We start from the raw sequence: 128,666 nt of genomic DNA on the forward strand, positions 1-128,666 counted from the left end.
TCAATAAAAATCAATAAATAAATAGAAAGAGAGAATGTTCTGCAAAGTGGCAGATAACATGAAAAAATCAGTTTCCCTTATGGCAATGAAATCTATGCTGAGAAATAAATCAGGAAAATAAACCCATTCACAATTGCCTTTAATAAAAATGAAACAATACCTTGGAATAAATCTAATGAAGGAAGTGAAATTCCTCTAGGATGAACTCTAAAACAGTAAAGAAAATATAGCAGACAGATTTCATGGCTCCCAATATCATGGCTCTATAAAGCCAATTCTGTGAAAACAGCTACTATATCCAGGCAGGTTCAGTTCAATGCAAGCCTCAATTAAAATGCCAAAGGCATTCTTCACAAAGATATTTTAAACAGTATTAAAATGCATATGAAGGCAAAACAGAGAAAAGATACCCAAGGCAACTCTGAGTAAAAGGAACAGCGTTAGAGTCATTGCCATACCTGATTTCAAGCCGTGAGTCCTAGTAACGAAAACAACATGGTATTGGCACAAACACAAGACACGCAGATCAACAGAATGGAAAAGAGAACTCGGGCCCAGTGAGATGGCTCAGTAGGAAAAGGCACTGGCTGTCAAGCCTAATGACCCAAGTTCAATCTCTGGGGCCCACATGGTGGAAGGAGAGATCCGCTGTGAAGAGACACCGTGAGCACAGCAACTCTTATAAAGGAACCGTTTGAGGGTGGCTCGGTTACAGTTTCAGAGGTTCAGTCCATTATGATCAGGAAGGGGAGCATGGCAGCATACAGGCAGATGCAGTGCTGGAGCTGAGAGTCAACTGACACCCTGGGAGGTATCCTGAGCCTAAGAAACCTCAAAGCCTGCTCCCACTGTGGCAGACTTCCTCTCACAAGGCTATACCCCTTCCAACAGACATGCCTCCTAACAGTGCCACTCCCTATGCAATTTTGAGGGTCAAATACATTCAAACTATCACACACAATAAATTTAATAAAAAATTTTAAAAGAACCTAAATGTAAACCCACACAGCTACAGGTACCTGATTTTCTCAAAGACAAAAATGTATATTGGAGAAAAGATATTTTCAACAAATAATGGAGAACTGGATGCGCTCACACAGAAAAATGAAAGTCTACACAAAAATCAACTTTACATAGTCCAAAGGTTTTTTTTGTTTGTTTGTTTTGTTTTTGTTTTGTTTTTGTTTTTGTTTTGTTTTGTTTTTTGAATTTCAAGACAGGGTTTCTCCGTAGCTTTTGGTTCCTGTCCTGAAACTAGCTCTTGTAGACCAGGCTGCCCTCGAACTCACAGAGATCCGCCTGTCTCTGCCTCCCGAGTGCTGGGATTAAAATAATTACTCATGTATGGATGTTTTGCCTGTGTGTACGAATGTATACCATGTGCATGCCTGGTGCACACAGAGGTCAGAAGAGAGCATTGGATCTCCTGAAACTGAAGTTACAGATAGTCATGAGCCACCATGTGGATGGTGGAAATTGAACCTGGTCCTCTGCAAGAACTAGTGTTCTTAGCTTCTGAACCATCTCTCCATCTCCAATGGATCAAAGATTTTAATGTAAGATCGTCCATAAACTCTGAATGTATTCAAAGGAAGAGTAGGCAACACACTTCAAGATCCAGGCACAGGAAGAACTTTATGACTAGGACTCCAGTTGCTCAGGGAAATAATTGACAAATGACACGTCATGAAATTACAGAGCTCTTGTACAGATTTTTAAAAAGTGAAGAGACAGTTGCAGAATAGGAGAAAACTTCTACTCACTGTAAACATCACAGCTGGGATGGAAAGGGATCCTGGCAGTCGGGAGCCAGGGAATACCACAAAGTCGCTGTAAACAGAGCAGCTTGCAGCCCCGCCCCAGGAAAAGGTTTCCCCAGTGTCACAGCTCTGCTCTGGCAGGGGAGGGTTTTCCCAGCGAAGCTCTAACAGTTCTGCTCAGGTCCCCTGGATGTAACAGCTCTGCCTGTGGGAGGATTCCTAGGCGAAAGTGTTACAGTTCTGCTCTGCTGGGCTCTGGGGAAGCTGTTGCTCGCTCCTTCTACTCCCGTGAAAGTTGTTATTGCTCTGCTCCATTCCAGTGAAAGAAGGAGACCTCACCCAAACCTCACTCAAGAGATTTATTGGGAGGGAAGAATCCAGGAGGGTGGCTGCCTCTGCCAGGGTGGAAAAAAGCAGCTCCTGACTGAACAGGCACAGGGCTTACATAGGGCTTCTTAGGGCTGGGGTTTTTCCCGGGTGAAGATTTTCAGGGTGGGAATTGGTTGGATTTCAATTCCCAAGCTTGGATAAACTCAGAGATTGACTGGATTTCGTGCTCAGGGATTGGTTGATTTTTTGTGCTGAGTTGGTGAGGGACAAAGTGTGTTTCTTTGGCTCTGGTTTCAGAGCAAAAGCGTGTTTCTCTCACTGGCCCTTTTGGCTTTTGGCTCTGGTTTCAGGGCCAGTGAATTGGCTCTGGTCTCAGGGTCAGGGTGTGTTTCTTTGGCTCTGGTTTCAGGGTCAGGGTGTGTTTCTTTGACTGGCCCTTTTACCCTATACTCACTATATATCTAACAAGGGATTAAGATTTAGAACATATAAAGAACTCAAAAAACTAGAGGCAGGGAGTGGTGTCATACACCTTTAATCCCAGCACTTGAGAAACAGAGTCAAGATCTCCATGACTTTCAGGCAAGCTGGGGCTACACAGTGACAGGGTCTCACTATCTAGGGCAGTAAGAGTAATGGCGTTGCAGTCATGAGCTCACAGCTATGGCTGCCTGTGCCAGTCACGTACAAGTCTGGGTTTATCAACAGTCAGTCGTGGATAGGGTCCTACCTGTCCCCGCTTGACTTTGAACTACTGGTGGATTCTGAGAGACTGGCTTCAGTTGAGAATCTGTGGTAAGCCCACCAGGATCTGATGAGTAGCTCTATACCCATGATCACTCAGACAGCCCTGCATAAACTCTGTACTCAACAAACAAAACAAAAAAAAAATGAACATGGGAAAGGGATCTGTAAGGATGGGAGATGACAGGTAACAGGAGTTTAAAGAATAATCAGAATGCTTTATATACATGTCAAATAACAAATTCAATTAAGTAGGCTAATAAAATAAGCAGATAATTCTCAAAAACAGACATACAAATCCTCAATAAAAAATGGGGAGTGGGTAGGTGATTCAGTAACTAAGAACAGTTCCTTCTTTTGTAGCGGGTAAAGACGGTTCGATTCCCAGCACCCACACTGCAGCTAACCACTGTCTAACTCTAGTTCCAGGGGATCTGCCTCCCTTTTCTGGCCTCTGAGAGCACTGCATACACATGGTATACATGCACACATGCACATAGGACTAATATAAATATTTTGAAAACTATAACAAAATATTCAACTTCATCAATTATCAGAGAAGTCTAAATTAACTGCATTAAGATTTTTAGCTGACTTTATTAATCATCAAGAACAGAATTACAAGAGCTGGAATGGTTGCTCAGTGGGTAAAGAATTTGAGTTCAAATCCCCCCAAATCACATGAAAGTCAAGTGCAGTAGTGGGTCTGTAATCCCAGGGCTCTTGTGGGGAGATGGGAGGCAGAGACAAAAGAATCCCTAGATGCTCACAGGTCAGCTACGCTAGTGTTTGCTGCAGCAAACAACAGAAAACCTGTTTCAAAAAAAAAGGTGGAAAACAAGACCCAACATGTGAAGTTGTCTCTCACATCCATGAATGCATCCACACTCATACATGTGAAAGCATATGCCCACACATCATACACACCAAAAAGAAAAGAAGAGGAAGACGAAGAAATGGAGGAGAATAAAGAAGAAAAGAAGGGGCTGAGAGTCGTTCTGAGGACAAGAGTCCTTACAGAAGACTCAGATTCGGTTCCCAAAACTCAAGCAGCAACTCAAAACTATCCTGAACTCCACTTCCAGAGGACCCAATGCCCTCTTCTGTTTGCATGGGCACAGGTATGCACACAGTACACACACACACATAAGCATGTAAAACTCACATACACATAACAAAACTAAATCTTAAGCAAGGAAGGAAAGGAGGGAGGGAAGAAATGATGTGGGAATGATTTCTTACTAATAAAGAAACTGCCTTGGCCCATTTTATTGGATAGAAAATTAGGTAGGCGGAGTATACAGAAGAGAATTCTGGGAGAAAGAAGGTTAGAGGAAGAGTCGCCATGATTCTCCCGCTCCAGACAGACGCAGGTTAAGATCCTCTCTGGTAAGCCAACTCATGGGCTACACAGAATATTAGAAATGGGTTAGAACAATATGTAAGAGCTAGCCAATAAGAAACTGGACCTAGCCGGGCCAGGCAGTGTTTGAAAGAATACGGTTTCCGTGTAATTATTTCTGGGTATAAACTAGCCATGCGGGCGGCCAGGTGCCGGGGACGCAGCCCTGCCGCTCCTATTTCAACAAAGAAAGAGGAAAGAAAGCAGTCAATTCAGGCAGTTGGTGCACATCTTTAATCCCAGCACCTGAGGCAGAGAGGCAGAAGTCTGTAAATTCAAGGCCTGATCTGCATAGTGCCTTCCAGATGAGACAGGGCTACATAGTGAAACACTGTGTGTGTGTGTGTGTGTGAGAGAGAGAGAGAGAGAGAGAGAGAGAGAGAGAGAGAGAGAGAGAGAGAGAAACGGGGCAGAGAGACAGAAAGACAAAGAAAAGAAAAATAACAAACACTATGTGAAGAAGGAAAAAGATTGATACTTATATAAGCTGGTAGGGGTGTAAACAAGTCCTGTGACCATGGAATCAGTATGAAAGTTTCTCAAAATAAAAGCATTAACCTACCATATGCCCTGTGTCACTCCTGAGTATTTACCCAAAAGGCTTTCCATTAAGATATCACAGAAATACTTGACAGATGTCAGTGTTTACTCCAGCACAACTCATAATAGCTAAGTTAGGGAACCAACCTAGGTGTCCAAGAAAGGAACACAAAAGAAAATATGGCATAAATACACAAAAAATTTATTTAACCATAAAAAGAAAAAGCTATGTTGTTTATAGGGAAAAGGATGCAACCTGAAAAGATTGTACAAAGTGAATTAAGCAAAATACAATTTACTGTGGGTCTTCCCACTTTAGACAATCTAGTTAAGAAAAACCCTCACAGGAGTGCCCAGTGTCTTGCCTTTTGGTGGATTCTAGATCCAGTCATAGTGACCACCAAGACCAACCATCACGGTTTATTTAGCAGAAATAGAAGAGAAACTGTCTAGGTAGCAAAGGGCAATGGGTACACAAGAGGAGGGAGAGAGTGTGAGGGGAATGTGCTCAAAATATATTACATACCAGCATGAAATGTCCTTATGAAACCTGAAACAGTGAGTATACACCAGAAAACAAGCAAAAAAGAAAAAAAAAGCAGCTGGGCATGGTTGCCCACATCTAAAGGTTTGGGCAGGCAAATCTCTTTTGAGTTTGAGACCAGCCTGGACTACGTAGTGAGTTTCAGGCCAACCAGAAGAGCAGTGAGACCCATCTCAAAACAAAACAAAATTCAACGAAAAATAGGGTCCAACATGATGGCTTGGTGAGTAGAGTCAGGGAACCAAGACCTGAGTTTAATCCCAGGATCCACATGGTTGCAATAGAAAACTCCTGAAATGTGTCTTACACACACACAGTGCACCCACAGAGACAAGCTGTGTACATACACACAAATAATGTCTGAAATATAAAGGAAATAAAAGAAGCAGAGAGCTTACAAGCAGTGCTAACCTAAAACAATTCAGGAATGTTGGAAATGTTTCCTGGAGCATGTGCTAAGGAATAAGTTTCAGGTGACCAAACAGGACTGGAAAAATGGTCAACATAAAGTCAAAGGGCCCCATTTATGAATGAGCACCCCACAAACACTTATCCTTTGCTCTTTGACTGGTGGTTTCTTCATTCACATACAAAGGACCTTCTCTGGTGAGGCCTGAGAGCTATACTAAACCAATGAGTTCAAATGTAGAGGCTGCCTGACACTACGTCCATTTAGCAGAATGATGGGACTAGGCTCAGCTCCTCCTCCTAAAACTCAGGGACCATCTCAGAACTAGTGTCAGAGCCAAAGGTCAGGAAACCCAGAGCATAGCAGGCTCTTCTGGACACAAGACTCCTGCACACATGAACTCCCAGAAGCTGCACTTGGCTGCAAAGGATCAAGCCAGTCACCATTACAGGAGATGGGAGAGTCTCAGAGGCCCCCACCTCTGACTGAGGATATTGAGTCAATGGATTCTTGGAGTGGAAGAGTCCCATTTCTCTAAAGATGTGGTCCCTGGCAGGTCAACTATGACCCAGTGATGGCCCCATACCTTCAAGTATGTAAACAATACAAACTGAACTCAGCAGATTATTAAGGAAGAAAAAGAATACATGAAATTAACATGGGGAAGGGTAGTAGGTGGTGTAACATGAGGGGCCTGCTCGTTGGGGTTTCTGTCCTGCCCGGTACCCCACAGCCAGCAAGCTCAAAGAAAATCACACAGAGATCTCCATAAGTTATAAAACTTGTTTGGCCCATTATCTCAGGCTACTTATTAGCTCTTGTAGCTTAAGGAATTGGTGGAGTTTATATAATCAAAATATTCTGCTTATATGCATGAAATAATCAAAGCATTACTAAAATACCATATTTCTAAAATAGTGAGAATTGGTCTAGAGCAGTGGCTCAGCAGTTAAGAGCATTGCCTGTTCTTCCAAATGTCCTGAATTCAATTCCCAGAAACTACATGGTGGCTCACAACCATCTATAATGAGATCTGGTGTGCTCTTGAGGAAGAGACCTGGTCAGCCGTCCTCATCAACTTAGACCATGAAACCCAATACGGACAAGTTCAAGAGAACTGCCATATACAGGCTGCCCATGCATGCATCAGCATTGCCAGGGAATAAATTTTATTTTCATTCATTCAAGTATATTTTATGTATAACACCAAGATTAAAAGATAGGGATCACCAGGCCTGGTGACACATGCTGATGTGGGATTCCCCTCTGTATGCTGTGAATACCATTGGTTACTAAAGAAACTGTCTTGTGCCTGTGCAGAGAAGAATAGAGGTAGGTGGGGAAAACTAAACTGAATGCTGGGAGAAGGAAGGCAGAGTCAGGGGAGAAGCCATGGAGCCGCTGGCAGAGACAGGCATGCAGGAACCTTGCCGGTAGACCACAAGCCTCATGGTAAAATATAAAATAATGGAAATGGGTTAAATTAAGATGTAAAAGCTAAGCCGGGTGGTGGTGATGCATGCCTTTAATCCCAGCACTTGGGAGGCAGAGGCAGGCGGATCTCTGTGAGTTCGAGACCAGCCTGGTCTACAAGAGCTAGTTCCAGGACAGGCTCCAAAACCACAGAGAAACCCTGACTCTAAAAACCAAAAAGAAAAAAGAAAAAAAATGAAAAGAAAAAAAAATTTAAAAAAAAAGATTTAAAAGCTAGCCATTAAGAAGTTGGAGCTAACAGGCCAAGCAGTGATTTAATTAATACAGTTTCTGTGTGGTTATTTTGGGAGTCTGGGCAGCCAGGAAAATGAACAAGTGGCCTTCTTACAACACACCTTTAATCTCAGCATTCAGAAAGCAGAGGCAGATGGATCTCTGTGAGTTACAAGCCTATTTGATCTATACATTGATGTGGGATTCCCCTCTGTTTGCTGTTAATATGTTTTATTACCATTGGTTAATAAGGAAACTGCTTTGGCCTATGGCAGGGCAGAATAGAGCTAAGCAGGAAAATTAAACTGAATGCTGAGAGAAAGTAGGCGGAATCAGGCAGAAGTTACAGCCTCATGGAGATACATAAATAGAAATGGGTTGATTTAAGAAATAAGAACTTGCTGAGTTCCCGATAGAACATCCCCATTGTCTCAGTGTGTGGGTGCACCCCTTGTGGTCCTGAGTTCCTTACTCGTGCTCTCTCTCCTTCTGCTCCTGATTTGAACCTTGGGATTTCAGTCCAGTGCTCCAATGTGGGTCTCTGTCTCCTTTCATTGCCTGGTGAAGGTTAATATCCAGGAGGATGCCTATATGTTTTTCTTTGGGTTCACCGTCTTATTTAGCTTCTCTAGGATCACAAATTATAGGCTCAATGTCCTTTATTTATGGCTAGAAACCAATTATGAGTGAGTACATCCCATGTTCCTCTTTTTGGGTCTGGCTTACCTCACTCAGGATAGTGTTTTCTATTTCCGTCCATTTGCATGCAAAATTCAAGAAGTCATTGTTTTTTACTGCTGAGTAGTACTCTAATATGTATATATTCCATACTTTCTTCATCCATTCTTCCAAGGCAGGTCTGAAAAAGCATGGGATAAAACCGGACTCGCTGAACATACCAGACAATGAGGACTACTGAGACCTCAAGAACAATGGCAATGGGTTTTTGATCCTACTGCACCTATTGGTTTTGTGGGAGCCTAGGCAGTTTGGATGCTCACCTTACTAGACCTGGATGGAGGTGGGTGGTCCTTGGACTTACCACAGGGCAGGGAACCCTGATTGCTCTTCGGGCTGACGGGGGAGGGGGACTTGGTTGGGGGAGGGGGAGGGAAATGGGAGGCGGTGGTGGGGAGGAGGCAGAAATCTTTAATAAATAAATAAATAAAATTTAAAAAAGAAAAGAAAAATAAATAAGAACTTGCTAGGAATACACTAGAGCCATTGGTCAAACAGTGTTGTAATTAATATAGTTTCTGTGTGATTATTTGGGTCTGGGTGGCCTGGAAATCAATGCACAGTCTTTGTTTATAATACAGTGAGGTCCAGGCCATCTAGGGCTACACAGTGAGACCCTGTTTCAAAAACAACACAAAAGAAAAATAAAAACAAACAAAAGAAGGGATTGGAAAGGTCATTCAACTATTGGGAATACTGGCTGCTTTTCCAAAGGACCCAGATTTGTTTTCTAGCACCCACAGAGCAGCTCACATTTGTACACCCAGTTCCAGGGACTCCAGTACCTTCTTCTGGCCTCAGTGTGGATCAGGTATGCACATGGTAAACAAAGACACATGCAGACAAAACAATACACATAGCATACAAATTAAAAACCAAACAACAACAAAGAACATGGGGATCTTCGTGAGTGAACATAGATGTTCCATGGCCTGCGAGTGTAGAGATAATCCTCTTATTACATAGCAACTTCCCCTCTCCAGGAAGGAGGAAGGAGGCTCTCAAGACTCAGGAAATAAAAAAAAAAAAAAAAAAGTCCCAAGTCTGGGAACTCTGGAACTGAACAAGCCTTGCCAGTGTTCCTCCCCCAAGGGATGCTGCAACACTTGCTGCCAAACAGAGAGGAAAGGCTCTGACCCACATAGTCCATGTTCTGCTGCCTGCTAGTCCTGCGGAGAGCTTCCCAGCTGCAGCTTTCTGGAGTCTTCACCCATCCTGGGGTGTTGCTCCCAGTGCCACAGCTGCCTCTGAATTGTCCCTGCTCCTGTAATATCCCAATAAAAAAACTCATTGGTTCACCAAGCTGTACTTGAGTAGACTTGTTACTTTGGTCTGTCCTGGATTTCGTGTTTGGGGTGAGTCGAGTCAGGAAAAGCCTCACTGTGTACTTAGCAATCGACTATAAGTAAAAAAATAGTGTTTCTAATAAAGGTGACTATTCACATGGAGAGCTCAATGGCACATGCCTAAAGCTCCAGCTGTGTCGAAGGCTGAGACAGAAGGATCACTTGAGACCAGGAGTTCCAGCCTACAGAACATGGACCCCATCTCAAAACAATAAATAAAAATTAAATGTGTTGGGGATATGGTTCCATTGGTATAATGCTTGCCTAACATGCAAGAAACCTGAGTTCAAGCCCCAACACCACATAAAACTTGTATGGTGGCATTGCAGGCAATAAAAACACTTAGGAGGTAGAGGTGGGAGGATCACAAGTCCAAGGGGATCCTTGGCTAGTGAGCTTATGATCATCCCAAGATGAATAAGGTCCTGTCCCCCCAACCCCCCACAGGAAAGAAAAGCTACCTTTTTGTGGTATTTGGGGATGAAAACTTTGATCTCACATGTTTAGCAAGCTTTCTACCGATGAATTACATTGTCAGATTCCCCAAAATTAATTCTATCAACTAAAAATGAACATTGAGAGGGCTAAACAGATGGCTCCGTGGTTGAGTACTTGCCGCTACTCCAAAGGACCTAAGTCTGGTTCACAGAAGCCATGAAAGGTGGCTCACAGCAGCAGGTTCTTCCAACGCCAGAGGATCTCATTCTTCCGGCTTCGTCAGGGGACACAGACATATACACATAAATGGAACTAGAAAATCTTTTAAATTTAATAAATATAAATAAAAATAAAATTTTAAATTCTTTTCAAAATAGGTTTGTTTCACTTAGAGGCCAAAAGAGGCATTGGGTACCCTAGAGTTGGAGTTACAAGTGGCAGTGAGATGTTGGTGCAAGAGCAGTTCTCTATCTAAACTCCTGACCCATCTGTGCAGGTGCCCCTTCCCTTTTGAGACCTAGGCTGTCCTCAGAATGGCTATGTAAATGAAGATGACCTTGAACTTCTTGCCTTCCTGCCTTCGCCTCCGGTGTGCTAGGGACCCCGGGTGCTTACTAAGACATCTCTTTTATACAAGTGCTGAGGATCCAGTCCATGGCTTCATGCACTCTAGGTAGGCACTCCTCAACTGAGCTACATCCTCAGCAGGAGGATGATTTCATCTTGATGCTCTTCAGTAGAAGCCCAGCACACAAACTGGCTGTAGAATTTTTGTTATGGGGGAAGGGAATACAGGAATGTAGAGTGGGAGGAGGAATACATTAGATTCACTTTTACCACCCAGTTTTTCATAATAGTTTAGGAGATTTTCCTTTCTTTTCTTTCTTTTCTTTTTCTTTTCTTTTCTTTTTTCTTTTTTCTTTTTTTCCAAGACAGGGTTTCTCTGTAGCTTTGGAGCCTGTCCTGGAACTAGCTCTTGTAGACCACGTTAGTCTCGAACTCACAGAGATCCGCCCACCTCTGCCTCCCAAGTGCTGGGATTAAAGGAGTGCACCACCACTGCCCGGCTAGGAGATTTTCTTAACTGCTTCAAAATTTTAATGAGTGCAATATAGATAAGAGGGAGAGAGTATAGATATAGTCAGTGTGAGCCAGACATCATGGTACACAGCAGCAATCCCTGCTCTCTGGAAGCTCAGGTAGGAAGCCCTGAGTTTGGTGCCAATCGAGGTTGCACAGTGAGCTGGAGACCAGCATGGGCTGTGGTGAGACCCTGTCTCAAAAAGAAAATAAATCAAAAATTTGAAAGACCAGGTAAATATCAACTATACTCCCACAATCAAATAGAATCCCTAAATATATAAAAAGTTAAGATCCCAGACCTTATAAATCCTGACCTTCCCTATTATAAATAGATTCCCCTCTGTTTCCCCTCCTGTCTCCCCATCTTCAGCTACCATGCTGGATTTGTTTTGTAACCTAGACTACTCTAGAACTAACTCATTCCGTGAATCAGGAGGTCCTTACAGCTCTCAGCAGTCTTCCTGCCTCAGCCTCAGCCAGCACCGGAATCCCAGAGGCGAACCACCCTCCCTGCTGAACCTATGAAGTCACCTTTCCTTCTATGACACATCCTTCCCTGCTCCACCCTGTCCAAGACTCAACCCCACATCCTAAAGTAATCCATTTAATAAGTCTTGCCCGCTTTCAATGACGGTCCATACACGGTCTTTGCCCTCACTTACTTATTAAAAGAATCTAGTCGTCTCGGTGGTGAATGGGAGGGAGGTAAAGGTGGGACAACCGGGAGTTCAAGGTCACCCTCTGTTACGTTGAAAAGTTCAAGACCATTCTGGTCTACTGGAAAGTCTGTCTCAAAAATAAAAAAGGAATCGGAAGCGGGAGGAAGAAGAAGTGGAGGAGGAGGAAGAGGAGGAGGTGGCAAAAAATCACAGGTCTGGGCTGGAGAGATGGCTCAGTGGTTAAGAGCACTGACTGCTCTTCCAGAGGTCATGAGTTCAATTCCCAGCAACCACATGGTGGCTCACAACCATCTGTAATGAGATTGGCACCCTCTTCTGGCGTTCGGGCATGCATGGAGGCAGAATGTTGTGTACATAATAAATAAGTAAATCTTAAAAAAAAAATCACAGGTCTATTCATTCACCTTCAAACATTTACAAACAGCCCTCAGGTGAGCGGCTCCCGACCAGACCCCCCCTCATGTCCCCCTCCCCCGCACCCCAGAAGAGGTGATGTTGGAGCAGGTGGAGGATGCAGTCGCAGTTTTGATATCAGATTCACCCAGCAGGAGTAGCCCGGCCTGGCCACGCAGTCCACCGCCCAGACCCGGGCTCTGAAGATAAGCTTTCCAGTAACGCCCCTTCTAACGCCCGGCCCTTGTCTGATCCCGCCTAACCTTGCACTGGGACACGCCCCCTCCATTAGCCCCTCCTCCATTTCATTCAGTCCTTGGCTTCAAGTCCCACCGCCAGGACGCCGAAGTCATTCCCAGTCTCATGATTCCATTGGTCAGATACCATAAGAGTCCGCCCTCCATCAATTTCATTGGCGAATTAAATGTCAATCTTCCTCGTAGCACTCCCCCCCCCCATCTCAACAGTTGCCAGGGCCGAGATTTGAGAGACAGATAATAATGGACGTCTCAGCACCTCTCCTGATTGGGTAGAAATCCAGGCTCTGGGTGGGGCTTAGTACCTCCGCTAAGGGTTGCTCAAGGCCGCAGTCTTCCTTCAGAGGCACACCTCTTACCCATCACTATTGGAAGTTTACGTGTCGATCAATATCATCTCTTATTTTGAGAGGCAAAATTATGTGTCTATCACAGGTTCTCTCATTTCAATTCGTTCCTCTCCTCAGAAAAACTGTAGCCAGGGCCCGCCTCATGAACTGGCTGTGGATTGTTCAGACCTCCTGTCACTCTTCCACTGTGGGCGGAGCCAATAGCCTAAGGGGGCGGTGAATTGGTTGATCGGGCCTCGGGGGGGCGGGGCAGCGGCTCCTGTCAGCGGGTGAAATGGCAGCGGCTGAGCCGGTGACGGCGGCGGTCCCCGGGGGCGGCTGAGTGAAAGGGGCCGGGCCGCGGGGTTTGCGGGACCCCCGAGCAGACGCGACCCCGGGCTGGTGAATCGGACGACGCAGTGCAGAGACGGCGAGGCTCGGCGCGGCGATGGCGGCGCTCTCCGCGCAGGTAGGGCGGCCTCGGGCAGGGCCTCTCCTCCCGGGGGTGTCAGTGCTGCGGGGCCCCGTGGGGAACCCGAGCCAGGGGCGTGACCTGGGGTCGCTTCGCCTCCCGAACCCGCGCTTGGAGTCTCGGCATTGCCAGCCCTGGACCCTGGAACTCCGGCCTCCGCCCACCCTCGTTTCCGCTTCCCCCCCCCTTCCAGGATCACTTCCAGGGCTTCTAGGACCCCATGTCTCTTCCTCGTGACGTCCCCCCGCCACAGGCTCGGGACCCCTGTACATCTTTCCCAAGACCCCTCTCTAAGAGCCTGTCCAGAGCTTCCCCATCCCCCCAGTCTGCAGCCCCCCCCAACTAGCTTATCCCCTCCAGTCCACAACCCCAGTGCCAAGGCCCCTCCCATCTGTACATCCCGTGCCCTTATGTCCCCCTCACTTGGGTTCCTCTCTTCTGCGTCTGGCCTGCACCCTCATCCTTTCCAAGGAGACCAAGCTCGGAGCCCTGTATTCTTTCCTTCTGACCCGACAGAAACCCATGCCTCGCCTCTTAAATAGGAAGATTCCCAGCTGAATCCCCAGACATCAGCTCAACCTGCTCACTTGGCACCCTTCATGGTCAAGGGCACCACTAGAAAAACAATCACTTCTAGGTCTTCTGAGAGGACCACACACTGTTGCTGATCTTGATCCATCTAGATCCCAGCTTCCTGAAGAAATGAACACTAAGGACTTCCCAAAAGATAATGCCGAATCCCATCCCTAATAGACACACCCTCCCCACCCATCTTCCTGAGAAACACGTACAGAAACCTAGAAGCGCAACACAGATGAAGGCACACGAATGCTCTCCCTCCCTCCCTCTCACTCTCTTTCTACAAACACACACACACACACACACACACACACAGAGAGAGAGAGAGAGAGAGAGAGAGAGAGAGAGAGAGAGAGAGAGAGAGCTGCTGAGAACTATACACCTTCTTGACCTCCACAACCCAGTACCCTCAACAGGCCTCCTAACTCAGACCAAAAACAAAGATTATGAGGTGATGGCTCTGTCCCCAGCAGCTAGCCTGTCCCTTCCACCCCATTCTCTTTGAGTTGGGACCACACTGATGCTCCACAGGGTGTCAGGGCCCGGAATCTACCTATCACAGATCTTTTCCCCTTGCCTCCATCTCTCCCTGCCTTGCTCTCTCGAAAGGAACCAAGGTCCGTTCCCAAATCTGTGGTACACCTCCTCCTCCATCACGGGGAGTGAGATGTTCCAGCTGCTCCTGGCCCCAATCCTAAAGTCTGACCAGACTGATGGGACCAGCATCCCTGAGCCTATGGCATCTGCTGGCCTCAGATGATAGAGGCTGTGCTGCCATCCAGGGTGCTTCAAGGCCAGTTCCTGACCACCTTTCACCCACCACCAATATGTTTGGTCAAAACAACAGCTTTCCCTAGCATTTGGGATCTGCTTGGACCAGGTCAGACCTGCCAGAAGTATATACCTATTTGTTTAAGGAATATTTCAGAAAGAAAAAAATATGCTGAAGAGGGCTGGAGTAATGAAAAAGGAAGGGGTGCTCTGTTTCCCCCACCGAGTGCACCACCCCCAACCTGTCTGTCATTGAGCCAAGCTCCCCACATCCCTGGCTCTTTCATGGTTGTATTGCATTGGTTCTTCGCACCCCTTCTGTCCCACAGCTCCCCCATCTTGGGGTCCCACCTGTGGGTTCTCTTTGGGTTCCTGCGGTTTAATGAGGGTGGTTTGGAAGGGATCGAAGGTGGCTTGGCCCTGGCACAAGAGCTGAGGCAAGACAGGGAAGCAAGAAGAGATCACAGCCCTGGCTGTAGTTTGTAGAACTGCAGGGTGTGAGGAGAATCCAGAACAAACCAGCCCCAACCAAGCATTTAGTATGCCAGGAAAGATTCAGATAAAAAGCCTAGGCTTCCTGGTAGAATATTTACAAGTAAATTCTGCACAGATTTGGAAGAAAAACTCATCTTGGCTCAGAGCCTCAACTTCTCCATCTGGAAAATGGGGGGATAAGGCCTTAGAATAGTATTCAGTGCTACAAGGGAGCCAGTGAGGTTAGGGTGTGGCCTGGTGTGCTTCCTGGGAGCAATGTAAAAGGGAACAGTGAGGTTTAGCAGAACAGACCCCAAACACAGCTGTTGAAGTTGGTAGCATCACTGGCTCTGAGGATCCCTGTCCTCAGTGGATAAGAACCATATCTGAAGGTCTTAGCCATCTTGAAGGAAGCTGGCTTAAATCAGAGCTCAAAGAATGAAGGAAAAAGATGGTCTGTTGTGGGACTTGTAGTCATACAGGGGTCTCCTGGAAGGACTGGGGACATGGGAACTATTGGCCAGCCATCCTGATGCCCCACATAGAACCCTGAGCATGGGCTAGAAGTTTGTCACATCTGTTTGCTGAAAGCAGGAATCCATGAAAAGACTTGAAGGTCACATGGCACATGGGAAACTGCAAGACCTCCTCTCACTCCCCAGAGGACTCTGCACAGATGGACACAGTAGGGTAGAAAGGCTCCCTGGGGTAGGCTGTGAACTCTATAGAAAGTGCCTGAAGGCTTCAAGCTTTTGAGTGGAACCAGCACAGCTTTGCTGTAGCCTGGGGATGTGTATCCATTGTCTTCTATGTCTGTGCTTTGTTAGGTACTGATAGATCAGAAGCATATCTCAGTTTCCTCCAATAGAATGTCATGTCAGTGTTTGTGGGTGATGACCCACTGCACTCCAGGGAACTGAGTCAGGTGTCCTGTGTCTAAAGCCTGCACAGCCAGCTTGGAGAGAGGAGAAGAGTTGGACCCAGAAGCACACACTGATGGAGCTCATGCCTTGCATTCACAGTGCCAAGCACCATTTGCATATCATCTCAATTAATCCTCTAAGCAACCTGAACGAGCCAGCATTCTAGTGTGTGCCTTTGCCACCGCACCCTGCTGCCGCAGAAGGCGTGGAGGTGACGGAATCCTATACACTGTGCTGCTGCAAGGGCTCTGAGAAAGGACCAATGCTTCCCCAGGGCATACAGGAAGGCGTGGCAGGGGTGACTTATGGATGGAGTCACCAGACAGGCATGGCAGGTTAGAGTGTTCCAGAAGTACTTGGACAGGGTCCCAGGATGTGGGAACCAGCATGGTTCCTTCAAAGGATATGTGACTTCTTCTGAGCATGGATGAATAGGCTTCACCCTTCAGGCCAGAATGTACCAAATGTAATCCGCAGGACAGATATACATCACCAGGCACTCGTGGGTAAAAAGAGATCAGAATTGGGAAGATTTAGGGAAGGTACAAACTACATCATCTCCAGGAAAGCCAAAGTCAAGCAGCAGGAGGAAGGAGATTGTTGAGCTAACATGCTCCCCCTGCCACCCCATCCCTCAAAGGGACATTCCGGTGCCCTTTTGCTATAATTTGCCTCCACTTTACTGTTATTTCTCAGCATGTATCAATGTTCTTCTGAAATATTTTGTTTGTAGGCGGCATGGTGGGTATATTAGGTATTTCACATATGCGTAAATGCACATGTATACGTCTGCACATGTGGAGTACAGGGGTCAACCTTGGGTTCATTCCTCAGTATCTGTCTACCTTGGCTTCTTGTTTATTTGATGTCTATGATATTTTGCCTGCATGTGTACATAGGCACACATGCATATCTGGTGCCCATGAAGTCCAGAAGAGGGTGATAGATCCCCTGTAGAACTGGGTTACAGATAGTTGTAGCCACCGTGTGGATACTGGGGATTGAGCCCTGCAGCTCTGCAAGAGCAGCCAGTGTTCTCAACTATTGAGCCATCTTTCCAGACACTGTCCACCTTTTGAAATAAGTCTCTCAGCTGGATGGTGGTGGTGCACACTTTCAATTCCAGCTCTCAGGAGGCAGAAGTAGGCAGATCTCTGTGAGTTTGAGGCCAGTCTGGTCTACAGAGGGAGTTTCAGAACAGCCAGGGCTACACAGAGAAACCCTGTCTCAAAAAATAAAATAATAGTAGTAGTGGTGGTGGTAGTAGTAGTAGTAGTAGTAGTAGTAGTAGTAGTAATGTTAAATTTAAAAAAGAAAAAGAAGAAATGCGTCTCTCACTATGCCCCCAGGGACCCTACTATCTCTGCTTACCTAGCTCTGATCTTACAAATAAAACATCTGCCACCTTTTTACATGGTTGCTAGAGCTCAAACTCAGGACCTCATGCTTGCATGGAAAGTACTTGACTATCTCCCTGGCCCTATAAAGTAGGGTTGTTGAATAGTTGTTTTTTCCCAGTGTTTATGTGTGGTGTATTGGATGTTCTCCTGTGCGTGGTTACATGTGAAGGTGCACTAGTGTGCATGTCCGTGTGGAGGGTAGAGGTTGACATCAGGTGTCCTCCTCAATTACTCTCCACTTTGATCTACTAAGAAAGACAGGGTCTCTGGCTGACCTGTAGCACTCCAGTTTGTCTAGTCTAGCTAACCAGCTTGCCTAGGGATCCCTTGTCTCTCTCTCTCTCTGTCTCCCAAGTACTTGAATTACAAATGGCTACCATCCCTTCTCTGCTTTTTTTGTTGTTGTTGTTGTTTTGAAAGGATAGCCTGACTTTAATCAAGTTTCAGAAAGTCTGGCCTCAGCAGACTGTACCAGGCAGGTGTAAAACATTCTAAAGAAACACTGAGGTGAGCAACACAGCCAACCTGACCTGTCTTTTGCACCAGGGGCAGGTTACTGTCATAGTGCTCAGTGAGTGTGTCCAGGTATCGGTTGAAGTCCTCCACTCTCTGCTTATGGGTTTTGAACGCCTTCTTCAGGATTCTTTCCATTTGCCATTTCTGCATCTTCTCGAGTGTGCTTGTCCAGGCAGTGCCTCTTCTCCTCCTCACTCTTCCCACTCATTCCCATGGCCTCCAGCAGCGTGGCCTTGTCTTTTGTCCTTTTTTTTCTTCTTTCACTTTGTCATGCTGAGCTCCACAATGCCTTTCAGCTTCAGGGGGCCCTTCTCGACCTGCCCTATGCCTCCACGGGGCTTGCCCACCTTGTGCAAAACCTCCAGCACACTTCCTGTTTGTAAACAGTCTGCCTTTTTTAAAAATAATGTTTTATGTGTATCTCTGTTTGGCCTACTTGTATGTCTAGGCATCATGTGCAATGCCTATAGCTATAAATGGCATCAGATCCTCTGAAATTAGAGATACAGACAGTTGTGAGTCTCAAAATGGGTGCTAGGAACTGAACCTGAGCAGCCAGTGCTCTTGACCATTGAACCATCTCCAGCCCCTCCTGCTCAGCTTTGAGTTCTGTGAGTCCAAACACTGGTCCTCCTGCTTGTACAGCTAACACTTTATCCATGGAGCCATCCTCCCAGAAGCCACATGAAATCTTTTCATTAATACCTGTCTCCCTCATAGTCTGTGACCAAGCATGAGAGGAGGGGGCCCATATGTGTTGTTCACCGGTGAATCAAGATTCACAAAGCAGTTTCTCAGTACAATGTGTTTGATTTTACAAGCTATTGGGCTTCCCTCCCTCAGCCATTTCTGAAACTCAAAGATCAGATCTGTCTGCCTTGGATGGGTGCTAAAGGTAAGGCCAATCTGCCTCACCTGGGCCCACCACCCAGCTCGACAAGCCCAGGAAGCTGGCACAGATAGCAGAAAAACATCTTCATCTGTGCACCTGCTACAGGAAGCCCTGTGAAAAGGCTTTGATGTTCTTCCTCTGTCATTTTCAGGGACATTAAAATAAAGACTATGAAAGAGTTGCTCCAAAATTAACCTGTTACAGTAGCAGAAAAGAACATAAACATAAAGAACATAAACTTTTTTTTTAGGTCAGATGAGAATCTGTAGGTCATAATCCACCTTTCAGGTTTTCACCTGAAGGTGTGTAGCTGCTGCTGCTACTGCTTTTACCAATAGCAGTGATTATAGTTTCGCAGTGTTTAGTCCTTAAAGAGCATCACCATATAGGAGCAGTGGGGGCCTCACAGTGGCCTTGACAGCCCCTACCTTCAAGGAAGTATCCATTCATCAGGAAATAAATATAAGCCACTGCTGATCCTAAATGGGACAAAAGTGGGAGTGGCAATAATACAGAGGGTAGAGGAGGAGGAAAGGAGGAGGAAAAAGGAGAGAAATAGAGAGAGAGAGAGAGAGAGAGAGAGAGAGAGAGAGAGAGAGATATTCGGGTACTATCATTAGCCCTGTTTACAGATTGAAGTTGCCTGATAGCCTGGATCACAAAAGGAGTATAAGAGGGATTTAAATTCATATTGCTGGCTCTAAGGTTTTACCTGTAAGCCAAGAGATCTTGAATAAACTCTCCATATTCCAAGAACATCTTGAAGAAACGACTAAACCTGACAGGGTGTGTAGTGCCATTGATAAAGGGCTTCTTAGCATGCACAAAGCATTGGATTCAGCCCCCAACATGAGAAAAACCAGGCTTAGTGGCTGTTTGGTTTCATTTCTGTTGGTGGGATAATGTACCATCGCCAGAAATTTGAAAGATGGCCCAGCAGTTAGGAGTACCTGCTGCTCTGGATACGAACCAAGTTCAGTTCCCAGAGCTAATGTTGCAGGGCTCACAACTACTTGTAACTCCAGCTCTGGGGATATAACTCCTTTTCTGGCCTCCAGGGGTACTGGCATTCACATACATATACCCACACAGAGACACAAATACATATAATTAAAAATAAGATGAATTTCGTTGGGCATGGTAGCACAGGCCCTTAATCCCAGCACTTGGGAGCCAAAGCCTGGTAGGATCTCTGAGTTTGAAGCCAGCCTGGTTGTCTACCCAGCTCGTTCCAGAACAGTCAAAGCTACAAAAGGAAGCCCTGTCCTCAAATTCCAAAATAATTTTTTTAAAAATTAAAGGTTAGGGGTTCCAAGATAGGGTATCTCTGTGTAGCCCTGACTATCCTGTAACTCTTTAAACTAGGCTGGCCTCAAACTCAGAGATTCTCCTGCCTCTGCCTCCCAAGTGCTGGGTTTAAAGGCATGTGCCACCACCATCTGGCAATAAAATGAATTTTTAGAAGAATACCCTGACCAAAAATAATTTGAGGAAGGAAGGGTTTATTTTAGCTTACAATTCCAAGTTATAGTTCATCAGGAAGTTGAGGCAAGAGCTTAGATGGTTAGTCACTGTCAAGAGCAAAGAGTAAAGACTACTCAAGCTGTCTACTGCTTGACTTTCGCTTAGCAAGATTTCTTCACTCTCCTGGATTCCAGGACCCAGCATAGGGAAAGGTGTCACCCACAGTGAGCTGAATCAGTCAAGACAAGTCCAGCTGGGCAGTGGGGGCACAGGCCTTTGGCAGACAATGCAGGCAAATCTCTGTGAGTTCAAGGCAGCCTGACCTACAGAGTTAACTCCAGGACTTGCAGGGCTTTGCAGATAAATCCCGTCTCAAAGATCAAGACAAGCCCCAATAGATATGCCCATAGGCCAACTTGATCTAGATAATTCCAAAATTGAGACACTCCTTCCTAGTGGTTCTAGGTTACAGGAAGCTGACATTTAAAACTAACCAGCACTGTGGTCTACAGCTGTCACCCCCAGCAGGCAATAATCCTCCACAGGATCAGGAGTTCAAGGTCATCCTTATCTACCTATCAAGTTTGAGGCCAGCTGGAGCTACACACGATCTATCTCAAAAAAAAAAAAAAAAACGTAAAAAACATAAAAATAGCTGAAAATGGGGATGAGAAAAAAGCAATCGCCAATGTTGTCTTTGTTGTCCCTGGGACTATGTGGCCTACCCTTTGCCAAACAAAAGAACCTGGAACCCAGCCAGACCATTGCCCCAGGACTTGATGGTCTGCTAGCCAGTTTGGGAAAATTGCAGTCAGGTGGTACTTTTCAAAGCTTCAGATCCTGAACTGAATCTTTGTTCCCAGTGTTCATGGGAGAGAGGGGATCTGACATGAGGAAAGAAACCAAAAGGAAATTTGGGGCCTTTATTCCTGCTTGTAATGTCATGCACTCCATAGAAGATGCTCACTTAGGCTGGCTCACTGTGCTGAAAAACAATGACTGTCACTTACCAAGTGCCAGCTGCACTCAGTATTTTACATATATCATTTCTCTCTGGGTTGCTTTTTTTATTTTGTTTTGTTTTGGTTTACAAGACAGTTTCTCTGTGTATCCCTGGCCATCCCAGAATTCTGTGGACCAGGCTGACCTTGAACTCAGAGATTTGCCTGTCTCTGCTTCCTGAGTGCTGGAATTAAAGGTGTGAGCCACCACTATGCACAGCTTTGTTTTTTGGTTTGGTCTTCCTTCCTTCCTTCCTTCCTTCCTTCCTTCCTTCCTTCCTTCCTTCCTTCCTTCCTTCTTTCTTTGAGATAGGAGAGGGTCTCATATTAGCCCTAAACTCCCAATGTAGCTGAAACTGGCCTAACTCCTGGTTTTCCTGCCTCTACATCCTGAGTGCTGAAATGTGAAATGACAAGCACCTGATGGGGGGGGGGGTTCAAGTGCACACACCTGTCCATGTTCACAGAGGCCAGGAAAGGGCATAAGGGGGTTCTCCTCGATCACCCTCTGCCTTATTCCTTTGTGGTAAGATCTCTCCCTGAACCTGGAGCTCGTCATATTTTAGTATCTAGCAAATCCCAGCAATCTTCCTCTCTCTGACCTTACAACACTGGGAATACTATGGCTTGTTATGTGGATGCTGGTATCTGAACTCAGGTCCTCATAGTTAAGCAACAAGTACTCTTAACCACTGAGCTATCCTTCTAGCCCACAGACCTGGTTTTATGTGGTACTGGAAGTGGAGCCCAGAACTTCATATATGTAAGGCAAGCATGTTGCCAATTGAGCCTCCCTGGCCTATATTTATATTTTTTAAAAATATGTAGGTAAAGCATCATGGATAAGCTTATGGTAAAGACTCAAGAGTGAGAAAATCAAGTTCAAACCCTGTATGACAGAATTGGGATACCAATCAGTGACCCTCTACTTGGTATGGCTTGCATGGCACAGTAGTCCTTTGCTTTTCTAACTACCCCTGTACACAATCTTTTTTGAAAAACATTTTGTGGGGCTACGGATGTAGTTCAGTAGTAGATCACTTGTCTAGCTTGCATTAAGTCCTCTTTGATCACAAGCCACAACCAAAAGTTACATTAATATATATATTAATTAATATAATATATACATATATATATATTATGTGTATAACTTAGTTTTATAATTTGGGGTGTTTTGTTTTTATTTTTTTAGACAAGGTGTCTTGTGGCCCAGGCTGCATTTGGGCTCATTATGTAGCCAAGGGTGGTCTTATTACATTTTTATTTATTTTGTGTGCAACTGTGTATGTGAACATGTCTTCTACAAAAGCAGTACATGCTCTTAACTACCACTCCAGTACCTAAAGATTTATTTTTATTTTTTTATTCATGTGTCCTCATAGTTAAGCAGCTGTGTTATAATTTGTATGCATGAGCATGTGGATACTTGCAGAGGCCAGAAGAGGACATCAGGTACAATAGGGCTGGAGTCCAGGCTGTTGAGAGCTGACTGATGTGGGTATTAGGACCCTAACTTAGGTCCTCTGGAAAGTTCTTAACTGCTGAGCAGTTTCCCAGCCCAACACTCTTATTTGTTAATATGCTTTTTTATTTATTAGATCAATATATGTGTATGTCTTATCATGTATGTATTCAGACATGCAGGTGCATACCACTTTGTACGTGTGGAAGTCAAAGGACAGCCTCCAACATCTGACCACACCTCCCATATTGACTGAGACATGGTCTCTTGCTATTAGGCTAGCTGGGCCTGAGAGCTCCTATGGATTCTCATGTCTCCACCTCCCATCTTACAATTGGAATGCTGTAATTACAGACAGCCAGTGCTTGTCCAGCTTTACAAGGGTTCTGGGGACTCATGCTTGCACAGCAGATACTTTACCCAGTTATCCATCTCTCCCCCTACCTCTAATGTCCATTTTTTATCCCTATGATACTTAGTTATCACATCTCCTCCAACTCCTATGTGCTACAGCATTTCCTAATAATGCCCTTGCTTTTGATGGCATTGACAGACAAGAATCCTCGTTGATACTTCTTCATGCACTGTCCCTACATCAATACCTGTCTGGAGTTCTTCTCATGGTTAGAATAGGACAATGACTTCAGTGGAGAAAAAACACAGAATTGAAGCACCCCTCCCCATTACTCATGTCAAGGCCGTGTGATATCCTTGTGAGGTGACTGTTGCTGCTCACTCTGATCACCTAGCTGGACCACATGGGAATGTTCTTCTTCCTTCACTCGACAGATGTTGACTGAGCACCTGCCAAATGCTAATAGTACATTAAGGACTTAGAGCAGAAAAATAAGATACTGCGTTGTCCTCACATTGTTCATAAACTTATAGGGCAGGCAAGGACAGAAGCCATTGCCAGAGAATGTGTGTTAGGGGCTAGGAAGACAGCTCAGTGGTTAAAGCTGTTTGCATAAGTGTGTGGACCGGATATCAGATCCCAGGTTCCCACCTAAATGCCTGGTGGGTGTTCTGGGCTGCCTGTGTAATCCAAGCTGTTTAGATAGGCTACCAATGTAGATGAATTCTGGGTCCAAGGGAGAATTCCTACCTCTCTCTATAATGTGAGCAATTGAGGAAGAAACCTGACATCAACCTCTGCATGAATCTCCCCCCCATCCTGTGCATGCATGCACACACACGTATATTGGGAGGATATGTATATTGAGCTGAGGTTGGAGAGTATTTTCAAGGAAAAAAATTCAGGATGGCAGAATAAGGTTGACAGAAAGATTTCATAATAAGTATGCTTAAGGTAGGGTTAAGAGCATTTGTTGCTCTATCAGAGTTCAGTTCCCAGCACTCACTTGATGGCTTACAACCGTCCTTAACTCCAGTGCCAGAGAATACAACATCCTCTTCTGACATCCACAGGCAGCAGGTGCACATTCATACATCCAGGCCAAGCACTCATACTCATAAAATGAACCTAATAATGAAAAAAGAATGTTCAAAGCTGGAGAGATGACTCAGTAGGTAAAAGCACTTACCGGCAAGCCTAACAGCCTGAGTTCAATCCCAGGGATGCACATGGTGGGAGCACAGAACTGATTCTCACAAATGGTCCTTGAACCTCCACTTACATGCCATGACACAGACACAGACACGCCACTAATAATGAATTAAATGTTTTAATTGGGGGGAAAAAGGAATTCTCAGCCCGAACCAGGGCTGCAGCTCAACTAGCAGATTGCTCATCCAGCATACTGCAGTCCCTGGGCTCTGCCCACAGCACTATACGAAATTGGGCATGATGATGATGCCTGTAAACAAAAAAAAACAAAGACTAGAGAGGGAAGGGGAAGAAAGAATATGTTAGCTTCTTTAGTAGTAGGTCAAAGGAACCTTTCTAAAATCCCACCCTCATCCACAGGCCCTGAAAGAAAAGGCTCTGATTACTACAGAATTATTCTACTCCTTGTGGTGTTCAGCCCTCTTCCCTTTTTTTTTTTTTTGTTTTGTTTTGGGGGGAGGTTGTTGTTGTTTTCTTTTTTCTCTTGCATTTGTAATCCTCCTGCCTCAGACACCCAGGTGCTATGATGGTATGCATGGGCCATCATGCATGGTTTCCCAGATAATTTTATTTTGGGGGACAGGGTCTCACTATGTTGTATTAAACTCACTCTTCAGCCCAGTCTGACCTTGAACTTCTGGTCCTCCTATACTAGCCTCCTGAGTAGCTGAAATTACAGACTTGCACCACCAGGCCCTGCTGCCTATCTTCTGTGCTAGCTCATTTGCATCCTAATTACACCTTTTGATTGGGGTGTAATTCGTACAACATAAAAGTTATCACATGCATAGTGTTGTACAGCCATCACCATTATCTAATTCTAGATGCCTTTACCCTGTAGGCACTTCTTCTACTTCCTCTTCTGTCTCTGCCCCTGGAAAGCACTAATCCATTTCTTGACACTATAGATTCATCTAATCTGCATAATTCTTGTAAGTGGAAACATACTACTTGTATGTAACTGGATTCTCTCACTGAACGTAAGTTTTTTTTTAAGGTTTGTCCATGTTATAGAATATGTCAGTGTATCATTCCTTTTGTGGCTGAGTAATACTCCAGTGTATGTTTTGTTGAAGTGTCATCTTTTGATGAACACTTGCATCATTTGTGCTTTGTAGCTACTGTGAGCAGTACTGCTATGAACACTCGTGTGTATACTTGTATGGGTGGATACGTTAGCTGTCTTGGGTAGACTTCTGGGGGGAAACTGTTGGATCCTACTGTAGCTCTTTACTTCGAGAAACTGGCTGCTTTCCCATTCCAGGCACTTACCTGGATCTTATCTAGATAGTTTGGGTGATTGTTTCTTACCAGGAAGATCCATAGTGACTCCTGCCTTATTGTGGAGGGCCACCAAGTCTTGTGAAAGATCTGGGGAATGATGGAGCTACTGAGGGCCAGTTGGCAATCTTGGCTAGCCCCTGGTAGAAAGAAAAAGTGAAAGTTTCACCTGTATTAGCTAGGTTAAACCCTGAGAGGAGGGCTGGAGAGATGACTCCATGGTTAAGAGCACCCATATTGTGGCTCACAGCCATCCTTAACTCCAGTTCAAGAAAATGCAGTGTTGCCTTCTGACCTTCAAGGACACTAGGTACACGTGTGGTGCACTGACATATAAGCAATAAACATTCACACAAAGAAAAACACACACATATGCGTGTGTGTATGTGTGTGTGTGTGTGTGTGTGTGTGTGAGAGAGAGAGAGAGAGAGAGAGAGAGAGAGAGAGAGAGAGAGAGAGAGAATCGAATCTTTGGTTTTTCAAGACAGGGTTTCTCTGTGTATAGCCCTGGCTGTCCTGGAACTTGCTGTGTAGACCTGGCTGGCCTTGAACTCATAGAGATCTGCCTGCCTCTGTCTTCCAAGTGCTGGGATTAGAGGCATTTGCCAACACTACCCAGCCAGAAAACTAATCTTTAAAAAATAAAATTAAAACTCTAAGTGCACCAGGAATATTAGCTCAGCCTAGCATGCACAAACCTTGGATTCCATCCCTGCATAAATCAGGCAAGACTTATGCAGAAGCTGTTATCCTAGCACTTAGAGATGAAGACAGCAAGATCAGGAATTCAAAGGCATCCTTAGCTCATTGTGAGTCTGAGGCCAGCCCAGGCTACAAGAAGCCCTGCACAGTGATGGAAGGAGAGGTGACACACAGGTGACTAGGATGCCCTGGCCAGAGAGGTGAGAAGATAAACAGACCGCATTTCTTAGTAACTAAATAGGAGAGAACTTCAAGAAAAGAAAGAATGGCCAGCAGCGCCCAAATGCCAGTGAGGGAGAAGGGAAAGGAACTCAGAGACACTGACATCTGGGCTTTTCTATCCCTCACAATCCTTGCCCCCACCAGCACTATCTTTTCCCAGCCCTCTGCTCTGACTCAGCTTCAGAAGCCCTGAGACAGATGCCGCGGCCGACACCTGTGATACCTAGTCCTCAGGAGGCTGAAGGAGGATCACAAGCTTGAGGCCAACCTGGACTACTGTCTTACTTTCTGTTTGTTATGACACAATATCCCCAAAAGCATCTTCGGGAGAATGGATGTATTCTGGCTCACAGTTTCATGTCACTCCATCATGTCAGGGTAGTCACAGCAGCAGAGATTCAGGGGACGCATTGTGTTCGCAATCTGGAAGCAGAGAGACAAGGCTCTAGTGCTTCATTTACTCTCTTGGAATAGTCCCACCCACAGTGGGTCTTCCCACCTCCATTAAACTAACAAGAGAATTCCACCAGCCGTGCCACAGGCCATAGAGCTGAGGAGCGTAAATACCGATGAACTTCAAGAGCATATGTTTGAGTGACAAGTAGCCTGTGCATATGCGGTATGTCTGAGTGTGAAGGAATACTTATGTACCCCAAGAGTATAAATCTGAGTATGTGTGTACGTGTTGTGTATGTGTCGATATTTATGTGTGTATATGTGAGACTATATGTGCATAAATGTGTGTGAATATGTATTTATCAGAGTGTGTGTATGTATGTGAAAGTCTGTGTGGGAGGGAGTATGAATGAGGAGAGCAAAGGTGGAGCCCACTCTAAGGCTGGGCCCTCTCTGTTTATCAGACACTGGGTAGTCCCAGTCTACCTCATTACCCGTAGGTGCTCCTTCCCTGAGCTCTCAATGCTGCCCAAATCCAGCAGTACTTCTAGAGTCCTCATCCTGCATCCACTGCCTCTTCAGTGTTTTCCCAATCCTGAGGCTGGTCTTGCCTGGAAAGGTCATTCTGCCTCAGCACTTTGTGGTCACAGCCTGTCTAACCACAGACTTTGACACTGCAGGAGGTCCTGTAGCAGCCCCTGTCTCTCCCTTGGTAATTAGTAACTTTTAACTCCTGGTTCAGCAGTTTACAACTGCTTGAAAATCTTTAGGATCCCCAGCCAGCCTGGCACTCCCAGAAACCTATAATCCTGGCCTGGGAGGGATTAAAGGATCTACTATACAGTTTAGGACTGGTGTTCCAATCTCCAGAACCCACAGAAATGCCGGGTGGTGGTAGTCTGCCTAAGCTTTGATTAACAGACCCTGCCTCCATGAATAAGGTGGAAGAGTGATCAATGATGATTTCTGACATCAACCTCAGGCCTCCACATGCAAGTATACACAGAGAGAGGGGGAGGAAAACCAAGTTCCAGAGTACTCTCCTCCCAAAAAGATTTGGGGAGCACTCAGGGATGGAGATAGACCCTGGATCACAGGTCCTGTAGGAAGCCAAGTTCCCGAGGAGGGAAAATTCTGAGATCCTCACAAGATGAAATGAGAGCTATGAAACCCAGAGCCCCACCCACAATAGAGAGAGCATCAATGGAGAAAGGCTCATGACTAAACTCATGGCGAGGGTGAAGTCCACCTGACCTGGGAACCCTGGAGTTGACTAGGGACTAGGAAGGTGCTCCGTGCAGATGGGTGAGCAGTGTTCTTCTCATATTTTCTCTTCCCCACTGTCCAGGTGTGAAGGTACCATGCTATGTAATCAAGCTGGAGCAGAGATTTCTTCCTGCCTCCACAGCCCCAGGAATCTCCATGTTCTCAGACCCTGCATACTAGCTGGCCTCAAAAGAGGAAATACAACTAGCAAGAGTAACATGTTCCCAGCCTCTGCCTTCCCTCCCAGAGCCTTTGCCTTTTTTATTTTTAATTCGTGTGCCATCTGTATTTGTGTGTATTTGTGTGTGTACATGTTCATGTGTGTGAGTACAAGTGAACATGTACCATGATCTGTATTTGGAGATTTTAAGGAAAACTGTGGATGTCAGGGTCTCCTGTTGGTGGCCACTGTGTACTCCACACTAGCTGGCCTACAAGTTGCTAGGGATTCTCCTTTGTCTGCCTCCCATCCCACTTTGGGAGGACTGAGATTATAAAAGTGTATGTGCTACCATGTTAGTGTTAGGTAGATTGTAGAATTCCAAACTCATGTCTTCACTGATGTATGTTTTATCCACTAAGCATTTCCACAGACCATTCCAATGCATTTTCTGACCCAGAAATGCTCCCTACCAGGGAAATGCCAACTCTGCCTCCAATCCCCTTCATGCCATAGCAGACCCTAGGAACTCCAGTTCTCAGAAAGACTTCCAGTCATTGTCTCAGGAGAGATAATAGCAGCCAACATTGATGGACAGACATGTCATATGCTATACATAGCATGCTTGGTTCACAGCTACCCTTTGAGACTGGTCTTAATGCATCCTAGTCTCTAGAGACCAGAGAAGCTCAGTGACTAGCCTAAAATCACATAGCTCATTGACAAAGAGCCAGGTTTCAAACACCTGGCTTTATATGAGTCTACAGCTTTCTTTGTTTCATTTTTATATGTGTATAGAGTTGCACAAGTAAGTGAGTGTGCATGTGGGGGCCAGTGGACAACTGCAGCTGTTGTTAGATGCTGTCCACTATCTACCTACTTTATTTTTACATTTTAATTTTGTATGTGTATCATGTATTTGCCTGCTCTTGAAGGCAAGAAGGAATCTAATCCCTTGGAGCTGGAGTTACAGGCAGTTGTGAACCACTTGATGTGGGTGCTGGGAACCAAACTTAGGTCCTCTGGAAGAACACTGAGCCATTACTCAGGCCATCACCTTTAAAAAAAAAAAAAGACAGGATCTCTCAACAGTCTGAAATTAAACAATTTAGCTAGGCTGGCTGGTCAGTGCACCCCAAGGACCTTCCTGCCACTCTCCCTCCAGAGCTGAGACACACCACCACACCAGCATTTTCTTTTTTCTTTTTTTGTTTTGTTTTGTTTTGTTTTTCGAGACAGGGTTTCTCTGTGGTTTTGAAGCCTGTCCTGGAACTAACTCTTGTAGACCAGGCTGGTCTCGAACTCACAGAGATCCGCCTACCTCTGCCTCCCAAGTGCTGGGATTAAAGGCGTGCGCCACCACCGCCCGGCTCACACCAGCATTTTCATGTGAGTCTTGGGATCTAACTCACTCAGGTCCTCAGGCCTATGTGGCACATTCTTTATAAACTGAGCTATTTCCCAAGCCTGAGGAGCATTTGTCTTTATCACCAGACAAGCAGGAAAAGAGAAAGAAAGAAAGAAAGAAAGAAAGAAAGGAAGGAAGGAAGGAAGGAAGGAAGGAAGGAAGGAAGGAAGGAAGGAAGGAAGGAAGGAAAGAAAGAAAGAAAGAAAGAAAGAAATAAAGAAAGAAAGGCAGTATCCTCAGAAGCCCCCAGAAGGCTAAGCAGATGGCCCCAGGAAAAGTAGGAAAGAAGCCCTGGCCTGTACATACTGAGATCAGGATGTCCCCTCTGAACCTTCAGCCCCACTGTGTATCCACTTAGTGCACTGGTTCCTGGCACTTTGGTGTCAGTGGCGTTGGCTTCCCAGCCAAGGAGACATTATTGTTCCAGCCATTGACACCAGACAATTAACAGTGGAGAGTAACTACTTCATCTGAGCCAGCAGCACACTCTTCTTGATGAGATGGGGCAAGTCAAATGCCACCATGATGCTCCCAAGGCAAGCCACTGCAGAGGGCAGAACATAGTCAGAAAAGGTCACCAGAACATGGGATTCTGTACCCCTGAAGTTTCACATAGGATCCTTGGGACCTCCAGTGACAGGAAGCCTCTGGCCCAGGCCCTACTGCTGGATCTGATCTTGGACTGTTTGATAGGTTGCAGCACAGAGTCTATGGTACAACTGGTATAGATGGAAGTGGGAAGTCTGGGACGATAGAGTGCTCTCAGGGTAAGCAGGCAGACTCTGCTGGCCCAGAGCTGACAGGCTAAGGCGGGCATCCACCAATGCTAACTACATGTATCTCTAACCCCAGACAGAGCTATAACCTCGCTTCCCCTCCTGGCTGATGAGTCTGCCCACCATGGCGAGTCCCACTCTGAGTCCCGACTCCTCATCTCAGGAGGCGCTGTCAGCACCCACCTGCTCCCCAACTTCTGACTCTGAGAACCTCAGCCCAGATGAGCTCGAACTGCTGGCCAAGCTCGAAGAGCAGAACCGGTGAGTGAGGAGGAGGAAGGCTGGTTCCTGGGTTCCCAACCTTCACACTGAAAGCTGAACCTGGGCTATACAGTTACAGCTACCACAAGATGCTAAAAGAAGGGTTTCTCTTTCATCCTTGCTATCCGGGCTCAATAAATTGGGTCCCTCATCCAGAAGAGGAAACCTACATTTCAAAAGGTCAGATGAATCTGGCTGCCATTTCAAAGCCATTTTTGAAGGAAGAGGTTAAAGCTCCCAGCTGATCCTGTCTTAGAGGTTTTGTTTTGTTTTGTTTGGAGTGGAAGGGGAGGGGTGTCTTTGAGTTTTCTGTCTGTAGAATCCCCTCCCTGGGGGATTTCAGGCAGGACCTCTACTGCTGAGCCATATTCCCAGACCCTCAATGGGGGATTCTAGAGGAACGCTTTACCACAGAATCATGCCCACAGCCCCTCACAGAGACATTCTAGGCAGGGGCTCTACTACTGAGCCACCACCCTGGACTCATATCATTACTCAGAAATGAAATGAATCCAGCAGATCTGAAGACATTGGCCACAAAAAGGTACTTTATTACATACAGTTCCCAAGAGGAGAAGAAACAACCTGTCAGTCAGGAGGCAGACTAGAGCCTGAGGGAAAATGCTGGCAAGAACCTTTGTGTTGGTTTCCAAGGGCAGGAGTGGGTGAAGCATTTCAGTTAGCTCTGGCTAGAGGTCTGTCCCTGGATGCTGGATACTCCTCAGCCCTGGTGGTAGAAGCAGCTGGGAAGTGAGCCGAGTGTAAAAGCTTGGCGGAGGAAGTGGTTAGGGTGTGGACTCTGGATTGGTTGATTTGCATATGAAAGTTCATTCACAAGCTTGTGTGCCTTTCCTGTTTTTAATAACAGCCTAGCCCTAGGAGGGACCATCTAGTCCTTCCATCTATCCAGAGTCTATAAAGCTGTCAAAGGTGTAATAAAAGGTCCTATCATCTCAGCACATAAATGGCTACAGGATAAGGATCAAGAGGTTGAGGCTAGCCTGGGCTTTGTAACCAGATCCTGTTTTAAAATAAAGGGCTAGAGTTATCAATGGTAGAACACTCACCAAGAATGTATAGGTCCCTAAATTCAATCTCCATTTAAAAAAAAAAATAATAGCGGGAGGGAGGCTGAAGATGCAGCTTAGTGGTTAAAAACCTAGCTAGTTGCTCTTCCAGAAGATCTGGGTTTAATTCCCAATAACTACATGGTGGCTCACAGCTATTTGTAAATCCAGTTCCAGCGAACTGGATTCCCTCTTCTGATCTTTGAGTACCAAGCATATAATGGTGCTCAGACATGCAGGCAAAAGACCTAGAATAGAAACAAAATGTGTCACGCCCCACCTCATCCCGCAAGGAATGAAGCTCTTCTCACTGCAGTTTATTCCAGGACTTTATTCACTTTCTCTTTCTCTTCCCCTCTCTCTCCCTCTCTGTTGAAATAAGAGCGGCGGGGCTGCGTCCCCAGCACCCCGGCCGCTTGCTAGTTTATGCCCCGAAATAACAACACACAAACTGTATTCATTTAAGCACTGCTTGGCCCATTTCTATCTAGCCTCTTCTAGGCTAATTCTCGTACCTGGACTAGCCCATTTCTAATAATGTGTGTAAGCACCCCAAGGTGCGCTTACCGGGAAGATTCTAACCTACGTCCATCCTGGGTCTGAGCTTCATCGCGTGTGCCCAGGAGAGCGAAGCAGGGCCTCTGCTCCAGAGAGCAGAGCTGTCGAGTCTGAGCTCACTTCCTCTTCCTCCCAGCACCCTATTCTGTTTACTCCTCCCACCTATGTTTTAACCTATCAGGGCCAAGGAGTTTCTTTATTGCTTAACCAATGAAATCAACAGATTGATATATGACACTCCCACATCACCTCTCTTTCTGTCTCTTTGACCTCTCTCTCTGGGCAAACCTCTCCCAGCCCTTAAGTAGGCATGGGCTGCCAACCCCGAACTGCCAGGTGGGCACTGCCCGTAGGTTCACGCTTATGCAAGCAGCTGATGATCATTGCGTGATCATAGCATAGGTCAGGCCTTAGCCATCTCATGAGTTGATTATACATCTCCATCAGGTGTGATTCCATGCAGCGCGCTACAAAAATGAAATATTTAAAAATAAGAATTATTCTGGGTATTGTGGTGCACACCTTTAATCCCAGCATTCGGGAAGCAGAGACAGGTGGATCCCTGAGTTTGAGGCCAGCCTGACCTACAAACTGAGTTTCAGAACAGCCAGGGATACACAGAGAAACCCTGACTTGAAAAACCAATAATCATAATTATAATGAGGAGGAGGAAGAATAGCAGAAGAAGGGGGAGAAGGAGGAAGGAGAAGAAAACTTATTTTTTAATAAAAAAGAAGGAAGGGGGCTGGAGAGATGGCTCAGTGGTTAAGAGCACTGGCTGCTCTTCCAGAGGTCCTGAGTTCAATTCCCAGTACCCACATGGTGGCTCACAGTCATTTATGAGATCCGGTGCCCTCTTCTGGCATAGAGGTGTACATGCAGATAACTCACCATATGCAGGAAATAAACAAATCCTATAAAAAAAAAAAAAGAAGGAAGGAAGGAGGGGAGATAGTTTTATTTGTAAAGTCCTTGAATATAATCCCCAGAATCCACATTAAAAACTAGTCATACAAGCATTTAATCCCAGCATTCAGGAGGTAGAGGCAGGTGAATTTCTATGAGTTTGAGGACAACCTGGTCTACATAGGGAGTTCCAGGACAGCCAGGGCTACATAGTGAGACTCTGTCTTAAAGAAAGAAAGAAAGAAAGAAAGAAAGAAAGAAAGAAAGAAAGAAGGAAGGAAGGAAGGAAGGAAGGAAGGAAGGAAGGAAGGAAGGAAGGAAGGAAGGGAAAGAAAAAGAAAGGAAGGAAGAGAAAGAAAGAAAAGAAAGAAAAAAGAAAAGGTAGTCATACTGAATGCTGACACATGCTTGTAATTCCAGCAACCAGGAGGTAGGGAGAGCCAGATTCCTGAGACTCACTAACCAGCCACCCATGCCTAATTGGAGAGGTACAAGTTCATGAGAGACCCTGTCTCCAAAAAATAACATGGATTCCTGAGCAGTATCCAAGGTTGACCTCCAGCCTCCACATGCATGTGAACAGCCATGCACATGTGCATACATGTGCATATAAAGAAAGAGAAGGAAGGAAAAAGAAAAGGGCATGGTTACTACAACCCCAGTGTCCTTGGCACTCTATAACTGCCCTCAGTCAGAACTTGCATTCTGAGCACCTCTATAAAATGTAGACCATCCCTAAATAAATCTGCTGTGCAGGGTTGATCTGAGAATGAGATGACAGAAACACATTCAGCCCAGTGCTTGGTACAGAAGAAGAACACACAAATGACTTTCCAAGGGCCAGTATATAAGCACCACGGCTAGGGAGGTTAGGTCATTGGCTAAGGTCACTTAGCAAGAAAGGCAGCAAGGGGGCTGGAGAAATGGCTTAGCAGTCAAGAACACTCGCTGCTCTCTCAGAAGACCAAATCCAATTCCCAATGCCCATATTGTGTGGCTCACAGTCACTCCAGCTCTCTTTTGGCCTCCACATGCACCGATATGCACATCACATGCACATACAGAGATAAAAGTTCTCAAAGAAAGGAAGGCAACATGGATCCAGTCTAAGAGGTCATGCACTCCAGAGGGCCCTAGTCCAGGACGACTAACTGGAATTTTCTGGCCTCCTCTCTCCCATTCTTCCCGCTCAGGCTCCTGGAAGCCGACTCCAAGTCCATGCGCTCCATGAATGGCTCCCGGAGGAACAGCGGCTCCTCACTGGTATCCAGCTCCTCAGCCTCCTCTAACCTGAGCCACCTGGAGGAGGACACATGGATTCTCTGGGGCCGCATTGCCAATGAGTGGGAAGAGTGGCGGCGGAGGAAGGAGAAGCTACTCAAGGTGGCCTGAGGCAGATGTGCAGATGGGACACAGGGGCAGGAGAGAAGGGGCAGGATGGCAGAGGTCTCTGTGTTTGCTTGCTTTCTGTTCTGGTGTGATGGCAAATACCTATGACCCCCGCACTCAGGACACTGAGGCAAGAGGCTTGCAAGTTGAAGGCCAGTTTGTACTGCATAGTGAAAGTTTGTGTCAAAAAGCCAATGGCTTAAAAACAATATGGGTGCTGGGGAAATACTTCCATCTCTAAAGTGTTTGCTGTATACGCTTGAAGACCTCAAGTTCATTCCCAGCACCTGTAAAAAGATGAGCATGCTGGCACATGCTTGTAATCCCAGCACTAAGGAGGCAGAGACAGTCAGATCCCTAGAGTTCTCTGGTCAGTCAGCCTAGCCCAGTGGACAAGCCCCAACCTAGTAAGAAACCCTGTCTCAAAATACACTGTGGATCAGCAGGTAAAGGTACTTGCTGTCAAGATTAACAATCTGATTATCCTCAGGTCCCACATGATAGGAGGAAATCAATTCCTTCAAATGCAGATGGAAGTTGTTCTATGACCTCCACATGTGTGCTGTGGTATATACTACACACACACAATAAATAATAATAAATGCAATTTAAAATATAACAACAAAACAAAAACCAAGGCAGATACCTCTGAGGAACGACAACTGAGCCTGACCTCTGACCTCCACATACACGCATGCACATATATATGAATATACACACAAACAGAAACTAGGCATGAAATTGAGTTTGTAGCTTAGTGATAGAGGAGTCACTGAAGGATGGGGGAGCCCCCAGTCAGCACCATGATTAGCTAAGGAGTGACTCAGATGTCCTCTGTACCATTCTAAAAGCATGGATTGGGTTGACCTTGGGAAGGCTGCAGTGCATAGGGCAAAGCCAGCCCTGGCCTCTCTCCCTACCTCACCCCTCCCCATAACAGGAGCTGATCCGGAAGGGCATCCCACATCACTTTCGGGCCATCGTTTGGCAGCTCCTGTGCAGTGCCACAGATATGCCTGTCAAGAACCAGTACTCAGAGCTACTCAAGATGTCCTCACCATGCGAGAAGTTGATCCGCAGGGACATTGCCCGCACCTACCCAGAGCATGAGTTCTTCAAAGGCCAGGACAGCCTGGGCCAAGAAGTCCTCTTCAACGTCATGAAGGTGAGACCCCAGCATTGGCTCTAGCCACCTTAGCAACAGCCCAACTTGAGATGGCTCTGTGCGGGCTGGTGAGAACCCTGCATTCACACAACCTCTTTCCCTTCCAGGCATACTCCCTGGTTGATCGGGAGGTGGGTTACTGCCAGGGCAGTGCCTTCATTGTGGGCTTACTCCTCATGCAGGTACGTGGCCATCCTGGGGTCCATCTCCAAGAAATGGGCACAAGAGATTTCCCTGTATCCAGTGACCTCCTAGGGCCAGAGCCTTCCTCAGCAGCCAGCTCACTATGACCTCCGACAAAGGCCAGACTAAGCCCCCAGTGGATGGATACAGTGGGGTTAGGCACTTGTGCTGCCTGGGTCCTGATACTGTATCATCCAGGACAAGGACAGGGCTTAAGGAACTGTTGGACAGGGAAAAACCATAGGTCAAGGATTTAGGTGTTTATGGGGGCTCAGGGACTCCTCCAGAGAAACCAGAAGGCACAGGACAGGGAGAAAGACACTTAGGTGTGAGTGGGGATGTCCCGGCCCTCGCAATAACATCAGCTATGGGTTTTCCATCAGTGCACGGTACTAACCGTATTTATGGTTTATTGGATGGGTCCCAGTAGCCAGGTATAGGAACAATAAATATAAGTGGGACAGAAACCGGCCCCTGTGTACCATGTCACAGTCCAGAGTCCGAGTATGCCCTTCTGTGGCTCAACACACACACACACACACTGCTGGTCCCTCCAGATGCCTGAGGAGGAGGCGTTCTGTGTGTTCGTGCGACTGATGCAGGAGTACCGGCTGCGGGAGCTCTTCAAGCCCAGTATGGCTGAGCTGGGACTCTGCATCTACCAATTTGAGTACATGCTACAGGTAAGCAGGCCAGATATCTCCAGAAAGCCCCCAAACTGGAAATGCTAGGCCTGAGAAATCACCCTTGAGAGCTGGAAATGTGTCTCAGTTGGTAGGATATTTACCTATCATGCATAAAGCCTTGGGCTCCATCCCTAGCACTTTATAAACTGGGCATGTTAGTACACATCTGTTATCCCTGGACTTAAGAGGTTGAGGCAGGAGGATCAGAAATTCAAGGTCAGTCTCAACTGCATAGTTTCACAGCCAGCCTGAGTTTCATGAGACCCTGTCTGAAATAGAAAGGGGGTCAGGGAAAGAGGTGGCAGAGGTGATGTCCCTGGAGCCTGTCGAGGAGATACACACCTTGATCCTAATGGTTAGGTTTATGAGATTGTAGGATAACAAGTTCAAGGCCACCCTAGGCTACTTAGTGAGGGTCTGTTTCAAAATCTAAGAGCTGGGAGATTGGAGCACGTGTCATTGGTAGAGGACTTGCTTAGCATGTGTAAGAGTCCTGGTTTCAATCCCTAGTTCTGAGGCGGAGGAAAAGGAAGAAGTGAGGGGACATGGGAAGAGAGAGAAGGAAGAACAAAAGGGAGGGAGGGAGAGGGAGGCTCAGGTTCAGAAAGGGACTCGTGTCTTGTCCCACGGAGATGAAAGAACACAATTCTGGAGCGTGCTGGGAGGGACAAGGCTAGCCAGGACAGAGGCCCCTTGACTCTGAAAGAGGCTCCCAGAACGACTAAAGCAGAGTGGGAGGAAGAGGACTGGCTCCATGTGCTAAGGGTGTGGTGGAAGGAGGAAAAAGTGTTGTCTGCCTGCCTCTGCTGATTACGGGGAAGCTGCAGACGTCTCCATTTATAAATAGCAACCCCCACAGGGCTCACTCCTGGCTGGCAGACAGAACCTAAGTGTTTATGCTGCACACACACGCATGCACGCACCATTCTTATACATACTGGCCAGCTACAGAAAGGAGCCCATGGCAAGAAAACTGTGCCCCCAGTGAGTTATCCGTGAAGGCCCCCTCTTTTAGGTTCTGAGGACAGGGGAGTAGAGCTCCATAGGAGTTGATAGTCACACAGACAGGAGGTCAGGCACCTACAAAAATGAATGTAGAGGGCTGGGGTAGCAGGCTTGCCTAGCATTTGTGAGACTCTAGGTTTAATCCCCAATATACTTCCCTACCCCACAAAAAGAAAAGAAACTTCATAGCTGGGCATGGTGGTGCACACATTTTTTTGTTGTTATACTTTTGTTTTCTTTTTTAAGACAGGGTTTCTCTGTAAGCTGTCCTGGAACTTGCTTTTAGACCAAAAAATAGGTAGTGACAGCTGGATATGGTAATGGATGCCTTTAATCCCAGCATTTAGGAGGCAGAGGCAATCAGCCCCCTGTGAATTCATTAGCCAGTTCCAGGACATCTAGGGCCATATAGTGAGACATTGAATCAAAGAAGACAGCAACCTCTGACCTACACACCACACCCTTACACGTGCACACACATATGAACAGATACACACATACCCACAAATAGAAAATAATTTGATTCCCAGCGTCTGCCCTCCTCAAAGCTAAGTGATAGCGACACAGGCTGGAATACCTAAGACCTTCACAGACTAAGATTTACAGAGCCAAGCAGATGTGCATCTATAGCACAGAGTCACTGGCTCAAGGAATACGCCCCTAAGCTCTGACACCTTCTCTAGCTAGTTTCCCCAGTGGTCTGCTACTATCTAGCAGCCGGAAGTGGAAGTCAGTGGCACTTTGACAGGCATTTCCTCAAGCCCTGCTTTCATCCCCATGTCACTCAACGGTTCAGTCCAGCTGAAAAAGACTAAGGGGGACCTAGGTTTCCCAGGATGGGTCCCCAAATGCTCCTTGGAGGTGAGGGGCACTGAGGCTCAATGCCTCCTTCCCCGTGCCCACCAGCCTCCCCTTCCCACACAGGAGCAGCTTCCGGACCTGAACACCCACTTCCGATCACAGAGCTTCCACACTTCCATGTACGCATCATCCTGGTTCCTCACACTTTTCCTCACCACCTTCCCCCTGCCTGTTGCCACCCGGGTCTTTGACATCTTTATGTATGAGGTGAGTGCCCCATAGGGCACCCCTGCCCACTCCACTCTGCATGTGGAAGGAGTCACATCCCACCCCAAGAAAGAATCATGACCAATCAACTGGACAAAAGAAGGCTAGGGTGTGAGGAGGGTCTGAGCTTCCCGGTGGGAGGATAAGAAGCTCACTGATGGGAGGACAGGGGCCTTCGGGTGGGAGAACTGAAGGTTCACGGGCTATGATTGCTTTTGCAGGGACTGGAGATTGTGTTCCGAGTCGGCCTCGCTCTGCTTCAAGTGAACCAGACAGAGCTGATGCAACTGGACATGGAGGGCATGTCTCAGGTGAGTCAGGATGGCTGGGAAGGTGAGACCGCCTCTACCAGAGGTGACAGGCCCAGGAAACGTTCCCTATGACCAGAAGGGAACTAAAGATAAGGCTGGTTGGTAGAGTGCTTGTCTAGCGTGCATGCAGTCCTGGGTTCCATCTCTAGCACTACATAAACAGGCATTCCAACACTCAGGAGGTAGAGGCAGGTGGATCAGAAGTTCAAGGATAACCTGAACTCTACAAGATTCTAAATTATGAGGCCCTGGCTTCCCAATGGAAGTCATTCCTGAGCATCTGAGATCCTTTCTGCTATTCCCGAAGCCTTCCTGAGGAACCCAGGCTCTGTCAGAGACAGCCAGAGACAGCAAACTAGCTAACACTGGGAAGAAAGGGAGGCCAGCACTCAACTGATGGGGAGGTCCTATCCACTCTTTTCCGCCCACTTGTTGCAAGTTTCCAAGCTTGCCTGCAAAGTAACCCTGGCTGAAATGGGAGACTTTACATATGGTGTGATCCCATCTCTCATCCTGGGGGGCAAAGGAGGGAACCAGCATCTTGCTTGGGGTAGCCTCCTACCCTGCCCCTCCCTGCCTGGGCCTGCCCCTGGCACAGTATGCTAGAGCAGAAGAAGCCAGCTTTCCCCTCACCATGGTTTCCCTATCACACAGGCTCCTACCCCCTCCCAGCATCTTCCAGCTGGTGCTTCAGGAAAGAATACACAAAAGCCACAGTTGTTTCTGTGAACACGGGCATCCATTGTCCAAGACTGCCTGAGGGGGCCAGCTGGGCGGAGGAACAGGACCTGTTGTCCACTGGGCTTGTCCACCCCCTTCCTGAGGAAGGTTTCCCCATGCTTAGACCCCATTCATCCCAGCCCTGCCTTCAAAAGGTCCTCTAGCCTTATAGTTTTTAACTTAATTTTATTTATTATTGTTGTTAATGTGGGGATTGGGGAGAGGAAGAAAGAGGGAGAAGAACCTATGGCAAATGGTTAGATCACAATACTCACAATTCTCTCCTTCACTTCTCTCCTTCCACTCTGGGCTCTGAGGCTCAAACTCTTTTTTTACTGTTGGCTCCAGGGACACAAAGTCAGGTCAGGCTAGGACGACTAGCCAAGCGGATCCCCCCCCCCCACACACACACACCCAGTCCTGAGCCTGATTCTCTCAAGTTTCCCCCAAAGGCATCCTGGGAAGGGAGACCTTCCGGTCTCCCCCAGCTGTTCCTTCTGCAGTCATTCATTTGCACTACAAATGCCGGCTGAGTAGTCAAAGTCCACGGTCTAGGAGCTGAAAGGGGGAAGCTCCTGGCTGTAGCAGGATACAGTGACTTCTCAGGCAGACCGCGATGGTCAGGACCCTTGTGACAGTGACTCCCTGTGTCCCCACAGTACTTCCAGAGAGTGATCCCCCACCAGTTTGACAGCTGCCCGGACAAGCTGGTCCTCAAGGCTTACCAGGTCAAGTACAACCCTAAAAAGATGAAGAGGTCAGTGCCCGGGAATGGAGATCCCGAGAGGGAATCCCTCCCCAACCCCGGGGAGGCCGGCACGGTGACCTTACTCCCTGTCCCCACAGGCTGGAGAAGGAATACGCAGCTATGAAGAGTAAAGAGATGGAAGAGCAGATCGAGATCAAAGTAAGTTCCAGAGGCACGGGGGAGGGAAAAGATGGGTGCCCTGGAGGCTTTCCCTCGCAACTCCAGAGATGGCCGCTAGAGGGCAGTCCTATTCAGCGCATGGGTGGAACGGGCTGAATTGGGCAGCGGGCCTGAGGCTCCTGATGACCCTTGCAGACATGACCTTTCCTTCACCTGCCAGCCCAGCGTGGGAGCGCATGTCCCAATTTGCACGTTCCTGGAGGTGGTCACACAAGACAAACAAGACAGTCAAAATTCCTTGCCTTCATGCCCCTGAACCCCCATGTCATGGGGCGACTGTCAATAAATCACTGAAGTGGTGTGAACTCCAGATATAATCATACAAGAGAGAGCCAGATGTGCCTTGGAGACACTTCAGGTCCATGAGTCCAGTCTAAAGGGCCAAGGGTAGCAGACATGGACCTGGTGGGCAGGAGAACACCCAGAAGGTTGAGAGAACAGGAGAGCCTTCGCAGTTGGGGGCTAAGAGAAGAACAGCTCAGGAAAGCAGGATGTGTAGGCTAGAGTATGGGCCCCCACTGAGGGTCCTGGATGCACTAGCAGCTGACTTGCTAGCCCATCAGAATCAGTTTCTTGAGTGTGCACAATCTCTAAGCCCAAACTCACCTCTTGATAGCCTCTGCTTTACCCCTTATGTGATTTTAGCTGTTCACCCAACAAACATTGATTGAAACAAAGAAGAGACCTGGTCTTAAATAACAAGGATGTGGCTTCCCAGATGAAAGCACTCGTGAGCACCTACAGTCTCACAATACCTCCCCAAGGAGCTCCAGGCCCTACAAAATAGAGTCCAGGGCAGGACTTAGAAGAGGGGAAAGAGGAAGGCTCATACCCAGCTAACCCTTGGGAGGCCCCACCTACCCCACCTACCAACTAGCTACAGGTCTCCAAAACCGGCTGGCCAAGAATGAGGGTCCTGCCACCCAGTATGGAAGACAGACAGGGACACAAGTCCACACACAGACCTGGTTCTGTCCTATCCAGTTGATGAGTCGACACAGTTAGCACTAGTATCCCACTAAGGACCAGGTGTGTGATCCTAGAAGGTGAATTCACCTCTCTGAGCCTTGGAGGCCCCATCTGCAAACGGGCTTTTGCTGCACTATTAGTACTATCAACCTTGTGGGCATCATTCCCACCTCCTATAGAGAGTCAGGGGCAGAACGCAGATGATCCAGACCACCTCTCACTTGTGCCTTCAAGCTGAAGCACCTGGCCCAGCTTGAGGGGTCCAGAAAATGTTCTATCCTGAGTTTGTGAATCAGTTTACAAGGAAGGAAGCTTGAGTGTTGCACAAGACCAAAATGTGGTTCTTGCTGTGTGCAGACAAGGGACCTGCTCTCATCTGGTGACCGTGAGGACTCATCAATAAGACAAGAATGCTAAAGACCCTTGGGGCCACAGGCCAGACTGAACATTTCCCCTGAGATTTCCCCGGAGACCTTGAAGAGTCAGGTGGATGCCTTCACATAGGACACAGGTGTCCTGCAGTTTGGTCTTTCACTTTTAGTCTGTTTTAAAACATCCTGATTTGATGCCAGGCAGTGGTGACACACGCTTTTAATCCCACACTCAGGAAGCAGAGGCAGGAGAATTTCTGAGTTTGAGGTCAGCCTGGTCTACAGGATGAGTCCCAAGACAACCAGAGCTACACAGATAAACCCTGTCTCAAAACAAAAACCAAAAACCAAAAACCACCCTTACTTGTTTGAATCAGGTAAGACAAGATAACAAGGACATGGACAATGCCTTTGAAAGAAGAGTGTATTGGGGCTGGGGCTGTAGCTTAGTGTGAGCATTTGGAGAATTTCTGAGTTTGAGGTCAGCCTGGTCTACAGGATGAGTCCCAAGACAACCAGAGCTACACAGATAAACCCTGTCTCAAAACAAAAACCAAAAACCAAAAACCACCCTTACTTGTTTGAATCAGGTAAGACAAGATAACAAGGACATGGACAATGCCTTTGAAAGAAGAGTGTATTGGGGCTGGGGCTGTAGCTTAGTGTGAGCATTTGCCCAGCATACACAATTTCTTGGGCTCTATCCTCAGCACAGAACAAAAGGAAAAGAAAAAAAAAGAGGGCAAAGGAAATGGCTCAGGGGGTAAAGTGCTTGCTGTGTAAGCTTGAGGACCTGAGTTCAATCCCCAGAACTCACATAAAATAGCCAGTAGTAGTAGTGGTATGCTTTTAATTCCAGCACTGGAGATGCAGAGACAGGCAGATAATGAGCAACTTTAGCTAAATTGGCGAGTTCTAAGTAAAAGAGGAGTGGTGAGGCTGTGGGGATGCCTCTGTAGAGTGCTTGTCCACAAGTGAAGTGAAGGCCTGAGTTCAGCCATCCTAGAACCCAACAGAAAAAGCCAAGCAAGGTTGGTGTGTATTTGTAACCTGGGATCAGGAGAAATAACAGGCAGATCCATGGAACTCTTTGTCCAGCCGGCCTAGCTCAATCCATGGGCTTCAGCTTCAGAGAGAAACTGTATTTAAAATCTAAAGTGGAACAGGTATGGTGGCACACACTTAATTCTGTCAGGCAGTTAAAGCAGACTGATATCTCTTTGTTCAAGGCCAATCTTGTCTACATAACGAGATCTAGCCCAGCCATGGCTACATAGTGAGACCCTGTCCCAACAAACACAGGCATGGTGTCACAATCCTGTCATCCCAGGACTGATGAAGTGGACTTGAGAGGAACAGGAGTACACAGTCTTCCTCAGCTATATGACAAATTAGGGGCCAACTTAGGTTACATGAGACCCTGTCTTAACAAATGAACAAAACAGGCTGGAGGCATGGTGGCACACACCTTTAATCCCAGTACTTAGGAGGCAGAGGCACACTAATATCTGTGAGTTCCAGGCCAGCCCAGTGCTTAAAGTGAGACTTTTTCTCAAAATATAAATAATAAAATAACCTTAAAGTAAATAAGTAATAATTTCAAAATAAATCATTTAAAGACTGACCTCTGGCCTCCATATGTATTGTGCACTAGGGCATGAGCTTAAACACACATGTCTGTACATACACACACAAATACGCATACGCAAGTATAGACGAAAGAAAAGAGAGTTGGTTACTCTGTTTCAAGAGGAAAAAAACAGGACATATCAGTCAGAGAACATGGAGGCAGCACTGGCCAGAACCTTCAGCATACTTTCTACAGGAAGGAAGAATAAAAGCAGGGCAGGTGTGTGTCGTCAGGCTCAGGGCCAGGCAGGGTAGGCAATGTAAGCAGGCAATTTGAGTGATTTTTCTCAGCTTCAAGGAGCTTCCTCCTAGTATTTATATCAGCACTGGACCATTAGGATAAGAGTGGTGTCCATTTAGTAAGCTTCAGGTAAAGAAGGTTGAGAACTTGGGTTCTGGACTTTCTGCTTTTGTATTGGAAAGAAAACATTCACACCTGCTGGCTAGCAATTAGTTAGTTCTGAAATGTATTATCTCTCCCAAGATAGCAAGGCCTCAGGATGCTGAAGCATCATAAAACAAGAGACTTTTAGACTCAGCAAGTTGGCTCAGTGGGTGAAGGCATTGCCACCAAGTCTGATGACCTAAGTTTGATCCCCAGGACCCACATGGTAGAAGGAGAGAACTGACTTCTACATGTTCTCCACAGGAGGACCATGGCATGTGCACACACAAACATATAAATGTAAATACTCAAATGCAAACTTTTATTTGAGGATTTTTTGTTTTGGTTTGCTTTGATTTGTCTTTTGTTTTGTTTTGTTTTAGATGGGGTCTTCTATGCAGTCCTTACTGGTCTTGAACATGACTCCCCAGTACTGGGATAACAGGCATGTGCCACCATGCCCAGCCTCATTTACTTATTTTATTGTTTGTATTTCTTTTTTCTTTTATTTATGTATATATGTATGTATTTATTTTAAGTGGGTTTTTTTGAGACAGAGTTTCTCTGTGTAATAGTCCTGACTGTCCTGAAACTTGCTTTATGGACCAGGTTTACCTCAAACTCACTGAGATCCGCCTGCCTCTGCCTCCCAAGTGCTGGGATTAAAGGCGTGCACCACCACCATAAGCTGTCCTCATATCTGCAGTCCTCCTGCCTCAGTACTGTAATTACTGTGCCACCATCCTCAACTGGAAAAAAAATTGAAACAGGGTCTCATATAGAGCAAGTATATGACCTAAACCTGCTTTTTAGCAAAGGATAATCTTGACCTCCTGATCCTCTTGCCTCCACCTCAAGAATGCTGAGATTAGAGGTATGTGCAATCACACACCTCTATAGCGTCTTGGGTATTGAAACCGGGACTTAAAGCATTCTAGGCAAGCATTCTACCAACTAAACTACATCCCCAGGCCCCCACTCCAAAATTTTTTTGTAAACTGACAAGTGTATAGCCTACATACCCCTCATTCATTCTGCCTCCTTTTTTCCATTTTGGGTAAGCAGCAAAGAGAGGACTCATCAGCCAGGCCTGTCCAAGCTTCTCTGTGGGTGGTGGTGCTAGGTGCAGTGATCAGCTGAGTTCCGTTTGGACTGAGCAACCTGGCCTTAAACAGTTCTGACCCAGCCTTGCTGAGCAGCTCGGCTGAGGCTCTGCTTCTCTGACTCAGCTTCCTTACACGTGATGTGCGTCAGTGACTATCAGGTCCATGATTTGCTCCAGTTGCTTTCTGGGTGTTTATCACTGTGTCTCCCCCAGAAGCAGTCCAGAACCCATAACCAACCCATAGCAAGTGTTCTAGCTTCATTTCTGCTGCTGTGATAAAATACTCTGACAAACAGGCGGTCTGGAGAAATGGCCCAGCAGTTAAGAGAACCGGTGTTCACAACTGCCTATATCTCCATCTCAAGAGATCTTCTGGTCTCTCTAGTTTTTGCATGCACATAAAATAAATAAATTCTCAAAAAAAAGTTTTTTAAACTTAAGACAAGAAAAATAGCTAACAATTGCAGATTACAGTTCACTGCGGCCAGGGAAGTCACAGCAGAAAGAGCTTAAGACAGTTGGTCACATGGCATCCAGTCAGGAACAAAGAGATGCTTGCATGTTGGTCAGCTCTATTTCTCCACACTTGTAGTTCAGGATTTCCTGCCTGGGGAATGGTGCCTCCTATAGTGGGCTGGCTCCTCCCACATCAATTAAGATGATCAAGAAAATCCCCTACAGACATGTTCACAGGCAAACTCAATGTAGACAGTCCTTCATTGAGATTCTCTTCCCAAATGATTCAAGATTTTATCAAGTTGACAACTAAACCCAACCCTCACAGCCAGGTAGGCCTCTCAGCTATCTACTAATACAAATCATGTATTCATAACCAAGAGGCTGAGGATGCTAGCTACAACACAGCTGCATACATCAGCTCTCTAGAGGGTCATGGGGGAACCTAAAACCACAGATACTTACCCTAAATTCCTCATCACAGAATAGAAGTCTGAGCCAAGCATGGCATGATGCACCTCTATAATCCCCTACTCAGGAGATAGAAGGATTAGGGCTCAAAGCTAACTATACTATATAATATGCAGGAGAATAATAACCAAGGCAATGTCTCTAAAAGGCCCTGGGTTCTATCCACACCCTGGCATCACACCACATACACAGCATCATGGTACACACCTACCATCTCAGTTCTCAAGTGGGAGGAGCAACATCAAGGAGACAAAGGCAACATTGGCTACACAGCAAGTTCTAAGTCAGCCTGGAATGTATGAGATCCTGTCTCAGAGACAATGATTAAAGCAAAAGTCTCCTACATGTTCAACACAGGAGGCCACAGTTCTGAGAGAGGGCTTGTTCCAGAGAGTTCAACTCAGGGGCTGGTAAGACCAAAGCAAAAAGTAGTCAGCACTGCCTGGCATCAGCTTCTCCCCAAACACAGAAGCCTTTGCCCTTGAAAGATTAAGGCAGACTTCTGAGGACAGTGTAGATGCTGACTGCTCCTTACACACACACACACACACACACACACACACACAGAGAGAGAGAGAGAGAGGAGAGAGAGAGAGATCATGCCATGAAGGCATTCTGGGTTGTTTCTACTGAAGGTTTGGATTAAAAAAAAAAAGAAAAGTCATTTTGAACTCAGGAGGCAGAAGCAGATCTCTGTGAGTTTGAGGCCAGTCTAGTCTACAGAGCTAGTTCTAGGCCAGGCAGAGTACACAAAGAAACCTTGTCTTAAAAAAACAAAATTATAATTCAGTATGTAGCTAACGATGAGTCCGAATTTATGATCCTCCTGCCTCTGCCTCCCAAGTGTGGAATTACAGGCATGTACCACCAGCTGGGACTTTGTGAACCAAGGGCTACCATGTATCCTACAAAAGCACTCTACCAACTGAGCCACATTCCTAGCACCAAATCCGTTTTAACTTTTATTTTATTTTATTTTGTGTATGTATATGGGTGTGTATGTAATCCCATGCATATGAAAGGCCAGAAGACAACTTGTGGGAGTCACTTCTCTCCTCAGCACGCACCTTTATCCAAGAATCATTTTGCAGGTCCTCAGTATTTTTAGTGAGTCTTCTAGACAGGAATATGTCTCATTTTCTGAAAATGACCCAGAACAAAGGGTCTCTAAGGGGACCTACCTTGACCTCTGTGGTTGGTGGATGGGGATTAAGTGCCTATAAGCGCTCTGATGTGCTCTGAAGTGCTCTTCTTCTTCCTCTGTAGAGGCTTCGTACAGAGAACCGACTGCTCAAACAACGGATTGAGACCCTAGAGAAGGTGAGGAGTGTGGGTACCAGCTGCTAGGTTTCAAATTTCCAGGCCTCAAAACACCCAGCAGCCATTAAGGCTGGGTCATTGCTCCATTCTGAACCAGTTGACTTAAACCTAGGTAGGGAAGGCATAGTAGCCATACTCTTGTAATCTCAGCACACAGGAGGTGGAGGCAGGAGGATCAAGAGTTCAAGGCCAGTTAGCCTTGGCTACATGAAACCCTGTCTCAACAAAATATGTGGGTGGCCTTTTATTCAAATGCCCACAACCCCACTTAGATTTGTGCTGCCCTGTTATTAAGTATTCTTGGAAGGCTTCATCCCACTCTGGATCTCAATTCAGCCCCTAGGGTTGCAGCTGAATCACAACTCAGTGGATGGCAATCACAGACTACATGGGTGGGAGGATGAGGTCTCTCACTGGGCAACAAGGAGCCCTAACCTGTAATTTGTCAGTCTCACCCTAGAAAGGAAGAGGGGCAGGATGGAGGAGGGGGGAGCCTTACCACTTGAGCACCCTACTAGATTAAGGATTGGGGGTGGTTTGGGTGATTTAGCATGACTCTGAACTCAACTTCCTGCTCCTTAGTGTTCCTCATTTGACTGTTCGCCAACCACAAGGAGGTAGTGGGTCACGGAGAGGATGTTATTACCACACCAAAAGCCTCAATTCTTGTTTTCTCTCAAGATTAAAATGCATTCCCTGTCCCAGCCCTCTCTGAAGAGACATTCCTGCTGCTGAGTTTTCTCAGCCCAGTGCACCCCGATCTCCCCACCCATATGAACCCCCCTCCAGGACGGAGCTGGCTCTGGCTTTGGTCTTTCTCCGGGTCCTCTTCGCTGGTTCTCTGGTCTTCACTCCTCTCTCCCCTGCTTCTAGAGGTAGCCCACTGCGTTAGTGACAAGTGGTTCTTGTCTGTCTCTCCCCCTCTCCTGTCCCCTGCCTTCTGCTCTGCCTCCTTCCCCTGTTGCTGGGAACCCCCTTCGCCTGGTAGGAGAGCGCGGCCCTGGCTGATAGGTTAATCCAGGTACTGTAGCCTTTCCATATACCTCTGCACTCTCCATCCCAGACCCTTCCTGGGTCACTGCACAAGACAGCCAGTAACCACCTCTTTTCTGGCCACTGCCATTCTGGGGGCAAGGGGGCAGGCCTGGCAACTTGCATGGAGGGAGAAGCTTCCAGGGAGACCAATGCTTTGAGGGAGCGGGGCATGTGATCTGGAGACAAACACCATGATGGGAGGCATTGGTGGGAGTGAGTTTAGGAGAAAACTTACACTCAGCATGGGCAGGAGGCTTCCTCCACCAAGGGGCAACAGATGCCAGCCCAATAGGGCGCAGGACCCTTGAGCGTTTGGTTGTAGGCCTTGACATGTGTTGTGCTAAGCTTACATGAACGTGCTCACCCACAGGCATGCATGCATAATTGCAGGCACACACACAACCCTTCTGACTCCTCTCTGCTTCTGCTGCCACCCCATCACCATCTCTCACTCGGCTGCTTCTGCTGCTGCTTCATTCTTGGATGGCTTTTCTAGAAGCTTCTGCACAGCACCAGTGGCTCCGAGCCTGGAATGGGGGACAAGGAGTATCAAGTTGGGTGGGAGAGAGGATGTGGGTGGAGGAAGTGGCCCCAGGGAGAGGTGTATTCCACCTCTCAGAGGCCTTTGGCACTGGATAACAATCTTTCTCTTCATTTGGGGCAGAGGCAAAGAGCCAGAATGAGGAAAGAAGCCCAAGCTTGGGAGTTGGGGGCATTTGTCACTTAAGCTGGCAGTACCGACAGATGTCCAGTACTCCCAGGATCCATCAGGTGGCCTGTCCTTGCCTGTCTCCACCCTCACCATCCTGAGGCCTGCTGTGGGGCACCCCATCCCAGGCTCTGAGCACTAAAGGCCATGCCTGTCTCACTCTACCCTTCTCACATCCTCTCTGAGCCTCCCAGAGGCCAGGCCTGGGACCAAAGCAGATAGTCACGGCACCTTCCCACCCCCATCCTCACTGTGCTCAGGGGCAGGTGACACGGGCACAGGAGGCTGAGGAGAACTATGTCATCAAACGGGAGTTGGCAGTGGTGAGACAGCAGTGCAGCTCGACTGCAGAGGACCTGCAGAAGGCACAGAGCACCATTCGGCAGCTGCAGGAACAGCAGGTACCAGGCGCGTGGGTGGGGTTGGCTGGCAGGACCACACCTCCCACAAGCCCATGTGCCACTCCTACCTTCTGGCCCTCGGGGACTAGAGCTATAAGGTGGGTAGGGGTATCCAGAGGCTAGAGTGGATTTGCTGTCCCTCACAGCCAGCTATCCCTAGACTCCACGGGACATCCTAAAATTTCCATTTCCCACCCTGAGGTGAGTTGTCTTATCTTGAGGGTTCCTCTGAGAAACAGAGAACCTCTGGGTGCCCACTATGAGGAAATGAACAGGTAGGTAAGGTCTAGACCTATTGTCCTCAGGCTCAAGAGGAGCATTTAAAAAGGGGTATGCCAGAAGAGGGGTACCTCATGAGGCCTGAAGCCCATTTGACCCAGGAAGTGATGCTGGCACAAAGAGTCAGAATTCCTAACAGGACAGAGGTCAGGTGGCTGGCTGGGGAAGGGGGTGCCTTCCAAGGCCAGATTGGGATGGTCCCCTAAAGAAATGCCCTCTCAGGCAACCGGGGCAGAAAGAGAAAGTCTTGGTTTTGACCCAAAGGCCCAAAGGGAACTTTCTTCTCTCCTGTCGTTACCTGTTTTGAAGTGGGGCCTGAGGAGCCCCCACCCTTCCCCTGGTCCCTGACCATGCCATGTATATGATTCCACAACTCACTACACTGCAGAAGCACATGCCCTGCCCATGGTCATGGGACTGAGTATTGGAGGCTCTCAGAGGCATCCTAGAGTCATGGAAAGTCCCATTCCCAACATCCCTTCTGTGCAGTTTTCCCTGGAAGGTAGCCAAGCCAAGTGCCCTGAACAGAGCATGGGCTCAACCCAGGATGCCCCAAAACTGGCCCTCTGACCCATTAGCATGGAAGCTAGCCACTGTGCAGTCTTGACCAGGGACCATTGCTGTTCTTTGTCTCCAGGAAAACCCGCGCCTCACAGAGGACTTTGTGGCCCACTTGGAGACAGAGCTGGAGCAGTCACGGTTACGTGAGACAGAGACTCTGGGGGCCCTTCGAGAAATGCAGGACAAGGTTCTGGACATGGAAAAGGTATAGCTAGGAAGGAGACAAAAGTCTTGAGTGAGTTTTAGAAGCTTCAGAAGCCAGGCATTGCCACATACACCTGTAATCCCACCACTGTGATAGAGAGATGGGAGGATCTCTGGTTGGCTGACTGGTCTTTAGCCTAGCTCCAAGTTCAGGAAGAGACCCTATCTAAAGGGAATAAGGCAAAGTGATGGGGTCACCTCTTATCATCCTCTGGCCTCTTCAAACATACACACATGTGCCTACATACATACACAGAGAGAGAGAGAGACAGAGAGAGAGAGAGAGACAGAGAGAGAGAGAGAGAGAGAGAGAGAGAGAGAGAGAGAGAGAGAGCGCCAACAAGAAGAGGCAGCCAGGAAATTGCCTTACTCTCATGTCAGTCAGTTCCCATCAGAGAGGAAGCCCCTCTAGCTCCATGCTGCTCTATAGCCTGTTGCCAACTAGGCGTTGTCCCCTACACCACCACAGTCTCTGCACAGGGACCCAGGGCTCCTCATCACAGAGCTCCCCATGCCCTTGAACCCTGCCTTAAGTCTCAGTCTCAAATCATAAGTGTTGCAGTATCCCACTACACTGTGCATATCTCCCCGCTGGAGCTGAGGATGTACTTCAGTTGGTAGAATGCTTGCCTAGCATATATGAAGCCCCAGCTTCCATCCCTAGTACATTCCCATAACTCCAGCCCCGGGGAGATGGAAGAAGGAAGATCAGCCATTCCAGACCATCCTTAGCTACAAGTCTGATTTCAGCCTGAGTTACCTGAGATCATGTCTTAAAAAGAAAAAAGCCAAACCAAACCACAAAACTCTCCTGGGATCTGCCACAAAGTCATTGAAGTTGAGAAAAACCCCTTCCCCAATATCAACTACAGCTATGTGAGGGCCAGAAGCCTCAGCCCCATCAACATACTTTCTCCACACAGGAGGGAAATATGCCCGGCCTGGACCTGTCTTGCATTCCTCACCCAGAGCTAAACAAGAGTCAGTAAGGACCAGGCCTACCGAGTTACATCATGAGCACCACCACACTCCAGCCACTGGGCCCTCTCCACACCAGGACAGAATAGAGGCTGGTCCCCAGTCTGTCTGTTTCTGGAAAGAGGGGCTCCAGGCCAGGCCTGGGGAGAGCACAGGGTGCTGCTACATGTCTTGCAGCCCCTGCAGATGTAGTTCTCAGGATGGGTCATGGGTCTGAAAGGGTGGAATCTTGGAGTTGAGAGCAGACTTGCACTCACCTTAGCTGCCCCAGTGTGCTTTATGTAATTAGCAGTAATCTTTACAGGAGGCCTCACAGTTCCAGGGGGTTTCCCAAGGACAGACTTGAGAGAGTAGAGCTGTTTTTGCACCCATTTGTAGATAATGAACCCTGGCTAGGGTTACAGGAGGGTCCTCTTCCCCTGGGCCTAGTCCCTGCTTCCTTGGTATGTGGTTCTTTCTCCGATCAGCTGCCCCAGGCAGAAAAATATCCGGGTAGCAGGGAGGCTCAAGGCATGGACCCTACAGTTTAGGCAAGGAGTTAAAGCAGCTTTCCGGGTTCCTCACTTACTGTCTCTCTGCAGAGAAACAGCTCACTACCAGATGAGAACAATGTAGCCAGACTGCAAGAGGAGCTTAAGGCGCTCAAGGTGCGGGAGGGCGAGGCTGTAGCCTCTGCGCGGGAGCTGAAATTGCAGCTGCAGGAGCTCTCAGACACCTGGCAGGTGAGAACGGGTGGTGAGGGAGCCCCCAGCAGGATGTGCCCGGAGCAGCTGGTGGGCCTTACCTCGGGGCTGGTCTCTAGAACCCCTCCAGCCATTCTTCTAGGCTCATCTTTCCCGTGGTGGCCGCTGGAAGGAGTCCCCGCGGAAGCTGGTCCTGAGCGAACTGCAGGACGAGCTCATGACCGTGCGTTTGCGCGAGGCGCAGGCCCTGGCCGATGGCCGCGAATGGCGGCAGCGCGTGGTTGAACTGGAGACCCAGGTAGTCCATGCCTCCGAGGGACAGGGACCCCCACAGCGGGCCCCTTGACCAAACCACGACCACCCCTCTCCTGCTGCTATGCCCTCTGGTCCTCCTTTCCAGGACAACATCCACCGCAACCTGCTGAACCGTGTGGAGGCAGAACGTGCAGCTCTGCAGGAGAAGCTGCAGTACCTAGCAGCGCAGAACAAGGGACTCCAGACTCAACTCAGTGAAAGCCGCCGCAAGCAGGCGGAGGCTGAGTGCAAGGTGCAGCCCCTGCCTGGACCCCACGACCCTACCTGGGACCTTGCCACCTCCTTAACCCAACCTCTGTACACCTCCTTCCCCCCATTTCAGAGCAAGGAGGAAGTGATGGCGGTGCGCCTTCGGGAGGCTGACAGTATGGCCGCAGTGGCGGAGATGAGGCAGCGCATAGCAGAGCTGGAGATCCAGGTGAGCTGCCGGAGCTGAGAGGAGGGTGGTGCCCTTGGGCTGGCCATGCTCTGACTGCCAGTACTCTGGCCTTACCGGCAGAGGGAGGAGGGCCGTATCCAGGGCCAGCTGAACCACTCGGATTCTTCGCAGTACATCCGCGAGCTGAAGGACCAGATTGAGGAGCTGAAGGCCGAGGTGAGAGCAAGGGTTGCTGGCGACAGGCCAGACTCTGGTGTAGGGACCCGGATGAAGCATGAAGCTAGGAGGGTAAGGGAGGAGGGCGCCTGATGGCCAGGCTTTTGTGTGGGCACATCAGTCCACATCTCCAACGCGCGGGTGCCCCCCCCCTCCGCGCACCCCAGGTGCGGCTGCTGAAAGGCCCACCAACCTTCGAGGACCCGCTGGCTTTCGATGGTCTTAGCCTGACACGGCACCTGGATGAGGACTCCCTACCATCTTCCGATGAAGAGCTGCTGGGCGTGGGCGTGGGCGTGGGCGCAGCCCTGCAGGACCCACTCTACCCTCTGTCGCCCCGGGACGCACGCTTCTTCAGACGTCTGGAAAGGCCAGCCAAAGACAGTGAAGGTAGCTCAGACAGCGATGCAGATGAACTGGCCACGCCTTATAGCAACCAAGGCCTGGACAACTGAGGCTGGGGGCCCACTCACTGGGAGCCTGGAGACTGCAATCACCACTTGCCGGGAGGAGAGGGCAGCAGTCAGTGACCTTGCTGCTCCGCAGTACTAAAAATTACGTGCCTCTGTGGTTCCTGCCAAACAAGGGCCAGGTGGAGGAGGCAGCACAGAGGGCAGGGCCTACTGGCAGGCCTGTCTTACATAGCAGTGTTGACCCGGTTTGGTCCATACGGCGCAGGCCCTCCTGAGTTCAAGGGGTGCCTGGGTCAGTTACCTGGAGGGTGATGCTCTCTTCATATGGACAAGGGCCGAAAGTGCAGAGGTCCCAAGACTTGCTAAGCAGAAAACTTCCTCCTCCCAGTCAGCTTCCCTTTGGGACAAGGGTGGCCCTGCTGGGTGGGGCCCAGGAGCTGCAGTGGGTCTGAGGAAGGACAACTTGGACTGGATATTAGCACCCCAGGACAGGCTTTCTGGACACAGTGATTTTGAACAGCCAGCCCCTTGCCACCAGGGTCAGATGGCTAGGCTGGGCTTTTCTGCCTGGTGCAGGCATCATGGCCCCTGCAGCAGAAACCAAAGTCCCCCCCCCCATCCTGTGTGCAGGACCACCAGGGGTGTGAGTGGTCCGTGGGAACCAGCTCAGGCATGGGCAGTGTCTCCCCGCCCTCTAGGGCTGCAGAAGCTGCAAAGAAGAGACCCTTTTCCCTAGAGCACCCATCTTCCTCTGGGGAATACTAATATCACACATGTTGGCTGGCTGTGGAGGAAAACCCCTTCCTTAGGAGTGCTCAGCCTCAGTTCTCTTGTTCCTGTGTCCCTAGCCCCACTTCTGGCCAGAGGTTCCCAGTCAGAGTTACCTCCCTTATCTCCTTGAAGTGTTTCTGTGGTCTCTGCCCAGAGCTGAGAATGGTGCCAAAGTCCATCGATGCTCCCAGACTCCTTTATCCCTCACCCCCTGCATCTTGGGACCCTGGGGGCTGACCCCCCTCTCAGTGCTTCTAGAGCCTCAGGTAGAGTGGCGTCCCAAGCAATCCCTGGGTGCTTCCTGGGTGGGCCCCCAGCTCAGTCTCCATTCCCGGTGGCCCACTCTTTAAGTGTTAAAAAGCCTGGGGGCTGGGACAGGGTACCCCTGAGGGGCCCTCTTTTGTGCCCCTCATGTGCCCCTCCACACTGCCCACCACCATTTTGCACACTGCCTGTTCACACTCCATGTCTCCCAGGCAGGAAAGATGGAAAATAAAGTGTATTTACACAGTCACAAGGGACGCTGAGTGGAGCAAGCCAAGGGCTGGGAGAATCACAGCAAGGTGCCGACCCCGTCCTTGTGTTCTGGAAGTTCGAAGACGAATGCAATAGCTAGTCAGTGTGAGAGAGGCCACAGGGTGGATTTGGATGCCCTAATCCAAATGCCAACTTGAGGAAAAGCTGGACCCAGTGATAGCCAGTGGAGTGTTCTGCCTGTGGCTGCCTTTGTGGAGTCTCTGCTGTCATGGGAGTGGGTACTAAGGGTAAGGGAATTTGTGTAATGCCAAAGTAGACAACCAGAGCGGAAAAGACAGAGCAGAGGAGACAAGGTGAGAAATTCCCCTGAGGGCAAAAGCACAAAGGCCCTGCTAATAGGGAGTGGAGGGGTTATTTTCTGGGAGGAGCCAGAATATCCTGGAAGAAGGAACAGATCTTGGGTGTGTGATGAGACCAGGAAGGTGGTGAATGTGACTGCTCCAATAAGGAGCTGAGTTTGGGCTTGAACTGAGAGCAGTGTGGGATCCATGGGAAGGCTGAGAAGAGAGCCTATTGAATGGGAACTCCCCTACTGGAGAAATCCCCTACTGAGGGTCAGTAAACAGGTCAGTGCATCAAATGCCAAACTGGCTTAGGAATGGGGACATTACATTGGAGTGTTGTCTGGGAGAAGAGTGCCCAGGGTTAGCACCAGCTCATGGAGGGAAGGGAAGGTATAGTCAAGAGCACTAAAAGACAATTATTTACTGCTCAATGGCACTGAGCAACGACACAACACTGATTCCATGTCAGAATAGCTGAGTCCCCTACAAATGCTCCCATTCATTCCGGTCACACAGATCTAACACTGATGCTCATCTGTCACTGTGCCTACTGCTCCCATGGGTCACTAAGCATCCACACGTTCTTGTCCCCAAGCTGGCTCCCTGAACTGAGACCTGGCAATAAAGGAAAAGTCCTCACAGAAATTGGCCTGAGGTCCTAGCTGCCCAGTGTTAAGAGTCAGCTTTTTGCTGGGACACGGTGGCATCTTTAATCCCAGCACCCAGAAGGCAGTGGCAGGAGGTTCTGAGTTCCAAGGCCAGCCTGGTCTACAGAGTGAGTTCCAGAACTACAGGCTAGCCAGAACTATATGGAGAAATCCTGTCTTGGGATGGGGGAGAGTTAGCTTTTTTCTCTTAGGCTTGTCTTGACATCTGGGAACAAGGATATCTGGGGTTCCCTCCAGGGCTCAGCTAGAGAAGAAATCTCTGGCTTGCCACAAATCTCAGTGCTAGAGTCCAGAGCATGTGCCCTCCCCCAACAACAGAGGTAGCAGTGCCCCTCTGAGACGAGACTTCTCTTTGGACTGTAAGCCAGGAAGTGGCTGTTTCAGGGCGAAAGACAGAGAACTTAGTTGTCTGTGTCTGACAAGTACCTGACTCAGGGTGAGGTAAGGGGGCCCAGTACAGGGCACTGCCATTTGGCTTCCACACTGTTAGTGCCAAGGAGGAGATCCTTGGGCAATAACATTCAAGGGGTAATGTCATGCAGAGGCACTCGGAAAGAAAAAACCTTGCCTGGAGTTAGGGGCTCCAGGGACAAGTTGATGGCTGGGAGGTGGAGAGCAATTCTGATTGACAGACTTAAATGAAGATAGTAACTGAGAATTCATGAGATCATCTGGAGTAAGAAACAAGGCAAGGATGCCCCTGTGAGTGCAATACATAGAATGGCATGGTGTCAACGCCCAGGTCTTCTGCACCACCACCCCCTTTAAGGTTCAGCCAGGTCAGTCCACTTTAGCCCTACATTTGTAGTTCTTTCTGCAAACCTGGGCAAGTTACTGCCTTAACACTGTGGCCTCCTTGGTGAAAGGAGAGGGAGATTGTCTCCGTTTATTTCCCTTAACTGTGATAAATCACCTTGACAAAAGCAACTTAAGGGAGGAAGGGTTTATTCTGGCTCACAGTTCAGGGTACAGTCTATCACTGTGGGGAAGTCAAGGTAACAGGAGCTGGAAGCAGTCAGTCACAAAGAGCAGTGAATGCATGCTGCTGCCCAGCTCTCTGCTTACACAGCCCAGGATCCCAGCCAGGGTATGGTGCCACCCACAATGGGTAGGTTTCCACCTAAGCCTAAGCAAGCTAACCCCCCTACAGGCATGCCAAGGGACCTATCTTTCAGGGGTTTTTCACATTTTACAACTTGGCACTACCCATCACAGAGGGAGAAGTAAGAGATGAAGGCAAGGACTCACTCTCTCCACTCGAGTTCATCCTCCAGGCCCAACTCTCAAGCACAAAAGAGAAGGGGTGCACACAGGGCATAGGGGCTGTAACAAGGGATACCCAGGAGAGCGAATTACCCCACATCCAGGGTTAGAAGAGCTTTGGTGGCTCCCCGGTTTGATCACCAGCTCATCCACTCAGGCCTCCCTGGGCCTAACGTTCTCATTAGAAGTATGACCCAAAAGAGCACGAGACCACTATCTCACCAACCACCTTGCTGTAGACAAGTCACACAGTTCAGCCAGAGCTCCGACTTGCTCAAGCACACCCAGCAGCATAGTGTAGCCTGGACCTTTGAACTGCACCGCTACATGTGTGGCCCTTTCCCAGCTCCCATCACCATGGCACCCTGGTGCCAGCATCTCTGGTTTTACTGAAAATGAGGCTATTGGTATGAGAGGCTATTTATCCACTGAACATAGGGTGTGGCGTGGCTCCTTAGAGGGCTGTGGCTTAGGCCAAACACAAGCGCAAATGGAAGGCCTAGGCCTACCTGTAGGTGTGTTCCAAGCTTAAACCAAGAAAGATAGGGGCACGGCCTGGGCCCAAAGACTGGGCTCTAGAGGTTTAAAAAAAAAAAATATCCATCCAGTGAGAGCTGAGACTAAGGCAAAAGAGGTGTAACCGGAAGGGTGGACTCTAAAGCGGTATATGTATGATGAGCGGGGCTGGGGTCTGGCTCAATGAAAAGTCTCCACTTCCACTACTGTCCAATCACCCTGTGGGGAGGCCACGTCGTCCGGGGAGAAGCTGGTGACTGAAGTGATGCTGGCACGCGACTCGTCCAAGGGAGACAGCAATTCGGCCCAGCGGCCCAATTCGGCATCGCTAAGCGGAGCCCGGGATCCCCCCGGGACACCACCACCCCCTGGGCCTCCTGAACCTCCTTCACTGCCGGCAGCTGCTCCCTCGGCTGCCGCTAGCAACAGCGTCCGGCTCAGCAGGTGCTGTACGACGCTCGCCTGCAGCGCCCCTAGCGGCAGCTCGCCAAGGCGAGCCGATTTGGGGCTTCTCGAGGATGCTCCTGAGCCCGGGGCAGCGGTTGCCTTCCCACCGCCAGAGCCCAGCTTCGGCTCCGGCTCCGGCTCCGGTTCCGCATCTAGGGATCCAGGGGTAGGGGCCACCGACTCTGGTCCTTCAGCTTCGTAGATGGTGCACAGGCCGTCAGAGGAGCCCGCGCAGGCAGCGGGAGGCCAGGGCAGGGGAACTCCTGTAAGAACAGAAGTGGGGACCAGCGAGATTGGCTCAACGGAGGGCGCTTGCCACCAAGCCTGACCGGCGTTTGATCTCTTGAGCCTACACAGTGAAGGAGGGAAACAACTCCCACAAGTTATCTGATCGGCACATCAGCGCTGTGATACATGAACCCGCACAAATACTCAAGCAAGTGAATAAATAAAATTCATGATGTGAAAAAAAAAATTAAGGACCAGCAGGGGATGGAGAGATGGTTCACTGGTTAAAAATACTAGCTGCTCTTTCGGGAGCCCTAGGTTCGATTCCCCTGCACCCATGTGGCTGCTCACAACGGTCTGTAAGTCAAGTTTCGGGTACCTGACATACTTTTCTAGCGTCTACTGCACCACACACATACATTCAGGTAAATCACCGGTACACATAGAATGAAATAAAAATAAAATAGGGCTGGAGAGATGGTTCAGCGGGTAAGGCTACTAGGGAGATCTGAGTTCAACCCACAGGTAAGGTGAGAACAGAATTTTTTTAAATATTTATTTATTTATTTATTATGTATACAATATTCTGTCTGTGTGCCTGAAGGCCAGAAGAGGGCGCCAGACCTCTTTACAGATGGTTGTGAGCCACCATGTGGTTGCTGGGAATTGAACTCAGGACCTTTGGAAGAGCAGGCAACACTCTTAACCACTGAGCCATCTCTCCAGCTCCCGAGAACAGAATTTTATAAGCTGTCTGACTTCCACAAATGCGCCAGAGTACATACCCACAACACTCCTAGCGCCTCTAGAGGCAGCTACAGTTTGTAAAGAGATACAAACATACAAAATGAGTACACAAACGTGATTTTTAAGGATGTGGGGCTGGAGAGGAGGCTCAGAGATAAAGAACAACACTGCTCTTGCAAGGACCTGAGTTCGGTTCTAAGCACTCATTTCGGGTAGCTCACAATAGCCTGTAAGAGCCGCACACGTGTAGCATACTATATATATAATTGGTTTTTTTAAGAGGTTGCGAGACGAGTAAAGGCACTTGCAGCCCTGCCTGACGACCTAAATTCTATCCCCGTAACTCACACGGAGGAAAGAGAATAGATTACTGCACGTTGTCCGCTCATTTCCATGCACATATACACATACTAAATAAATATAAAATTCAAGTTAAAAAAAAAAAAAGCTTGACTCCATGAAAAGGTCCGCCCCCGAGTCTTAACTCCTTACCTGGAGCGCCACGCACTGCCAACGGTGGAGCAGGACCTCGACTCCAGGAGGCCGGGTGGCAAGCCGCTAGCTCCGCGTCTGCGGCCGGGGAGACTGCGGCGCAGCCCTCGGGCCCGCTGTCGTAGCCACGGAGCTCCTCCGGCGTGCTCGTGGCGCTGCTGCTGTGGCCTGCCAGGTCCGGGCCACTCAGCGTACTGGACGGGCTTCGCGAGGGTGGAGGTGGCGGGGCAGGGGCCAGTGACAGGGTCAGCCGTGGACTTGAGATCGGGACATCTGGACCTGGAGTCGGGGGTCGACGAGGGACTTGCAGTGGGGGTGAGGCAGGAGGAGAAGGAGGCTGAACAAGGGGCGAGGGCAGGCCAGGAGGGGGCGTGGCCAGAGGAGAGGACGGGGTCTGGAGAGGAGGCAAAGCCAAGAGGGGAACCTGTAGGGGAGGTGGCGCCGTGGCCGGCGGGGAGGAGGGAGCCTGCAGAGAGGGCAAAGCCGGAGAAGAGGGGTCCTGCGGAGGGGGCGAAGTCAGAGGAGTGGGTGAATCCAGTGAAGGTGGGGCTTCTGGTGGGGGCGTTGCCAAAGGAGACGGAGGTAAGGGTGAAGGAGAAAGAGGGCGCTCTAGAGGAGGTGAAGCAGGAGGGGAGAGAAGAGCTGGCAGAGGAGGCGAGGCCGGGGACGAGGGAAGAGGCGAAGGATATGTAGCCAGAGAAGGCGCCTGCAAGGGAGGCGAGGGTAGAGAGTGTGCCTGCACAGGGGATGTGGGCATGACAGAGAGCGAGGCCTGCAGAGGAGGTGAGCCCAAAGGCAGTGGGGACGATAGCGGTGACACAGCCAAAGGAGCAGGCGTGGCCTGCTGGGGCGACGAGGCCCGGGAGGGTGTCGAGGTCAACAAAGAAGCCTGTGAAGTGGGCAAAATCAGAGGTGGTGAGAGCCTCAGAGGAGGCGTGACCACGGGAGAGGGAGGGACATACAGAGGTGGGGAGGAGAAAGGAGAGGGAGAAACTGGAGGAGAAATGGCCAGAAACAGAGTGTCTTGCAAAGGCGGCGTGGTTCGATTAGAGGGCGTGTCCTGGAGAAGGAGAGGAGACCCAGAAAAGTTGGCCGGCAAAGGGGGCGTAGTTAGAGCGGACAGAGTGGACGGAGAGGGTGTGACCAGGGGCGTAGGCTGATTCTGCGGGGAAACTGGCGGTGAAGGAAGGACTGGTGGAGGAGGTGTGGCTAGAGGTAGAGGCGCAGGTGAGAAAGGAGTGGCCGAGAGAGTCTCCGGAGGGGGCGAAGCTGAAGAAGCCTGGTTGCAGGGCACACTCTGGACAAGAGATGAAAGCGGTAGAGAGATCACGGCCATTGGTGGGGGTGAGTCAGAGGCCTCTTCAGGACCCAGGCTTGTGGGTGGAGCTTGCAAAGGGGGCGTGGCTGGTGGGGAGGGGAGGTTCTGCAGAGAAAGCGGGGGAGGTGATGATGGGCAGTTTATGGCCTGTGATTGGGGTGTTGCCTGTGCAGAGGACTGGGCCTGGAGTAAAAGAGCAGCAGGTAGAGGGGGGGTAGCGGGTGGAGAGGGAGGGAGCGCGGCCTTCAGCGGATCCTCTGGGACCTGGACAGAGGCAGCCTGAGGTGTGGAGGCTTCAGGTGGAGCGGGCGTGACTAAAGATGAAGCAGAAAGTAGACTCTGTGCAGAGGTTCTGTCCTTCCTCGGGACTGTGGTCTGGGGTGGGCGCAGAGCTTGCTGCCCTTTCGACTTGAGCTGCGAGGTGTGCGCAGGAGCCCGGGGGGTGGCACGCGGAGAGACCCCAGAGCGAGCTGGAGAGAGCTGAGGAGTAGCAGTGGAGCTCAGGGAACGGGAGGCCGGCTTCGGCAGGCTGCCACCAGCGGCAGAGCGCCTCTTCAAGGCTGGGCTCAGCTCCGGGACACTGCGCTCCGCAGCACTGCTCACAGGTTTCCTGGGTGCCTCGGTGGTCAGGGGACGCTGCCGGGCACTGGGAACTGGTCGAGGAATTCCCACCTCTGTAGCCGGAGGTCTGGACCGACGAGGGATGGCAGGAGAAGAGGTTCCTGAGGTGAGTCCTAAAGAATCTGCAGACAAAAACGACAGTCCAGAAGAAACACGGATACCTCGAGACTAGTGGCCCTCAAAGACTGATAGAAACCTGCTTGTCTCCAGGTCACACACCTCTTCGCGTTCCAGAGCTCAGAGTGTTCCTTTTGGGTGCCTCTGGTGCTTTACCTCTGACCACGGGCTCCTTAGTCGGGGGTTGGGGTCCCTTCTGGACAGCAGGGCCTGGTCTGGAAACAGGAGGACCAGCTGTTCTTGGTATTCCCAGTCGCACACTTCCCCACCTGTGACATGGAGTTGCTTGCCTTCCTGTGACCCAACCAATAATAACTTTTGCCCAATTTGACCCACTATCTGCAAGTGTTCCTGAGCCAACTGGTGGGAAATATTTTTGTGCATGTGTGTGCACGTGTCTTCAGTTGTGCTCCCCGAGGCATGCTCGTGTGGATGCCAGAGGTAAGCACTGGCATCTAGCTGGATCTCTTTTCTTTCTTTCTTTCTTTCTTTCTTTCTTTCTTTCTTTCTTTCTTTCTCTCTTTCTTTTTTCCGAGACAGGGTTATTCTGTAGCTTTGGAGCCTGTCCTGGAACTAGCTCTTGTAAACCAGGCTGGCCTCGAACTCAGAGGATCCACCCACCTCTGCTTGCTGGGATAAAAGGCGTGTGCCACCACCACCCGGCTCTTTTCTCTGTCTTATTTTTGCATTCTGTTTTATTTATTATCACTGTGTAGACCAGGCTAGCCCCAGACTCATAGAGGTCCATATGCCTCTGGCTGCTGAGGGCTGGTATTAACAGGCCAGCACCAGGAATCCATCTCTCCCCACCTCCCATTCCCACCCAGAGCTGAGGTTATAGTGGTACACCACCGAGACTAGAGTTTCATGCTCGGGTCCTCATATTTGCGCAACAAGCACTTCACCACACTAAGCCACCTTCCCAGCCCATTCTTGCGTAATTTCAAAAGGCACCAGATTGCTAAACTAACCCTTGCTTGGGGAATTAAGGAATTAGAGGAATTAGCGTGTTACCTGGTGATCCCACTGCTAGCACGCCCGGGGCTAGAAATAGAACCCTGGCCGGAGATCTTCACCGGGGCCTTCTCTCCTTTCCCAGAAGCTGCGGGCCTGGAGGCTTCAGGGAGAAGACAAAAATCAATGGCATTTCTGAAAAAGAAGAGTATCCGAGAAGGAAGAGGGAAGGTGAGCGGTGTGAAAATTGAAGTCACAGATGAAGCTGAGCACCTGGACTGCGAGGACCTGCCCCAACGCTGCTGCGCGGGGGTGCCCCCTGCACAGCTGTCTGTGGAAGAGCTGTTTTGCCGACGCCCGCGGCTCGCTCCACCGGGGGCCTTCGCCCCACAGCTCCATTTGCTTCCAGGACTCGAAGGGCAGCGGTGGTTACAGGGGGAGGAGGTCGAGGGGATCCAGGAGGCCTAGGGGTCAGAAGGCCTGGAGGTCGTGAAACTGGCATCCGCGGGGCAGCTCCTGCCTTGACCTTATCCCTCTTGTCCATATTGCACCTGATGAGGAAAACAGAGGGGTCAACATCCCAGTTCCTGAACCACTCACTACAAACGATCCTGGCGCCTCCCTATGCTTTCTCCAGCATCACCACCCAGGAGTGCCTAAACCTCAGCCTCAAGAGCCTCAATTTGCTTTCCTTCCAACCACCCACACCCGCTCACCAGCCCGGTCGCTCAGTGTTGTCAAGTCCCACCGCCACCTCCATCCCCCAAAGCTGAGACGCCCTATTCGTGTCCCCCCCCACACACACACGCGCCCGTGCCTCTGCCCTCTTACAAAAACAACATCCATGCCCCTACCCCTCGCCTCTCGGAGACCCAAACGACCAGTCCCCCAAAACAGGACTTCCAGATTCAGGGTCCTCCGAACGCACACCGAGTGGGATTCACCAGCGTCCTCCCCCAGGTTCCCCAAGCACCTGCAGGGAGAAAAAGAGTGGCCTCGTAGCCCGCGAACGGGCTCCGGTAGACAAAGAGCTGCTTCCCGGGCCCGACCCCTCCCCCAGTACGGTCTCCTAGGCCAGCGATCCGCCCGTTCCACCTGCTCACGTCGCGCGCTCACCTACGCCTCTGGCCACGAGCCGCTCCACTCAGGGTCGCCTGGGGTGGGACTGGGCCGGAGCAGCTCTGGCGGGGAGCGGCGAAAAGGCAAGGGGAGGGGGCTGCAGGCGACAGTGCCTGGGGAGCCTGGCCGCGGCCCCGCCCCTCAGCCGCGGGCAGGGAAAGCCCAGAATGCGCGTGCTCGCGCTTGATCCAGAGTCGGGAGCGCGCCGAGGGGGGCTGAGAGAAGAGGCGCGCCTACGAGGGAGGTACTCGTGTTGCCTGCCTGTGACCACCCCGGGGGAGGCCTATTTCAGTGGCCCTGTCCAGCGACCACAGACTTAGCCAGAGATGCTTAGTAGGGAAATCCCTTGAAGACCCTCCACAGTCCCCCTACTCCAGCTCTTGCACCTGCTCCTTCTCAAGCACTTGGAGACACCCCCTTTTCAAGCACTTGGAGACCAACATTCTCCTGGACAGGGATAGGCTGGGCCTTGGCAACCAGTAGGGCGGGATCACCGAGCCTCTGGCCCACCAACCAATCCAGCCACTCTGTGTCCTCCAGTCCCCCTTTCTTGATGACTGTGGAGGCTAGATAGCCCTAGGATGTCTGAGCCAGTGCGCCTATCTTGCGACCCCAATTTTTCTCACACCCTGGGTAACCCCGTACCTGCTGCGGATTGGTGGGGGATGCTGGAGAATGCGAACCCTGGGAGCTAATTTTTATTACATTTTATTTATTTAATTTATTAAGTGTGCGTGTGTGTGTGTGTGTGTGTGTGTTGGTGTGTGTACGTGCCACTGCACGCTGTTAGACGTCACAGAACAACAGTAGGGCTAGTTCACTCCTACAACCTCGTCCTGGGGATGAAACTGGGGTGATGAGGCTTGGCAGCAAGCGTATTTATCCACTGAGCCATCTCACAGAACTCAAACTCTTGGGCTTAGGGGATGCACAGCAGAGCCCAGATTTGGAAGAAGAGAGGAAGCTCAGAGGGAGGAAAGAAAGGGAGAAAAATAGGAAACACGGTGGTGACTCTGCCTTTTGCGGGGCAGGACATCTCTACTTAGCTGGCATACAGGCAGTCAAGGCCTCAGACGTTTCCTGGCAGAGCTTGTGGATCGTTAAGAAGCATGATTCCCGAGGGTAGGAAAAGTCTGCAAACAGGTGTGTGAAGAAGCTGAGAGTGTTCTGTCTGAGGGTCCGCAGCTGAGCAACTAAAAGGTGTCACTTTAGGAGGTTAACTCACAGACCCCATGGGGGCAGGTGCACCGGCACAGGAGATCTTACCCACAGGGGGTGTTAAACCAAACCGCTGGTCTCCAAGGGTTCTCTGGAGTATAAGGACTCTTTGAGCTTGGTATTGTGGGCTGCATGGCCAGTACTCCAGATATAGAGGCAGGAGGATCCTGCGTTCCAGATCAGCCTGTACTACTTAGCAAAGCTTGCTGAGCCATTTTGGCGCTAGGTAGATAAAGAAATGAGTCCTGGACCAGTGTCCTGAAAGTTCCAGAAGAAGGGCTGGAAAACAACTGGATTCAGAGTTAAGAGCATTTTTAGGGCTGGACATATAGCTCAGTTGGCAGGTGCTTCTGCAACAGACAAAGAGCCTCTGCAGTAACACACGGACTTGGCATGGCGGTGTGCGGCTATCTTCCCAGCATTTAGGAGGGGGAGACAAAATCAGGAGTTCAGCATCATCCTTGGCTACACAGCGAGAGATAATTTGAGGACAGTCTTGGCTGTATGAGACCCTGTCTCAAAAAAAAAGAAAAGAAAAGAAAAGAAAAAAGAAACAGCAACAGCCACACCCTTAATCCCAGCAGGCTGAGGCAGGCAGATCTCTGTGAGTTCAAGTCCAGCCTGGTCTACATAGTGAGTTCTAGAACAGCCAGACATAGTGAGATCCTGTCTAGAAAAAAAAAAAAAAAAACAGCAACACACACACACCAAAAAAAAGTTGTTGGTTTTGTTTTAAATTAGGTCAGGCAATGTGGCCCTACCTGTCATATAACTTGATATGTATACCAGGCTGGGAAAAGAAAAGAAAAGCAAGCACCATTTTGAGATAAGGGTGTGGTTACATAATGAATACTGAAGCCTCTGGAGCACCTGCTGAGCCATGGCACTGACCCATTGCTTGCTTTTTCTACACAAGGTGTTACTCTGTAGCCAGCTGTCATGGAACTCACTATGTATCCTAGGCTAGTTTCAAGATAGTGGCAACCCATTAGCCTCTGGGGCATGAGGAGGTGGAATTACAGTCAGCTCTACTTCACCCGCTGGTTACAACTCCTGAATGGAGAAAGCTCAGTCCGGTGCTTCTAGCCACACCTTACTTAGGCAACGCTCTGAATTCCAGGAAGAGATGAATTACTCACATGCATGTGGGTACCCATGTGTTTGCCGTGTGTGTGTGTGTGTGTGTGTGTGTGTGGTGTAAGCTGGAGTGACGAGCCTAGGGAGCTGGTTCTGGGAGTGGCTCTGGATCAGAAAGTACCACAGGCCCATGGATACTCAGCCTACAAATATGATAATGTTGTAGACTCAGACACAGGGAAAGCCCAGCAGCAGGCCACTGGAATAAGCTACCACACCCTGAGAGATAGTCAACTTAACCAAAGCCTGAGGTAGAGCGAAAGAAATGAGAAAGCCAACTAGTTAAGTCCTGTGAGCCAGACTAACAACAAAAGACTTAGTCCTGATTTAAGGCCTGAGAGAGGGCTCAGCAGGCAAAGGTGCTTTCTTGGCAAGCCTGGAGATCTGAGTTTGATCCCTGGAATCCACATAAATGTGCCACGACACATGTGTGTACAAATATGCAAAAGTAAAAAAAAATGTATCAAAAGTAGTTTTGTTGTTGTTGTTAAGCAAATATATGCTTCAGAGGGGACTCATTTGGTCAAAGCATTTGCCTCACAAATGTAAGGACAGGAGCTCCATCCTTAGAACTTATTCAAAAAGCCCCGTGCAGTACAGCAGGTACCTGTACCCCAGCAACAGCAGGTGGGAGGAGATGAGTGGGTCCCTGGAAGCTTGTTTGTTAGTTTGCTAGTTTAGCTTACTTGGCAAAATCCTAGGCTAATGAGAGACCCTGCCTCTGCAAAAGGTGGAACTGTGACAAGAGGCTAACCCGAAAGAAGCCTTCGTCAGCTGGGCTTCATCCCACAAACAGCTCGAGGAACATCTGGATTACCCAAAATGGGTGGAACAGGCGCCACATAAAAGTCCTCTAAGGAGTTACACGGTTCAGGACTCTCAGTTTGGGGCTTCCCCTCAGCTCATTAGCTCACTCCCACTCTCAGGAGTGTTCTCAATAAATTTTCTCTGTCTCTATTCCTAAGCATGTGTCCTTGGTCTAAGTCTGGACACTTTGACAGGCGCTTGAGGTCTCAGATCCAGAGGCATGACACCTGAGCTTGTCTTCTGACCTCCAAGCACACATGTGCATGAACATGTACAGCCACAGAAAGCAAATAAAGAAGCCAAAAAAGAGCTGTGCTCATCCAAGGATACAGAAACAGAAAATAGAAACCCTCAGAACCGAGTACCCTGCTTTGGACTCCTGATCTTGTCGTTCTGAACCTTGCCACCTCCTAGATCTACTAATTGTCATCTCTGAGAGCCCCTAGCCCCGCTATCTTTTTGATTGTAAATGTCCGCACACAGCGCCCTTCCTGAATTACAATCCACCTGCTCGGAGGCCTGACCACCCACGTTCTGTCTATGGTCAAGGGATCTTCTAAGCATCTATTAAATCTGCTGTGTTTAACTGGAATTTGAACTCTCCCTGGGCTAGAGGAATGGTTCATCAGAGAAGAGTACTGGTTGATCTTGAAGAGGACCCAGATAAATTCCCAGAACCCACATGACAGCTCACAATCATCTGTACCTACAGGTTCAGGGGATCCAATGCCTTCTTCTGGCCTCCGTGGGCACCAGGCATGCATGTGGCACACAGACATTCATGTAGATAAAACAACCACACACATAATAATGATTAAAACATTATTAAAATGACAATAAATAGAAAAAACACTCTCCAAATGCCCATCAACCTGGAGATGAAGCCAGGCAAGTCAGTGTGCAACAGTAGCCACTTGGGAAGAGGTAGCAAGATGTTAAGTTCACTTGAACTCAGGAGTTTCATTTAGACATCCTGGGACATACAACAAGATCTTACTTATACTTGCTTATACTTGAAGATTTTTAAAGGTTTTTGTTGTTGTTTTGTTATTTTGTTTGGTTTTGTGTTTTTTTGTCTTTGTTTGTTTGTTTTTTTGAGATAGGATCACTGTGTAGCTTTGGAGCCTATCCTGGAACTCACTCCATAGACCAGGCCAGCCTTAAATTCACAGAGATCTATCTGCCTCTGCCTCCCAAGTGCTGGGATTAAAGGCATGCGCCACCACTGCCAGACTATACTTGAAGATTTTTTTTAATAATTTTTTTTATATTTATTTACTTATTATGTATACAATATTCTTTCTGTGTGTATGCCTGAAGGCCAGAAGAGGGCACCAGACCTCATTACAGATGGTTGTGAGCCACCATGTGGTTGCTGGGAATTGAACTCAGGACCTTTGGAAGAGCAGGCAATGCTCTTAACCACTGAGCCATCTCTCCAGCCCCCTATACTTGAAGATTTTATACTTGGTAAAATGGCTCAGCTAGTCAAGGGATCTGCTAGCAAGCAGATGATCCAAAGACTAGAGTTTGATCCCTGGGACCCCTGCAGTGGAAAGAGAAACCTGACTTGTGAAGGTTTGTCCTCCGACCTCCACAAGCACACCACGGCATGGGCACTGCCGCTCACACACACACACACACACACACACACACACACACACACACACAAAATGAGTAAATAACAGTATCCTAAAAAGGCTGGGTGTGGTGGCACATGCCTTTACTCGCAGCACTCAAAAGGCAGAAGCAGGTGGATCTCTGTGAGTTCAAGGCCAGCCTGGTCTACAAGCTGAGTCTCAGAACAGCTAAGTATGTTATACAGAGAAACCCTATTTCAAAACAAACAAACAAAAGTAATAAAAAGAAGGGCCTTCGAGATGGCTCAGAGAGGCGAAGGCAGAAGAATTCCAGCAGGTGTTACGTAGAAAGAAAGATCCTGTCTTAAAAACAAAACGCGCGCGAGCAAGCGCGCGCACGCGCGTGCGCGCACACACACGCAAGATTCTGGCAAGTTTGAGGCTATCCTAGGCTGCAGTATGGTGACATTCTGTTTTGTTGTTGTTGTTGTTGTTGTTTTAGAGACAGGGTTTCTCTGTAGCTTGAACTAGCTCTTGTAGACCAGGCTGACCTCGAACTCACAGAGATCCACCTGCCTCTGCCACCCGAGTGCTGGGATTAAAGGCGTGCACCACCACCACCTGGCCAACATTCTATTTTAAACAAAGATCAATAAACAGGACACTGAGGGCACCACTCAGTGACAGTACACTTGCCTGGCTTAAGGAAGGCTTTAGGTTTGAGGTTGAGTGGCAGGAAGAAATGAAGGAGAGGAGGAGGGAAAGAGGAAAGCCTGCTAAACACAGAAAGGTTTGTTCTTGGGCTGCCTGAAGAAGTACTCTGGGCATAAAGAATTCTGATTGGTTTCCAGTCTCTGATCTGGGAGGGGAAATGGGTCTCACTATGTAGCCCTGGCTGCTCTAGAACTCTCTATGTGTAAAGGCTCCCAGACTCTAGCACAACTGACTCCATGGTGGACGTACCATTCAGGCCAAAAAACTTAACACATAGACAGCACCACCAGCCAAAATGAAAGAAAGACCTAATCCATCGAAGTCCTTAGTTCTGGGAAAGTCTCTAAATGTACTAACCTTGCTTTTTGGTTTCTGTAATCTTCTGTGGTGGACACCGCACAGCAGTGTGGACCTGCCTCTTCCTCCCAAGTGCTGGATTTCTTTCATTTTTGATTATGTATACACACTAGTGTCTGTGGGTAGATATGGGCACGTGAATGCAGGCACCTACAGAGGCCAGAAGAAGGTGTCCTTCGAATCATAGTTGGTTGTAAGTCACCAGACATGGTTGCTAGGACATCCTCTGCAAGATCAGTACACACTCTTAACTTCTGTGCCATCTCTCCAGCTCCCAAATTCTTTTTCTCTCTGTGTGTGTATGTCCCTGCAGGTGTGCGTGTGTGCGCCTGTGTTGGTGGAGGGCATGTTCACTCTCCCCATTAGTCTAAGTGGCAGGTTTCCCAATGAGAAGGCATTTCAGACTGAGAGTACACAAAGGCTCAAATTTGGCTGCCCCCAGATGGAGTATTCTTGATTTGATGGTCTGTGACTGCCAAAGCCTCTCTCAGCTGATGGTGAGACCTAGATAGTCGTGGTGGTAGTGGTGAGGCAGGGTGAGTTTTTAATTTTGTTGGGTTGTTGTTTTGTCTGTTAATGAGGCTCTCAGAAGTTGAAGGTTTGGTTCATCTGATGGAGTGCTTGCTTGGCATCTAGAGTCCATCCCCAGCACTACGTCAACCTGTGTTGTGAAGCAGGCCGGCCTATAATCCCTCAGCCTGCAACCCTTCCTTAATCCTCTCAGGTGGGGGAGACTCAGGTGCTGGAGGCAGGAGGGTCAGAAATTCAAGGTCATCTTCCTCTGTCTGGAGCTTTCCAGGGTAGTCTGAGGTGGAGAGCTGGGGTAGGGGGAGAAGGAAGTAGTTCCAGCTCCCATCCCTCCCGCATGAACCCTCTGGCCCTGCACACCCAGGTCTACCACCTGGCACACCCCAGGCTGAGAAAAAGTTTGTCCCCACGCCATCCCTCCAACCTTCAGGATGGGCCGCAAGCCCAAGAAGAGACAGTCAGGCTAGTACCCACACTGGGTTGACTTCCTGTGTTGGATACTTCTCCTGACGGCAGGCCAGCCCTAGAAGAGGGCTAGCCTTCTGCTCTTGGTCTTCCCCTGCCGGAAGCCTGTGGTATCCGGACCTCGACTGAGCTTTGGTACCAGGTGGGGATGCTTAGGGGTTAAAGGAAATGGATCCCAGAACTACTTTCCCAACACCTGCCCAGATGGTGCATCTACAGGATACCAGTTTGCCCCTATAGCCAGGAGTTAGAGGGACTGCAGACTTCGAAAGACCCTTTTCTAGGAATCTCTCGCCTCGCTTGCGATCGCGTGGCGCGTGGCGGCGCAGAGAAGGGTCGACCTGGGAGCGACTGCAGCGAGGCGGGGCCGAGTCATCCCGGGGGCGGGGCGGGGCGGCTCCCGGGCTCCTGGCCCAGCCCGCCCTGACTCACCCTCTCCGGCCCGCCCGCCCGGGAACTCTGCGGGAGTCCCGGTCGATCCATTCCCTGGGATCTACGAGTTGGGCCCGGAGTTCGGGCCCGGAGTTCCTTCCGTGAAAGGTGAGTAGCTGGGGTTGAGGGATTTTGTCCCACGGGAGGAGGTCAACCTGGAACCAGGGAATGACCCAGGGGAGGATCGCTCAGGTGTGGGTGACTCCGTGGCCTGGACGAGAGCAACCCCCGCCACCACCCCCCCCCACACACACATTGGGAGTTGAAGCTGGGAGTGGGAGGGGTGCCTAACACTCAGCCTGGCCCCAGGAGCTCATGTCCTGGGAACCAGGCAGTCCGGTACCAAGCGAAGCAAGGGAGATCAACAGGCAGGCAACGACTTTGTGAGCCTTGATTTCCACGGCTTGTCCCAACGTGGGGATGGTGGAGGTAGTGGAGAAAGATAGAAAGTTTGTCTCAGTGGGAACCCTCGAAGCTGCAGAATCCCAGTCTCAACACCCTGCTCCCTGAGGTTCTTAGACTTCAAGATTCCAAAAGCCCCTACAAGTCCCAGCAAAGGAAGCTTGGGAAAGTGCTAGCCTAGACGTCCATAGCTCCGTGCCCCGCCTCCGCCCCCAGACTTGCCACTAGGGGTGACTTTTCCTTTCCTCAGTAACTCCCTTGTAAAAAGAGTAGGGACTGAACTTTGACTTTGTTTATGTGTTTAATTTTCTTACTTTATATTTTGTATGTATGTGTGTGTGTACACATGTCGTGGCACTCTAGAGGTCAGAGGACAGTTTGTCGCAGTTGGTTCTCTCCTCTGCCTTACAGCCCCTGAGACTGGCTTGGAGGCAGAGGGACCTTTGCCCAATGAGCCGTCACAGCAGCCCTGTGATTTGGGTTTGGGGTTTTTATTGTTGTTTTTCATATTTGTTTGTTTGAGACAAGGTCTTTTGGCACAGGCTTGACTCTAACAAGCTCGCCACGCATCTTAGACTGACCTTGATGTGTTGGTCCCCCTGCCTCTTTTCTGAGGAGGATTACAGGGATGTGTGCTGCCATTCCAGGTTTTATGTGGTGCTGGGACTTGAACCCAGGGCCTGAGCCATAACTCTGACAACTGAGCCATATCCTTCCTTCTGACTTTGTACTCTAAAGGTTAACACACTTTGCCGTTCCTTTCTTGCCCCTTAGCGTGATATGAAGTTGGGGAGGCTGAACGAGGTTGGAGCATCCTCCGTTTCCATTTCAGCATCAGAAGCAGGGCATAGATGTAGGGAGGGGTTTGCAAGTTCCTCCCAAGCCTGGCCTTCTGGGACACCCCTCTTGGGTGTGGGTGTGTATAGGGACCAACGATTGACTTGGGATGTCCTCCTCAGTGGTTTTATTTTTTTGAGCCGTTTCTCACTGACCTGAAGCTCATGGCTTTGGCTGGACTATCTCGCCAATGATGCTCAGGGATCTACCTGCTTGACCCCACTGTGCTGGGCTATGGATCCAGGCTGCCCTGCTGGGAATATCACGCGGGTCCTCACAGTCGTGTATTAAGCTCATTCCTGACTGAGCCATTGGGTGCTTTCACTGGATGGAACAGAGTAGGTGTCATCAAACAGGAGGTGAGCATTGGCTAGACAGACTCAGCTGATACTTGTAACAGTGAAATCTTCATGGGTTATGTTCATTCTCTAAGAGAAAGGTCTCTACCTTATATTTCCAAAATAGGGATGACATTCAGTGTCGAGCTGGACCTGGCGGCACACTTCTGTAATCCCAGCACTTAAGAGGCTGAGGAAGGGGGATTGGAATTTTGGGTTCATCTTGGGCTACACAGCCAGCACAAGGATAGCCTGGGCTACATAGCAAGAACTTGTCTTAAAAAAAAATAATGAGGGGTGGTACAGCCAGTAACCCCAGCCCTTGGGAGACCAAGCAGGATCAGGAGTTCAAGGTCATCATCCCTCACCCACCACATAGCTAGTTCAAGGACAGCCTGGGTCACTAGAAACCCTAATTAAAAAAAAAAAAGACTTTGACGTTAGCCGGTGGTGGTGGAGCACGCCTTTAATCCCAGCACTTGGGAGGCAGAGGCAAGTGGATCTCTGTGAGTTTGAGGCCAGCCTGGTCTACAAGACAGGCTCCAAAGCTACAAAGAAACCCTGTCTTGAAAAACCACAAAATAATAATAATAATAATAATAATAATAATAATAATAAGGAAAGGGAGAAGGCCAGGGGTAGCCCAGTGGGTAAGGTGCTTGCTGTGAAGGCATGAGGACTTGAGTTTGAATCTCCAACACCCAGATAAAAGCAGGGCACTCTGGTACACATTGGTAACTTTAGGGAATTCCAGGGCTCAATGACTAGCCAGTCCAGCTAAAATGCTGACCCTCAGATTTCAGTGAGAGCCCTTATCAAAAAAAAAAGGGGGGGGATGAGGGCAGGTAAGATAAGCAAGCAAGCACGAACACCTGATTTTGATAGCCAGAGCCCACATAAAGATAGGAGGGGATGGATGCCATGAAGTTGTTCTTGATCTTCATGTACTCACACACTCAACACATAGAACACACAGTCACACACATGCAACACACACACCACACTCACACTGATAAATAAGATAGAGAGCAGTAGAAGACACCTAACACCAACCACTATGCACACACACGTATACACCTGCACACACGCGTACACAACATAAAATTTAAAAAAAAAAAACTTAAAAACAAAGCAAAAAAATCAGCTTTGAGAGCAACACGAGACATTCTGTCATATAGACTCCCGTGCTATTTTTCTCTACACTTCCCCCAGCTCTGTGAGTCCCTCCTGCTAAACCCTCCCACCAGCTCTCTTCAGACATAGCAAAAGGGGCCAGCCCTGTATCTGCCTGCTAGGATTTAATGGCAGGTTCCGGAAGATGGAGTTTGAGTCATGGAGTCAAACAATGATAATCCCTGTGTCTCCCTATGATTGTGTCTGTCTATTTTGTGTGTATGTCTTCCTGGGAGCTGGGCAGAGGGCTCCTGTTTTCTGACCTCTGACCTGTGAGAGTGGGTTGGCAGCATTGGGGAACTTGTGAGACTGGTCATGGAAAGTGGAGACAGGGAGTTGGTCCCTGCCTGCATGTGTAGCACCCCTTGAGGAGTGCCTCAGAAGGATCCACCAAAACTGCCCCAGACAACGGGAGCCCTTGTTTCAGAATGTCACCCCGGATATCAGTAAGATGCTTTGAGTTCATTTTCTTTTAAGATTTTATTTTTATTTGTGTGTTGTGTGCACGACAGGGGTTGTTGTGCATTGAGGCCAGAAGGAGGCCAGAAGAGGATGTTGGGTGGCTGGAGGCTCTAGAGCTGGAATTACAATGGGTGGTGAGTGCTGTGGGAGCTGAGTATCAAACTCTGGTCCTAGCTCTTAGCTGCTGAGCCTTCTCTCTCTTTCCTCTGGGCCATCATCTCTATCAAACGATGGAAATTGGGATTTTTCCCCCCTCCAGTCATGGAGACTCTCTTGCAAAACTCAAAACTAAGCTACTACCCCAGGCTAAGGGGATTTTTTAAAAAAGCCTTTTTGCAACACGATTTCCTGTAGCCCAGGCTGGCCTGGAGTGCCCTATGTAGCTTAGGATAACTTTGAACTCTGATCCTCCTAACTCAGACCCCCGAGAGCTGAGATTACAGGCATGTGCCAGTCTGCCTAGTTGTGTGGTGCTAGAGACTAAATCCAGAGAACTGTACTTGCCACACAAGTGCCCTACCAACTGAGCCATCTCCCCAGCCTGAGGCTTTTTTTTTTTTTTTAAGCTTTTTTTCTTAGGACTAGGGAGTGTTTGGTGAGCATACAGGACCAACTGTCATATAAAGGATCTTGTTCTTTGGTCACTTCCTTGCATATACCTGATTCAGGATGAATTTGTATAAGAAACCTTGAGCCAGGCGGTGATGGTGTGTGCCTTTAATCCCAGCAGAGGCAGGCGGATCTCTGTGAGTTTGAGACCAGCCTGGTCTACAGAGCTAGTTCCAGGACAGACTCCAAAGCTACACAGAGAAACCCTGTCTTGGAAAAAAAAAAAAAAAAGAAAAGAAAGAAAAAAAAAAGAAAGAGGAAAAAAAGAAACTTTAATACCTGCTCACCCTTCTACTATATAGAAATTGCTACCCCAGAATGAAGGGGTCTGATTGTCGTGCAGTACCTGTTTCTCAGCCTAGTGAGTAGGCTCTCAACCCCTATCTTCACTTCACTTGCTACAAACCCTTGGGAGAAACAGAGGCAGACAGAGGAGATGTGGATGTGTCCAAACAGTTGGTTGGTAACACAGATACCCCAATTTTGGCCAGAGCCACAAGTGAACAGGACAAAGGGCTCCTAGGATGCTGCTGACTTTGTTTCTCTCTCTGTCCTCCATCTCTCTCAAGTGTGCGTGTGTGTGTGTGTGTGTGTGTGTGTGTGTGTGTGTGTGTGTGTAGAGGCACCTTCAGTCATGTGCTTTCCTTTGTCGCTCCACCTTATTTGAGACGGAGTCTCCCTCTGAACCTGAGACTTGCCAGTTAGACTGGCTGCCAGTGAGGCCCACGGATCCGCCTGTCTCTACCTCCTCGGCACTAGGAGTACACACATGCACCGCTCTGGCTTCTCATGGCGGTCAGGATCACACAGATGTTCTCATGGCTGCATGACAAACACTTTATCTACTGAGCCAGTTTGCCAGCCTGTTGTTTTTGTTTCATTGCACTGAGATAGGGTCTCTTTCTGTAACGCAAATGCTGGCCTCAAACTCCAAATCCTCCTGTTTTAGGATTACGGTGCTGGCTGGCCACCATACCTGGCTTCCCAGGAGCTTGTTTAAGATAAGGGATAGAGGGGTCCGTGATAAGGCTCAGGGGGAAGGTGTTTGTCACCAAACCTGATGATCTGGGTTCCACACCAAAGACCCACATGATGGCAGGAGAGAACTGACTGCTGTGATTCCTCTGACCTCCAGACCCACACCGTTGCACGTGTACACACACACACACACACACACACTCACTCACAGAAAGGCTTGGATGCTGGCAGGGGTGGGCTGCCTAGAGACCCCACTTTTTGCTTTCCCCTCTGCCCTGAGCAAGTAGCTGACTTCCTAGAAGAGTGATGTCCTCGCTTGCATCCTACACCCCCGTGTGACTTAGGCCTGGCCTTTGCAATAATGATACCTTAGTAGAAAAGGAAACCAGAGATAGACAGAGTGGGCTGGCAGCCCTGGAGCCTGGCAGTCCAGCCCCGTGCCAGGCTCCAGTCAAAGGTGTCACCCTGAGAGGTTTTCAGTTTTTAGGGATCCTCCTGCTTCAGACATTCCAACACACTCCTCCCTTTCAGGGTCCAGGTTTCTACTTCTCAGATTCTGAGCTCTGGTCCCTATCTGAACACTCAGGTGTCTTGGCACATGCCTCCAGGGCTCAGTAGCCTTCAGCCTGGCCACACCCTAACCCCTAAGGCCCTTAACTAGAGCACAGCCACGCTCCAGCTTGCTTTCCCCAGCCGGCTTTTCCGGTTGGGGATTGGAGGTGGCGCCCAGAGCACCCCTGTCAGGGGGGCACACCCCGGAAGTCTTGAGCCCAGGGACACTTGGTGTCAGGGTGGAGGTAAGGGGGCAGCTGGAGAGTAAAGGAATACCACAGTGAATGTCACAGGCTTCCTCCTGCAGAGGTGGGTGGCTCCAGGAGGAGGCTGGAGACAGCTGCCCTGTGTTTTAACTCATGAGTTCAGAGAGCGCAGGCAGAGCAAGTAGGGGCTTTTGGGAGGAGGAAGAGCTGTGAGACTGGGAAGGAGGTGAGTTCTGAAGGAAGCGACAAGGGGGGGAGGGAGCATATGGCTCATAGATTCTAGAAAGTTCTGGCAGAGCTGAGAGTGTATTGGGAACACTGCCCTGTGTCTGGCCTTTCTGGGGTTTCTCCTACCAGGCATAGCCTTGCTCTCACGGTGTCTCAAACCCTCTTGTCTCCTGACTCCTATAGGCAGGATGATCCCAGTGGCGGAGTTCAAGCAGTTCACAGAACAGCAGCCTGCATTCAAGGTGCTCAAACCCTGGTGGGATGTATTGGCTGAGTACCTCACTGTGGCTATGCTCATGATTGGGGTCTTCGGGTGCACCCTTCAGGTGAGGAACGAAACAAAAACGGGCAGGCCCGAACAGCTGGCAGTCCTTACCATCAGGACTTTAGGAAGTGCCTTCTTGACAGGGGGTGACGTGAACAGGCTGGGCTGCACAGTGGCACTGAGCTAGGCAGGAGTCAGGGCAGACAGGGAAAGGGAATGCAGGATCGGGGTTTCCCTGTGGACATATTCGTGGCCATTCTAATGGCTGGGGTCTTGGGTTGCTCTTTCCAGGTGAGGGGTGAGGCCAGAGAGTGGTGAGGATGTGAAGGAGTGGCACCACCCCTTGGTAACACTCCTTATCTGAGGGTCTTTTTAAAAAACAAATGTATTTTCTTTTATGTGTATGTGTGTTTTCTTGCATGTATGTATGTGTACCACATGTATGTTTGGTACCCGTGGAGGTCAGAAGAGTGTGTTAGGTTTCTTTGAAACTAAAGTTATGGATGAGAGGTTTTTGGGTTTTTTGGGTTTTTTTTTTTTTTTTTTGGGCGGGGGAGGAGGGATTGAGGCAGGGTTTCTCTGTGTAGTCCTGACTCTCCTGGAACTAGCGCTGTAGACCAGGTTGACCTCAAGCTCACCGAGATCCACTTGCCTCTGCCACCCAAGTGCTGGGATTAAAAGTGTGTACCACTGACTTTTTTTTTCTGGGTTCAAGTGTTCTCAGCCACTCTATATCCCCTTCTGCCATGAAGGCACTGGGCTTCTCTGTGGTGCTACTCCTGTCTGGGGTCTTGAGCTGCACCCTCCAGGTGAAGGGCAGGACCATAGGGGGCATGGTCTTACCATGGCAATGCTTATGATTGGGGCGGGGGAGGTGTCTTAAACTCACTATACAGATGGGTAAGGTCCCACCATGATGATGAGATAGGAAGTGTCTTCCACTGCACCCTCCAGGGAAAGAGTCACTCTCTAAAGGGGTAGGATTAATACTTGAAGTCCTGAAGCCTTCAAGTCACCCAAGAAGAGGGAGAAAGAGCCTGGGTATCTTGGTGAGTGCCTATAACCCTAGTTACTCCGTAAGCCAAGGCAGGAGGATCACAAATTTGAGACCAGTTTAGACATCTTTGCAAGACTGTCTCTCAAAATTAAAATTAAGGTCGGGGCAGGAGAGATGGCTCAGAGGTTGAGAGCACTGGCTGTTCTTCCAGAGGTCCTGAGTTCAATTCCCAGCAACAACATGGTGGCTCACAACCATCTGTAATGAGATCTGGCGCCCTCTTGTGGCCTGCAGGTATACATGGAGGCAGAATGTTGTATACATAATAAATAAATCTTTAAAAAAAATAAAATTAAATTAAGGTTGGGTGTGGCAGTGGACACCTGGATTTCTAGCACAGAGGATGAGTTGGGCTCGGGAGTCCCAGGTCAATTAGGCCACACAGTGAGACCCCATCTCTAAAATACAATAAATACATAGAAAAGGAGAAAAATATCAGTATTAGATCACTCACCTAGCTTACATGAGAACCTAAGCGCATAAAAAATATCACCAATGAAATAAGAGATGCAAACAAGAGGGAGCCAGTGCCAAAGCTCACACAGAGACCGATTCTAAGTGCTACTACCTTCCTTGCCTCCGTTCCCACAAGCAGTGCTACTAAAGTCTACAGTAATCTTAGGGTTTCCCCATTGTCACACTTTTTTTTCTTTCTCGTGGCAATGGGGACAGAAGTCACGGCTTCCGATGCTACACAAGGTTCTGCAGAGCCAAAGGCCCAGCCCCTCACTGGGGGATTCTAGGCCAGAGCCCTACCACTGAGCTGAATCCTGACTACTTTCTCCCTTGGACCAGCGTCTACTGAAGATGTCTAGAAGTTGTGCCCACTCTGTAGCCCAGGCCTCAGCTTCCCAGTAATTAGAACTATAGGCTAGCATCACCAGGCCCAACTTGTTTTCTTGTGGGTAGAATTTTTTTTATTAATAAGACCTTAAAAATTCTTTATTTGGTTTTTCTGAGACAGGGTTTCTCTGTGTAGCCCTGGCTGTCCTGGAACTCACTTTCTAGTCAGGCTGGTCTCAAACTCAGAGATCTACCTGTTTCTGCCTCCTGAGTGCTGGGATTAAAGGTGTGCACCACCATGTCCTGCTTTAGAACTTAAGAAAAAAATAGATGAACTTCTGATCCTTCCCAAGTACTGGTATTACATATGTGCACACAACACTCAGTTTACACAGTGTGGGATATGGGACGCTGGGGCTTCATCATGCTAAGCAAGCACTACCAACTAAGGTATATTTCCACCCTAAATGTCTCCTTTCGGGAAAGATATAGTCCTGATCATAACTCCGCTATGCTTACCTGTGTAAAGATCCTACTTCCAAGAGGTCACAGGGACTAGGGGTTGGGATTTTGTTTCTTTTTTGTGGGACCACAAGTCAACACACATACACCCTCGCAGTCTTTTTTTCTTTTTTTGAGACACAGCGTCTTATATCCTAGGCTGACCTTGAACTTACTGTGAAGCTAAGAATGACCTTAAGCTCCCCATTCTCCTGCTCCCATCTTGTGTGTGCTAGGATTATAGGTATGTGACACAGAGCCCAGTTTATGTATTGGTGAGAATCAAAACTGCTGTGTAGTAGGCAGGCCCTCTACCAACTTAGCTATCCCCCCCATACACACACCCTCCAGTATCCTTTGCAGATGAAGGCTGATGCTGAGGTTTGACAGCTCTTCCACAGTCAAACAGCTGAGAGCAGTCTAGGATCAGGGTCTCCCACCTCAGCCTGCTTCTCCTCTATACAATTCCCCGGGCCCTTTATGGTCTCCCAACTCTCTTCCTATCCCCAGGTGACACAGGACAAGATCATCTGCCTGCCCAGCCATGAACCCCGAGAGAACTTATCAGAGGCTCCTTGTCAGCAGCTCTTACCTCGAGGGGTCTCTGAGCAGATGGGGGGCCTCCGAGAACTGAGTGGCCTCAAAAACAACCTCGACCTCCAACAGTACAGCTTTATTAACCAGCTCTGCTATGAGACAGCCCTCCACTGGTATGCCAAGTACTTCCCCTACCTGGTGGTCATCCACACTCTTATCTTCATGGTCTGTACCAGCTTTTGGTTCAAATTCCCCGGCACCAGCTCCAAGATCGAACACTTCATCTCCATCCTGGGCAAGTGTTTTGATTCCCCGTGGACCACTCGGGCTTTGTCGGAGGTGTCTGGGGAGAACCACAAGGGCCCAGCTGCTGGACGGGCCATGGTGTCCACCGTCACCACAACAGGGGCGGGATCGGGAAAGGCGGGTGAAGGCGAGAAGGAGAAAGTTCTGGTAGAGCCTGAGAAAGTGGTGACGGAGCCTCCGGTTGTCACTCTGCTGGACAAGAAGGAGGGCGAGCAAGCTAAGGCCTTGTTTGAGAAGGTCAAGAAGTTCCGCGTGCACGTGGAAGAGGGAGACATCCTCTACTCTATGTATATCCGGCAGACAGTGCTCAAAGTGTGCAAGTTCTTTGCCATCCTGGTTTACAACCTGGTCTATGTAGAGAAAATCAGCTTTCTGGTGTCCTGCAGGGTGGAGACCTCAGAGGTCACAGGGTATGCCAGCTTTTGCTGCAACCACACGAAGGCCCACCTCTTCTCTAAGCTGGCCTTCTGCTACATCTCCTTCGTGTGCGTTTACGGCATCACCTGCCTGTACACGCTCTACTGGCTCTTCCATAGACCCCTCAAAGAGTATTCCTTCCGGTCTGTGCGGGAGGAGACAGGTATGAATGACATCCCAGATGTGAAGAACGACTTCGCCTTCATGCTCCACCTCATTGACCAGTATGACTCCCTCTATTCTAAACGGTTTGCCGTCTTTCTCTCGGAAGTCAGTGAGAGCCGCCTGAAGCAACTCAACCTCAACCACGAGTGGACACCAGAGAAGCTGAGGCAGAAGCTGCAGCGTAACACACGTGGCCGGCTGGAGCTGGCCCTCTGCATGCTCCCTGGACTGCCTGACACGGTCTTTGAGCTCAGTGAGGTGGAAGCCCTCAGACTGGAGGCCATCTGTGACATCTCCTTTCCCCCAGGGCTCTCCCAGCTTGTGAACCTTCAGGAGCTCAGCCTGCTTCACTCGCCAGCCAGGCTGCCCTTCTCTTCACAGATCTTCCTGCGGGATCGCCTGAAGGTGATATATGTCAAGTTTGAGGAGCTGCGAGAGGTGCCCCTCTGGGTGTTTGGGCTTCGAGGTTTGGAGGAACTGCATCTGGAAGGGCTCTTCCCCCCAGAAATGGCCCGGGCTGCCACCCTTGAGAGCCTTCGGGAGCTTAAGCAGCTCAAGGTGCTGTCTCTGCGTAGCAATGCTGGGAAGGTGCCAGCCAGTGTGACTGATGTGGCTGGACACCTTCAGCGACTCAGCCTGCACAATGATGGGGCTCGCTTGCTTGCCCTCAACAGCCTCAAAAAGCTGGCGGTGCTGCGGGAACTGGAGCTGGTGGCCTGTGGGCTGGAGCGCATCCCCCATGCAGTCTTTAGCTTGGGTGCTCTGCAGGAACTTGACCTCAAGGACAACCACCTTAGGTCTATCGAGGAAATTCTCAGCTTCCAGCATTGTCGGAAGCTGGTCACTCTCAGACTATGGCACAACCAGATAGCCTATGTTCCTGAACATGTGAGGAAGCTCCGGGGCCTGGAGCAGCTCTACCTCAGTCACAACAAGCTTGAGACTCTTCCCCCCCAGCTTGGCCAGTGCTTTGGCCTCCGCCTGCTAGACGTGTCCCACAATGGGCTTCGCTCCCTGCCGCCTGAGTTGGGCCTTCTCCAGAGCCTCCAGCATCTAGCACTCTCCTACAATGCACTAGAGAGCCTGCCTGATGAACTGTTCTTCTGCCAGAAGCTGCGGACATTGCTCTTGGGCTACAACCACCTAACTCACCTTTCACCCCATGTGGCCGCCCTCCGGACCCTCAGCCGTCTAGAGCTCAAGGGTAACCGGTTGGAGGCTCTCCCCGAAGAACTTGGTGACTGCAAGGGGCTGAAGAAGTCAGGGCTGTTGGTGGAGGACACCCTTTATGAGGGACTGCCTGCAGAAGTGCGGGAGAAGATGGAGGAGGAATGAGGCCTGTTGGGGGAAGGGACAGTTGACGCAGAGGCCTTCAGATCCTTCTGCCCCAGCCTTGTCTTCCAAGGGAGATGTCCCATAGGCAAAGCAGGAGAGGAAAGAAGGTTCGACGTGTCAGTTTTGTGCAGTTCAGACAAGGTCCTGGGACTGGTTTGTCTAGGGGAGAAGCAGGAGGTGGTGGATTTGGGGTGTAACCCCACAGGAAAGGATTAACTCGGTCTTAGATTCTTGGACCAAAACCACACCTGCGTCTTTGGCTGGCAGGCTTGTCCTTCCTCTGAACATTCCAGCTTAGTTAGTGTCCTATACAGGAGGGGGGGCATATCCCAGTGGGATTTCCAACCCACCCCAATGACAAATCAGCATACATCTAGAGTTCTGCCCTAAGGAGAGGACACAGCGGTCAGTTCCAAACCTCCTTATCCCAACTTTAATTCCAAGTCTTTATTTCGTAAGTCCTTTGCCGCAGAGATGGGTACTTAGAACAATGGTTCTCACATTTAGCTGTGTAGTAAAATAAGCCGAGGAGCCAGGAAGAAATAAAACATCCCACACCCCACCCCTGAAATACTGACTCAGAATTTTTGGGTGGGGGCCAGGAACCTGCTACTGAGTAAGTATGCCAGGTAATTCTGATTCAGGTGGTCCTGGGACTGTATAATAGAATTGACATAAAAGACTGGGCTGGGCTGTAACTCAGTTGGGAGAGCGCTTGCTTAGCATGTAGGAAGTTCTGGGTTCCAGCCCAAGCATTTCATAAACTAGGAGCGGTGGAACATGCCTATATAATACTCTGGAGGTGGAAGGAGGAGGATTGAAGGTTGAAGCCAGCTTGGGAGACATAGCAGAACTTATCTCCAAAACAACTAAGAATGGGTACTGGAATGTCTACATACAGAGCGCCTTTTCTGGAGTCTTAGAGAATCCCATGAAACCACATTTCCTCAGGAAAATGCTTATTTAATATCATAAAAACTCTGTAAGCAAAGTTAGGCAGTCACAGATCCCCACTAGACTACTGTCTTAGTCAGGGTTTCCGTTGCTGTGATGAAACACCATGACCAAAAAGCAAGTTGGGAGGAAAGGGTTTATTCAGCTTACACCTCCACAGCATCATTGAAGGAAGCCAGGACAGGAACTCAAGCAGGGCAAGCTCCTGGAGACAAGCGCTGATGTAGAGGCCATGGAGGCGTGCTGCTAACTGGCTTGCTCCTCATGGCTTGCTCAGCCTGCTTTCTTATAGAACTCAGGACCACCAGTCAAGGGAGGGAACCCCCACAGTGGACTGGGCCCTCCCCCATCAATCACTAATTAAGAAAATGCCTTACTGGTGGATATTATAGAGGCAATTTCTCAACTGAGGCTCCTTCCTCTTTGATGACTCTAGTTTGTGTCAAGTTGACATGTAACCAGCTAGTGAAAGTACTGTTCATGGGTTTCTTAAGACAGGCTGACTCCAAGCTAAGAGTGACTGCTGGTGGAGTTTTCCTTAGTCCATGCAGGGACTTTCTTTTGGATGCTTCCTGTGCAGTGGAATATATCCCAGTGGGTGCTTAATAAATGCAAACTGTAATTCTGACCTCTTTGTACAGTTATCTCTAAGCTTTCTATATCTATGACCAACTGATAACACCTATCTATCAAATCAGGGTCTCCTGGGAGGAAAGACATCCAAGGTACTTAAAAAGAGGATGAAGTAGAGACCTCATCTAATCAAGAGAAATTAGGTGGAGTTTTCTGCCTACCTTTTTTTGATTTCTAAAGAATCCAATCCCCCTCCCATCCCCCACCAAAAAAAAAAGCCGGGTGATGGCGGTACACGCCTTTAATTCCAGCACTCGGGAGGCAGAGACAGGCAAATCTCCGAGTTCGAGGCCAGCCTGGTCTACAGAGTGAGTTCCAGGAAGGCCAGGGTTACACAAAGAAACCTTGCCTCGAAAAACTCAACCAAACCAAAACAAAGAACCCCATATCGTCTCCTCTGCCTTTATCCTAGAAACTCCAAGTTTGTGTCTGTTCCACCTGTAGGTCATTGCCAGAGGAGTTGCGGTAAGCCTTTTAAGGTCCATCCCAAAGTGTTCATTGTTGCTTTCAGAGTTGTGGCAGTCTGACCTCCTGGGTTTGGTCAATTACTGATGTCCTTGTACAATGCAAGCCTCCTCCAGGCCCTAAAAACCTAGAGGCAAAGTGCTCCTTAGTAACCCAGATTGACAGATAGGGACGTTATCTTAGCACCTTTAAATGATTTAACTCTTTAAGCTGGGCGAGGAGCCCCCTCAGCAGGGCCTGTTTTCAGATACATTGGTTCAAGAGCTGAGCCCAGATTCTCAGGGCGAAGAGTCGGGGATGGGGCGTCTTCAGGTCCCAGGTAGGCACGGTCAGGAAGTCTGGCCTTAGCCTTGATTCTGACACCGAGCTCAAGAATCGCTGGCTCTGGAGTCCCTCTCCTCCAAAGACTCTATATAGGCTGAAATGGAAAGGGAGCCAGCCCCACAGGTGCCTAATTATGGTAAGGAGGCGACTTCACGCTGCCACCGGGAGGTCAAGCCGCAATTAAGCATCACAGGTCCTAATGAAGGACTGATCGAGATGAGGAAGGCCGTAAAGATGCAGATGCCAGGGAGGGTCAGGGCTGGGAAGAGCTCACAGGAAGTTAACGGAGGCACGGTGTGAAGAAGAATCCGGGAATAGCTGTGAGCGTGCGCAGTAAAAGCCGCGAGCGTGGCCGGTCTCCCCTTTGTGCATGTATGCGTGCCGTCTTGCCCGCCTTCCGCTTTATTTAAAAAAAAAAAAAAAAAAGAAAGAAAGAAAAGAAAAGAAAAAAAAAGAAAAACTCGTAGTTCTCGAAATGCGCCTCTTTCCAAAAAAGGGGGGGCGGGGCTGGTGAACTTTACGCATGCGCACTGCGGGAGGTGACTGGGTGATGACAACGCACACTGCGAGCCTGGAGCTCTAGGTGGCGTCATCTCCCTACTGGGATGCAGTGCGCATGCGCGGCGCTAACCACTCGCGGCAGGGCGGGCACACGCTGGGTTGGGCTGGGCAGGGCAGGACGGCGGCTCGGTGGGGTCATTGAGGCGCAGGCGCAGTGCGGTGTTTGTCTACCCCGGACTGACGGGCGGCCTGGCGGCGAGCGGCGGCGGGGAAGATGGCGGCGTCCTCCCTAGAGCAAAAGCTGTCCCGCCTGGAAGCCAAGCTGAAACAGGAGAACCGCGAGGCCCGGAGGAGAATCGACCTCAACCTGGATATTAGCCCCCAGCGGCCCAGGCCCAGTAAGCACGGCGGCGTGGGGGAGGGGGCGGGTGGGGCGGGGCGCGCTGTGTCAGGCCCCGCCCACCAGGCAGATCCCGCCCCCGCTTCCGGGGCGCTAGCTCTCCTCCCCTCTACTCCCCACCGCTGTCAGCTTGCAGAGAGAGAGAGAGGGTCACGGTGACCTGGGAGTCAGGTGGGCAGTCTCCAGGGCGACTTCCTCCCCACACGTACCGTGATCCTAGGGTTCACATCATGGGAGCTTAGCGACTGGGTCCCCTCACCCTGTGGACTGCTCCCAGTGCCTTGTCACCTATACCTAGCAGGCTATCAGACCCGAAGCCACCGAGACCACAGCCAAGTCTTTGAACCCTACAAACAGTTAGGTCTCTTTTGACCCAGTGGTTTCACTCTTGCTGTTTCTGGGACTGTCAAGAGGTCGTTCCCCCCCCCCCCCCCAGCACACATGTATACCCATCTGCCCTCTTAGGTCACTTGGCCTTTATTTACATCCAATCCTTGTTTGAATAGAGGAGTCTTCCATTTGATGGCTGCTCTAAGCCTGGAAGTCACTGGGCTCAGGGGACTGCCTCCTTCACACAGGGGCACCTCATACGTCTGTGGCCAGCTAACTTCAGTGTCGCTGTCTTCGTGTGTCCAGCCCTCTGGAAACACATAGCCGGCTCTCAGCCTGGCAGATTTTGTCTCCTGGCCTCAAGTGACTGCTAGTCCTGCAGACACCTGTGGCGGTGTAGATGTATCTAGCCTCGCCCAGCAGACACACAACTCCTTTCTTACGCTCCCATCTCTGGGCCTGCCCCCCCGACGTATGGTCCTGTACCAACAGCTGTTCCCCTTCTTTCTATACACACACCTAGTTTGTCACCATCATGACCACAGTTAGCGTCCTTGTTGTAGCCCAGATACCCTGTCCCCAAGTCTCTCTGCTGGGAGGAATTTGATTTTTCCTCCCTCCTCATCTACCCTGTGATCACTGCCTTGCCAGCCCTTTCTGTATCCCTCTTGATTGAGCAGAATGCCTTCTTTATACTCTGTGATACAATGTTTGGAGTATATTATTGTACTGTGGGTCACCTTGGTAAGAGGGGAAAGGCAGCTTCCCATAGCTGAGAATTCTGTCCACTCCCTGGTCACCTGGCCCAACCTTCACAGCCTGATCTTATCCCTGAATCCCTCTTCAGGGTTCCCGCCATCCTTCCCGCTTCTGGCCTGAGTCTGCCAGTTTTCCTTCCTTGGGGGGGGGGGGGGGGGGGGAGTTCTTTCAGTGTGTGGAGATACCGAGAAGTGTGGGTGCTTTTCACTGGATTCTGCCTGGGACCAGAAGCTGGGCCAAGCCTTGGAGGCCCCCTGCCGGACTCTGCAGAGCCATCTTTTCCAGCCCCAGTGTGGATGAGCCTGGGTTGGGTATGGGGTTCTAGGTACCCTAAGAGGTGTCTGTCCCTAGAACAGAGTGAGACCTGGTAAGGCTGGTGGCTGGCAGGCCCCAAGGAGCCCCCTGCAGGTGTCTGTGTCTGTCAGCTCCATGCCTTCCTCCCACCCTCTCATCTCTGTCGGTTTCTACCCATCTCTGCAGTGTGGTACCTTGCGCCTCCCCCTCCTCTTCATTATGATTTGGTTTCTTTTCTGTTGGACAAATCAGTTATTTCTGTTGTGATTTATCGTGGTTTTTTTTTCTTCCTTTCCCCATCCAGTTATTGTGATCACTCTAAGCCCTGCTCCTGCCCCGTCCCAGCGAGCAGGTACCAGCCTTTTTATCATTGCTGCTTGCATATCTGCACATTGACCTAACCGCTGCCCCTGCCGCAGAATACCATTCATCCCTGCCCCATGTTCTGTGTGTTCTGTCTCTTCATTCTCACTTTCTCTCTCTTCACTACTGCAGTGTGAGCCTGACCGCACTTCCTCTGTGTCTTCTAGCCTCCCCATTTCTTCTTTGACTCAATTTGGAACCTCCAGAGGATGAAATGGGCTCCCCTAATAAATGGGAGTCTGCTAGGTGGGCACACAAGGTTGTGTGTGTGTGTGTGTGTGTGTGTGTGTGTGTGTGAATAAGAAGGTGGGTAGAGGCAGGTGCACTGTTCCTATTCAGTCTATCACTATTGTGAAGTGAATGAGTGTCATGACTTATGGACTGTGTCTGCTCTCAGGACCCAGGAGCATAGCAGTAAGAAAAACAGACTGAGGCTGCAATAAGGGGTTCATCAGTGGACACTAAGCACATTCCTGATCCTATAGAATAGTCTAGTAGGGTGAGGGACTCTGCGTAGGGTCTCTCAGGGAAAGCTGGTGGAGGATACAGGATTTGAACAAAAGTGTCCCAGGAGGCTGCGGGAGGCAAGACTCCCCACCCCCAACACACACACACACACACACGCACGCACGCACGCACGCACGCAAGGACTCCATGCTAGGCAGTTGAGCTATGCTGATTCCAAGGTAAACACTGTCTTGTGTGTGTAAGAGAAAGAATACCTGTGTTAGCAGAGATGACTGTTGGTGGTCATGTGTTGTTCCCAGCTTGTGTGTATACATGGATGAGTGTGTGTGTGTGTGTGTGTGTGTTCCATACTTTTGGTGTACATGTGTGTACGAGTGTACCTGCACATGAGTATATGCATGTTGGTCTGGTAGCCTGAAAAGTGAGCATGTGTCCCTGTGATCCATCTTACTTTCTCTCATCCAATCATCCTCACTTCTTCCTCCTTCACTATTAAACTTACTGTACTAGCCAGGGCTGCCATGTGACTCGAACCCTTCTAACCTCTGTTCTCAGGGCCTGTGTATATTTTTCTCCTCTTTTCCACTCTAGCCCCATCAAATCCATGCTTCAGAGAGTGGGGCCAGCAGCCTCTTCCGTGGGTCTGAGGCAGCCTAAGAGGGCTTGACGGTCTGTGTAGGTAAGGGTGCTGGTAGGGTGTGGAGAGGGTAGAGGTATGGTCCTCACCCCAGAGAACTGAGGTGCCAGAGAAAGAAGGATCACAGGATTCCGTGAAGGTGGGCTGTGGACAGTTCCAGGAGCCTCTGGGTGCAGCTGGGGTCCCAACCACCAGGACTTAAAAAGGACCTGGATGTCAGCCCAGTGGTCTCTGCTAATTAATTACTGAGCCCAGCTCACCAAAAGCCTTTAGGTTGATTGTGGGGAAAAGAGGTAGTAAATTTAAGGGTATGGAGAAGTATATTAGAAAGCGGCAGGCCTTTAATACAACACTTGAGAAGCAGAGGCAGCCAGATCTGTGAGTTTGAGACCAACCTGGTCTACAGAGCGAGTTTCATTATAGCCAGAACTGTTACATAGAGAAACCCTGTCTTGAAAAACCAGACTCCAGGCCACCTGGGAAGTGATGTTTGAAGGATGCCCTGCTGATGCCCTGAGCTGAGTTAGCTGTAATCCTTCTAGGGCACTAGGACCCCTGAAGTATGAGAGGATCATGGAGGGCAGATACTTCCAGAAACCACAGGGGGCTTATAGCCCCTTTCACTAGACCCAGAACCCCTAGCTCTTTAAGGAACCTACTCTAAATGTCTCATGTTCTCTCTGGCTGTCTCTGCAGCATCTCCTCTGGACAGCTGGGTCCCAAGTCTTGGCTCTCTCTCTTTCTTTCTCCTGTCCCCCCACATCCTAACATTGCCCGCCCATCCTGGGGTGCCTGCTGCCTGCCCGCCGCCTGCCTGTAGCATGCCCGAGCCATCCGCATGCAGGCCGTTGGGAAGTACCAAGCTCCCCTCCGTGGCCCAGCATCTTCCACCTGCCCAGCCCAGCTAGTTCCCGGAAGAGCTTTGCTGTTTAGATTCCCATCAGTCCCTCCTCCCAAGAGCTCAGGCTTAGCCTGGGCTTCTGTTCCTGCCCCCCCCTTCCCAGTTCTGCAGGCCTGGTTGGGACATGCACAAATGAGCCAGCTGGCCAGAAGGTGGCCCTCCCTGACCTAGGAGTGGAATCTGGGGCAAGACAGCCTGAAATCAGAGTTCCATAGCTATTGGCTCTTGTTCGTCCACAGTGCAGTGTTGGTGGCCAGACCAGGTTCCAAGCTGATCCTGGTGGGCATTCTGTCCTCATGTGGTTCCCATGTGAGCACTGTGGCCCCGGGCCTGCTTTCTGGCACTGCTGGGTGAAGTTCTTGGCAGAGAGTCCCCCCATTTCTCTACAGTATGTACTTGAGGACAAACCCTCAGCTTCTGGGATCACCCCTCTCCCACCAGCCCATCCAATCTCCTTTCAGATCAAAGGGACAGAAGTGGTACCTTGAAGATACCCCAGGGGGTGGGGAAGGAGGCCCCAGCCAGCAGAGCAGGGGGCTGTGTCAGCCTGGCCAAAGGGATATGAGAGAGAAGATGAGAACCCCAACTCCTTCTAGACCAGCTAGATTCTAACTCCTTTCATGCCCCTGGTTTTTAACCCGCCAGCCCTGCAGCTCCCACTGGCCAATGATGGGGGCAGTCGCTCACCATCCTCAGAGAGCTCCCCACAGCACCCTACGCCGCCCTCCCGGCCCCGCCACATGCTGGGGCTCCCATCAACCTTGTTCACACCCCGCAGTATGGAGAGGTAAGCTGGCGGAGCAGGGCCAGCACAGGGCCCTCCTTGTGCTGGTCCATGGGAGGTGGGTGACATCTGTAGGTCCCTTCTGACTAGCTCCTATTTTGTTCTTCAGCATCGAGATTGACCAGAAGCTGCAGGAGATCATGAAGCAGACAGGGTACCTGACCATCGGAGGCCAGGTACTACCTCCCCATTGGCATCCTGGGGGCTGTGACAGGACCCAGGCAGGCTAGAGGTGGTGGGTGACAGGGGCAGAGGTTCTGGGGACCCTCCAGCTGCCTTGCTCTTCACCCAGCGTTATCAGGCAGAAATCAATGACTTGGAGAACCTGGGCGAGATGGGCAGCGGTACCTGTGGTCAGGTGTGGAAGATGCGCTTCCGGAAGACAGGCCACATCATTGCTGTCAAGGTGAGCCTTCCACACCCCAGTTCCAGGATGTATCCTGTACCCTTGCAGCCTGCCCAGCACTTGAAGCTCCCCTCCTGGCTGTCCCTCCTTTCAGCAAATGCGGCGCTCGGGGAACAAGGAAGAGAATAAGCGTATCCTGATGGACCTGGATGTGGTACTTAAGAGCCACGACTGCCCCTACATCGTTCAGTGCTTTGGCACCTTCATCACCAACGTGAGCACCCTGCCTGAGGGGCCAAGCCTTCTGCCCCATAGGTCCTACATGTCCCCAGGTACCAGATTGTGGTTAGGTTGGGGAGGAAAGCATGGCTGCCCCAAACCCTGTGTACCACCCTTCCTCTACAGACAGACGTCTTCATTGCCATGGAGCTCATGGGCACGTGTGCAGAGAAGTTGAAGAAACGAATGCAGGGCCCCATTCCAGAGCGAATCTTGGGCAAGATGACTGTGGCGGTGAGTGGCTAAGTCTGGGCTTGTGTGGCTAGGTGGTTGTCCCTGTGTTCTGTCATCCGTGTCCGTCCCCCCCACCCTTGACAGGTTTCTGAATCTCTGTCCTGCAGATTGTGAAGGCGCTGTACTATCTGAAAGAGAAGCATGGTGTCATCCACCGTGATGTCAAACCCTCCAACATTCTGCTAGACGAGCGGGGCCAGATCAAGCTCTGTGACTTTGGCATCAGTGGGCGCCTTGTTGACTCTAAGGCCAAAACACGGAGTGCTGGCTGTGCTGCCTACATGGCTGTGAGTAGGGCCCTGCTGGGTTTGACGAGGGGGACTGGGTGGGCTGGCCCTACCCTCAGCCTATATCTTCTTTCTCTCCCTCCTTGCAGCCTGAGCGCATTGACCCCCCAGACCCTACCAAGCCGGACTATGACATCCGAGCCGATGTGTGGAGCCTGGGCATATCATTGGTGTGTTGGTGCTCCTGTTCTGGGGCTTGGTGGGAAGGCAGGGATCTCTTACCTGCTGCTCCAGCAGTGCCTGTCACCTTCCCAGGTGGAGCTGGCAACGGGACAGTTTCCCTACAAGAACTGCAAGACAGACTTTGAGGTCCTTACCAAAGTCCTACAGGAAGAGCCTCCGCTCCTGCCTGGTCACATGGGCTTCTCAGGGGACTTCCAGTCATTCGTCAAAGACTGGTGAGCATGCCCACTCTGCCTACTTCTCTACTTTGGGATGTTCTTGGGATGTTCTGGAATGTCAGATGTCCTCGTGCTGCTGGGGAAAGGGGAAGGGATGAGATGGGCATGGGTACTCCATGACTAGAGGCTGTAGACAGGAACTAATTCTGGAGTCTTTGGATCTGGCCTAAGGGAACAGCTGGTCCTATGGGTGTCTGGTGTGGTTACCTAGGGCTTTGTTATGGAGGTTACGCAGGAAGACCACACTTGAGCCTTAACTTTCTCTTGTGTGAACCTCACATTCTGGTTCCAACTTCCCAGCTGGGTCTTCACCATGCTATCCTGGGCCAGGAGACTTTGTGGATCCCCAGCCTGGTGGAACCTGGCTGTGAGCAGCTGCTTCTGGCTGATCTGGAAGACTCCTTTTTCACTGGGGAGGGCCTGAGCACAGGTGCGCATCCAGGCACAGCCAGGCTCCACCTCCCTGACTATCTTTTCTCTTCTCTCCCTGCTCTTCGTCCAGCCTTACTAAAGATCACAGGAAGAGACCAAAGTATAATAAGCTACTTGTGAGTACCTAGCCCCTAACTCCCGCCACACGTGAAGTCCTCCCGGCCTCAGTTGCAGACCAGGAGGGCTGACTCCTCATGCTAAGCTAACTCCTGGGCCTACAGGAACACAGCTTCATCAAGCACTATGAGACACTCGAGGTGGATGTGGCGTCCTGGTTCAAGGACATCATGGCAAAGACCGAGTCTCCAAGGACTAGTGGAGTCCTGAGCCAACACCACCTGCCCTTCTTCAGGTAGCCTCACGGCAGCGGCCAGCCCCATAGGGGCCCAGGGGCATGGCCACAGGCCCCCCTTCCCACCTGGCCAATCCAGCTGCCCATCAGGGGACCTGGGACCTGGACGGCTGCCAAGGGCTGAGGACAGAAAGTAGGGGGTACCCATCCACCTCTGACTCCCTACCCACCAGCTGTGGACAGACGGGCATGCTGGTCCCTAATTCTTCCCACTCTGGGGTCAGCCAACTATGCGAACCCCACCCCACCCCGACAGACACTGTGAACAGAAGACAGCAGGCCATGAGCAGACTCGGTATTTATTCAATCATAACCTATGGGCTGGGGTGGCCCCTGGGGCAAAGAGAAAGCCCCTGTCCCTTTCCCCACACTCCCAGTGTCTGTCCCTCCACCTTCTCTCCCACATGCTTGCTCTCCATTTTCCCCTCTCCCCTTCCTCTCTAGCTCTGTCCCTTTCTGGTTTCCTGTCTCCCTCCCAGCCTCTGCCTCTCTCCTAGCCTAAGCCTGGGCGCAGCCGCTCCTGCCCCTCAGTGGAAGCCCCAGGTCCACCCAGGCCTCCTCAAGTCCTTGCTTTGTGGGCATTGTGACTGCAGCCAAATGGGTTGCTGTCTCTGTGTCTGTCTGTCTGTCTCTCTTTGATCTCAGGGGGTCCTTTTTGGAGTTTATTGTATTTTATTGTACTTGGTAGGGTGTGGGAGGGGGGCTTGTCCTCATGGGGTGTGTCGGTACCTTCAGAAACTTTTACCAAAGCAATGTTTAGCTGCTTGTGGTGGGCCCCCTCCTCTCCATTGCCCTCAGGCATTGGGGGGGTTGGACTGCTGGCTGCTCTTTGTCAGTTCTGGCGTAAGAGAGACCAGGCTTCATGGGGGACCCTCACATGGGACTGGGGACTGGTTACAGCCTGGGGTTGAGTAGAGGAGCTCAGGTGGTACAGAGGGAGACCACGGGGCCTCAGCCACACAGATGGCCTTCAGGAAAGGCGGTGGAGGAGTGCAGTGGAGAACAGCAGGGAGCAGGGAGCGAACTGGAGGGGTCAGTGACAGGAGTGCAGCCAGCCGAGGGCAGAAGGAGGGGTTCCAAAGAAGTCAGGGATTGAGAGTTAAGTAGATGTGGAGGTCTGCGCATGTGTGTCAGGGACGAGATGGACAGGCTTGAGTACAAGTGAGGCCAGGGTATTGGCATGTAAAGTGACCTACTCCCATTATGCCCTGAGCATCCTCCCTCAGCTCACCTAGAGCTGACCAGCTCCAACCCAGCATGTGGCCTGGAGTGGGCCAGATGTCTGTCCCATGGTTCTGCAATGGCCAGGACAGGGTGGGGTATGTTTCCTTTTTGTTGGTGATGCATGCAAATCAAGTGGACAAGAGAACAATATAGCAGAACAAAACGAAAAAATACTTTAAAACCACAAACAAAACCCAGCACCAAAGCTGAGAAACCTTGCTGGATGTAGCTGATGACGCAACTGTAGGCTTAGGTGACACTGTGGCTCTTAACTATCCTATTGACTCATCTTCATCCTATTCACACAATGCCGCATGGTTAAATTGCAATAGAAGTCATCTGCTCTGCCTGGGCAGGGCACCCTCTCTCCGTATCCCTTATGTGGGGAGGTGGAGTGAAGTAGGGGTAGGGTAACCAGCCTGGCCCCCACCCTTACCATTCTGAGGCTAGCTACCAGCATGGGCAGCCTTCATGGGTAGTTAGGTCACTTGGCTGGTCCTTGGGCCAGCACAGGCCCAAGACTGGGCCGCATGGTTTTATTTTTATTTAACTTTATTTTCTGTGTGTGTCTCTGTCTGTGTTCATCCCCCTCCAGTGTTAAGTGGGAGCCTGGGGGAGTCTCCCACTTCCCCACCTCTCCCAAATCCTCCCCTCTGTCACCAGCCATCCCTCTGGCCCAGGCAGAGTGGGTGTCGGGCAGGTAGGGACCTGGAGTGGCCTGGTCCTACCCTCTGGCCTATGGACTCCTCAGGCCACCAGTGTTGCTCTCTCCCTTTTGAAAACAAAATACCCTTGTTTGTAAATCCTTAGCGCTTGAGAATAAAACCCTTCCCTTTTCTTCTGAGTGTGGTGTCCTAAGAATGGTAGAATTTATAGAGATGCGGGAAGGGGTTGGGAGTTGGGCTTTTAGTGTGTGGCTAAACACTGCCTGTTTCGTGAGAAACAGTCAGGGCTGGAGCTGGGTGGGAGGTGATTGGAGTGACTGGGGGTATCAGGCTACTTTGTGAGGGGCCCCCTTTTCCTAGAAACTTCAGCACACCAAGAAGTCCTTATCCATGCAGGCCTTGAGCATGGGCTCGGATGTCAGCCCCTGCATCCTCCGCCCCCGCTCCCTGCTTCCCAGGGTGGCAGACTCACCAAGGCCAGGGCTGCCTACCCACATCTACAGGGCTGAGTACAGCCCAACCAGGTGCCTGCTGCTGGCCTGGAGCATTCCAGCCTGGATAGACCACCATGGTGGGCACCACACTCCTGCTCCTGGCCCTGCTCCCTGGGACCGCCACTGTGCTCAATGAACCACTTGGTATGTAGAGGCTGGCACGGGGTGGGGGCATCATGTCCCACTTCCCTATTGCTCCTCCTCAACTTAGTGTTGCATCTGGGTGTGTTGGGGGTGGTGTCATTCCCTTTCCTCAAAGTTCCTAACAACCAAGTGATGGCAAGGGCTGTGGGAATGGGGCCAGGTGTGCAAATCATTCTTGAGACACCCCCCAGCTAACTGCCACTTGACGGCAGTCATAGACCATGTTAGAGTGTGCACGTAAGTGCAAGCCTGGGTGAGCACAAGAGGCCATCCATCATCACCTGTTGGTGCTGTCCTCCATTTGTCTGGGGTCTTGGTTCTCTACTGAACAGAAATGCTCATTCCAGTTGCCTGTCTGGACTGAAGCTCAGCCTTCTAGGGAGGGTGCCCTCACACAGCAGATGTCAGCACCTACCTCTCCTCAGTGGCCAGTAGGTCATAATGGATCTCTTAGACACAAAGACAAGACTCTTGCTCCAAGACTTAGAGCAACCTGAACTGGGCAGAGAACCCTGACTTGCTCTTATCCATCTGAACTCCATCCAGTGCAAATGCTGGTCAACCCCATGGGTCACCAAATCCCCATCCCTTTTTTTTGCATGTGGCAAAAGAGGTCAGAAAAGGAAGGAGCACAGCTCTGTGTGGGGTTTTGACTCCTAGGCAGTGATATCACTAGAGAGCACATGGTAGTAACTTGGAGAGAATTTGGCACACAGCTGAGCAGGGATAAAAAGACCACCTGCAATGCGTTACTATTCCAAGAGAAGTAAGGGCTGGAGGTGGAAGCCCTACCCTAGAAGGAATGCGTCCTCGCTCTATGCTCCGTTTCAGCACTCCCGTTCCCTGGGGCACCTGGCCCCTGGCTGCGCAGACCCCTTTTCAGTCTGGATTTATCAGACACAGAGGATTCATTCCCTCGCCGCACTGGACCACTGGAGGTTCCAGCCGACAGCCATGTGTTTGTGCAGGTGCGGGCGCCTGAAACACCGAGGGTGGGTGGGGATAAATGGGGACCGGTCAACCTTGATGGCGCGTTGGTTCCTTAGGCGGCTCTGGCCCGTCCTTCACCGAGATGGGGCCTGGCCCTGCACCGCTGCTCCCTAACGCCTTCCTCACGCCCGGCCCTGGGGCCTGCTCTGGTGCTTCTACGTGGGGGCTGCCCCGCCGACGCCTCTGTCAGCTTTTCACCACCTCCATACCCGGATGCTGCTCGCCCCGCACGCTTCAGCTTCCGCCTGCGCCCGGTATTCAACGCCTCAGTGCAGTTCTTGCACTGCCAGATAAGCCGTTGCCGTCGCAGCCAGCGCCACCGGGCTGTCCGCCAGACACCAACGCCTCTGACCCCGCCGGCGCCTCCGCAGGTGCGCTTGCAGAGGGAGTAATCTCAGCACCGGAGGAAGACTCTGTAGTTAGTCACTAGCGGTTCTGGCAGCTGCGGGAAGAACTCTACCAGGTTTAGGGACCTGGGAGGCAGAGTGCTTTATGGTCTGTGTTCCTTTTAGGATGGGTACTGGGTACCGAGCTACCCCCTCATGGATCTACCTGCATGGGGACTCTCCAGGAGACAGAAAATAACACAGCCTCAGGCTCTGGGATCCTTGGGTGGGAATCTGGAGTTCTTTTAGGACTGGAAGACTGGATGCAGAAAACTGACACGTCCAAAGCCCTGATTTGCGTGCCTCACTTGGGACCTAGCGACTGGCATAGGGGGTGTTCTAGGGCTGAAACCACTTCTCTGTTTAGGGCTTGGGCCCGGGAGTCCTGTGGTGACCTCCTAGCTCTAATGGAGAGCTGGAAGTTTAAGTCCATCTTAGGAGCTCTGGAGGACCAGACCCAGAATCACCAAGGCCCTGACGTCTGGTTTCTTCCCTCCCAACCCAGTGTCTGCCTCAGGATGAGGCATGCACGGGCAGCGGTGAGAGCCTTGGTACCGACAGCCCGCTCCTGCACACTCTGACGCAGCCCATCGTGGTCACAGTACCTCGTCCGCCCCCTAGTAAGCTCGCAAGCGGCCCTGGAACTCGGGTGGTAAACACAACTAGGTCCAGGGCCTGGTCTCAGCCTTGTGCACATCCCCATAGGGCCGTCCAAGAGCATCCCAGGCAGGGCCGTGCGCCCCGAGCCGTCCGCTCCAGCCGCTGCAGCCTTGGAGCCGGCACCAGTGGTGGCGTTGGTGTTAGCGGCATTCGTGCTGGGTGCTGCGCTAGCTGCAGGGCTCGGTCTCGTCTGCGCGCACTCAGGTACCGACTTCTGTCCCGCCAGAACCCCACACCTATTTCCACACATCCAGACAGCCTACTCCCCCATACAACCCCCACCCCCCACCCCCCTACATCCTGCGCGCCACAACGGCGAACTTCTCTCTCGGATCTGGCCCTCAGGGCTAGTCCACCTGCGGCAGCTCCCACTAGGGGGCGCGCTCACCCTGGCACAGCGCACAGGCAACCCCTATTCTAGCCCGCTTCTTATTTCAGCACCTCCAGCCCCTGGCCAGCCTCTTAGAGCTTCGCCCAGCGGCCCTCAGCTCCAGAGGCCCTCGTAGGAAGGTAAGCACAGAGTGCGAAGAGAGGTGATGGTAAGGGTCCTTCACAGCCCTTACTCACTGGGCTCCAAATAGTTTGAATATTCATTTAGTCTTTTGAACAACCTTCAGGCGGCTACTTTTACCGTTTCCATCAGAGATTTTCTTTAAATAAAACAAAACACAGCACTTTTTATGAGGTTAAGTAACCTGTCAAGGTGGAGCTGGAAATTGAATGTGGGGCACGGGGTTACCAGCAGTGAAGAAAGGGGGTCTTTAAGACTTGAACAGGCACTAGGTAAGAGTTAGGAATAAGACACAGTTCCTAGTCTCACACCGGTGCATAGACTGATGGAGGAAGCCAATGTCTGCTGGGAAAATGTTGTGACCCGAGAGGTGATCTCCCACGCTGAGTCTCTGCCTCCTCTAGAGATGCCACAACCTGGTGAAGTCCTCCGATGCATCCAGTCATGGATTCAGAACCTTTTGGGAGGACTTCTGCAAGTCTCTCCTCCATCTCCCCCATCTTGTCTTTACTCCCCTGGTTCAAAATAAATTGCTGACCTGCCTGCTAATGTTCAGTGTAATCAATATGCTCCCACGGATAGGGGGCAGGGAGGGCAGGAAAGGGAGGCTCCAGGCTGTGCCTTGGGACCAGAACTTGGGGATATTTGTGGCCGGGAAAGATTTAGATTGAAGGGGTGCAACTCCAATCCCCATGAACACATACACCCAGGGAGTCAGGAGCCATTTGCCTGGAACAGAAAATAACCCCCAAACTTGGCCAGCTTGAGTTTAAATTAAACTCTGCTTTGGTCCTCCATTCCAAGAGCTCACTTGCTCCTTCGCTCTTCCCCAGGTCGGACCTTTGCTCTACTACCATCCCCAGACCCTACCTTCATTCAGGTCTCTGTACCCCTCGACTCCCCCCTGCTCAAACTCCCCCCTTCTCTGCACTTAAGCAACAATGGAATTTCCAGATCTAGTTTACCAATGAGGAAACGGAGGCTCAGCAATACCAATCAGTCTTCACCAAAGTCTCCAGGGCTGTCTACCCCCATAACCCAGACTTATTTTTCTTTCAAGCTAGACTCTCACTAGGTAGCCCAAGCTAACCTCAAACTCAACGGTCTTCCCGTCTCAGCCTCCCAAATGCTGGGATTACTCGTTACTCCTCATTACTCCTGGCAAGCCAGGGTTGGTTGGTTTGTTTAGATTTCTGTGTGCAAGTGTTTTGTCTGCACGCATGTATGTGCACCATACGCGTACCTGGTGTTTGGGGAGGTGAGAAGAGGGCGTCGGATGCCTTGAAACTACAATTGGTTGGTGCTAGGAATCAAACTCTTGACAATCAAACTCTTGTCATCTACAAGAACAGCAAGTGAGCCAGGTGTAGAGGTGTATGCTTTTAAATCCAGCATTCGGGAAGAGCTCCATGAGTTTGAGGCCAGCCTGTCTGCACATCGATATCCAGGCCACCAGGGCTACCCTGCCTCACAAAGGACAAGCCCAGGTTTTTTAGGGCAACAGCCCACTCCTCTATGAAAAGCAAAGCACATCGTACGTATTTCACGGGTTGGATCAGGAATATAGGGTCTAAAGTTTTGACTCCAGCTCATGAGTGATATAAAACGCAAATAAAATCCGGGGATCCTCCTCCAGAGCCAGTCCTTCAGCTCACAAACGCGAGCCACGCCCCCATCCGCTAAGTCTTCCGGTAGCGCCTTTTCAGACCTTCGCGGCCTCCGTAGCCCCGCCCACCAGGAAAGGGCGCTCTAGAGTTCCGGCATGAAGCCACCACAGCGACAGCGGAAGGTCCCGGCCCGCTACCTAAGTGAGGCTGCCGGCCCCACGGCTTGGAGCCCCCGCGAGATGCGACATCTACTGAGACTTCTTCAGGCTCGGCGGGACCAGCCGGAGCCAGACGCCGCGGAGCTGGCCAAGGAGCTGCGGGGCCGCAGTGAGGCCGAGGTGGTGTCCCGGGGCTGGGGGCTGGGCCAGGGAGCCCGGTGGCCTTGCTGAGCCCGAGCGGGCCTGGAGGGTGGAGCTTGGGGCGGGACCGCGAGTGGGGTGTGGGGCGGGGTTGTGGTGGGTGGCGCTTTGGAGCCGACCTAGGTTTACCTAAGGGGCCTGCTAACGAGGCGCGGTGAAGCTTAGGGTGAGGGGAGCTTAGGAATAGATCTCGGACGGCACGCTACTGGATTGTGGGTCTGTACGTAAGTGAAACAAAAACAGTGGAGCTTCTGAGTGGTGGTGGTGCACGCCTTTAATCCCTGCACTCGGCAGGCAGAGGCACGAGGATTTTAGTAAATTCGAGGTCAGCCTAGTCTATGGAGCTAGTTCTAGGATAGCCAGGGCTACTAAGAGAAACTGTGTTTCGAAAAGGGAGAGAGGGGGAGGGAGGAATGGAGAGAGAGAGAGGGAGGGAAGGAGGGAGGGAGACGTGTGTGGGCGGGAGAATCAAAGGGCTAAGCAGAGCGGGGTGGAGGTAGTGGAAGTGAGGCTGGAGACTGGGTTAAGGTGGAGTTGGTAGCCAGGTGTGTTGGCATATGCCTCTATTCCCAGCACTGGTAGACCTCTGAGTTCAAGGCTAGCCCGGTCTACATAATTCCAGGACAGACAATGCTATATAAATCTCAACCAAACAAAAAAGGTGAAGCTGGACAAGACCAAAGTTAATATGACATGAGAGTTCAGGAAGTGGGGTGGAGTGGAAGTGAATTGGTTAGTTCTCATTATCAGAGCAAGCTGTAGCCCCAGGAAGGAGTTCTCAAGAATAGACCTGGCTTTTACATTTTCATTAGGATAGCTGTTCACACTCTGGGGCCTTGGCTTGAGTCCCAGTAGTTTCGGGAATGTGCAGCGTTGGGCTGGTCCGGGATAGGGAACAGTAGCAGTTCCTGAAATAAGCAAGGCAATAGACTGGTCTTGCCTCTGTTTCTGAACTCACAGAAAGCTTGTCCTCCTCCCCAGATCTGCCGATTTATCCAGCAGCTCAAAGGCCGTGTGGTTCGTGAAGCCATTCGAAAGGTGCACCCAGGTGGCCCAGAGGGACTAAGGCGGCAAAAAGCTCAGCTTCCAGCCCCCATAGAGGTAAGGCAGGAGGGTAAGGCGAGGGCTGCCCAAGGCTGGCCCCTGAAGGAGGAATTCAAGGAAGGGCAAAGCTTGAAAGACTCCTGGGGGCTGGTCCCTAGACTGACCATGTGTCTGCTGGCTTCACCCAGGTATGGATGGATCTTGCTGAGAAACTAACAGGCCCGCTAGAGGAAGCCCTGACTGCAGCTTTCTCCCAGGTACACCCACTGATCCTTGGCAGGTCAAAGGCATTTATTACAGGACACAGGAGTGGGTATGGCCCAGTGGTAGAAAGCCACTGGGTTTAGTCAAGCAATGGTGTTGTAAATAATCTCCAAACTTGAAGGAGTAGAGAATTGCCAGTGAGTTCCAGGCTTCTCCTGCCCCTACCCAAAAAGGGAAATAAAGAAAAATGTAGATCTGGATCCTGGGCCTTTTCTGTTGCCACACCCAGTAACTCTTGTCCAGGGCCATCTCTTGGGTGGGTCACCCTCAGAATGGCCAGGAGGATTTGGGGAATGGGTAGAGGTGGAGGGTTTATTCTAGCCTAGCAGGCCAATGGAAGATGAAGGCCTTCCCACTTCCCTTGCTGCGTAGGTGCTCACCATTGCTGCTGCAGAACCGATCAGCCTCCTGCACTCCAAGCCAAGCAAGCCCACGAAGGCCTGTGGAAAGCCACTGCTGTTCTTGAGTGCCCAAGGAGGGCAGAAGAATCCTGGCCTTGAAGCCTCTGGGTCTGCCCCTGTAACTGCTGACTCCACTCCTGAGACCTCTGTTCCTGTCCCTAAGGCCTCTGATCCCAACCCTGAGACCCTTGGCCTTGCCTCTGAGGTCACTGTCTCTGATACCCCAACCAAATCCCTGGCTGGCCCCTCCACAGAGAAAGACTACGCTGTGGACTTTGAGAAGATCTACAAATACCTGTCCTTCTCCTCCAGAAATGGCCATGGCCCTGAGCTCTCAGCAGCTGGTAAGAGGAACTGGGGAGGAGAGGGGCTATAATGGGGCGGGGGCTTGGGGTGCAGGGTCATACCTTGTCCTCTCATTCTTCCCCTTTCCTTCTATCAGAGTCAGCTGTGGTCCTTGACCTGATCACGTCACTTCCAGAGGAGCTGTCCCATCTGCCTTGCACAGCCCTGGTGGAACATATGACCAAAACATATGCTCGACTGATGGCCCCCCAGACCTCTCTCCCTAGCGGGAAGAGCCCCAGGCTGGGGAATGAAGAAAGAGAGACTGGCTCCAAGGAGCCCGAGGAGCCTGACCGAGCCAGTCCTCAGGCCTCTGAGCCCATAGAACAGAGGCCGGCCTGGCAAGCAGTTGGGATCTGCCCATTGAACCCATTCCTGGTACCCCTGGAGCTATTGGGTCAGGTACCCACCCCTGCGAGGTGAGGGATACAGAAGACCAGATGTGCTGACTTTGCTTGGAGCTTCAGTCCAACACAGCTGGTACTGGGTGGCCATGACGATGATTGTGGAAGTCCCTGACATGGTGTCCAGCCACAGGCTAAGTCTTCAGATGTTGCACACACCAGCAGCCTCAGAAAGGGAAGTACAGTTGTCATGGATGGAGATAAGGAACTCTGCACAAAGGCAGAATTCCTGGACAGACAGATAGGGCTGGTTTCACTAGCCCAATTGTATGCCTTGTTGTCTGCTGTGGGTACCACAACAGCATCATCTGTTTCATGGATATGCTCTCCTCAACCTGGGCTTGCATTTGGATCCCCCCACCTCAGCTGACCACCATACACTTCTCTTCACCCTTTCCTGGGGTGTCCTGTAACTCTCAATAAAGCTGTCATCTTAGTAGCCAGCTATGTGTGCTCTTTGCCCTGTGACAAAAATGGGATCAGGGGCTCTGAAATGACAGTTTGGGAGCTGGAGCAAGATGCCAGGGAAGAGAGTACCATTCCTAGCAAAAGCTAGTGCCCGGGCTGGTGAGATAGTTCCAGGGGTAAAGTGTCTGGTATGCAGCCTGACAACCTGAGATTAATTCCTTGAATTCCTGTAAAGGTGAAAAAAAAAATTCCTGAAAATCGTCTGAATGCACACGCTATAGTATGTACGCCCACATCATGCACACAAACATACACTAATTTTAAAAAGCTGTTATCTAGAGTGACCTTAGTTTGGCCATAAGGAGCTCCTTAGTGACAGTGTGGAGGTGGCTCTTTGACAAATGGGTGGACGAGGAAGGCTGGGTTGGTCTCATGCGGGACAGGTATTAGGGACAAGGTTTCAGAGCAAAGCAATGATACAGATGTCTGAAGCTGACAGTGTGGCCAGCCAGACAATGGAACAAAGCCCAGGTTCCAGGGAGGTAAGAGGTGGGGGGGGGGGAGGAGGAAGAAGGGAGTGTCCCTTCAAGTGGCCTTGGAGCCTCAGCTACCCTTAGGAATAAAGGGAGGGAGGCAGAACTGAGGGTCCCAGAGCTGGGGGAAGTGATTGGAGTTGAAGTTGAATCTTTGTGCTGTTGGGCTTCCCAGCATAAGCTCTAACTGCCCTGTGAGTAGGGAGTAAGGACAGGCCTGGGGAGCTAGGTGCCCTAGCATGATAGCACCCTCCCCCGAGCCTAGCGAGTTTTCTGGGAGTGAGTAAAATTTCTGTTCCCTGAGCTGTGCCTTCGCATGGCTTTCCTTTTATAGAAAGGCTCAGTTCTCCCCACACACATTGCACACGGCTCCCTGAGGCTCACAACACAGCTCCCAGGCAGACTATGGAGCCTAGCCAGCCCACTCCATGGTCACAGCCCCACAAAGCCAAACCCACAGATTCTGAGGCACACCTGATGGTGGGAACAGAAGGCATCACGTTCAGGAGTTTGTGGGCTGCAGGTTGGGTTCTGGAAAACAACCCCATCCTAGCTTCCCATAGTCCTCAGTGACTCTCTGGGCCAAGGGGAAAAGAGTATGTATGTGTGGGGGTGTCTCAACTATGCTATGAGCTAGGGAGATGGATGAGTGTTAGCTCCCCCACCACTTCTAAAGCTACTGAAAGGTCGTGTATGAATTGGGGATTTACAGGACTAGGCAGCAGTTAAAACAGCAGTTCTGGGCTCTAATTCCAGATCAAGGAAGGACTTGCTTGAGGCAAGTCATTCTAGCAGCTTGGCCTTCGGTCCCATAGAAGGGGTATCCTAACAGGGGCTTGGCTTTCTCACAAGTTCCCAGAAGCAAACAGGCTAAGAACAGGACTGGCTAACTCAGCACTCTGCTGGGCATGCAGTAAGCGCTCAATAACAGCTTTATTTTCATCTCCATTGTTCAGAAGCAGGGAGGAGTGAAAAGGCAAGAGGAGGGCGCAGGGACATGGAGTTGGGAGGGGCAAAGGAAAGGCCTCTCTAACCTGTGCTGGGGCTGGGGCTAGGGCTGGGAAGGGGATGAGCCTGCTTGGATTCCTCCTGCACATAGAGTGCCAGACATTCTTGACACAGCAGCAGGTGGGGTTCCGGGGTCTGTCTCTAGGGCAGGCTGTACCATGCTTTGTAGGTAGGCAGCGTCCATAGTGAGCCGAAGTGAGCCTGCCTGCCAGGGCCAGAACTCAAGGAGCGCATTGAAATTGGCGATGATCACAATAGGGGACAGAAGGGGATAGAGGAGTCCACACTCCTAGGAAAGGATGTAACATTCATGCCTGGTTGGTAACTGGGGAAGGCTGAGGTTGGTGCGGGATGATTCGCCCAGTAGGGATACAGAGCTGAGTGATCAGCAGTGAGACTGAGAGTGCAGAGAGAAGGGGACGGGGCTGATAAAGGCACCAGGTGGGGTTCTGGCCCGGCCAGGAAGGGAGATGGGTGGTTAAGGGGGTAAGGACTGGATTTCTCCAAATGCCTTCAACTCCGGCCTAGGGCATCTGGGGCACAATACTGAGTAAAGTCCAGGCTGGTGGCATTCCTCCACCGGGCCGGCCCTCCCTGGATCTCAGAGGACCGGCCCGGGACTCGGTGCTCCCTCACACCAACGCGTAGTCGAACTGCCCTCGTTCGAGCGCCTCCTTGTGGTCGGTCCAGGACGAGGCAGGCATCCGGCTATAGGGGTCTAGCAGTATGCGCACACAGCGCACCATCAACAGAACCAACACCACGAGCAGGCAGAGCACGAAGGCGAACACCGTGCGTTGTTCGACGTCCAGGCCCGCGCCCACCGGGGGCCCCGTCGATGGCGGCAGTGGCTCCGGTGACAGTGTCCACGCCGCGCTCATAGCTCACATCGCCGCGCGCCCTGCAGAGAGAGGGGTGCCCACCCCGGGGTCCGCGGGGATGAGGCTACGCCCTCTCTGCACCTCCATCCACCCCTTCTGGAGTCGCCCCTTTGCAGTATCCTGCAACATCGTCCCTGTTCGTGCTGCCGTCTCCGGGCTACGCCCATACCCAGCCTGTGTGCTCACTACAGTCACTCTGGGACCCAACTCTAGCGGTGCGTGTAGGTGGGGTCGCTGAGAGCCAGGACAGGGCTACTCAGATCCGCCCAGTCCGCGCACAACAGGTGCGAACGCGCTGGGCCAAAGACCCGAGCTGCACGGTTTAAACTGGTTCCCACCCCGCTCCCTTTGTTCTCCGTCTTCAGCCCAAGACCCCCTCCCCCACCCGTTGCCGCCTCCCCAGCCACAGCGCGCCCCCCTCACCCTTGGTCCTAGACGGGGACCGGCCGCCCCGCAGCCCCTCTCTCTCCGGGGACTCCTGCGCTGCTCTGCTCTGGTCTTTCCCGGGTGGCGGCGGTTGTGGCGGAGGCTGTAGCAGCCCCGGCTCAGCCCACCCCACCCGCCCCTGAAGCGGTGGAGACCGAGGGAGGAAGGAGAGGCGCGCGCCAGCCGGGCCGCCGCGGCTGTTCCCATGGCGACGGGGGCGGGGCCGTGAGGGGTGGAGGATGTACTGGGAGCGGCGCCTGGGCTTGTGACCCCGCCCCGGTCTGCTTACCGGGAGACTGGACCTTCTCACCACTACTGCCTGTGGAGACAGCCCAAGCTCCAGATCCAGCTCCCAGGGTACTGAAGACCTCACCAGGGCGTGGGTAATTGCTAGCCTCCACTACGGGGAAGTCTCACCCTGACCTCCGCATCTCTGTTCTTCCCGACCGACCCCTCATCCCAATCTCTGTTTTACGAGGATCCTGATGCGCCCAGGTACCACCACCCATTAGTGTTTAAGATGCTCAGTCTCAGGGAGCCCTCAATTCAACAGAGACCAGATAGCTGGGGTGGTTATTCCTCTCCACAAGAGGACAGGGTCCTGGCCCGAGAAGGCGGCACCCTATCTAGCTATAATCCTCCACTGACCTTGAAGGTCTCTCTATCACAGGCCTTCAGTCCCAGCCTTCCCAGAAGAGACATATACTTCAGTTCAGACCGTTCGAAAGCCTCTTCTGCACTTTGGTGTTTTATTATGTCCAGATCTTAGGCTTATGTACAGGAAGAGCATTGATTAAAAAAAAAAAATCTAAAGCAGCTTGGCAGGCCATGCCAGTGGACTACTTAGAACAGCAGGCCAGGCCTCATCCCACTGACCACAGGAGTCCCTGGGCTGGGACTTGGTGACACGGCCAGCAGTCCCCTGTGGCATTCTGGGGTACTTCCCAACCCTGCCAGGCACCTCCAGCCTTTTCCTTGTCCAGTGATTTCACAACTGCCCTGAAGAACTTGGGGCAGCGGCCATACATGGTCTTGTCGGTCTTGTGCTAAGGTGCCTCATGGAGCCTCTGTGTATCTGTCCCACGATGGTCTAGCTCTGGAGCTGCCTAGACACCACCGCTGCCCTCAGAGGATCTGTTCTGTGCTGGAGGCTGAAATGTCCAGAAGGCGCCAGGCAGCATAAGGGTTGAGCTCCTGCTGGTCTCTGCAGAGTGCCCACACGTACAGCATGCGTAGCACCTTGTCCTGTGGATACCCAGCAGAGTGAGGGGCCAGGCTTGATGGGTATACAGGGAGGCTTCTGAGCAACGCAAGGCCAGGGAGAGGTGCCTGGGGCTTTTGGCTCTGGTCACTGCTCAGACAAGATGGTGGATAAGATCCCAACTACTAGTTGTTTCTCTCCAACTTCAGAACCCTCCTGGCTCCAAGCTGGGTGGGGTCTTTGCTGGGCAGGTATTGCATAGGGCTTTCTGTATGAGAAGCTGTTCCAAACCTCCATTCCCTCAATTCCCCACTCACCGGGTCACCCTCAACCACCTCGCCTTTGGGGTTCTTGATCACCATCACCAACTGGGCTTGAAAGGTGACGATCAGGACAGGGCCCTGCTCCATCATCTTGCCCATGGCCAGCTGCAAGCAACACATAAGCATGGGCCTCAGTATAGCATACCCTCCCACTACCCTGGAGACGAAAAGCCCCAAAGCTGCATCCTGTAGGAAAGAGGCCTGACACCTTGCCCTGCTAAAAGCATGGTACCCCTCCACCATTTTGGGGGAGTGATTTTCCAACAGGCTGCTTCTCATGGACACCAGGCCTTCAACTGTGGGATTCTCTGTCCCCGGCCTGGAGGTGAGGGAGGGCAGGAAGTTGACTCTGCTTTGCCTGCAGCTCCCACCAGTAAAGAAGTCTGGGTGGCTGAAGCTCAGCTGCCTGTTAGGCCATGCTGCAGAGGCTGAAGCAGCACTGCAGTAGGCTCAAGAGCTCAACGCTCACTAGGGGCCCAACAACACAGGTGCTCCTGGACGCAAGATGCAGGACATCCTGATAAACCCACTTAAAAATAGCATTGAAGGGCCGGAGAGATGGCTCAGAGGTTAAAAGCACTGATTGCCCTTCCAGAGATCCTGAGTTCAATTCCCAGAAACCACATGGTGGCTCACAACCATCTGTTAGGAGATCTGATACTCTCTTTCGGCCTGCAGGCATACATGCAGGTAGAACACTGCATACATAATAAATAAATAAATTAAAAAAAAAAACAGCATTGAATAGGTGCAGTGGTGGTGCACGCCTTTAATCCCAGCACTGGAGAGGCAGAAGCAGGTAGAACTCTGTGAGTGCAAGGCCAGTCTGGTCTATAGAACGAGTTCTAGGACAGCCAGAGCTGCATAGAGAAACCCTGTCTACCACTTCCCTCAACAGAAAATATCATTGAAAACTCACTAAAATACCAAATATAACATGCATCCTAACAGGTTATGTTGGCCTTCATGTGAACATGATTATCTAATGCAAAGCTTATTTCTACTTTGATAGAATGAACACCTTGGGTAGCCCAAGCTGGCCTCAAATTCACTATATAGTTATAAACGGCCCTGAATTCCACTGCCTCAGCCTTCAAATGCTGGGATTATCACATCCAGTCAACATAACCTATTTTATAATAAAATTACAGATTTTTAAAAATATGGCTGTATTATTTAGCCCAGAATGTCCTTGAACTTTTGGGATCCTCCTATCTCAACATCCAGAGTGCTGGAATTATAGGTGAGTGCCACCATGTCTGGCTCACTGCATAGAATTCGGCTTGCTATTTCTCATTTGTATCCGAGTAGTATGTATGCTAATATGTGCACACAAAGAGAGACCAGCGCAGGATAATAGGTGTCTTTCCCTATTGCACTCCACCTTGTTTTTGAGAGGGGGTCTCTTATTGAACCTTACACTCAACATTTTAGCTGGCCGGCCAACAAATTTCTCAGAATCTGCTTGTTCCCACCTAAATGCTTGGAGTTAGAGACATGAGCAGCCATGCCTGCCTGGCTTTTTAAACTCAATGTCACTTGCTTTTTTACAGCAAGTGCTCTTACCTGAACAGAGCCATCTTCCTCAGCCTTGACAAAATTTTAAACAAAATCTGAAGTATGGTATCAACCGAATTCACTAATATGCAACAATCACTCTTACCACCATTAAGAAGTTAAAACCAACCAACCAAACAACCAACCAACCAAACAACTCTAGGTATGGTGACCCAGGCCTTTAATCCAAGCACTCAGGAGGCAGAGGCAATGGGTGTGAGTTTGAGGTCAGCCTGGTCTAAGTAATAAGTTTCATAAGTTCCAGGCCAGCCAAGGCTACAGAATGAGACCCTGGAGAGAGAGCCAGTCAAAGTGTAGCTTATTGGCAGAGCACTTCCCACCATAGGCAAGGCCCTTGAATCAGTCTCTATCCCCCTCAGACCTCCCTCCAAAACCAACCAAACACCAACCAATCTAAGACACATCATTTAGCTGGGGATCTCTTATACTCCAACTAGAGAAATAAGCAAAGCTTTGTGAGGCAGACCATACATTTTTGCTTGTTGTTGTACTAGGAATTCAACCCAGGTCTTACATATGCTAGGCCAGAACTCTTACCACTGAGCTATAACCCCAGTCCTCTTCTTACTTTTTCTTTTGAAACAGTGTCATTAAGTTACCCAGATTAGCCTGGAACTCAGTCGGTAGCCCGAGCAGACCTTGAACTCAAGACCTGCAGGCCTGGCTGTGTTACAGGCTATATCAGCTGGTGCTTCACTCTGACCGTCCCTTCCCTTGGGGTTACTTACGTCCACATTGCTGATGTCGAGGATTCTGGAGTGGAACTGGAGGCCCAGAGCCTTGGCCTGCTGGATAGGGTGGGCCAGCTGGCTGTAAGTCTGCAACGAGAGGCAACAGGCCCATGTGATCAGTCACTGATGGAGGTTGGGTCATACCCAGAAGTGAAGCCATGTTCACATGCTCCAGCACTGAGAGGGGCAGAAGCCAAGAGCACAAGTCCAAGCCCATAAGTAAAGTACGCTGCTCTTCGCTGGCCAGAACTGAACACTTGCTTCTCATTATGGAAAGAGCCACACTCCCAAGTGGGAGCAGCATTAATCAGTACAGTAGGTAATTCCATAGCATCATCCAAAGGACACTCCCAGGGTATGTGGGTGGACTCTTGGCTGATCTCTACTGTTCCAAGATTCACCTCCCCTAGAATCCTGGCCTGGAATCAGATGTCTTTTCTAGGATTTGTCCCAAACCTATGAGCTGCCCTGGAACTTACTGCTGAGTGGCCTCTCTCATAGAACACCCAAGGTGCCACTCTCTACTGCCCCAAGAGCCTTGGGGGCATACGGCCGCGTGCTAGAGAGCAGTTTCACTGAGCGTGGAGGCAACTAGGATGGAAAAATGCTTTGAAGGCATCTGCTTAAAAGGGCCAGGGGACAAGCAGTGGTTCTGGGGGGGGGGAGGGGGGAAGTGGCTCAGTGGATTAAGCACTTGCTGCACAAGTCTGTGATCCCACAACTTCTGCAGTGAGATGGGAGGCTGTGACAGAAGAAATCTCTGGAAGCTCTTGGGCCACCTAGAGAGCCTCCCACACAAGACGGAAGATCAACACTTGAGATTGTTCTAAGACCTCCACACATGCATCATGGCACAAGCACACACACATATCACATACACATACAAAGCAATGCCAGCCCCACCTGGTGCGTTTCTGCTGTTTGTTGCTATAGTGATGAGTTTCACATAGCCCAAGCTAGCCTTGAATTCTATATAGCAAAAGATAAATCTGAACATCCCAGTAGTGGGATGGTAAGCATATGTCTCCATCACCCATGCAATGCTGGGTATCAAACCCAGGGCTTCCAGCATGTTAGGCAAGCACTCTAAAAACAGAGCCATATCCCAGACCCATGCACTTCTTTAAGACAACATTTTAAAGACACCTTACTTGTAAGCAACCAGAATTTCAGCTGTGTTCTAAGGGGTACTAGGCCACTCTTGGGTAGAGGATCAGTCACAACTTTGTGGTTCCAAGGGAGGGAGTGGGGAGGGGGAGGAGGACTCTGACTGGCTCCTCTCATAAATGCCCGCTAGCTTAGTCACAGTGCAGGGGAGTATTTAAAAAGAAAACCTGACAAATCTCTGCTTTTCCCAAGCTGTTTGTGAGCTGGGTGCAGAATAGGATGAGCCAAAAAAAGGCCCTAGATTGCTTCACACAAAGAAGCTGGAGGAAAGAAAACAAAACAAAAACCCCACAACCCTGCCTGGAGAGACAGCCAGAAGCCAGCAGGGTGAGGTGAGGTGGCCTGACAGACCAGACGAAAGCAGGAGTTCCATGGGGACAGGGAGGCTGCCAGGAGGAAGCAGACGGCATGTGCTCCCGGGGAAGATGCTGGCCTCCCCACAGCCTGCTCTGCCAGTGACCCTGGGAACCTCAGCCCTGACTCCGGGAAGCAGCTGGGGCATCATCAGAACACAGTGTCCGTCCTCGGGCGGGAATCCTACCCACACTTCTGTTTTGATCTGTGTTATATTATCTTATTAGTGGGAGGATCTGCTGTGACACATACTTCAGTACCCACAGTTAACTCTCACAGTCACCACAAGGGGCACCATGTGGGGGCTCAAGAGTACTAGGAGAATTTCATATATTCAAGTGACCTCTTCTATCCTCTCCCTGAACTTGAGGCCCCCAACGTGCACATTCAAGGCCATCTTACATGGGGTCCCAGTCACAGCCACGTGAACCAGGACAGAAAAGAGACAGCAGGCCACCCTGGAAATCTCACATCATTCTGTGGCATGAATCGTTTCTGTAATTCTCTTTAATCAAAATTAGTTTATGAGTGCTGGGGAGAGGGCTCAGCTGGTAAAGCCCTTTCTGTGCAAGTATGAAGAGTGGAGTCTGGATCCCAAGAACCCACATAAAAGAGGGATAGGTGTGGAGGTTTTCTAAGTCCAGAGCCCAGTAGGTGGAAACAGGGAGCCCCTGGGCAAGTTGGCTAGCCAGACCAGGTGAAACAACAAGCTCTAGGTTCAGTGAAGAGACTGCCTCCATACATGGTGGAGAGCGATTATCATCAACCTTCATCAGTCTTCAAGCTTCCAGATGCATGTGCCTGTACACACACACACACACACACACACACACACACACACACACACACACAGACACATATGCCACATGACACTCGGGATCCCATCAGTTTACAGGGCTGAAGATATAGGGTCAGAAGGTGGAGGGAGAGAAGGGAAACAAGGACACTGGCAGCTGTGGACCAGGCTTTGCATTAGGCACTAAACAGAGAAGGGATCGTTTCTGACATTTCTAGTTTCCAGCTGAAGACTCAGTGCCTGACCTGTGGGTACCTGTGCATCACACACAGAAGAAAGGACAGATGGATGGGCTGTTGGGCTCTGTGGGAACCAAGTATATCAGACATGAGGACCTCCCTCCCACTGGACTTAGGCCAGAGCCACCCAAGCAGACTTCTATGCTACTCGTTTATTTTTGCAGTGCTGGGATGGAACCCAAGACAATACACATGCTAGGAAAATGCCCGGCCCTGAGGCCCACCCCAGCCCTTCTGACTGTTTCTGCTTCGCTTTGCTGTGGGCTAAAATGAGAAAGCAGTACTCTACTTACAGCTTCATAGCACCAGTCTTTGAGAATGTCGAGCTCCCCAGAAATCATGGCCTAAATAGGGAAAAGGAAAAAATAAGCATGAGAAAGTGGGTGGGCTTTTGCAGCAGAATGCTTGAGAACAGTCTCTGGCAGCAGCCCTTCCTGAAGACCCTTGGACTCCTGTCCCTCAGCTTAGGTCTGGGGAAGAGAGAGGCTAGGTCAGATGGCAGGCAGCTGTGGATGTCCTGGGAGGGAGGACACAAGTCCCTGCGTTAATATTCATACAGCTCTGGTCTTTGGGTGCAGGACAAGGAAAGGCAGGGGGAGCAGGGGAGCACTCATAGTGGAGGAGTTGCCTTCCAGCTCTACCTCCCTAAGGACCAGGTTTAGGAGAGCAAGAAATGAGGCAGGCTGCAGAGGGAGGCAGAGGATATGCCACGCAAACCTAGGGCTAGTTCTGCTGAGGAGGGTGAGGGAGGGGCCCAGGAAGAAAGCAAGAACCAGCTGGGGCACATCCCCGGAGAGGCTGCCCAGGTAACACCTGCTGTTCTTGGTGATCGCTCCCTTCCCACCTCCTCTCAGCTCTGCCCAAAGCGTGAAAAGGAGCTGAGAAACTGGAAAGAGAGGAGCAGATGAAGCACAAGGAGGCAAGAGGAGGGAGTAAGGACTGGGGGCTGGTGTCTTTTCCTATAGGGCTGCCCCAGATCCTGCCATATTCCAGGGGCTTCAGGGAGGCAGACAGACCACCAATACAGGTGCACTGTATTGTGACCTGAACAAGACATGCCCTCCTGACTTACAAACCAAAGATGCAAGAATATTTGAGGAGTATGAATGTCAGGAATACCAGAGACAGTGAATCCAGACCTCACCTCTGGTCTGGCCAGGGCATTCTAGATCTCAACAAAAATGTAGTGGCTGTTTGCTTCTCCCTGATGCCCGAAAAGCCAGGGCCCTTAGGCTGTTCCCAAATGGCTTCAGGAGAACTATAGCAGAAGGTACAGTGCAGAGCTTCTGGGACAAGAGCTGGGACTGCAGGACCACAAAGGCAGAGAGAAACCCGTCCTGGAGCTACGATGCCCCACGGAGAAGGCAAGAAACTTCCACAGCTATCCTCACAGGAGCCAGCACTAACTGCCATGGGACGGGCAGAGGACTCTGTAGGCGGGGGAATTAGGAGTCATAGCCTAAGGTGCAGCAGCCGAAGTCAGGTTAGCAGCCTAAGTCCCAGCAACCTGGTTACCCTGAGGTAATCTAGACTCAGTCCGAGGGTGACCACCCAGAATGAGGGGGAGGGGGTGCAGCAGGCCAGGGCTCCACCATAATTGCAGCATGGATCGCACCTCTAGGATGTTAGGGATGATGTCACTCTCACACTGCCGAAGAAAGCGGTCCTTGTCGAAGTTTGGGTCCGCTCTAAGGATCTCTGTGAGCACCTCTGACATTTCTGTCTTTGAGAAAAGGCCCCCTGCAGGGAGACAAGCCCTCAGTTTAGAGCCTACATTCCACCCGACTGTAGCCACAGCAGACAGGAGGGTCTTGAAGCCACACTCACCCAGCAAGTCAGTGACTTTGTCCGTTAAGGCCCGGGATGCCCGGATGAGAACATTGTCGCTCTCATCGTACTTTATCTTCATCTCAAAGAAGCCTATGGAGGGTACATGCAGGTGCTAGAGACAGGACCTTTCTAAGAAGATGCCCTGATTCCAATTCCTGAGAACTCCCTACAAGACACCCCTTCTTGACATGGGTCAGATCTAGGCAAGCCATCTGTTGGGCTTCGACCTGCCTCATCTTAGCATGTGGATATTCAACCCACCTACCTGGAAAAATGCAGAAACTCAGTTACAGTCCCAAAGGGGCTGTACAAAAATTTGGGATGCCACCCCTGCTGGCTGTTGCCTCCACTACAAAGGAAACACAGGCCTCTAGTAGTCCTCACAGGAGAAGGAACAAAGGTATGTAGCCAGTGGCTCTCCTGCTCAGCCGCTGGAGAAATCCTGTGCCTGGCTGAAAAGTGAAGGTCAGTCCCACCTCTGTCAATTCCAGGGCTCCTGACACCCTAACTCGTCACCCAGTATCTTACTGATAGAATCTATAGCTAGACAGGTAGGAGGCTCTAAGGAAGTGCGCAGCCCTATCTGGTATCATCTCTCCTTCTGTAAGTGGGGCTCTGCCTGGCTAGTATCTGCTGCCACTGTCCTGCCCAGGACCCAGTAGGCTGGCCACACTCACGGTTGAACACCACATTGTTGTTTTTGAAGTCCTTCCACTGCTGGTACCACTTGGAGTCCTTGTGTAGCACAAGCCCCAACGCTTCCCTGGGGGAGAAGGCAGGTGCCTAGAATGAAGTGCAGACCCCAGAGCCCTGCACGCTCCTGTGACCACTGGGAGGTCAGCAAAGGTTAACTTCACATCAAGGAGCTTCAACTCCACCCTTCCTTCCTCTTCTTTCTCCATTGCTCTCTCTCTTCCCCCAGTTCTCTGGAGGGAGCCAGGAACCCCAAGAAGAGAAACAGATTTGGGCAGGCACCTCCCAAAGGACCCTGGAAACAGGCCAGGACCACTCAGGGACCTGTCTGGAACCTACTCATTAGCCTGGAACACTTTGTCTTCTTTGAACTTCGCTCCGGCAAACTCCGTCCTTTTCCGGAGCCGCTCGGGTCGGCGGTAGGGCCCCGTCTGTCCTAGCACGCTCTCATCAATCTCCTTCTTCACCGACTCTACACCCTGTAAGGGAGAGCAGGCCTGTGGTCGCTGAGGGCCACCAGCTTTGGGGGTCCCTGCCCCTGCCTGGGCCAGACTCACTCACCTGGGAGATGGCTTTGAAGGCTGCCGTCTTGCCCAGCTTCTCCCCGCCCTTGGATACCGACTCTGCTGATTGCTTGGCTGTCCTGGCAGCCTCTTCCACCCCCTCCTTGATCTTCCGGCCAAGGTCACTCTTACTGACTTCATCAAGACTCTACTGAGACAGAGACAGAGGGGAGGACGCTGCACAGGTCTACAACACAGTCTTGAGAGGAACGGTGCACTCTACCCCTGCAGTTCAGGACTGATTCTCCCTGGATGAGCAAGAGTGGAATGGGAATTCCCAGCCAGGGGGTTCCAAGGAAACAACTAGCAACGTGAGAGGAGGCTGCCTAAGCCAGCAAGGAATGCTGCCCCTCCAGGAGGGTCCTGCACCCACCTGCACCCCCACCTGGGTGCGAGTGTCCCTCCCCTTCTACTTTCAGACGTGAGGAACAAAAATGCCACTTTACCTTTTATTCTCATCCCAGGCTAACATAAACACTTTAATCCCTTGAGTGTCAGTGGGATTCATGCCCCTGAACCCTTCACGCCCCTCACTTAATCCCAGCTGTGGGGTCAGCCTCGAGCCTTACCTCCTTCACGGTCCCTGTCAGTTCCCCAAGCTTCTTCTTTATGGCTTCACTGGTTCGTACAGTTTCTGACTCGATGGATTTCTACGGTCACAGAATTGCCTCTTTTTATTAGGTATCAGTGAACGCGCTCATCCGACCAAAGGAGCCCAGGAGCATTTTCTTGGCTGCTGCAACTCTACGAGGAACTCCAACCCCATGCATGCCCACCCAGAGGGTTCTTATTACCCAGCGGCATGGGATCCCCAAGCTCTGGTCTTTCTCTGAGTGGAAAGAGATAGTCCTGCCAGCCACTACTCAGCAAGGCCATTTTACCTCTAGCGCAACCTCGGGGGCCTGGCCTGCTCTATTCCCAGATAACTCATTCTTTAGTGATGTGACAAGGACACCTTCCACCAGGCTGAAGTCACACAAGGAATGTCATCCAAATAGATAGCTTGGGAATACATAGACGGAAAAGCTACGGACATGGCACTCTGGAGCTCAGCTGCTCACGGGTAGACAGGGGCACTGTGCCTCCCCACAGGGTACTTGCATAGTACAAAAATGCAAGGACCAGGCCCAGTGGCCATAGCTTTTGACGGCTGTTCAAGAGACATCAATGCCAGGAGGCCTAGGCAACCAGCTCATGTCCTGATACCTTTTAATCAATGACTTGGTCACCTTTCCCAGCAGCCCTGGTCCAGGGAATAAAGACAGGAGTGAGGTACTTACGTATTTTCTTCTGGCTTCCTGGAGAGCATCTGATTCTTCTAGCTTCTTTGCCTCATCTCGGAACTTTTTTATACTCTCTTTCATCTCTTTGTTTTTGGCTAATTCTTGTTTGATGTTGTCTAGTAAGCCTGACAAAAACCCTTTTCTGTTCCCAGTAGAATAGGATTTGGTCTAGAAAGAATGTAAAATTGAAAAGAAAGAAGGAAAGTTTAGAGGCTGGAAAGGCACACGTGATAACATCTGGTTACCAATGGGTGCCCGGTTTCCTCCCTTCTGTTGACAGTGGTCTTTAACAGTGAATGTCTTTTATTTTAACAGAAATTGAGTTACAGAAACACCCATGACAAGCCACCACAGTAAATCCTACACGTCCACAGGTTCATATCTATTGATGTTATCAACAAGTTAAATATATAAAAAAATAAAAACTTGCATACCAATGTTCTACCATACTAGTCAGCATGTAAGATAAGGAACCAAACTAGGTGTCCAACAACAGGGGAATGGACAAAGAGGATGGCATTTGTTTTTACTTTTGTTTTCAGCCATAAAGAATAAAGTTATGGTTGGGTATGACAGCACATGCCTTTAATCCCAGCACTTGGGAGGCAGAGGAAGGCGGGTCTCTGAATTCAAGGCCAGCCCAGTCTATAGAATGAGTTCCAGCACAGCCAGAGTTACATAGAGAAAAACTGTCTCAAAAAACAAAACAAAACAAAAACACAAAAATAGAGACAGACAGACAGACAAATAGATAAATGAAGGGATGAATAAATGAATGAATGGAGTTTTACGGTCTTCTGAAAAATTGGAGATAATCATATTAAGTGAATATAAGTTATACTCAAATACTTCGTATACTTCCTCAGTTGTAGGTATGTATATATACAATCAAATTGTATATATACAGAGATGGAAGTACAATCAAAGCTGGGGAAGAAAAGGGACTAATGGGTAGGCCAAGAAAAGGAAATGGCCTCATATAACTGTATAGTTAAAAACAAACAAAGCTTCCAAGCCAGGAGTAGCTGCACAAGCTGTCACCCTAGCACTCAAAGGACAGGCCTGAGTTCTATCCCTGGGTCCCTGGACTTACATGGTGGAAGGAGTGAACAGGTTCTTTTTTTTTTTTTTTTTTTTTTGGTTTTTCGAAACAGGGTTTCTCTGTAGCTTTGGAGCCTGTCCTGGAGCTAGCTCTTGTAGACCAGGCTGGCCTCAAACTCACAGAGATCCGCCTGCCTCTGCCTCCTGAGTGCTGGGATTAAAGGCGTGCGCCACCACTGCCCGGCTGGTGAACAGATTCTTGAAAGTTGTCCTCTGATCTCTAGAACCATGCCATGGTAGATACACTTCTCAAAAACCAAATGTGAGCAGCAGCAGCAGCAACAACAACAAAAGACGCTGATACAGGAGACTTGGATCAACATGAGTTTGAGGCCAGCTACATCGTTAAGACCTTGCCTCAGAAACCCTGTCTCGAAAAACAAAAAAAAAAAAAAAAAAAAAAAAACCAAAAATATCTATAATTTCATTGAGTCAAATGCTATCAGTGTAGTTAGCTGTTAACTTGAATCACCGGAAAAACAAGTCTCAACTAAGGGGCTGTCCAGATCAGATTAGTCTGTTTGGAGAGACAATTAATGTAGGATAGTCCAGCCCACAGTAGATGGTGCCATTCCCTGGGCAGGGAGAGAGTCCTGAATTGTATAACAAGCCTGGCTTAGCATTGGTCTAAGAGAGCCAGTGAACACGGTTTCTTCTGTAGTTCCTTGGCTGTAAGTGCATTCCCTGGTTGGAGGTACTCTTGCGAACATCCAACTAACAGCTCCGATGTGGCTGTCTGAAAAGACCATAAACCGTGAGTCAACAGTATGACATTCTGAAAATGTCAAAACTACGGAGACAGTAAAAATACTAATGGTTGACAGCGGTCTAAGGGAAGGACGAATGAACAAGGGGAGTCCAGAGGACCATTTAGGGCAGTGAAGCTGTTTGAAGATTATGGTTAAGTATACACAGTACCATGGCTTCATGTGGGAATCAGAGGAAAACTTGTGAATGGGTTACAGGGACCGAACTCAAGTCTGGAGGCTTGTATAGCAAGCACTTTTATCCACTGAGTCATCTCGCTAGCCCCTGTTCTGTTTACAAAGTGGAGGGGTTTGCTGTGGGATAGGGTCTGAGAGCTGGTCTTGAACTTGTTATGTAGTTGAACTTCTGATGTTCTTGCCTCCACCTCTCAAGGGCTAGGATTACAGATGTGCACCACCATGCCTGATTAGTGGAACTGTACTGTATTTTCTCTACAATGATAGACAAATCCTCACCCACTTGTTATACCCTCTCAGAATGCATACGTAACACAGAAATGAACCTCAATGCAACCAGATTTCAGATCTTTTAACACTGTATCCACTCTGGTTTGTCAGCTGTAACAATGTCACCCAGAATGGGAAAAATGACGAACTGGGACCTGTGAGCAGGAAAGGGAAAACTGGCTAGAGAGAACCCTCTGTACTTTTTGTTAATTTTGGGTTTTTTGGAGGGATAGTTTTGTTATGTAGCTAGTTTGAGACGGTTTCATTATATAGCATTGGCTAGGCTGGAACTCTCCATGTGGAGTTGTCCAGGATACCGCAGAACTTACCGAGATCTGACAGCCTTTGCCACCTGAGGGCTAGGATTAAAAGCAGGTACCATAAAGCCTGGTCCAGTCTATTTACTATTTACAGAATCTTATGTAGCCTAGATTAGCCTCTAACTTGCTAAGTACCTAAGGATAAGCAAGAACTCCTGGTCCACCAGCCCCCAGAATGCTGGTGTGAATGACAATTGTGCATTGCTATTTCTAGTGCATGCTGTACTGGGGACAGAACATAGGAGTTTATACATGTGTGGGAAGCATTCTAGCAACTGAGCCACAGTCCCAGCCCCATTTAATTTTTCTGTAAAGCTAAAACGGCTCTAAAAGATAGAGCCTGTCAAAAGTAAGACACCAAGGCCATGGTGGTGCAGACCTGTGATTGTAGCACTTAGGAGGTGGAAGCAAGAGGATCAATGAGTTCAAGGTGATTCTCAGCTGCACACAGGCCAGCCTGAGCTACATAAACTACCATCTGTAAAAACAACAGTTTAAGGAACAATGAACAGAATGTCAACGGGAGTAGCCACGTGTGGCTGAAGCTTGTTAGGCTTGCCCAGTGGTTGAAGGTCAACTGCCTCTCTGTGGCTCTGGTCAAACCACAACGGAGAGCAGCAATGAGGAAGGAATCACTGGGATCTGTTTCGCTCCTAGAACACCTGCAGGACAGGATCAGGAAGAAGCTGAGGAGAGGCTGTAGGCAGCATGCATATTTGAGGCTTCCTGCCTCACTCAGTCATGACACACTAACAGAAGTAGTGACCAGGACACAGTGAGACCCAAGGAATGATGGAGTGACTCTTTTCCAATACTTAAAATAACCACGCTTAGTGAGGAAGCCACAGACAGAAGCCAGAGAGGGAGAAGGTAAACTGATGCTGGATGCCTTTTCTAGCCATCAGAGCTAACTGTATGCATAATTCCCTGAGGTAAGAGTGCCTCGTTGCTGGAAAAATAAAACAGGAGGCTGACCAAGAGTATCCCAGGACACCCACAAACAAGGTCTGACTGTTGCTCTCCGTACCTCTGAAGTCCCTGAACACGGAGCACTCCCCAAAGTGACTGTGCTGGCATGGCTCCCCCCAGGCCTCTACTGGGTCACTCACCACTGTCAGCTCTCCTCCTGGCCGGCTTAGCTGGTAGCTTGAACCATGGGGTAGGTTGTGGCTGGAGAGAATTTGGACTCCTTTGCCTAGGCACCTCTAATTGGTTAAGAAAAGAGAAAGATCCATTCAGAAAAGTGGGTGACTCTGAAGGTCACCTGTGACTCATTTGCTGACCTTGACTTCACGCCTGTTGTAAGGGAATAGGGAATCTTCGTAAAATCTGAGTAGTAACTAGAACTGGGCGGAAAGAGAAAATGCTGCATCTGTAACTCCAGGACCTATTCCCACCTCTGGAACTCAGGAGAGCACGGGGCCAGGAAGCCAACGAGAGTGGTAGGCACGCAGCGTGAAACATGGTCTTTAGGTAAGCCCACACCACTTTTGCTGATCTCCAACTACAGACATGAACTTCCAGAGACAAACCAGTAAGTTCTTGGCCCAGGGAAAATAATGGAATAAACTTGTAATGTCCTGGTCAAATGTTCTAAATGCCCTCTGGGCGAAGAACTAGGTAACAACATGAGAAAGGGCCGTTCTTCTCCCAACTGAACTTGTAGCTGTTGTGCAGTTGAGTCCGGCACGGGTGTACTGAAACCGAATGACCTACCAGCGCCACTTTTCACTTTCCGCATTTATCTTCTCCATTTCTTCCCAGCTGGGTAAGCACTAGCTACATCCCACACTTACACAGATTCAGAAGTGAGGGACATCGGGCACCATCACTGTCACCCCCACTAACTGTTAGGGTTTATTCACATGATCTGGCTGGCTAGTCATGTGTGTTCTTCCTGAAGCTGCACACTTAGCCAAAGTGTATGACCTTTCTTTGCTTAAGTATATATACCAGTAGCTGTGCTCTCCAGGGAGATGCTCCAAACAAGCTCTTAAGGCCCAAACGTGCATACGTACCAGTATGCCTATAGTTATGGAAAGTAGAGCTCTTGGGAGTGTAAATAACCTGTTTTACATTTTCCTTCCTCTCAACAGTTAGCGGTAGATTCATACTGATCTGGGTTTTAGACAAGATCAGGCATCCACTAGCTATGGTAAGGTTGCTTAACCTTTCTGAGCTTCGTAATCTTTACCCTAATGAAACAGGGCCAAACAACAGCAGTATAAAAAACTATATTCTTGAGTGTGCATGAAAGGCCATTGACCTAAGCCAAGAGTCCTAGGTCTTATCTAGGCAAGAATTATCTCCCGCACTTCCACGCTGAGCGTTTGGAGTGGTGATTCAGGAAACACTCTCCGTAAAGAATTTGGCATTCCAATGCGAACTGCGACTGTCACTTTAAAGAAAAAAAAAAAAAAACTTTCATCTGGCTATATTTTCTTACGGGGCACAACCTCCCCAGCCAGAGACTCCCTCGTGCACGTGGAATCAGATCCACAGATGAGTGAGAGGTTTACACGTTCCTGGGCAGCTCAGGGTACTGCGGCTCGAGGCCGGGGAAGGGGTGGGGAACCGGTTCCCGCCCTCAGGCCTCCTACGTGTGCTCCCTGCTCAAGCATCGGCTGACCCAATGACCCAACCCAAGCCAGCCGTGGAACCCAAAGGGAAAGCCACGAAGGAATATGGATTGAAGAGAAGGAGGTCTCGAAAGCCGAGCGTCCAAACCCCTTAATTCTGCCCTACCAGCCCCACGCGTCTGCTCACCCGCGGGCAGCGGCACCAGCCGCCCCGCAGAGCTGCCGCCGCCATGTTGGAAGAGCCCGTGTGACCTTTCCGCGTCGCGCCTCGATCGCGTCAGCAGCTGCGACTCTAGAAGCACGAGCCTGGGAAAATCCGGACTGAACGGGGTGGGGTGGGGGGGGGGAGGGAGGAATAGAAGAGAAAGCAGCCTCTGATTGGTCCTCTGTGACGGGGTGGGGCCTGAAAAGGGACTTGCTTAGGGGCGGTCCAAGTCGCAACACCTCGCAGTCTGTGATCCAGCGTGGGAGGGGCCGAGGATGGGGATGGGAGAGGTTAGTCTCTGCTTGAGGCTCGGGGAGGAAGGCACTTCTGAGAGACCATCTGTGGTAGCCTACAACTAACGAAAGGGCAGAGGATTTGGGCTCAATTCTCAGCACCCACATGGTAGTTCTTTTTTTTTGTTTGTTTGTTTTTGTTTTTCGAGACAGGGTTTCTCTGTGGTTTTGGAGCCAGTCCTGGAACTAGCTCTTGTAGACCAGGTTGGTCTCGAACTCACAGAGATCCGCCTGCCTCTGCCTCCCGAGTGCTGGGATTAAAGGCGTGCGCCACCACCGCCCGGCCACATGGTAGTTCTTACAACCACCTGTAACCCCAGTTCCAGGAGATCCGACGTCCTCTTCTGCCCTCCAAGGGCACCAGCCAGACACGTGGTTGAGTATACGCACAGGCCAGCAAAACACCTACCTATATACATAAAATTAAGAAGACTACAAAAAGGCGAGGCCTATTGGAGAGGATTCATTACAGGCTTCGGATAGCCTACGAGATACCTCAATGATGGATTTTTTTTTTTTGAGGGTCTTCTGTAGCACAGCGAGCAAAAGACTCATATACGTTAAGAATATGAATATAATTTAAGAGGGGCTTGCACCACCACGCCCAGCTGTGTAGCATTCCTAAACGTGAATCAGCAAAGATCGAACTCTTCTTAAAAAAACAAACTTGTCAGGAGGTGGTGATGGCACACCATTAATCCCAACTCTCCGAGGGCAGAGACAGGCAGACCTCTGTGAGTTCAAGGCCAGCCTGTTCTGCTGAGCGAGTTCCAAGACAGGCTCCAAAAAGCTACAGAGAAACCCTGTCTTCAAAAACAAAAACAAACAAACAAACAAACAAAAAAACCAAGCCACCGGGCGATGGTGGCGCACGCCTTTAATCCCAGCACTTGGGAGGCAGAGGCAGGCGGATCTCTGTGAGTTCGAGACCAGCCTGGTCTACAGAGCTAGTTCCAGGACAGGCTCCAAAGCCACAGAGAAACCCTGTCTCGAAAAACAAAACAAAACAAAACAAAAAAAACCAAGCCATATTGCCAGCTCTATTACTGAATTTACTTTTATTGAAAAGCAAACAAAAAGGGGGCAGGTGGACACTAGGGAACATGCATTCCGCCTTTGTGACTATATAGACTGTCTCTCGGGAACTCCACTTCTAAGAGAAGGTAGTGGGAACAGCTTCTACTCTGATTTTGTGTGAAATCCTTTGTCCTAGTTTGCGTCCCATTGCTATGATAAAACACTGGCCAAAAGCAACGTGGGGAGGAAAGAGTTTATTTCATTTTACAGTTCTTAGGTCACACTGCATCACGAGGAAGTCGGAATAGCAGCTCAAGGCAGGAACCTGGAGGTAGGAATTGAATCAGACTATGGTGGAACATTGATTACTGGCTTACTCCTCAAGGCTCATTCAGCTTTCTTCCTTGTACAACCTAGAATCACCTGCCTAAGTGTGGCACCACCGACAGTGTATTGGGCCCTCCCTTATCAGTCACCAAAAAATGACCTAGACCCTTCCCTGTAGGCAAGTTTGATTGAGGTCTTTTCTCAATTGAGGTTCTCTCTCCCCAGATAACAATGGCTTGTGTCAAGTTGGCAGAACACTAGCTAGCATGGTTTCATTCCAGTGTCAGACTGGATAAGCACAGGACACAAGTTTGTTGAGCTGTAGGTTAGAAAAACAGCTTCTGTAGGGAGATTGGGAAGAGGCTAAGAAACCTGGATCTAAGTAGCCCAGGAGGACTTAAAATTCATCATTCTCCTGCCTCACTTTCCCCAGTGAAGGGACTACAGACATGGACTTCCATTCCCTGATCAAAATACAGCAGCTCAGTTATGCTTGAAACTAGAGAGTTGGCAAAGAAACCCAGGGCAAGTATGTCAATGGAGAACTCAAATCGGAAGAGAGATGGGTATGGTGGTGTATGCCTGTTACCCCAGCACTTAAAAGGCTGGGGCGGGAGTTAAAGGCCTTTCTCATCACAGATAGTTCAAGGCTAGTATGGTAGTCTAAATGGGAATGGCTCCCATAGGCTCATGTTTATTTCTGTCCTTTTATGTGTATGAATGTTTTTTGTTTGTTTTCGTTTTTTCGAGACAGGGTTTCTCTATAGTTTTTGGAGCCTGTCCTGAAACTAGCTCTTGTAGACCAGGCCGGCCTTACACTCACAGAGATCTGCCTGCCTCTGCCTTCTGAGTGCTGGATATGTGTGAACGTTTTACTTGCCTGTATGTCTGTGCATGCCTGGTGTCAGAGGTCAGAAGAGGTCTAGAAGAACTAGAGTTATAAACAGTTGTGAGCTGCCATGTGGATGCAGGGAATTGAACCTAGGCTCTCTGCAAAAGCAGCCTGTGCTATTAACTGCTGAGCCATCTCTCTAGCCCTGACTCACATGTTTGAATATGTAGCCCCTAGTTAGTGAACTTATTTGAGGGAGAATCAGGAAGTGCGGTCTTGTTGGAGGTATCACTAGGGACTTGAGGCTTCAAAGCCTTCCGTCTCCAGTGTGCTCTGTCTTTGGCTTGCAGTTCAAGATGTAAGCTCTCAGCTATTCCTGCTGTCGTGCCATCATGGACTCTAACCCTTTGGAACCAGAAGCCCAATTAAACACTTTTTCTTATAAGTTGCCTTAGTCATACTAATAGAAAATTGGCTAAATATAGCTAGCCTGGGATACATGTAACACTGTCTCAAAAAAAACTAACAGAAAAGAACAAATAAAAGGGGGGAAAAAGGCCACAAAATAGAAGAATGCCAGGAGACCAGACAAGACTGTTCAATGGACTGAAAGGGTACCTGGAAAATCTTGAAAAAGGCAGATATTTACCAAGGCCAGGTGAGAACTACAGCTGTTGCCTTTGCTTTGGCAGTTTAGAGTCCTTGGGGAGATGGCTACATTTATAAGTAGTTGCCCTGAAAGTATGAGGATCTGACTTCAGATACCCAGCACCAATGTAAAAGCCACACTGGGAAGTGAAGACAGCAGGATCCCTGGGGCTTGCTGGCCTGCCAGCACAGCTGAATTGTGGAGCTCCCGGCTCTGTCTGAAAGTACAAACTGAAGGCCTGGAGAGACGACAAGCATGTGCTCCTCCAGAGGACCTGAGTTGGATCCCCAGCACCCATACTAAGCGGCCCACAGCTGTGTTCCTAGGGATCTGACACCCTTTACTGGCCACTGTGGAAACATGCGAGGCACATACATGGCATTCACTTATACATACACACAAATGACAAATAAACAAGTTTTAGACAGAGGTGAAAAGCAACTGAGAAGACATCAACATTGACCGCTCACCTCAACATGTGCACACACACTCACGCATGCGCACTTGTATGCACAAGTATACAAATTCTCCCCCTCCATAAAAAGAAAGAAAAAGAAGTGCCAGCCAGGTATGGTGGTGCACGCCTTTAATCCCGGCACTCAGTGAATTTTGGGCTAGCCTGGTCTACAAGGCAAGTTCTAGGACAACCAGGGCTACACAGAGAAACCCTGTATCAAAAACAAACAAAACACAAAGAAGTGCCTGGGGAGATGAACCAATAGGGTTTGGGTTGGATAGTGAGATAGATGTCAGACGTCAGTGTGTTGAGATTTCATTTCACATAAGTGGTCTGGATCCAGCTTGTGCTAACTCTTGAGTCAAAAGGCAAATGTTCCACAATTCTGAAGGCAGCTTTCAAACATAGCTGATATTTAATGATGAGTTACAGGGACAAATGGATTACATTAACACAAAATTAACATACAGCAAAGCCTTACTTCATTCTCTTACCACATGTTACTATTGTTTAGCCCTTGAGGTTGTTGACATAGTCATGGGTTACAAAAAACAGACTACAAATGAGATTCCATTTCCCACTCCCATCAAGGCTCACAGAACTTCATATATCATGTTTTCCTCCTTCCTTAATTGCAGGGTTTTTTTTTTTTGTTGTTGTTGTTGTTGTTTTTTGTTCATGAGATAGGACCTTACTATGAACTCCAGGCAGGCCTCAGGCTCATCAACCTTCTTGCCTCATCATCCAAGTTATTACTACCTGGGTGCAACTTGCCACACAAGCTCTTTTCAAAAAATTTATTATGTAGATGGGTGTTTTGCCTGCATGCGTATCTAGGCAACATGTGCATGCAGTACCCGAAGAGTCCTGAAGAGTTACAGGCAGCTGTGAGCCGCCCTGTGAGTGCCGGGAATTGAACCTGGGTCCTCTGAAAGAGCAACTAGTGCTCTTAACCACTAAGCACTCTCTCCAACCCAAAGAAATGTTGGATAGTTTTCTTTTCCTTCCTTCCTTCCTTCCTTCCTTCCTTCCTTCCTTCCTTCCTTCCTTCCTTCCTTCTTCATTATGTGTGCTTTGTGCATGTATGCCTTTATATCAGAAGAGGGCATCAGATCCCATTACAGATGGTTGTGAGGAATCATGTAGTTGCTGGGAATTGAACTCAGGATCTCCAGAAGAGCAGCCAGTGCTCTTAACTGCTGAGCCATCTCTTCAGACCCGATACACAAGCTTCTTGGCTTTGCATTCAGAGGCCAAGTAAATGACATTGTTTCACAGCATCTATGTTTGTTCTTTCTTTTTTAATGTGTGTGTCTGTAACATGAATGCAGAAGTCACCTGATGTGGAAATTGAGAACTGAACTCAGGTCTTCTGGAACAACAACCAAAAGTTCTTGACCACCTCCCCTCAGGTGCATTCCATTGATAAAGATGCTTAACAATGCAAGATGCATTTTCATCAGTCTATTGCATTGCTTCTTTTCTCCACCCCTCTCCATCCCTCCCTTTCTCTGTGAAGCAAGATCTCCTGCAGCTCAGATTGGCCTTGAATTTGCTATGTAGCCAAGGCTCCACATGTTGTACCTGCATGTTCAAAGTTCTATACTGTGTACTGCCCATCTCTTACCAATGCCAGCTTTGATGATGTCCTGTCAATAGCAACACCAGTTAAGGTGGGTGTGTTTACATCACAGGAAATAACAACTACTGCAAGTCAGGTGCTTTGGGACTTATCTGAAGAGCCGCTGATTGAATCTTTAATCAGAACAGCAATGCACGGGAAGAGGGAAAGTGAACACAGATCTTTAGAGGATGATGATGACAGCTGGGGAACCAGAGAGAGGAGTGTGTGGGTGCCATACCTTTTTACTCAACATTTTTGTTTTAGAAACAAAGTCAGATGGTGTAGAAGTGTAGCCCTGGCTGGTTTGGAACTCACTTTGTAGACCAGGGTGTCTAGAAATCCCCTAGTGTGGGGGTTAAAGGTGCGGTCCACCATGCCCAACATTTCCCCTCAACTTTTAAGTTTGTGCTTGCCTCTGCCTTAGGTAGCCCAGATTGGCCTTTCAATATATGAGGATGACCTTGAACTTGGACCGTCTTGCCTCTACCTCTTGGGTACTGGGTTTATAGGTTTACACCACTAAGACCAATGAAACCCAGGGCTTCATGCATGTCAGATGAACATGCTACTGACTGAACTCCACCTCCAAGTCCTAACTCCTATTTAAAATTTTTCTTACATTTATTTAGGGCCCCCACCCCCGCACGCCTTCTTTGTGTAAAAGGCAAATGTTTCCCTCAGTGCACCGGTAGAGGATCAGAGGACAACCCAGGTGGTCAAGGTTTGCTTGCTTGTGCCTTTTGTCCTGAGCCATTTCATATATGTATGTATTATTTATAAGTTAGAGACTTAGAGAACTTGTTATTAGTCCAGGCTGGGCTTAAACTTGAAGCTATACCTCTGCCTCAGCCTCCAAAGTACTGCAATTACAGATGTGAGGCCCACCTTGGCTTTGCATAATTTCAAAACTGCAAGAACAATTTAATGACCACTCATAAAACCGTCTTAGCCTCTTGAGTGCTGCATTGTAAATAAGTGTGTGGAGATCAGTGGGCAGCCTTGTGGAGCCGGCTCTCTTCTACCATGTGGGTTCTGGGACTCAGGTTGTCATGCTTGGTAGCAGGTGCTTTTACCCACTCAGACATCTTGCCAGCACAGAATTTGTGTTGTGTGAAGCTATTCATAACAACTTTACAACTACTTGTTCCATCAGCAGGGAAACTAATCAGTGGGCTCCCAGACTCTCCCATTCATTCATGTCCTCACATATCACAGCTGGCTGACCTCTCTGGGCATTGCAATAATCCCATGAGGTACTAAATATTATTATTCCCATTATACTTTTAAAACTAGGGCTGGGGATATGGATCAGTGGAAAATAAGTCCCATTCCCAGCACCCACAAAGCAGTTCACCATTGTAACTTCAGGCCCAGGGGAATTTGACACTCTCTTCTGACCCTCATAGGCACCTGCAGGCAAAGGGCACATAAATAAATCTAAAAACCATTTTAAAAAGCATTATAGCCGAGATCACTGAAGAAGCAGGATGTGACCTGCCCTGCTGAAAAAGAAACCATCTGCAGATCAACCGCAGTACAGCAGCAGCCTGTGGGGGCCAGCAGTTGATGGCTGCAACCGTGTGGCTGAGGGCCTGTGGCTGCCAAAACTACACGTAGGGGATTGGCTGGTCTTTGACAACATGGGTGCCTACACCATGAATACAAAGTCCCTCCTCGAGGGGACCCAGGCCTACAGAATCACTTATGCCATGTCCCGCCTAGCCTGGGAAGCGCTTCCAAGGCAGCTGCTGCCTGGAGAAGACCAGGACACCGAAGATGTGTGCAAACCTCTGTCCTGTGGCTGGGAAATCAGACACCTTGTGTGTGGGCCCTGTCTTCACCCCAGCAAGCATCATGTGAGCAGGCCTGTTTTCCCAGAGAAGCCCAGCGGGCCAAGGAGATGCCTCGGGAGAGGTGGGCAAGGTGGCAAGCTGGTACCCTCTGGCCAGGACTCTGGTGCTTGCTCTGCCACCCCCACGCTCCACCTGTAGTGTTTCTGCCCTGTAAATAGGACCAGGCTTACACTCGCTGTAGTTCAAGAGTATGCAACATAAATCCTGTCCCTTCCAGCCGTGTCTGCCTCTGCAGCGTGAGGGGCCTGGCCAGCCAGGCATGGGAGACGGAGTGCTTGGGGTCTCACTTATCTCCTCCCCACCTTTGTAAATATGAAGCAAATAAATATTTAGGTTTTTTTTTTTTTTTTAAAAAAAGCATTATAGCCGGGCGATGGTGGCGCGCGCCTTTAATCCCAGCACTCGGGAGGCAGAGGCAGGCGGATCTCTGTGAGTTTGAGACCAGCCTGGTCTACAAGAGCTAGTTCCAGGACAGGCTCCAAAGCCACAGAGAAACCCTGTCTCGAAAAA

General features: G+C 49.9%; 8 protein-coding genes across 20 annotated transcripts; 5 read left to right on the top strand and 3 right to left on the bottom strand.

Moving 5' to 3' along the window:
• Positions 1 to 12,973: 12,973 nt before the first annotated feature.
• On the top strand, positions 12,974 to 54,826 carry Evi5l (ecotropic viral integration site 5 like). 7 transcript variants are annotated; one of them, XM_050127419.1, is made up of 20 exons: positions 12,974 to 13,169; positions 30,509 to 30,693; positions 34,418 to 34,607; positions 35,554 to 35,778; positions 35,886 to 35,960; positions 36,519 to 36,644; positions 38,577 to 38,720; positions 38,942 to 39,031; positions 40,411 to 40,508; positions 40,598 to 40,658; positions 47,332 to 47,385; positions 48,374 to 48,406; positions 49,390 to 49,530; positions 50,447 to 50,575; positions 52,134 to 52,274; positions 52,378 to 52,533; positions 52,636 to 52,782; positions 52,873 to 52,968; positions 53,050 to 53,145; positions 53,313 to 54,826. In XM_050127419.1, the coding sequence occupies exons 2-20, from the start codon at positions 30,542 to 30,544 to the stop codon at positions 53,598 to 53,600; spliced, it is 2,442 nt and encodes an 813-aa protein (XP_049983376.1). In that variant the 5' UTR covers positions 12,974 to 13,169; positions 30,509 to 30,541; the 3' UTR covers positions 53,601 to 54,826. The 7 variants fall into 7 exon arrangements, 6 of the variants coding, with proteins under 6 accessions (XP_049983376.1, XP_049983377.1, XP_049983380.1 ...); XM_050127420.1 differs by lacking the exon at positions 48,374 to 48,406 and having other exon boundaries at positions 53,313 to 54,823; XR_007589426.1 differs by lacking the exons at positions 50,447 to 50,575; positions 52,134 to 52,274; positions 52,378 to 52,533; ... (2 more) ...; positions 53,050 to 53,145; positions 53,313 to 54,826 and adding an exon at positions 44,417 to 44,478 and having other exon boundaries at positions 47,968 to 48,406; positions 49,390 to 49,490.
• A 1,126-nt stretch (positions 54,827 to 55,952) lies between these two features.
• Positions 55,953 to 63,831, bottom strand: Prr36 (proline rich 36). 2 transcript variants are annotated; one of them, XM_050127418.1, is made up of 7 exons: positions 63,638 to 63,772; positions 63,376 to 63,494; positions 62,795 to 63,072; positions 62,582 to 62,684; positions 61,670 to 61,782; positions 59,512 to 61,572; positions 55,953 to 58,307 (listed from the first exon to the last, which is right to left on the bottom strand). In XM_050127418.1, the coding sequence occupies exons 3-7, from the start codon at positions 63,063 to 63,065 to the stop codon at positions 57,778 to 57,780; spliced, it is 3,078 nt and encodes a 1,025-aa protein (XP_049983375.1). In that variant the 5' UTR covers positions 63,066 to 63,072; positions 63,376 to 63,494; positions 63,638 to 63,772; the 3' UTR covers positions 55,953 to 57,777. The 2 variants fall into 2 exon arrangements, with proteins under 2 accessions (XP_049983375.1, XP_049983374.1); XM_050127417.1 differs by having other exon boundaries at positions 62,795 to 63,831.
• Positions 63,832 to 70,879: 7,048 nt separating this feature from the next.
• On the top strand, positions 70,880 to 83,611 carry Lrrc8e (leucine rich repeat containing 8 VRAC subunit E). Of its 3 annotated transcripts, none has more exons than XM_050127406.1 (3): positions 70,880 to 70,986; positions 76,847 to 76,989; positions 79,780 to 83,611. In XM_050127406.1, the coding sequence occupies exons 2-3, from the start codon at positions 76,852 to 76,854 to the stop codon at positions 82,027 to 82,029; spliced, it is 2,388 nt and encodes a 795-aa protein (XP_049983363.1). In that variant the 5' UTR covers positions 70,880 to 70,986; positions 76,847 to 76,851; the 3' UTR covers positions 82,030 to 83,611. The 3 variants fall into 3 exon arrangements, with proteins under 3 accessions (XP_049983363.1, XP_049983364.1, XP_049983362.1); XM_050127405.1 differs by lacking the exon at positions 70,880 to 70,986 and adding an exon at positions 76,118 to 76,474; XM_050127407.1 differs by lacking the exon at positions 76,847 to 76,989 and having other exon boundaries at positions 70,890 to 70,986.
• Positions 83,612 to 85,098: 1,487 nt separating this feature from the next.
• Positions 85,099 to 94,241, top strand: Map2k7 (mitogen-activated protein kinase kinase 7). 2 transcript variants are annotated; one of them, XM_050127408.1, is made up of 12 exons: positions 85,099 to 85,304; positions 86,994 to 87,041; positions 89,704 to 89,845; positions 89,952 to 90,018; positions 90,135 to 90,248; positions 90,343 to 90,462; positions 90,594 to 90,701; positions 90,809 to 90,988; positions 91,078 to 91,158; positions 91,244 to 91,386; positions 91,892 to 91,937; positions 92,043 to 94,241. In XM_050127408.1, exons 1-12 carry the CDS (start codon positions 85,181 to 85,183, stop codon positions 92,175 to 92,177), a joined length of 1,308 nt encoding a protein of 435 aa, XP_049983365.1. In that variant the 5' UTR covers positions 85,099 to 85,180; the 3' UTR covers positions 92,178 to 94,241. The 2 variants fall into 2 exon arrangements, with proteins under 2 accessions (XP_049983365.1, XP_049983366.1); XM_050127409.1 differs by lacking the exon at positions 86,994 to 87,041 and having other exon boundaries at positions 85,101 to 85,304.
• Positions 94,242 to 94,386: 145 nt separating this feature from the next.
• Positions 94,387 to 97,878, top strand: Tgfbr3l (transforming growth factor beta receptor 3 like). 2 transcript variants are annotated; one of them, XM_050127411.1, is made up of 7 exons: positions 94,387 to 94,700; positions 95,532 to 95,668; positions 95,747 to 96,061; positions 96,582 to 96,696; positions 96,782 to 96,940; positions 97,175 to 97,246; positions 97,652 to 97,872. In XM_050127411.1, the coding sequence occupies exons 1-6, from the start codon at positions 94,631 to 94,633 to the stop codon at positions 97,240 to 97,242; spliced, it is 864 nt and encodes a 287-aa protein (XP_049983368.1). In that variant the 5' UTR covers positions 94,387 to 94,630; the 3' UTR covers positions 97,243 to 97,246; positions 97,652 to 97,872. The 2 variants fall into 2 exon arrangements, with proteins under 2 accessions (XP_049983368.1, XP_049983367.1); XM_050127410.1 differs by having other exon boundaries at positions 96,782 to 97,246; positions 97,652 to 97,878.
• A 929-nt stretch (positions 97,879 to 98,807) lies between these two features.
• On the top strand, positions 98,808 to 102,114 carry Snapc2 (small nuclear RNA activating complex polypeptide 2). The gene is made up of 5 exons (XM_050127414.1): positions 98,808 to 99,192; positions 100,195 to 100,314; positions 100,446 to 100,514; positions 100,894 to 101,266; positions 101,365 to 102,114. Exons 1-5 carry the CDS (start codon positions 99,010 to 99,012, stop codon positions 101,688 to 101,690), a joined length of 1,071 nt encoding a protein of 356 aa, XP_049983371.1. The 5' UTR covers positions 98,808 to 99,009; the 3' UTR covers positions 101,691 to 102,114.
• Positions 102,115 to 103,499: 1,385 nt separating this feature from the next.
• Positions 103,500 to 105,123, bottom strand: Ctxn1 (cortexin 1). The gene is made up of 2 exons (XM_050127415.1): positions 104,925 to 105,123; positions 103,500 to 104,521 (listed from the first exon to the last, which is right to left on the bottom strand). The coding sequence occupies exon 2, from the start codon at positions 104,499 to 104,501 to the stop codon at positions 104,253 to 104,255; it is 249 nt and encodes an 82-aa protein (XP_049983372.1). The 5' UTR covers positions 104,502 to 104,521; positions 104,925 to 105,123; the 3' UTR covers positions 103,500 to 104,252.
• Positions 105,124 to 105,642: 519 nt separating this feature from the next.
• On the bottom strand, positions 105,643 to 121,237 carry Timm44 (translocase of inner mitochondrial membrane 44). 2 transcript variants are annotated; one of them, XM_050127412.1, is made up of 13 exons: positions 121,087 to 121,237; positions 119,430 to 119,525; positions 115,683 to 115,853; positions 114,972 to 115,052; positions 114,401 to 114,550; positions 114,179 to 114,318; positions 113,824 to 113,909; positions 113,144 to 113,236; positions 112,932 to 113,056; positions 111,610 to 111,660; positions 108,758 to 108,847; positions 106,446 to 106,556; positions 105,643 to 106,172 (listed from the first exon to the last, which is right to left on the bottom strand). In XM_050127412.1, exons 1-13 carry the CDS (start codon positions 121,129 to 121,131, stop codon positions 106,053 to 106,055), a joined length of 1,359 nt encoding a protein of 452 aa, XP_049983369.1. In that variant the 5' UTR covers positions 121,132 to 121,237; the 3' UTR covers positions 105,643 to 106,052. The 2 variants fall into 2 exon arrangements, with proteins under 2 accessions (XP_049983369.1, XP_049983370.1); XM_050127413.1 differs by lacking the exon at positions 121,087 to 121,237 and adding an exon at positions 120,037 to 120,458.
• Positions 121,238 to 128,666: the final 7,429 nt, after the last annotated feature.

Source organism: Alexandromys fortis, unplaced genomic scaffold (assembly GCF_014885135.2).
Source record: "Alexandromys fortis isolate MF-2015 unplaced genomic scaffold, M_Fortis_MF-2015_v1.1 scaffold_271, whole genome shotgun sequence".
In the NCBI taxonomy this organism is placed as follows: domain Eukaryota; kingdom Metazoa; phylum Chordata; class Mammalia; order Rodentia; family Cricetidae; genus Alexandromys; species Alexandromys fortis.

Coding starts and splice junctions, on each gene's coding strand:
- Evi5l (XM_050127419.1), top strand. CDS start 30,542: ATGAGTCTGCCCACCATGGCGAGTCCCACTCTGAGTCCCGACTCCTCA. Junction 38,721..38,941: donor TTGACATCTTTATGTATGAG/GTGAGTGCCCCA, acceptor TTGCTTTTGCAG/GGACTGGAGATTGTGTTCCG. Junction 52,969..53,049: donor TAGCAGAGCTGGAGATCCAG/GTGAGCTGCCGG, acceptor CCTTACCGGCAG/AGGGAGGAGGGCCGTATCCA.
- Prr36 (XM_050127417.1), bottom strand. CDS start 63,065: ATGGACAAGAGGGATAAGGTCAAGGCAGGAGCTGCCCCGCGGATGCCA. Junction 61,783..62,581: donor GCTAGCAGTGGGATCACCAG/GTAACACGCTAA, acceptor TCCTGTTTCCAG/ACCAGGCCCTGCTGTCCAGA. Junction 58,308..59,511: donor GGCAGTGCGTGGCGCTCCAG/GTAAGGAGTTAA, acceptor CTGTTCTTACAG/GAGTTCCCCTGCCCTGGCCT.
- Lrrc8e (XM_050127406.1), top strand. CDS start 76,852: ATGATCCCAGTGGCGGAGTTCAAGCAGTTCACAGAACAGCAGCCTGCA. Junction 76,990..79,779: donor TCTTCGGGTGCACCCTTCAG/GTGAGGAACGAA, acceptor TCCTATCCCCAG/GTGACACAGGACAAGATCAT.
- Map2k7 (XM_050127408.1), top strand. CDS start 85,181: ATGGCGGCGTCCTCCCTAGAGCAAAAGCTGTCCCGCCTGGAAGCCAAG. Junction 91,387..91,891: donor CAGTCATTCGTCAAAGACTG/GTGAGCATGCCC, acceptor CTCTTCGTCCAG/CCTTACTAAAGATCACAGGA. Junction 91,938..92,042: donor CAAAGTATAATAAGCTACTT/GTGAGTACCTAG, acceptor CTGGGCCTACAG/GAACACAGCTTCATCAAGCA.
- Tgfbr3l (XM_050127410.1), top strand. CDS start 94,631: ATGGTGGGCACCACACTCCTGCTCCTGGCCCTGCTCCCTGGGACCGCC. Junction 94,701..95,531: donor TGTGCTCAATGAACCACTTG/GTATGTAGAGGC, acceptor GCTCCGTTTCAG/CACTCCCGTTCCCTGGGGCA. Junction 95,669..95,746: donor ACAGCCATGTGTTTGTGCAG/GTGCGGGCGCCT, acceptor TTGGTTCCTTAG/GCGGCTCTGGCCCGTCCTTC.
- Snapc2 (XM_050127414.1), top strand. CDS start 99,010: ATGAAGCCACCACAGCGACAGCGGAAGGTCCCGGCCCGCTACCTAAGT. Junction 100,315..100,445: donor AGCTTCCAGCCCCCATAGAG/GTAAGGCAGGAG, acceptor GGCTTCACCCAG/GTATGGATGGATCTTGCTGA. Junction 100,515..100,893: donor TGACTGCAGCTTTCTCCCAG/GTACACCCACTG, acceptor CTTGCTGCGTAG/GTGCTCACCATTGCTGCTGC.
- Ctxn1 (XM_050127415.1), bottom strand. CDS start 104,501: ATGAGCGCGGCGTGGACACTGTCACCGGAGCCACTGCCGCCATCGACG.
- Timm44 (XM_050127412.1), bottom strand. CDS start 121,131: ATGGCGGCGGCAGCTCTGCGGGGCGGCTGGTGCCGCTGCCCGCGG. Junction 114,319..114,400: donor CCTTCAAAGCCATCTCCCAG/GTGAGTGAGTCT, acceptor TCTCCCTTACAG/GGTGTAGAGTCGGTGAAGAA. Junction 113,057..113,143: donor CAAAGTCACTGACTTGCTGG/GTGAGTGTGGCT, acceptor GTCTCCCTGCAG/GGGGCCTTTTCTCAAAGACA.